This window comes from Phoenix dactylifera, chromosome 9 (assembly GCF_009389715.1).
Source record: "Phoenix dactylifera cultivar Barhee BC4 chromosome 9, palm_55x_up_171113_PBpolish2nd_filt_p, whole genome shotgun sequence".
Taxonomy (NCBI): domain Eukaryota; kingdom Viridiplantae; phylum Streptophyta; class Magnoliopsida; order Arecales; family Arecaceae; genus Phoenix; species Phoenix dactylifera.
In genome coordinates, this window is record NC_052400.1 from 3,121,998 (window position 1) to 3,264,148 (window position 142,151).

At 40.3% G+C, this 142,151-nt stretch overlaps 10 protein-coding genes, 1 long non-coding RNA gene and 1 other non-coding gene across 20 annotated transcripts; 9 read left to right on the plus strand and 3 right to left on the minus strand.

Annotated features, from left to right (window-relative positions):
* Positions 1-10,285: 10,285 nt before the first annotated feature.
* LOC103715618 (WRKY transcription factor WRKY51-like) lies at positions 10,286-12,166 on the minus strand. The gene is made up of 3 exons (XM_008803302.4): positions 11,350-12,166; positions 11,120-11,245; positions 10,286-11,040 (listed from the first exon to the last, which is right to left on the minus strand). The coding sequence occupies exons 1-3, from the start codon at positions 12,033-12,035 to the stop codon at positions 10,866-10,868; spliced, it is 987 nt and encodes a 328-aa protein (XP_008801524.3). The 5' UTR covers positions 12,036-12,166; the 3' UTR covers positions 10,286-10,865.
* A 5,863-nt stretch (positions 12,167-18,029) lies between these two features.
* On the plus strand, positions 18,030-20,373 carry LOC103715619. Its single transcript, XR_605409.3, has 4 exons — positions 18,030-18,532; positions 18,631-18,779; positions 19,107-19,184; positions 19,887-20,373. It is a non-coding gene; the product is annotated as an uncharacterized LOC103715619 (long non-coding RNA).
* Positions 20,374-31,749: 11,376 nt separating this feature from the next.
* LOC103715621 (heavy metal-associated isoprenylated plant protein 43-like) lies at positions 31,750-32,643 on the minus strand. The gene is made up of 3 exons (XM_008803303.4): positions 32,454-32,643; positions 32,251-32,326; positions 31,750-32,118 (listed from the first exon to the last, which is right to left on the minus strand). The coding sequence occupies exons 1-3, from the start codon at positions 32,457-32,459 to the stop codon at positions 31,841-31,843; spliced, it is 360 nt and encodes a 119-aa protein (XP_008801525.2). The 5' UTR covers positions 32,460-32,643; the 3' UTR covers positions 31,750-31,840.
* Positions 32,644-46,814: 14,171 nt separating this feature from the next.
* On the plus strand, positions 46,815-47,627 carry LOC103715622 (transmembrane protein 230-like). Its single transcript, XM_008803304.4, has 2 exons — positions 46,815-47,204; positions 47,326-47,627. Exons 1-2 carry the CDS (start codon positions 47,015-47,017, stop codon positions 47,445-47,447), a joined length of 312 nt encoding a protein of 103 aa, XP_008801526.1. The 5' UTR covers positions 46,815-47,014; the 3' UTR covers positions 47,448-47,627.
* Positions 47,628-66,336: 18,709 nt separating this feature from the next.
* Positions 66,337-70,241, plus strand: LOC103715623 (protein ENHANCED DISEASE RESISTANCE 2-like). Its single transcript, XM_008803305.4, has 2 exons — positions 66,337-67,387; positions 69,759-70,241. Exons 1-2 carry the CDS (start codon positions 66,472-66,474, stop codon positions 69,779-69,781), a joined length of 939 nt encoding a protein of 312 aa, XP_008801527.2. The 5' UTR covers positions 66,337-66,471; the 3' UTR covers positions 69,782-70,241.
* A 2,600-nt stretch (positions 70,242-72,841) lies between these two features.
* Positions 72,842-75,679, plus strand: LOC103715624 (WAT1-related protein At4g08290-like). The gene is made up of 6 exons (XM_008803308.4): positions 72,842-73,202; positions 73,292-73,354; positions 73,448-73,766; positions 74,798-74,962; positions 75,120-75,271; positions 75,376-75,679. The coding sequence occupies exons 1-6, from the start codon at positions 72,997-72,999 to the stop codon at positions 75,512-75,514; spliced, it is 1,044 nt and encodes a 347-aa protein (XP_008801530.2). The 5' UTR covers positions 72,842-72,996; the 3' UTR covers positions 75,515-75,679.
* Positions 75,680-76,996: 1,317 nt separating this feature from the next.
* LOC103715625 (WAT1-related protein At4g08290-like) lies at positions 76,997-80,131 on the plus strand. The gene is made up of 6 exons (XM_008803309.4): positions 76,997-77,296; positions 77,402-77,464; positions 77,606-77,930; positions 79,139-79,297; positions 79,527-79,678; positions 79,794-80,131. Exons 1-6 carry the CDS (start codon positions 77,103-77,105, stop codon positions 79,942-79,944), a joined length of 1,044 nt encoding a protein of 347 aa, XP_008801531.2. The 5' UTR covers positions 76,997-77,102; the 3' UTR covers positions 79,945-80,131.
* Positions 80,132-91,526: 11,395 nt separating this feature from the next.
* LOC103715628 (probable protein phosphatase 2C 59) lies at positions 91,527-99,458 on the plus strand. 2 transcript variants are annotated; one of them, XM_008803315.4, is made up of 9 exons: positions 91,527-91,646; positions 91,762-92,040; positions 92,873-93,000; positions 93,221-93,319; positions 93,421-93,579; positions 98,226-98,312; positions 98,562-98,653; positions 98,804-98,878; positions 98,972-99,458. In XM_008803315.4, exons 2-9 carry the CDS (start codon positions 91,973-91,975, stop codon positions 99,128-99,130), a joined length of 867 nt encoding a protein of 288 aa, XP_008801537.1. In that variant the 5' UTR covers positions 91,527-91,646; positions 91,762-91,972; the 3' UTR covers positions 99,131-99,458. The 2 variants fall into 2 exon arrangements, with proteins under 2 accessions (XP_008801537.1, XP_008801536.1); XM_008803314.4 differs by having other exon boundaries at positions 91,645-92,040.
* Positions 99,459-101,812: 2,354 nt separating this feature from the next.
* LOC113461952 lies at positions 101,813-101,908 on the minus strand. Its single transcript, XR_003384206.1, has one exon. It is a non-coding gene; the product is annotated as a small nucleolar RNA snoR128 (small nucleolar RNA).
* A 2,373-nt stretch (positions 101,909-104,281) lies between these two features.
* On the plus strand, positions 104,282-109,214 carry LOC103715627 (glutaredoxin-C8-like). Of its 2 annotated transcripts, none has more exons than XM_008803313.3 (5): positions 104,282-104,570; positions 104,656-104,855; positions 106,860-106,933; positions 108,623-108,721; positions 108,814-109,214. In XM_008803313.3, exons 1-5 carry the CDS (start codon positions 104,340-104,342, stop codon positions 108,882-108,884), a joined length of 675 nt encoding a protein of 224 aa, XP_008801535.2. In that variant the 5' UTR covers positions 104,282-104,339; the 3' UTR covers positions 108,885-109,214. The 2 variants fall into 2 exon arrangements, with proteins under 2 accessions (XP_008801535.2, XP_008801534.2); XM_008803312.3 differs by having other exon boundaries at positions 104,287-104,570; positions 104,650-104,855.
* Positions 109,215-109,509: 295 nt separating this feature from the next.
* On the plus strand, positions 109,510-117,949 carry LOC103715626. Of its 6 annotated transcripts, none has more exons than XM_039129852.1 (7): positions 109,510-109,949; positions 110,047-110,280; positions 111,398-112,633; positions 113,674-115,053; positions 116,044-116,843; positions 116,960-117,450; positions 117,609-117,949. In XM_039129852.1, exons 1-4 carry the CDS (start codon positions 109,651-109,653, stop codon positions 114,302-114,304), a joined length of 2,400 nt encoding a protein of 799 aa, XP_038985780.1. In that variant the 5' UTR covers positions 109,510-109,650; the 3' UTR covers positions 114,305-115,053; positions 116,044-116,843; positions 116,960-117,450; positions 117,609-117,949. The 6 variants fall into 6 exon arrangements, with proteins under 6 accessions (XP_038985780.1, XP_026663696.2, XP_026663694.2 ...); XM_026807895.2 differs by having other exon boundaries at positions 116,580-116,843; XM_026807893.2 differs by having other exon boundaries at positions 116,583-116,843.
* Positions 117,950-125,754: 7,805 nt separating this feature from the next.
* LOC103715630 (homeobox-leucine zipper protein HOX19-like) lies at positions 125,755-127,078 on the plus strand. Of its 2 annotated transcripts, none has more exons than XM_039130626.1 (3): positions 125,755-126,233; positions 126,322-126,413; positions 126,578-127,078. In XM_039130626.1, exons 1-3 carry the CDS (start codon positions 125,931-125,933, stop codon positions 126,879-126,881), a joined length of 699 nt encoding a protein of 232 aa, XP_038986554.1. In that variant the 5' UTR covers positions 125,755-125,930; the 3' UTR covers positions 126,882-127,078. The 2 variants fall into 2 exon arrangements, with proteins under 2 accessions (XP_038986554.1, XP_008801538.2); XM_008803316.4 differs by having other exon boundaries at positions 126,334-126,413.
* Positions 127,079-142,151: the final 15,073 nt, after the last annotated feature.

Below are 142,151 nucleotides of genomic sequence, written 5' to 3' on the forward strand. Positions count from 1 at the left end.
ATGATGTTTTTGTATTACAGATAGCTTATAATATTACTCTAATAAAATAATTATGCTTGTCATAAACAAGTTTGATCGTTATAGCCCTTTCTCACCTATACTTGCTTTCCAGGGATTGTTTTGCAAATATAAGAATTATTCAACATCTTATCCATTTCTATGCCTAGATCGAGCATCGCCTTGATGCTCTTAGTTGATATAGAAACTAGTATCTTAAAAAATATTATCTGAATCATCTTTTGAAGCTATTGCATGATAATCGACATTCCTATTACATAGAATATGCCATAATGAAACAACTAACTATGTGCTACATTGCACATAAATTTTGTTTCGAGGGGATAAGGTTCCCCAAACAAAGATGAGAGTGTATTAAAATATGTTTCATCTTATATATGATTATATTAACCATGATTTTTTATCTTGTGCGTTGCATATTTGTGCCTAACATGATTTTAGTGATAAGCTCCCAAGAAATCCGGACTTCCAGATCCTAAGTGCTGAATCCCAATAAACTGCAAACCCCAATTGGCTCTGTGTTCAGTTTCACTTCCCTCGCAGTTTAAAAGAGGAAGGAGTTGTAGAAGAGAGGGGACTGGTCCTTTACCAATTTGCCATGGTTCAAATAATACAAAGTAACAAAAATAGCCGTTGTCTTTAAGCCGTGGGGGCTATCCCACTTATGCTGTTCCTCTGGGACGAGAGGGACAAGAGGAGGGGGAGGCGGTGGAATATCTTATCTCGCACCGTCCAAGACGGGCTTCGCGTCTCTATCCGGACAGTTTGGTCGAGCGCGACCGTCGGATCTCCGAGAGGCCCCGAAGGCGAAATGGTTGGATCCGTGGACCCCACGAACTTGTCTTGAAAGGAATGGGCTCCCGTCCTCAAATCCATAAAAGCGTTAGTTTCTCGATTTTTTATTTAAAAAACCTCTGCCGGCCCAGAAATTTCACATGCAATTCACGTGAGGCACCGGGATTCCACGGTTGGGACACGTCAGATGACGTCGGATGTGGTGTATATTTATCATCCTGACCTTAGTATGGATACCATTCTGATTTCGGTAAAACTCGAAATCAATTTTATCTTAGTATTGGCCCAACTATGGGATCAATAATCATCTCGAAACTCTACAACTTCTAAGCTTTCTGCTGTTTTCCTAAAATCCAATTGACTTAATAGTTAGAGGGTCTTCGGGCGGATGAATTCCGACAAATGAACTTTTTGTTCTATATTTAGGTCGGCAAAATGGTACCAAGTGATCCATTCAGCTCGAGTTGTCATCAAATATTTTTATCAACTCTTAAGCTCAATTTTAAAACTTGAACCCTAGATAATCGATCTTATCTATCCATCTTGATTTCGGACCGAAACTTAACTTCTTCGTTCGGATTCAACTTCTTAGTGTTAGGAGATTGGAGAATAGGGATGACCTCGTGGTAGAACTTCTAGCACTCAAACATATGTGTCCCTAAATGCCGGTCGCATCTTGAAGGCAGTTAGGGTTGCAAAATATCAATCCAAGATTTGTCCAGAGGGACAGCTGGCTGTTTGATGTGACATATGTCAGTGTTGGATCCTGTGCATGCTGAGTCATGGAAGTTGTCCAGGGAACAAACGTACTACAAGTATCCATGGTAGATGGAATAATATAAGCGGTTGAAGTTGTCTTGGCCTTGCAGGTCCACCTAGTGATAAGATTTGCCAAAGCAATTTCTTACTCTATGAAGTCATGCTACGTTTACGAGCAGGTGATGGAGCCTTAAAAAGAGGAATGCCGAAGTAGTTTGCTCTGTCAAATATGATTAAAGAAGAAAAAAAACCCAACATGAGACATTACGACATGAATATAAGTCGGGATATTAGTTAGGAGAGCAATGCTACGGCGACTCCGGAAATGACTCAGAAAAGTCACTCAGGTCTAATTCACTAAAGACTCCGCTTCATTTTAGTGCGGATGCCAAATAGGGAGCCAATAAGAATACACCACACCAGCTATGTGACTTTCTTGGTGATATTTGTTGGAGTAACTATAGCATTTTTATTAGTCGTGAACGTAGATGTCTAAAATCCCTTGATGAAGTGTCATGCTACGTACAAGGTTGCTGCCACCTATATGGTAAACCGGCAAAAAGGATGAGATAATTTGTCGACCAAGACCTCTTGCTTTTGTAAATATTTCGAGGTTTATTGAGGCTCCCTTTGAAAGGGGAAGGAAAATGCTCTCTTTAGATGGCGTTCAAGCATCAGAGCTCAACTCAAAAGTATAATGATGTTTGGATATTTCTATAAGATTGAATTAGACCACCCATTTAAGTGTGGCTCTATCAACCAAACATCTTCTGGCCTTAATCTTATGAGAAGTGAAAAAAAGATTTGCATGGATTTTTTTTTTCCCTATGGCCTAAAAGCTAGGATTTAGGTACGACCTTAGAAGATGTAAATTGGATGGATCAACAAGCTTGATTTCTGCAGAATTTTCAGCCTAATTTTATGGAAATATCCTAATAGGTCCTAAAGAGGTAAAAATAAGATGAATTGTTATTGTTTATTGTTAGTTAGGCTTGAGCAAATCAAAACCCAAACCAAGATCTTCATTGTTAGGCTCCAAGATAACAAAGACTAGGTTAGCCCACCAGCCAAGCCATTCCCAACTTGGTAATAGTGCCTGTTGGATTTAGCCAATCTATCAACCATTCCTTCTTCTATTATGAGAAGGAAAAAATCATTAGAGGAGTTTGGCATGTGGATATGGTTGAAAACTTGTGATCATATAGCAAAGCCCACATGTTGCATGCGCATGATTTACGGTGGTTGTTGATTTAAATTGATAGGGCTAACTAGACACAAAAGAAGTAGAGTTTTTTCTCGTCTACATAGACAAAGAGAATGAAGTCGGATCTTGACAAAATAATAAGATTACTCCATTGAAATCTGGATATCATGAATTCAAAATACAAAAATAGACGTTCACCGAATTGCTCTTATTTATGTAAACAAAACATTGTCTTAGCTTTGGGCCGAGAGGCCTCCGGGCTTATGTGCGTTTGGCACCAGCTCGGATAACCTGTACATTAGTTTCTCATTTCCCTCTCCTCATGGAGTCTATGGAGGTCTGTCTACTAATTGGCGAATGAAGAGTGCAGAATCTACCAACGGCTGCAGTCTGCAGCTGGCTAGCAATTGTCGGATATGAACAAACCAACTAGAAACATTCTAACTTTATGAATGCTTAGCGAATATTGAAAGGGAATGACAATTATTATATTAATCAAGTAATCCACGAAGAACAAACATCATGATCATATATCAAAATATGAGGAGAACATCAACCCATGTTATGTCAATTCATTGACAAGCTACAACTATGACATAAAATAAGCATAAAGAGCAAGAATCATCTATCAATTTGAAGAAAGCACTTCAATTCTACAAGTCAACATGTATAACTAATATAAATCAAAAAGATGTTTCTTGTTCTTGCATGTTGCAATAACTTAGATAGACTGCTATCCATCATTTTCTATGAAAGCATTGGCAGTGCTCTGGCAATTTTGTTCTTTTTCATGGATCGTGCAACTTATCATATAAACAAATGCATAGGTTGTAATATTTTTAGGTGTGGTCGTTTCTGAGTAGGCCATTTTCTTTATTTAAAGCACCATGAGCCGTTTTGAGCTACCGCCCGCCGTTTCTCCGGACTCTGGCACGGTACTTTCAAGGACCGGCCCATGTAAGGATAGCCCATGATGGCGAGCGCCTTAAAGACCGTGTCAAGTTCAAGCCCAATTAATGTTGCTGGGCCAAACTCGGAAATATTTAAACTTACACTAACACCCTGTTCTGCACTATGTTTCAAACCCCGGCAAATGTGACGAGCTCTTCATTCGTTTCAGAGGATTTGTTTAGTACCGAAGAGCAAAAAAATTTAGTCTAAAATACTAGAAAGTAGAACGGTTTTTTTTTTTTTTTCAATTCTCGGAGAAGTACATATAGACCATGGGAGAAAGCCCATAGAGAGACGCAAGGGTTGATTCCAAATTGTTGTTCATCTAGAAGGCCATGCATGTATACTCTATCAAAGGTATAGCCATGTCATATGCCAAGCCTAGTGATGGAGAGCATCACAGAAATGGTATCAAAGCAAAGTTTTAATCTACTTTAATTGACTATGCAATCAAAACATGGCCATGTCATGATGAATGTAAGCTCAAAATAATTTCATCTCATAAATATGTACTTAAAATAATTAATACAGAATACATGTTCATGCATCTGAATTTTGATAATTATAATCTCATATTAACACAAATAGAAATCCCATCATGTTCGAAATCTTTAATCTAGACACCTAACCTCTTGCTATATATATATATAATGTGTGTGTGTGTGTGTGTGTGTGTTTGTGTGCTTTATGAGTGGAACAGAGGGAGCAAATCACTTCTTCTTAATATTAATTAAAAGTATCAGTATATACTCTATGTGTGCGTCAGTGAACATAATACTTCTTTCTTTTATATAAATCATGTGTAGCTTGCCCTCTGAGCAAGGTCCTAAAGCTATCTATTTTCCTTTCTAAAAGAGAAAATAACTAGTAGTGATTCCCTAATATTTTTTGCTCGTTCTGTTTTCAATCATATAAAACTTCACGGTAACAACTCGCCACGCCTTAAGATCTTGATGCATCAGGAAGATTGATTTGGAAAAGAGATATATCAACAAAATTACGATGCCTCCTTAACTTTGTAGACTTAGATATGTGTTTCTTTGAGAACTTCAGGAAAAGTTGAAGAGATGACCCATTCATACACTCAAATTGCAAGATAAAAGCTGAAAGCAGCCAGGGCTGCGAGCCTGTGAGTTGAAATAGAATGTCTCCGGTACTTGCAATTTCGTTGTTGGGAGTTGGGGACATCAACCATGAGATGCCACATGATCTAAACCTAATTGATAGGTGGATCCTTGGATAAATTATAGTGTTTTTTCCCTCATCAAATTGACCAACTTCTCGCAACTCTCCATGATGGTATAATACAATTTCTGAAGGGTAAGCACACTTGTCCAAGATTTTTCTACACATTTGACTTTTACAATATATATGGCCAAGAAAATAAATTTGAACCAAATAGGATTGGAGAGAGAGAGAGAGAGAGATAGATGACAATGGCCTGCTAGAAATCCAAAATCCAATCCCCTGAATTTGTCAAGTGCCTCACATGTGCATGCTAGATTACAATTTATTTATAATACAATCGGGAAGTAATTTTGTCTTTTCAAATTTGTGAATTAATCCAAGTCCTCATTCATGAAATAATCGAAATATCGTTTTACGAGATTTTCCATCTGTTCCCTCTTATATTAGGCTGAAATCAGATTGAATACTAGCATATCCATATCCATATTCGTTTTATTTGACGAATACACATACGGATAGGAATATTAGTTGGATGCAGAAATTCATATCTATATTTGCTTTAGAAGGAAACAAGTATAAATCAGATATCAAAAGTATGAATATAAATATGGATATAAATCGAATAATTAAACTTTACGACTACATAATTAAAGATAATGCTAAATAATTGATAAATCAAGTTAATAGTATGTTAATGTACTCGTTTATTTTTTTAAAAAAATCATTAGTGATATATAAAATTAAATAGGATTATAAATGGAACCTGATATTCAAATACAGATCGAATAGTTGTCGATTTACATCCATTTTCATTTTTCTTTAATTGATATGGATATAGGTATGATATTAGTTGGATGTTCAAATTTTTATTCATATCTTAAATTTTAATATAAAAATTAATTCCGATGGATATTATTCGATCCACGAGCTTATTTTTTAGTTACTAAGCCCTTGAGCCCGAAGAAAACGTTTTTATTACCTGGTCAATGGTCTCGTAATCTACAAAGGACTGTTATCCAAAGTTCCGGTTTCTAAAATCTAGAGCCAAAGCTTTTGACTTTTATCCAAATAAAGCAGGGTCCAAATCAAAGTAAGAACAAATCAGTCGTAGGTCAAGTTCGACATTACCGAGGCAATGAGTCGTGGCAAAAAGCTATAAGCCTCTTTCCTTTTCTTGCTTGAAAGCTTGGTTGCTGATCTTTTCTCTCTTCAAGGAACGTGACCATCAGCATTCATCATAGTTAAAATCTGCTACCATGTAATTTGTGACTTTTTTTTGAAGGTATAAGCGGTGCCCTACACGCCTGATCTAAATGAAGTCGTAGGACTTTTATTTTTCTTTCCCGGCACCAAGTCAATGTTAAGTTTTCACGCTTTTTTGACTATTCTTGAGCCGAAGGTTCTTCTACCTCACGTTTGTCTCCTCCCCCGGCTCCCATAAGTCTTAATCAGCTGCTTACGCTAGCTTATGTTGTTGAATTCCAAAGTCCAATGTAAGAAAAGTCCATCAAATCAATGGCCATGATTAATAATCACTACACTAACATACCATGCGAATATTTCTATCAAATTAGGTTAAAAATTTTGTGTGAATCCAATTTGTTATCCCACCTGACTTGTATTTTTTAAGAATCTATTCAAACTCAGTCCACATCCTAATTTTTGGTTAATATACCATCATGCTTAAATAAATGAGCGGCTCAATTCATAAAATCTATAGAAATTTTAGTCCGGTCCGATAAAAATATGGGACGAGGCTTTTATTGAAAAGGACCCATCAAACGGCTAAAGTTTGTCAAAAGCTGCACAGTAAAATTCATCATGTACGACTAATTTGAGATTTTATTTTTTATTTTATTTTATTAGAGCGCCATCTGATTTAAACATCGAAGAATCTTTCAAACTGCTCGCCAAATTGTCGTGTCTGGAACGGCAATATACCAAATCTATTTAGGCATCAAAATTTGCTAACATAAGTAATAGGACACAGAGTAGAATTTTCTTTCGTGCCGGCTATTACTGAGTGTTTCTGTGGGGTTTCATGACTCGGCTGGGACCTTGGCAACCTTCGCCGCTTAACCTAGAATTAGGAACGAGTTGCCATCAAGTGGAAAAGGAAAGGACGAAAGAGAAGCGGACCTTCTCAGGCCCAACCAACGGCGTTGAAAGCTATAACTGAGAGATGTTCCATGTCCTACCGCAGTGGGTGGTGGGACCCAGAAGACATTAATGGCGTGCGATCTTTCTCCACAAGGCCACAACCTATGTCAAAGCGCCTAGCTGGCAATGCTGTCGCTAGTTATGACCAGGTGGGCCCACCCACATCTCGAGGTCACCGTGGCTCATGGACTCTTGCCCCCTCGAACATCCCCTAACCATGGTTAACTTTGCTGCCGGTCATGGAATCCCAATTGAAGACAAGTAGGCAATCCTGACCTAAGATTATGTTCTCTGGACTATTGTTTTTTTTTTTTTTTTTTTGCCCCTTTAGTTGACCATGCGATGAGTAGGAACTGTTGTTATTGTAGCCTTCTCTATAAAATTATCTTCATGGCTGTTGTGGGATGGGGTTCCCAGTTTAGTCCCATATCGGATAATCAGCGGAAAGGTCTGTGCCTTAAATAGGGGGTGCAAACACCTCTTCTCACCGAAGGCCCACGGGCTGGAGGTAAGAGGGTCCCCCTACGGGGGGACAAAACCGTGAGGGACACCTGTCCAGCTGCCACGCGCCTGCAGGTGGGTCCGCCACCGTGCGAGCCAAAGCGCCCACGGTTCCCAAAGCGGACAATACCATATCGCTCTGAGCTGAGCTGCTCCAGCACTCTCTCATGACCGAAGGCCCACGGGCTGGAGGTAAGAGGGCCCCCCTACGGGGGGACAAAACCGTGAGGGACACCTGTCCAGCTGCCACGCGCCTGCAGGTGGGTCCGCCACCGTGTGAGCCAAAGCGCCCACGGTTCCCAAAGCGGACAATACCATATCGCTCTGAGCTGAGCTGCTCCAGCACTCTCTCATGACCGAGAGCCCTTTTGTAGGACAAAACCGTGAGGGTAGGGGTAGTACCTCCGCGGACCCCCGCGCCGGCAGGGCTCGGGACTGTCATTGGGCCACGGCCCTGGGCGACCTCCTGCAGACCCGAAGCGGCAATCCCAGAGCGGACAATACCTCGGGGAGGACGCGGATGCTTTCTCTGCTCGTCCGGTGTGCGGGCTGGTGTTGGGGTTCCGACCCCACATCAATGGCCATTTGTAATTGTCGAGTGGCTCTAAAAGACATATGTGCTGGTTATAGTTACGGCCATGAATGAGCCAAGCCATCCATGAACAACTGCAGCTTGGCTTGTATTCCTGTGATCGTTCCATCTCATTTGTTTAATACATGAGCCGAGCTCAAGCAGTAGAATCTTGTGGCTTGGCTTATAGGTCAGAAGAGGCTGAAAGTCTTCAGATTCCACTGCTATGGCATCGGCAATACAGCAAATTCATACAACTCATGAGCCGTTCTGCCATAACTATGGCCAAGCTTGGCTTGAGGTCTAGTCGGGCTCGAACCTGCTATTGGCTGAGCTGTCAATTGAGCCCGGCTAACTTTGTTCGCCGGCCGACCTAATTATGAGTTTTGACAAGAGGTTTGTATTGGTTAGCTTAATGACCGCAGCATAGAATGCTATGTAGCTCTTAATAATTGCTAACATAAGACAGGATGACTTTCAAGTAAAATGATCCATAAGTATACATCATATTTGATGGTCATCCATTTTTTGATAGCAGTCATGAAGAACTGCACGATACTTTGCTGTACGCCTGGTGCGCTGCATAGAATTCTAATACCTGGATATTTTAATCCTTGAAATATGATAATCTAGAAAGGTTATCTGGAAATAATTCGGTCATCGACATGCCATAGCGGTATTGGGGAGACTTTAATTAAGGGAGATACGATGCCCGTTGATGTTCTTGTTGTCATATTCCACCAAAGGGCATGCAAAGTGGGCATTGACTCATCCCACTAACCCCATATTAGTACTATATTTGCTAACTTCCACCCACTAGGATTAATAAATGGCTCCATACAAGAAAGTGACATCGAATTATACGAGAGTACGATAAAATATGGGATAAACTTCAACAATGGGAGCATAATACTTTTTCTACGCTTTCCGGTGTCGTCAGTTGATTAGCCCGGGCTTTAAGTCAACAGGTTCCAACGGGTAGCAAATCAAAGCCAATTGGTTCGGTTTAGATTCGGTGGCGCATGGAAAGGGGAAGGTGGGTACGAACGTCTCCCACTACGGCAAATTAGTCAAATCAGATGTCACTAGAAGATGGTACACCCAACTATATTCTAATACAAAGCCAACCATTCTTTAGTCTCTACCCAAGTGCCCTTCCATATTGTAAAGTTTCCATTCTGCATTTGCCAAATCTTACCTAGTTTCCCTGGATTCTATCTTCCCCTAAGGTGTGCAGAATTTATGGGCAAGCAATGGAAATAGGATTTTTCTAAAAGTTCCCACCGCTTCCTCCGAGTCTCCGTTCCCTAGAAGCAATTGCCATCTCAAGAAACCATTTCCTCGGCCACTCTTTCAAAATATTAAAAGTTGATGGGCACAACAAGATGGTTTTTGAAGTCAAACATATTTTCGAAAAAATAAATAAGACTGCAAAAAAATTGTTGGATTCTTCAAAATTTATTATTTTCTGATCTTATTTTATATATATATATATAAATCAAAAAAATATTTCCTCCAAATATATTAAATAAATTATTAACTTACTTAATATATTAAATAAGTTATTAAATAAGCAATTGTCACTTAATATCTTTAATAAAAAATAAAAGACAAGCGTGACGGCTGAACAAAGAGAAGAGATCGAACACCCAAGAAAAAGCCATCCTTATCGAAGCACCAAATTTCATCTCAGAGCACAAGGACTCTGGATAACAGTACCCTTCATTTGATCTTGAATTGTTTAAGTATAAAAAGTATTTGGTTTTGAATTGTTTAAATATAAAAGGTAAGTCCATCTAATGATAAGACCATGTATAAGGCTTTCCTCTTTTTTTTTTTTTTTTTTTGTTTAAGGATTCGCCGATGGGGCTTTCACACACAGCAAGTAGTCCTTTCCGGTTTCTTAGACATATCCATTACCGTATGAGTGTTGCATTAGGCAACACTAGCAAGCTCCAACGCCACAAAAACGTTTACTGTTGTGATCTCTTTTCTTCTTCTCTCTTCCCCTGGGGGTAGAGTATTAACAAAAGGGAGCGGACAGAGGGTTCGCGACAATGGCATGGAATCCAACCCATCACATGCATCATGCATGGGGAAAAAAGAGTATCAACAAAATATAATATAACTCTGTAGAATTTGGGCAAAGCTGAGGGGTCAAATTGTAATTTTGGAAAAACGGCATATTATTCACAGTTCATTAAAGCTGACGCCAGTCAACGAAGACAAAAGAGAGACAGCGGGGACCACCGCCCCCACCACCAGCACCACCACTCGCACGGCCCCCACCACCCCGATTGACCGATTCCCACCCAAAATACGGTTACAGTCTTACAGCTCATGGGCCCCACCTGGCGGATAGCCACGCCTTTTGACCACCACCCGGCACGCCGGACGAGGGAACGCGATCCCCGGACTCGAAACCACTCTCAAATCCGCTTCAGGAAATGGCACTCCGCGACAACGGCTTCAATTCCGTGGCCTTTGCTCCCACTCCAGTGATCCGCTCGTTTTGGCCAAATTTCCACGATTTTTCTTTTCAAACTTCCCGATTCCTTTTTACATAATATCAAACCTCTCCGAAGTTCTAAACTCGGAGACGAAAAAAGGATTTACACAAAAAAAAAAAAAAACATGGAGCGCGTCCGACATCGCACGACATTGGAAGGACCATCGGATGGACGGACGACATCGCAGCAACCGCTCGATCAGATCGGATCAGATCTCGCGGGAGGAGGCGAACATGAGAGCATCGGTGGGATCGGGTACAGGGTTCTGGGTGTGGCGATGCTCCCCTTCGTACGTTACGATCAGCATCGAAGGGTCGTCCGGCGCCCGCTCGACGTGCTTCCTCGCAGGGCAACCCCTCAGGCTGCTGCACTTGTAATAGCCCCTGAGAGAGAGAGACCCATTAGATCGACTGCAGGCCGTTCGATCTCGATCAAACGGAATGGCAGAAGATGGATGCTTACCGCGGGTAAGGGGAGCCCTTGATGGGCTTCTGCCCGTATTTGCGCCACGAGTACTCGTCGGGAGGGATGTCGGCCATCTTCGAGCTTATCGCCGGCACTCTGATCGTCTTCTTCACCCGAGATTTCCTTCATTTTTTTAATTAAAAATTAATTTAGTGGAAAAAAAAAGGAGAATAAAAAGCGTCCAAGCTGTGAAGTGCTGGGTGGGGGGTTTGTTGATTTATGGTTACCTTCTCTTGGAGCAGTGGCAGCGGCCGCCGGTGACGGCGTACTTGCCGGAGACGAGCTCGGGGTGGGCGTGCTCGTGGCACTTCTTCTTGTAGGAGGACGAGAGGGGCGGCTTGCCGGCGGAGACGGCGGCAGAGGGGGCGACTGGGGGGAGGAGGAGGGACGATCCCTGCTTGCCGTTGGAGACGCTGCCGTCGCCGGTGATGGACGACAAGAACGAAGAGTTCGTCGAAGACATCGGGGTCGAGATGCTGAAGCTCTCCTTGGTGTACTGGCTGGTGGCGATGTCGCCGCCTCCAACGACGACGGAGCACGGGCCCGGCTTCGGCTTGGTGAAGTCCAGCGTCAGGGTCTGGGGAGGCGGAGGCGGAACCGCCGGCTGGGGTGGCTGCGCCTGGAGGGGAATCGGGGATAGGGTCAGGGTCTGAGTCGCCGGCGAGGGGGGCGGGGGAGGCGCTGCCGTTGTGCCACGGCGGAAGCGGGCGTGGCCGGTGCGGTTGAGGATGGAGATGACCTTCTTGAACTTGGAGACGGTGAGATCGGTGATCTCGCGGCAGTCGAGCTGCTGGGACTTGCGGTGGGAGATCTGGAAGATGAGGTGCTCCAGGCTCCGGAGCCCCGCGGCGGTCGCCTCCTGGATCGCGATCTGGTCATCCATCTTCGAGTAGCCCATCATATCAACAGCCATCTTGATCGGAGGCGAACGCAGTCGCCGGTAAAAAAAATAAAATAAAGAGATCCCGACCTCAATCTCTCTCCCTCCGTCGAGAAGGAAGTACCAGGCCAACGGAGGGGGAGGATGAAACGAGGAGTAAATGAAAGGAGCCGGAAGAGGATTATATAAAGTGGAGCGGGCCAAACGGGAAACGGAGATACGAGTCAAAGGAGCGTTTCCATCACGCGGCTGTGATCTTATTTAGTTTCCCCCCCCCCCCCCCCCCCCCCCCCCCCCTCTCTAAACTCTATTTTATGAAGACAAAAAAAAAAAATTAAAACTTTTTATACGGGCATAGAGCCGGTGGAGGGAAGCTTCAGTCGTAAGTTGGACCAATGGACTCGTCGTCTTTCGGGAAAAAAATATTTTTAAAAAAAAAGCGGTAGTCCGGGTACATGTATCGCGAGATTATGTTCTTATTTTCTAATCTCGGCATATCGGGCCCTCCACACCCTCTGATGAGTGGACTTTGTCGCTCCGGTCATAGGGACTACATCTGGTCAGGAGTCAACCTGCAAAAATTTGGAAAAATAATAGTAATCAATCAAATCAGGCCTCTGGATGAGGTATTAATCAAATGATGCGTACCTTGAAGGAATCCAATGCACGATTTTTTTGTTGCTCTAAGAAGATCATCGCCCGTTCGTACACTGGAACTCGATGTATTGGCCGGTGAGGTGACCGCTTGGGGGGTGTGCGACTAGGGGCTTGGTTTGGTTAGTATAACGTGGTTTTGGTGGTGGTGGACTCACACGTAGCGGATGGTGGACTTCTAGATTATTTGAGTAGTTGTGCGGTGGTGACGGATGAATCACGAGAAAAGCACCAAATATACTGCGAGAAAATCGTCAAGAAAAGACTAATGCTAAGCAGCTTCGGGTCCCACGAAGAGCGGGTACAAACAAACGGCCGTCATAGCTGTTTTCGTATGGGATCAATCACATGGTACATATAATGAAGGGAAAAAAGGGGTTGAGCATCGAGCAATCTAAGAGAGAATATCATATACAAGACGGATGCTCGGTGCTGAGCAGATGTACATCAAGAAAGACTCGTCGACGGTGATCAAGTGGATATAGAGTGCAGACTGATATATGGATGGTCATCCACTTATACGCGATACATGCAAACTGGTTGTTGAGCTGGGCGAGCATCAGGTTGCGCATGCTTTTCGAAAAGCGAACAGGATTGTAGACTGGATCGCCTTCTATATTGCACGATATTTCGGAGAGTTCTTGTGGATATTCCCATCCCTATTGTACTCTTTACTTTTTTTTGACTTGGCAGGATGTACTTACATTAGAGCTATATAAATTACCGTTTTTACTAAAAAAATAAAAATAAAAATAAAATAACAACAACTTAGATACTAGAAATAATGATTATTATTTAACTTTATATTGTCCACTGATGTGGTTAGCATTTGACCTGAGCTTGGTGTGTAGGTCGGCATCATCCTAACTGTGCTAGTGACCGAAATAAATTTCCCTTTAGTCTTGGACGGGGTGTTGGATGGGTGGAACTTAGCAGTGGAAAAATGTCATTTGTCTCTCATTGAAGTCTATTTAAGGATTGTTAATGCCATCAAGCAATGATTACAATCTTTTAGAACCTGTAGTTAATTTCTACCCATATGCATGACTTGGTAGTCATTACTGAACCCTCTTTTATATATAGGCAACCTGGGGACCATCTTGTAAATAATATTTCTCTTCAAAATTTTTGTCTCTCTCTCAAACTCTTCCTATGTCCCTAGAATCCAGTTAAGTTAATCATCAAAAGATCTCTTGTTGGACAAACTCCGACAATCAACCTGTTTCTTCTTCTTATTTTCAAATCGGCGAGCCATTGTTCAACTTGAGCTCAAGTTTATTTACTAATATCGGCTTCTACCAACTCTCCAGCAAGTATCACGCTTGGAGCTTCGTTACAAACTTCAACTCTTCACCTCAATTATCAACCAACTTCAATTTTTCAATTCGAATTCCAGCAGCAACATCTATCTACATAGGTACAACAAATATGACCAACATCATTGCTCATATTCCGTGCAATTAAAAATTATTAAAGAGTAAAATATTAATTATCACAATACACCTGACCATATTACTATTTATTAAATAAAAAATTCTATTTTATCTAGTTGGTGCAGTTATTGGGCAAAAATTGGGAAAACCAACCAAACAGTGCCTATCACTGTATAATACTGTAGATAAATGATTTTGAGTTATTTTAACCTTTGATTGGAGAGCGAAGGACATGGGCTGGTTTCTGGCCCGGTATCGTTTTTTGCATGCACGTGGTTTTCTTTTCTAGAAGGGTAAGTCAGGCTTTGCTCCTTATTAAAAGGAAAACCGAGACCGTTGCTGACTAACGTGGGGACCCGGGCATTTGCTTCTGGAGCGAAACAGTTGACTGACCGGCACCGCTTGGGTGACCGGGAGTAGACGGTGAGCCATCTCAGCCGTCGGCTCGCTTAGCCGGATGGGTGTAGGCGAAACGGTAAGTTTGACCAAGAAAGGAGAGCATACGAATAATTAAAGTGTGTCTCGAGCTAGCGATTGTAGACACGTGGCGTTTAGCATCCGCGGTGATGAGGATAACTGGCGTCATTGTAGGGGACGAAAATCGTGGAAGCGCATATATATTATATATATGGATGGATGCATGCATGCATGAATGCATGCATTAGCTGGTTCAAGCGCCCACGTATGCTTATTGGATGGGCTTTGACATACACATTGGCCCATAAGGCCCGATTATATTGATGTTTCTAGTTTTCCCTCTCTTTCGTCCATGCTTACAATATTGCTCTGGTTTTAAGAATATCACAATTTATTCTTTGCCTTCTTTATAGCTGCTTTGCCTCTTTCACAATTATTTTATTGATTTCGAGTTTTATGTTGCAATGTTTCTATTTGTTGCATTAGTAAAGCTAATAGCGAATAAATCCCCATTTGTTAGTGTTCATGATAATGCCGTTTAACAAACATGTTTGATATATTGTACTCTCTTGTAAGCTTGCATCAAAAACAATATTTTTTGAAATAAAAATTTATGATGCATTTAGAAAATGAACTAATATTAAAAAATTTCCTTATCAACAAATCTATATTGTATCCATGCATTCTTTTGAATAGAGGAGAGGTACCAACATTTTGGGTCAAAAACTATCTTGGTCTCCTTCACTCTTAGCAGCTGCAGTAGATTTTGTATGCCAAACAAAAAAAATAAAGGATAAAGCAATATTCTTATTAGATGTCATGCATTTCTTTTGTAAAAATATTATACCTATCTATATTCGTTGGGGCTGAAAGTGGGTCGGATTATATCTGACTGTATTTGTTTCCCTATATAATTTGGATCGGATTCAGATACTAGTTTTTTGGTTCGATCGGGTCTAGATACAAATTTGAATAGTCTATTCAAAAAAATTTCAGATATGGATACAATATGATTTTTTCAGATTCGGATCTGGATCTGAATATCTATATAATAAGAGTAAGTAAAAAGAAGAAGTTTAAGTTAAGTTAAATCAAAGAACCAATTAAGTGATTAACTAAATGTAAACTAAAAAAATCTAAATATCGGATGATCGTCATTTAAAATAATAATCCAAATACAGAATACTTGATTTGAATAAAATTCTTTGAATCACTTCGCATGCTTGAAAGGCTCAAACCTCTCATTCGTCTATTAATTTCATCCTTCTTTCTTCTTCGTCATCTTCAAACAACTAAAGTTTCAAAGGTTCTTTCCATTTCCTAGTTGCCACTCAGTGATTGCAACCGGCCACAACCATGAGATGCCTTAGAGGTTTCATAGATCCGGTTTATTTTGGCGACAAGCAACCTTTAGTGGTATATCCTTTATAAATTGTCAGTTTTTATTATTGATAAATGCTTATTAGAATTATATTTTTTAAAATTGAATATTTTCTTTATGATCATATCTTTATTGTTAATTTTCATGATTGAATTTTACTCAAATTTGATTAATATCCAAAAAAGTATCCAATTTATATCCTATTTAAATAAAAAATATGGATATGTTTAATATCCAGTTCATTTTGGTATCCATTTATAATAAATATGGATATGCTTAACATCCGATTTGTATCCACGTCTATTTAAAATAAATATGGATATTAATTTTGATATCCGTTTAATATTCGTATCTGTATCCATATTGATTAAAATATATAGATATATCAATATCCGATCCAAGCCGATTTATTTTTAGCCCTATTATTCGTAGGAACTATAGTATACTGTATCATGGGCTACTGGGTCTAGAATTCTGTCTCTTTGGACTTAAGCCCATCAAACAAATTGCTTACCGTCATGACAAATGTGAGGAACATGGGCTTAAGTAATGGACCTTGTTGCCAGGGTAATATGGGCCAGGTGCAGGTGACGTTTCCTACTGGTCCAAGCCTGTAATGGCTATTTTATGAATTCTGGAATCTGGATCCTTATAATGGGCCATAAAATTATGACAGCATTTATTTATTTATTTGTTATATTTGTTTTATAAATAACTACATTTTGGAAGGTCTCACTCAATCTTGACAGTTCCATGGACTGTGAACGGCCTGGAATTGCTCGCCATAATATTAATTCCACAAGGCATGATGGAATTTTCTGCGGCAGATGAGAGATTGGTGGAATTCACAAGGTATCCATTGCATCCAAACACATGTTCGCATGGCAACCTTATTTGCGTAGCACTCAATAGAGATCTTTAAATCGAATGTGACATGCAGATTGTGATCCAGAATTAAAACTGCAGCCCCGAAATTGGAGAGAACTATCTCGCACTTGATCATGAACGCCAAGAGTTCATTTATGCCCTTGTTCGATAGAACTTCATATATATATATCCTCGAAAGAAAAAAAAATACATCTCTCATGCACCATGGCAATCAGATTGTCTAGTTCCTAAAAGCTGCATTTATTATATGCTCATCTCGATAATTGGCTCATAGAAATTGGACGACTTGATTAGTATAGTGTCTGATTTTGCCCAACAAAAGAGATAATTTCAAAGGCATATCCTTCTCCTCCTTCTGATGTTTGAAATCATTGCGGTGCAACATTGGATTATTTTTTAAAATTTGTCATGGCAACTTTTTGCGAAAACTATTGCATATGGTTGATATGTCTAGTAAAATTATTGGAGGGTAAGCAAAAAGGTCAATTTTTTTGATCTCTAGATTAATTCATGATACCAAGTGCGCAGATAGTCCTGGATATAACAATCACACAATATTTTAGCCATACCCTATCTTATTTTGTTATTTTTCTTCTCTTCTTTGTCATTTTTCAAACCAGTGGGATGCTGGATTTTTTTTTTTTTTAATATAATTTCCAAGGTCCCAGGTGGTCCCAATGGGCTCCTCCGATCTGTTTATGGGGGGACCTCATAATGGGATAATGGACCGAGCCTGAGCTGATGACATGATTATTTTTTGAAGGACTTGCACATCGTGGCCTAAACAATCTTCAAAAAAAAAATTGCCGACATATACATACTGACGCTAGATAGAAATATCGATAATTTTGACTCCGACGCCAAAATTTGCTGACGCTTCTAAGTAGTATCGGCAGGGGTCATGGAAAGCAAATTGTTAGACGAAACTTATAAGCATCGTCAGAGGCTAAGGAGGGAGAGAAAGGAGTTGACGATGCTTAAAAGCGTTGTCAGACTCCTATGCACTAACCTCCTCCTCTTAACACTAACTTTCACTAAACTCCGCCTAAACACTAACTTGAGACGATACTTATAAGCGTCATCGTTGGCCAAGAGGGGAAGCACCAGACAGCGCTTAAAAGCGTCGTCGGACTCCTAAGCACTAACCCCCTCCTTTTAACACTAACTTCTACTAAACACTGCCTAAACACTAACCTAAGACGATGCTTATAAACATCGTTGGAAGCCTAGGACCTAAGATGACACTCGTAAGCGTCGACGAAAGCCTAGGACCTAAGACGCCAACACAACAAACCCCTTTTTAGAAGAACCCATCAAACTTTTCTGCTTTCTCCAACCCTAGCCCCCTTTACCTTCTCTCTGGCACCTCCGAATCCCTTCTCTCAGAACAACGGCAACAACAACAACAAGTGCTTTCCTCTTGCTTCGCCTCTTTTTCTCTGTTGTTCTCGTGAATTTTGCTACTACTGCTAAATCCTTTCTCTTCTAAGCCGACCGATGAGATCACCACCGTCTCTGAGAGGATCGAGGGCATCGATCCCCTCCTCGAATGCATCCAAGCCCTTAAGATCAAGAGCTCTCTCCCCCTCTCTTCCCTCAACTCCAGAAAATAGCCTCTTTCTGGTTCGCTTCTCATTTTATTCTCTTCTTCGATGGATCGTTGCAGACCACGCCATTGTTGAAATCTCTGCCTCCTTCCGAGAGCTCCTTGACGGATATTCTCGTGAGGAAACCCTCCTCCACCTCCTCTGTATCAGGTGAAGAAACCTTTCGAGAGCTCCTTTACTTTTTTATTACATGTTTCTGGAGAAATTTAAAGGATGGATTCAACTATGTGCTCTTGCTTCTCTGGTAGAGGTCGGGTGGCGAGAAGGCCACCTGGCAATCAATCCCCCGCGGCCGCTGGCAGTCGAGGAGGAGCCAGAGTACGAGCTTGATGGTGGGAGAAAGAAGGTCACCATCTTCTTTGGCACCTAGACCGGCGCCGCAGAAGGCTTTGCTAAGGTCAAGATCTTCGATTTGATTACGCCGCACTTCTTATCTTGGAAATTATTCCCTCTCAAAAAAATGTTTCTTTTATTTTTATTTTCTTTTTTTCAATTTCTTTTCCCTAACTTGAAAAATCCATGCCTTGACCAATCTCCGCTAAGGAGGCAAGGGTGTGATATGAGAAGGTCATCTTCAAAGTTGTTGATCTTGTATGACTTTTTCTACTTCCTTGTCTTTTCTTGGAATATTATTAGATGAGTCGAGAATTCCGACTCGTTTGATTGATTATTTGTGGTTTGATCTTGATCATTGGCTCGTTTTTGTTTGCTCCACTATTCATAGGATGATTACTCAGCTGATGATGATGGATACGAGGAGAAGATGAAGAAAAAGACATTGAAGTTGTTCTTCTTTGGCAATGTGAGTTGTAATTTGTATGTTATTCTTTCTTTCCAGTTTCCCCTACAATTATTCTTTTATTTACCAATTTTGGGTGAGCCAACGGATAATGCTGCTAGGTTCTATACATGGTTTATCGAGGTTAGAGGAGATTTTAATAGCCTTTAGTAAAACTGTCTTATACTGTGTTGTCTTTTGCAATAGCGTATTGAAGGCAGTGTCTGGGCCTCTGGCTGTTTGGTTTTAGGGGAAGGAGAGGAAAGTTTGGCCAAATTGTAAACAGTTTATACTAATCATGCATCTTTTAAATTATTTTTTTTTAAAAATAATTATAACGATGCCTTAAAGCATTACTATTAGAAGCGTTGCTAATTAGCGGTGCTTATAAGCGTCTCTAAATGTAGTGTTGGCAGTTAGCGACGCTTTCTCCAAATGTCGGTAAATTTTTTTACAATGCTAATATTGTTAATACTTTTGCGATGCTTTATAAAGCGTCGGTATACGCAATAAAAAGCATTGGTACTGTCCGATTTTTTTTATAATGGGTGTAGATGCGTAGAACTATGCTGCAAAATCTCGCGTGAATTCTTTCGTGCATGTCTTGCTGGTTTTAGTGATACTGTGAGTTATTTTAACCTTCATACTAACAAAACTCTGAAGCTCAAATAAATATTTTTTTTGAGGGAAAATTCACTCATGTCACTTCCTTGGATATTCTGACAGCACGGATCACTCACTCTTACTGTGGGAGGACTGCCTGATATATAATGTGGGTTACAGGCAGCAAGGAGGTGACACTTACTGGCAACCAATATCTCTGTCATCTTTGTATAAGCAAAAGGAATAAACAAAGTTCTTTGTTATCTCTCTATTATCTTTGCCAAAAAAAAAAAAAAAAATTCTTGGGAGTCTAAACCAAAAGCACTGTGTGCTCCCTTACGCCATGGCATGCTTGGCTTGAAACCAGTAATAACAGTGTGACCCACTAGTTGATAACCCATCAAGTCTCTTAGCAGGGTGGCAAAAATCCAGGAGGCCATCACTAAAGAGACATGTGGGAGGATCCGAAGATTGTAATAATCTTATTACTTCTACATGAAAGGTGGCTCCTACGTTTCTAAATTAGGTTTGCAAGATCTTGGGTGATGCATTCAGAGAGACTGATGTTTGGGATCGATTTGGTTGTCTCATATTAACTTTGCCAACAATATTTTATATCCAAATAATTTATTTGAGTGTTTTTCCAAATTTGTTAGTGTAAATATATATCAGGCTATTAAAGAAATACCAACAACTCTAGGAATCGGTATAGTTGAAAATAAAAGAGTAAGTGGTGAGAATTGTATTTCTATCTGTCTTTTACAATGTATAGGAGCAGCCCTTATATAGTACGAGAAGACTGATCAAGTTTGGCACAATCAATCACAAATCAATTAAAGTCCTAATCAATCATATTATTCTAACAGTATGATTATTTCACATGTGCAAAGTGGCTACATTGCAAACAATCAAGTATTTATTTGTATAATTAATTGTGAACTCTAGAATCATTAACCATGATTTGTAACATTAAAATTGGTTAGAAATCAAAATCATGCATTTTTGATATTTTTTATCCGTGCAACAACTGAAAACAAAATTGTCCTTCACATTTCAATTTGATCTATAGTTTAGAAATATCTAAATTAGTAAAAATTTGATCAGTATATATTTTAAAATATTTGAACTAAAATCAACATTTTGAATTGCAAATTATATAGTTTATTTTATGTTTTTGTTCACTAGCTATATTTCCACCATTTTTTTAAAATAAAAGAATCAATTTCTAAGTATTTTATATTTTTTAGATCATGGTTAATGATATATTTTCATTTTGAAAGTCGTTTATTATTGTTAACTAAGAAGTATTTGGAATCAAATAATCTCACAAGCATCCAAGTCTCTTTCTCTCTCTCATCTACATACACACATACATACATATGTGTATATATACAGAGAGAAAGAGAGCTGAACCTGGTTACACTCAAGTGGATCTCACTCAAATTTGGTCAAGTCTAAATTAAACAACGGAAGTTCAATATCGTTGATCTAAGCCATTAGATATGATTTATCTTTAAATTACTTATTCACAAAAAATTATATGATTGGAGTCCTCTAGCTTATGCATCAAGTAATAAAAAAATATATAATTTAATTTTATTTAGATTGTCTAATTTTTTAACTATTTGAAGAATAAGTTAGGAATCTTCAAATTACATAATTTTTGACGTATAAGTATTTAATTTAGAATCCCACTATCTAATATAGATCTCACTATATTTGAACGGAGATCCACTTGAGTGTAACTAAATGTTACTATCTTTTTATACACACACACATATATATATATATATAAAATTAACTATGTTGAAGGAAGTAATTAATTAAATATACTTAGCATGTGCCGGTATTGAAGAAATATCAGTTAGCGAAAGCTTATCTTAGTAGTAGATTATTAATGGCGATGCTACTTGTTCGAGCAGTAATGATTAATTTAAACAAGAGATTAGCTTAACCCCAAGATCTAGCACCACGGCGGAATGGAAGGGTATCCAATGCAAATATTCCCCCAGTCCACGAATTCCATCGGCAGGGGGCTCACTCCTTTTCCCTACTTTATTTCATGTCGTGAGAGGACCCGAGCAAAAAGACAAAGGAATCGACCATCCCATCGTAATCTTCTTGGGATTGGCAACGAATCTATACGCAATTTATATATTTCCAAAGTAAACGGTCTGTATATTTGTGTTCATCAGATGTGATCGGTGACACGTCACCTAGCTTCCTCTCCTTCTACGCTTTCCACACCCTTTTTTATTTTTTTTGGTTATATGCATGCATGGTTACAGGAATGCAGGAAATTAAAAGAAAGAAATCCAGGTGGCAAGTCAAGCAATACGCTCCAAGGGTGTCCCAACCAAGTGGATGTCTCCATCTTTCATTTCCTTGTTGTCTGCATGCATATTTGTTACTGTACCTTCTCATGCTAGATCATTTCATTAGATCTGTGTTTGTCACTCAACAATTTGAGTGACCCATTAGCAAAACTTGGTTAGCACTTCGTATATGTTCGACAACACTGAAATCTGGACCTTTTAGCTATGTTTCTATTGTACCCAGGCCTAGAACGTGCAATTAGTCTCCTGCGGAGATGACCTTTTCATGTTATCGTGTGTATAGTTGCGGCCATTCCAATACCTTGCCATGCTCATTGAAATGTATGCTGAAACCCTCTATGTATCTCTTAGATACTAAGGGCTCGGGTAAGAGAGGTTTTGCAATTTTAGAATCTAGTCAGATGATTTGGTTGAAAATTCTAAAAAATATATAGATTAGTCTAATACAACTAGCAAAATTTTAGGATTACAGGTTGGACCAGATATATATTCATAAATATCCAAAAGGTTGGACCAGATAGACCTATTCTAGTTTGTAATCTTATGATTTTGTTAATTGTACTGATCTAACTAATAAATTCTTCAAAATTTTCAGTCTGATCATCCAAATAGATTTTTAGTAATGTTTACTCTCAAACTATTTTATAGGATCAAATGCAATTAATAGAGTTCTGCTCACTCATGTTAGAAGTGCTCATGCATGTTCTCCATACATTACCATTGATTCCTTAATTGAGATAAGTTTCCACTGATCAACAAACCTAATTAATTTGCGCTACCATAAAAACAAGGGAAAATGCACAATACCATACAAACACACTCTCTTTAACACTCCATTTCTGCAGGCACCTGCAGGGAATTTTTTTTCAAGAAAAAAAAAATCCTCCATTTAATGGGGCCCATGCATGGGAGGACGAGGTTAAGGACCTAGTTGCTAAGTTTTAGGTATGTTCTTTATTATTTATTTTAGAGAGATAAATTACAGTTAATGATGTGATGGGAATAAATGCCATTCTTTTTTTTTTTTTTTTTTTGGAAGCGTGGGGGGAGAATCTTTCCTTCAATTTTTCCTTCCCCTCATTCCATGTGCTGCTGTGCATGGTGACGTCTAGAACACGTGAAGAGGCTTCACCTTATCAGTCCTGCCATCTTAGGTGGACGCACAAATATCCAAGAGTATTTAGGCTGCATCTTAGAAAAAGAGGGAGGGGACCCTCTTCCTTCTTTCCTCTAGCCCACAAGGTGTTTGTTTTCGGACAAAAAGCTTTTCACAAGAAGAAAATAATATAATCCCAAAGCCCGTTTCGGCCACTTACACTGTTTCTTGTGAACCTTGCGATCTCTCACGGATCTGAAGCACTTTCTTTTTAAGTCTCCTCCACTTGCTTCTTTTCTTGCTGTGTATTCCTCTAATGATTCCTCTCCTTGTCTCCAGATTTTATTTATGTCGTGATTAGTTTTACTAAAGCAACCTTCCTTATCTCATATAATTACTATACCCACCTTCCTGACCAAACCAAGTGTAGTGGCATTCCTCAGAACATGCCTTAGTCCACTACATCACAAAATATTCTAAATAAAATTAGTCAATAAAGTCAACATAGAATATATTGCAATTTATGTTGAATAGGAAAATTGGATTGGACGCTCTATGCATGGCACTTTTATATTACCGCAACATTTCAGAAGATCTTGTTTGTGCAAGAAAAGCCTAGCCCTTCGTTGCGCTTTTATCCACTGCTGTATAGCAAATGGCTCTATATTAGGCTTCTGGCCACTGCTGCCTGCTTCTATCTCTTCCTATGTTTTAGATACCAAAGTAATATCACCAATCAACAAATAAGACATAGTGAAGTATCTTATTTCTTCAGAAAGTAAACTCAGTAACGAATCAGTTGGAAGCAGTAAGCAATCGATGAAAAAAAAGGTATAACAAAAGTGAAAATCCATGCAGAAGAACAAGAATGCTATCATTGGAACATGACAAACTATAATGGAGACATTAGTTCTTCTGCGAGGATTGGAATCGATCACTAAAAGGTTTTGAACATGCCCCTGCACTGGAATTGTCGATTGTGTTGTCTTTTGCTTGGTGCTGATCACAACTGGAAAGAAGCCATACTTCGACGCATCCAAAGAAAGAAGATGCACACAAACAGTTCTACCATGGAGGAAGCTTTCTGAGCTGAATAGTTCACCAAGCAAGACAGGACTAGCTAGGCCCCAACAGACTGACCACCTACCCAACATATCTTCTTTTTGGGAATTTACCATCAAAAGAGTCTTTGAAAGTTTTGTGATGGCTATTCTAGGGCAGAAACCAATTGCCAACACCCAATCTAGCATAAAAACTGCTCCTGTCCCACAACAAAACCACTAGAACAAGATTTCCATTGCAGAGATTAATTGAGCTGCTAAGGACTGCCTCTGTCTCTCCACTGGAACATCCTCATGAATAGTTGCGGCACATGGCAGATTTCATCGAATTAGTAAGACCCAGTGACGGAAAAGGATAGAGAAAGCTAGTAGTAACGTACAATCTTCACCAGGTGGTCCTGAAATCTATGATCCTCCTGCAAGCAAGCCATGCATCCAAATTGAATGAAAGGTTGCACCCCACTGGGCTAATTTGGTCGGGAGATCAAATCAGACATCAATTAATGCAAACTTAGAAGATTGTGAATCCTTTCATTTGAGGAAAGCAGATGGCCATGGCCACCTCTTGGAGCATCACATCATCACATCGCAATCATTCGATGTATATGGATGCTATTACCATGTTTTCTTCTTCTTTTTCCCCACCCTTTAATAGATTAAAGAAATGGCGTATTAGTTAAACTAAACCTGAATGGAAAGCCTAACTCCTTCCAACCCAGCAAACGCCATGTGGCTCGAGCAGCTTTTGCCTACCACCCCGGCGAGAGATCTGGGCAAGGAACATGTAGCTGCCGAAAGAGAGTGGCATTTTAGTAGTTTTCTGAAAATTGAGGGGCTGTTCTATGTGCAGTGTTATCAGGTAACGCAGTCCTTTTCCCAGCTCTATTATTGAAAATTCTTCCTTTTGGGATCGCAGATGTTTTACTGACAAATTGACAAATATACCCTTTGGCAATTTTGTTTTCTACAAAATTGTTCGCTCCATTCAAATGGCCCTAAGGACCCACAGTCACAATTTGCGCTCACCGATTGAACGGTTAAAATCTTACCGATTTATCTCTCTAATGAAAAATTATATTCTATATATCATGTATCCGTACATACTTTTAATCATAATTGCTGATTCTTATAGGCTCTATTCATCAAGTACTCGTCTCGATGCTTTCTTACCGAACACGCGGGGGAATCGGTGCTTTCCCCGCGTGAACAGCTAAGGCCAGAGGTAAGGCAGCCTTAGCTCTTATTTAGCTATTCTCTTAGGGTCTGGCCTTCTGTCCTTTTTACAAGTCGTACCCTTCTGAACCTTCCTCCTCCTCTCATTCCTCACACAATCACTCTCATCCCCTTCCTCTCTTTCTTCCGTCACTATTTAACTCCTTTGGCGCTGCTTCTCTTCATAATTCTGTTCCTCTCTTTTCTCCTTCCTCTCTCCTCTCAAAGATCCACCATCACCACGATTCCAATCCTCTGCAAGCTTTCTCCTTCCTCTCCCGAGGTCCTTGTGGCCTAAGTACTTCGCTGCATTCATTTGTTTGGGATCACCCGGCGTGGCCTTGGAGGCGAATACCAGTCTCGATGGGTTCCGAGATCATCGCAGGGGAATTACCCTCGCTTGCACCCATAAGGACGATTGCGGTCCGAGACGATCCCGTCGAAGGTCCTCCAGAAGCCAGCAATGGCGTGGAGGAGGAGGAGTGCGTGACACCGAAGTCGGAAGAGCACATGCTCAAGCCAGTGCTTGCCTGTCCGCCGGCACCGAAGAAGCCCCGGCCGGCGAAGAGGAAATCGGGGCCTCCGTCGCGAGCCTTCTACGCTGTGCCCTCCGATCTCACCTCAGTCTTCCTTGCTCTCGCCAGCTCCCCTCAGAAGAGAATCCGAGTAGGTTAATCTTGGTTTCGTGATAATGTCTCGCTGTAATTTCCTTCTTTTTCTACTCTTTTCCACGTGCATGGTAAATGACTTCATTTTTTATTTTTCTTTCTGGAAATGACGTAAAAGATTATTGGGAGGATTACACTAAAATGCTTTTGTACAACCTTGTTTAGTTTCTATAGAGAATGGATTCCGAGAGAACTAACTGAGATAACGCTATATCTACCTGGTTTAATTAGTTTCTTTCTGTAAATTTTTCATGGTTTTGTCACTGATGAAGGCAGCGTACTTTATTTCTACAAATTAGCTGTTTCTTTTTTTTCATCTTTCTGTGTAAATTATCTCATGATAGGTAAATTCTCCTAGTAATTAATGTGATCCAAAATTCTCTTAGTTATTAGCTATAATTTGTGATTTTCTTATGGGTATGAGCCAAAGAAGGCAAACTGCTCGTATCTTCTAAAGCAGTCCTCTATCTCAAGCTTTTGATGGTGAAAAAAAGATGTTCATGTAAATTTGCTTATTGGTTTCATCCCAACACCTTTCTTTATTTACCGGTGTTTCCTTGCAATCAGCTGGTTTAGTTTTAAATTTGGCCACGGGTGTGATCCACAAGTCTCTTACACGCGTTTGATCTCAAGGGTGGAAGCTGCTTTTTCTTCATATGGGTTTTCTTTGTCGTTAGTTTGTTTCCTTTGAATTGTTCATGAGTTTGATCCACTTACAGAGAATTCTTCCATTTGAGACTTGGATACCAAAGTAAGAGTAACCCTTCTTGTGACCTGGAGATGGAGAGAGATTCTTGGAGACAAAAGGAACATGATCGAGTGCAATACAAGGCAGCATCCGTTGCTTAGGACAACTAGAAACTCACACATCTCTAATAAATCTCAATATTGGTGGCTCCATACAATAGAATTTATTTCACTCTAGATCTACGGTGGAACTGATTCGCCTAATAATTTCTTAAATACAAAGAGCTTCCATGGCAAGGCGCCAGTTAACGTACATACATAACAACCTTCCAAGACACTTACATCTGCCATCTGATTTATCAGGATCATGATGCGTGGACCCATATAGGCAATCACATGTTGAGTTGGTCTTCCACGATGGGAACCGGTGTGCGATCATACATCCAATCAAGGTGTACCTTATCCGCATCTTTTTCCTAGGACAAGGGTTTGGTAAGTTTTGATGCTATGTATGCACTAGAAGCCCACTGCTTGGCTTGATTTCTATTACAAAATGAAAAATTCCCCATGCATTGTGTACAAGATAAGTGCAAAATTTACAAATGGAGTCAATATATTGAGCGACAATTTTGGTTGCGCCTACGCAACTGATCTCTTAGGACCCAAACTCTTCAACTTGAGAGAAGCTCATCAAGCTTTGTACTCGAACCAGTAACATATACCTTTCTTTTCCTCCCCTTCGGTGGACAATTCTCCTTTCCATCTATTAAGTAAGGTAATTAGTATCCTAATAGAGCCCGAGCAACCAATAAGCTAGATGGTTTTCTATTTGTACCACAAGTGCTATATATCTTTGCTTCTATAACTAGTTTCCTAATTAATTAAGGATATTCTACCAAGATAACTATGGCTTCCATGGCAGTGGATGATGACACAAATGAGCCTCCAGTTGGCTAGGATGGCAAAATTGTGTGCCATTAGTAACCACATATCATAGTCTTAATTTCCTAGGGATATGGATGTAAGCGTATGGATGGGAATGAGGCAGATTCCTTCCATTTGGCTGCAGTGAACACATGGTTAGCATTTAAAAGCTGCATTGCCATAGTGGCATAAGCTTGTACAAATGATGTGTGACCCACCAATATATACAGCTCAGCTTAATGGTACATGCCTTACTAAACAAGCAAAGCAAGGTAACCTTTTGAGCATCTTGCCTTTTGACGACAAGGCTTTCCACCTCCCCTCACACTCTTTTATGGACCACCTCTTGCTGTCAAGAAAGAGGCCCCATTTTTGTTTTAAAAGCTATCCTGATACTGTCCAGAAGGACTTGCTGCTCTAAACGATCAAAAGGTTAAAAAAGTGGTATCTCTTCCTGTCTCTAAGAAGTGAGGTCCCATTTATACAGAGAGACACCTTCACTGCAACGCGACAGGAACGCTGCCCTCAGCCGTCCGAAATATAAATTAAAGAAAAGGGCCCGAATCAATCTCTTCATGCAATTGTCTTTTAAACTAAAACATGAAATATACGCGAGGCGGGTCCTGTGAGCTAAACGCATTCTCCTAAAGGGAGAATCAGCAATAGTGATTGACTGAATACGGAGTAAGGGGCAGAGGAGGATGGGAATCCTCTGCTCTGTGATATCTGATGGTTGGCAGCAGACTGTAGCACCTTTCGAGCTGTGTATATGTACCGGAAAGTAAAGAGAGTCACAGACTGGGTCGCCGCATATGCATCCCAGCACTCCGGAGAGGCTTTCTGGCTACAGCTGGGGGTCGCCCCTCCAATACTCTGTTATTTTCTCTCTTTTGACTATATTGGCTGCGCGCACGCCAGAGTAGCATGAGCCGCCGTTATATCTAAAAAAAAATATGAAATTTTCTATTTATTTTTGATGATAAAAAAAACATAAAATTCTCTCTCAGCTATTACCTTATTCTCCTTCCAAAAAGATGTGTGAAAATGAAATAACTGCTGTTGATAAAAACAACTTTTCAACATCTTTGTAATATCCGGAGGCCAACTAAACACATGGAGTAACCCTTGCGAACAAAGGCCAATTATTTTATTTTCCAGAGAGTGAGACAGAAATTACGATATATTTGGTTTGGAGATATTGAGCTCTGGAATAAGAATGAGAATGAGCAACTCTCGTTTTAGCTATTTAGTTGGAAAAAATTTCATTTTCATTCCGATTTTAAGAGGGATGGGACTGGCTCAATCCTTCTAAATCTAATCCCGACTCTCCGGTAGTATTTAATTTCAATTCTGATTCCAATTAAGAATCACATGCATCAGGGAATATGATTTTTCTAATTTTCATTCTAATCAATTTTAATTTTTATTCTGATCGTGAACCAAATGTGCCCTTAGGGCTCGTTTGGTTCGCGGGAAGCATTTTCCTTCCTAGGAATATGATTCCTGGGAAACAAATTCCTAGGAAGAGGATGCCTAGGAAAGTATTTTTGGCATGTTTGGTTGACCATGGGAAAGTGACAAATTTCCAAGGTGCTTATGTTTGGTTGGCCATCCACTTTCCTAGGAAAGTTATATATAATTCCTATTATGCCCTTAATAAAAATTAGATTTTTAATGCCTCTTTAATGCTTCTTTAATGCTGAAGGGACTTTTTGGGAAAAAGTAAAAATAGAGTGATTCCCGCCTCATGGGAAAGTAACTTTCCCATGTTTCTCATGGGAAAGACTTTCCCATGAAATGTGGGAATCACATTCCCATGGGAATATAACTTTCCCTTCTCTCTCCTTTGAAAACTCCAACCAAACAAGAGGCATCTCATTACTTTCCCGTTGACCACACTTTCCCCCCTTCTTTTCCCGCGAACCAAACGAGCCCTTAATGCCATACAAATTCACCTGGTACTAGCTTTTGCTACTCTTGAGCATAACATAAAAGCTGCCCCTCTATTCCATTGCCTCCGATCATTAAAGAGTGTTTACTACGTTTCCCTAGAGAGATTGCTAGTTACAAGATGTGCATGCAGCTGGACGCGGTTACCTAAATTTTGACTTTCTTTCTTTTTTTTTGAAGAAAAAAAAGCAAACACCCTGGCTGCAGTCCCACTTGAAAAGTGCAGGACATGTATTTTTTCGTCATCACCTCATGGATTGTTCCATTTTTAATTTACTATCCAATAAAAAAAAAAGGGATTGTTTCACTGGGTTCATTCCTTTCACGCTTTCTTTACACCATGCACTTGGAACCAATCGGAGAAGGGGCCAAAATATAGAGAGTCCGTAGACAACCCCAGGTTTGGGACATTTCGAGAACCAAAGCGTTGGATGCATTCGCCACTTCCTTCCAAATCTCATATTGCTGTACACCAGAGCCTTTTCTGCAGTAATATTTTGTATTTTCTGATTACGGGAATACGAGACATAAGAAATGGCTTTCCGCGTTGAAGGCAAAAGAAAGAGGAAAACTCCAAGAACCTCCATGAATGGCAGTGGAATCCTTCCTAGTCACGACTTTGTTATTTGGGATCCGTCCATTTGTTGAGAAAACTATAGACCGACAAAAAATCAAAAAGAATAAAAAGATCAATTAAAATAAAAATTATAATGAGATATAAGTACTGTTAGAATAATTTTAGAATCACGTAACAATCTGCACCATATGATAACTTTCTTTATCAGCGTGATTTTGTGTCAACCTATATTAGTTTTTTTCATTAACATAATCTTGTTAGAGTAATTTTGGAGATCACATGGTAACTTGTAAGTATAATATATGATGGGATGCGGTTAGCCAAACTGTGCTGGCTCTTAGAACTTCAAGAAGTTATATGTCAATTTGTACATGATCTTAAATGTGCTTCTGGAAAAGGATTGGTTTGCAATGAGTATTTAGTTGCAGATTCGGTACGTAGAATCAATTTTTGATCGAAGATCTGTGACCGGATGTCGCACATATGTTGGAGAAATTCAAGGACGGGAGCTGAAGCCGAATATAGGGCAATGGCTCATACTGCATTTGAATTGATATGGATAAAGAACCTATTACATGAGTTAGGCCCTCATGTAAGCCATCCCATGAGGATGTTCTGCAACAAAAAAAAAAAGCAATTTTCATTGCCAATAATCTAGTGTTCTATAGAAAGAAGAAAGCATATAGAAGTTGACTATCATTTCATTTGTGAACTGCTATGACCAAGAAGATTATGATGACAACATAAATGAAGTCCCAGAACTAGTTGGGAGATTTTTTTCAAAAGCTCTTGGGTTCCATAAGTTTCAGATCAAGTCTTCCAAGCTGGGCATGAGTGGCATCTGTGCTCCAGCTACAGGGGGAGTGTCCAATGTCTATTTGTAGACTTTGGTTAGGAAAGACCTGTTCTTTTATGTGCTTATATTGAGCCGGACCATTAGTTGCGGGAATTTTTGCTGTTATAAATTAAGCTTCCTGCAGATCGCTAGCTTGATGACGTATTTTGTTTAGTCGAATGAGTGGACTGTACATATCTATCTCACTTCCTTTTTCATCCAGTTCTTGTTCTCTATTCCTTGATCTTGATCTTCTCTTTCTTTTTATTCCATCAATACGAGAGTCATGATATAATTGGCAAGACTGCAAGTCTCTGAAGTTCGTGATCTTCGAGATTGGATCTGGACCTAGATCCAACAAAATACTAAGGTAAAAAAACTTATTTATTCTTACATATATAAGATAAAAAATCACCTTTTGAAATGGGTGATGTGGTCCCTATATTCTCTCGGGATATTATTTCTTTCTTCATGGTGTTGCTTCTCTTCGAGTTGGTTCGGAGAAATATTTGTTCACGGGGGATCCTGTGTGGCATCCAAACAGGCCCTAGCTTGAAACCTATATATGTTCAGCTGCATAAACCGGCTCAAGTTGCAGAGCTTCTACATCTATCAACAAGAAAAGCTGATCAAAGGCTACTTGATCACGAATGCATGCATGGCTACCACCATTGCAATGCTTATTGTACTTCAACAAAATTTAGAAGAAATCAATATGCATCCGATCTTTTTCAGAGGATGGTACAAATGGCCGGGTCATCATAGGTTACGTATCCGACCACAACTGGCCGGCATGCGTCGCAGCATGATGGCAAGGGCTTGCATGGTTCTGGCTCCTTGGGTTTGGGTGGTGGTTCTTTTTTGGGCTCTTCCTTCTTGTAAGGACCAACACTCTCGATTTTCACCCACTTCTTGATCTTCCTCAGCTCCTTCACAACGATGACCGGATCAACATCTCCTATCACCGTCAGCAAACCCTTCTCTGCGTCTATCGTTATCTCATTTATCCCTGTCAAAATTTTGATTAATTTAGCTTTTGTTTTCGAGGAACGCCAGCTCTTTGGCCATTAGGCTGAGAAGCTGGAGAAAAATATATCCCACTTCTCTAAACTTGGAGCCCTTCTGATTCAAGCAAACTAACCTTCAACCTTGGCGACAGCTTTCATGGCACAAGCCTTGCACTTGAGGCATGCGATGCTGATCTTTAGCACAATCTTCTGCAATTTATTTAAAGCCAAATTAAGGACAAGGTTAGAGATAAAACGCATAGAATGTGTTGGGTTAAATGAGCATCGGTCTTTAGGAAATTAGATGAGCAGGGCAAGAGAGTGCAAGTATGCTTACCTTCATGGCACCACAAATGACTGGGATGGAGGTCGGGGGTTCTCTTGATCTCCAAGATGCCAAGGGATGCAGATTGGTCTGTATATAGGATGTCCATGGTTACGTTAGCCTTGCATATGGACTTTTATGTTCTTTATTGTTTGACTTTAATAAATTCACAAAGGTCCTTGAGATCTGAACTTAAACTAACTTCCCGGCCACCGGATTGGTGTGGAGATACCATGTGAAAAGTTTCAACGCGGCCTCTCTCATCAAGCAAGAGGCATTACACCTCTACACTCCCATTGTAAGTATTGTATTAATAAATTGCAGGATGGTTGCTTTCAACCTCCGTTTCCACCATCAAAAAAAAAAAAGGGATTCGTTTGGATCCTCAATTCCACATGTTAACAACTCTTGTTGACTATATTCGAACTGGGCAACAATTAAAACATATTTGAATACCAACACTTTGAAACGTTCGGAACACTCATATAAATTAGTAAGTGCCATGTCTGTTTCCTCGTTGAATATTGGCTTCGAGGTTTCTTAGTTTCCTAAGCTATCATTTTTTTTCTGTGCTGTTCTATTCTTTTCTTCTTCTAGCTTTATGTGTTTTCTGATCTTTGTAAATACCTTTCTTTTCTGATTCAATAAATCAACTCGTAGGAGCCCGTCTTAGCGCTCCTCCCTTCTCTCAGCCCGTCTTATGAAATGATTTTTTTCATGAAAAAGATCAACTTGATACTATTGCTCGGTCTCCACCTCCGCCAACTTTGACAGCCTCATGGAAGCGAGGACTTCACGCCGGAGCCCCACTTCTTCCTGACTCTTCACAAGTGCAAGAAAAAAAGCATGCACCAAGGAGTGGTTGGCCGAATTGCCAACAGTGGCTCTTAGGTCAAATCCAATAGTTTTCAATGCCTGTTACGTGCTGGCGAAGAGCAGTATTGTCATAACCTATCATTTGTGATTGCAATAACAATGTTAGTCATCGGTTGGTCATCTGTTAGGGAAGAAAAAAAAGAAAAAAAGAGTTGTTTATAATTCTTTTAGGGATGGAGGAATAAGTTCAACTTAAAAAAATAAAGTTGTTCGGTTCGGTTACAAATGTTGACGCTATAGAGAAGACAAAGTCATTAGATAATTAACTCTAAATTGAACATCACGTGATTAGTAGCAAATATTTTTGCTCTTTTATTCCACCAACTTCATGTCCCATTCAAGGAAGAAATTATTGCCTACACTATCTACATCCCATAGCCATGCACCCAACTAATCATAACAGCGATGGTTAATATGGGCCTCATTCATCAAGCTTGCAGCTTAGTGCACAACTACAAAAATCAATATGCATGCATGCATGCATGCATACATACATTATATATATATATAACCCCCAATATGAATCCTCTTAGTTTGCCGGTACTCTGAAAATCCTAAAGACAAAGTGATGATCACTCAAAATGGATGAAAGTGTACATATATATAAGCATATCTACAAGAGGAGTCCATGCAATAAAGCCCTATGAAATGAGGGCCTGAGAAGAGGCCCTGTACCCTTCTGTTCCCTATAGCCCACACTGAAATTCTTAAAGCGAAACATTATTTAGGTTGGGTTTGAGCAAGATTGCTTCAAGTTGTATAAATTTTGATTATATCACTGATCAAATAGATACCTTACCATGACAGTGATTTTCGTAGCTATGCCTAGAACTGATTCAATGATGAAGCTAAAAAATAATAATAAAAAAAGGAATAACAATGAGTGTAATATCTCATATTGCCCGTGTTGGATGTTCATAATGAATGTTATGGACTCTGAACTGAGGAAATAGAGGTAGTGAATATTGTAATACAGATATGATATTCTGCCTCAAATGATATAGATGTGATATAGCTAAGGGATAGCAGGTCGTATATATTATGATTTTCTTATCTAGGATTATCCTCTCCATGTCTCTCTCGAGAACAAAAATTATGATTTCTCATTCTTGCAATGTTGTATATATAAGCTGTCCAAGTGGATGGTTACAGGAAATGGTATGATTTGCTCAACCAAAAGAAGAGTATGCTCATCCTCTTAGTTGGTTTATCGTGCTCATGAATTTGTCATCAGGCTGCATCTCGTTCTCTTTTGTAGCCAAGGGAGAAGGAAAAGGCTACTCATATACATCGTACCCATTATAAACTGGATATCTACATCATCCATCATCCAAAATTGAAACTTTAATAGGGTACTTATCCCTCCAATAAATAAAGAAACTAATCTTTGCAAAGGATGAAATAGCTAAATGTCCAGCCTAATAAATATACTTGCCATCTTTATAAGCTGTTAAGGCAACGACAACTACTAGCGTACTCCAATGAAGATGCTCAAGCGAAAAATATTCATATCTTCGGTGTTTGGATCTACTCTTTTGTAACGAGAATTTGCATATCTTAGATTCTTGACATAATTTCACCTATTGTTTTTCCTCCATTTGTGCAACTCCTAGAACACGTTTCTTCCTTGTTTATCATTAAAAATTTCTTATGGTTCGAACTCAACATCTTGTGAAGTGCAATCCAAACATGTCCACCTTGAATATATCATTTAATTTGTGTATCTTTTAATTAAGGCAAATATGGTATCACCATTTAAAGATGAAATAATTCAAGCTAAACAATAAAATTACATAAGAAAGAGGAAAGGTTAGAGATGAAACTTTATAACATCCACAGTAATGCGAGCGAAAACTCTACTAGAAAGAGAATAAATAGATGTATGTGATCTCGAGGCATTAAAATGAGAAGAAATCATAAGAAACCTTAACTCTGCCGCTCTAATCTCGCCCTCGATTTACGGATCCCCGGCTGTAAACATCGATAGTACAAAAAAAAAGATAAAAAAGGAAGAGTAACTTTTCTCAAGAAAGAAGTGGATTGTTTATGTTTTACAAAGGGGAAAGTGATATGACTTGTTCTTTCGTGATGAGAAGATTTGTTTTTAATTATATTTATTGAGCGAGTCAAAAAAAAAAAGTTACCAAAGCACATCCATTTTTGCTAACGTCATGGTCGAGGGAGAAGTAAAAACGGACATATCTCTTTCTATCTCGGATCCATTAGAACATAAACGGTATTCCCATCTTGACGAGTTTGAGATGTTAGTAGAATGCCTTGAACATCGTTGGATTCATTCAAAAAGGTTGAGGATGTGCGCATTTCTTCTATTCATTCAATAATATTCAAGATATACCCTCTTTGATTTGAATGAGTAGGAATGATGGTGCCTTTTCTTAAAAACTGTCCTATATTCATTAGACATTGGAACTATGTAAAGCTCATATACGAAGTAGATATTACTATATCCATATCTATTATTTTATTTGATAAATATAGGTACATATATGGATGTTGATCAGATGCAAAAATTTTGTCACATCCCAAATCCAACACCACCTAGGTCAGCTACGTGACATGGCCGCAAACTTCTTAAAACAATGCCTCAGAGAATATGCAAGACCTAAAAATTTATTACAATCTTAATATCACTAAATAATAATGATCTCAATTCATAACGAACAACAAAACTAGTGCAATTACAAAATTTAATTACATAACCAGTATCAAGTGATGGTTTATTTTATCCTTGCACCCATGATCTCAACCATAGCCACGTCCCAAGCGATTTGCAACTCTGAAAGGAAAAGAAAAGAGGTGGTTTGAGCTTTACGGTCCAGTAAGAATCTTCATACATCTACACCAACATAATAATATAAGTTTGAAAATAGTAAGTAATCGTCCCACACATCATGAAATCACAAATTGACTGTCAATAATGCTCGAATAAACAACATACATATGCACATCAAATATCAATAGAAATCCAACTACTCAAAAGTAATATATCATGCGATATCTCATAAATCTTCAATGGTATTTTCAAGCAGCTTTTCATTTCATTTCTTTTTAACCCAATCCGGATCCAAGATCAATTATCTTGACTTTGGGCCAAATATGGGTCATGTTTTTTGACCGTATCAAGGCAATCAATAAGTGTCACGTTTTTCGCATGTGATAGAGAAATCGATAGAGCCATATTTCCAACTTGTGATGGGACAATCGATGATAATGAGATCAACCCAGAGTTCTTATTCATTCAATCAAGTTCACATCCACACGTTAATTCTTTTTATTTCGGCTTTAGACTATCCATGGTCTTTTTTTTTAGTCGTGATGGGGCAATTGATAAGTATCATATTTTCAGCCAGTGATGAGACAATCTATATAACATGGTTGGTCAAGAGCACTGCATCTATTAGTTCGATTATGCAAATATAAGTTATACTCACATATTCATCCATCGTACTATCAATCATAAGCATATATGATAAAAATATAATTTAACATGAAACTGTCATAAAAGAATTCTTGCATCTTACTTATCTTGATTATGAACATACAATAACATATGTGTACAAAATATCTATAATCATGCAAGCATGTGTATAATGATTCTTACTTCTATGCTGATAATTCAAATAAACTAGTCAACTGTCCACACTATGATGTATGAACCAAGGTGTGCAGAACCTTACTTAACGTCCTCTTGCCTAAAAGATTGTTCTCCTACAGAATCAATTTAACATCAAAATTATTCGAGATGACCAACAACTAGAACTCTCTACTGGTCCTGTAAGAGGTCCACTACCATGTAGCAACTTAGGACCACCCACCGAGTCCCTTCCACCCAAAATTTCTCTGAACCAACAAGAGAGAAAAACACCAAGATAGAGAGAGAAAAGTGGCAGAAGAAGAAAGAAAAACAAGAAGAGAGAGAAACTAGAGAGAGAAGAGAGAGAATAAGAGAAGAAAAAGAGAGAATCGTGAGGCTCTCTCTCTCTCCTTCCCAAATGGAGGAAGGCTGCCTCAAGTGACGGCAGTCGCCGGTGGACAGCGGTCCCTTGATGGCATCGACGGCAAGCCACACCCGGTGGCGACCAGCAAAAACAAAGAAAATAACATAAAATAGGAGAGACCTTGTTTATCATCAATTCGGCGCCTTGCTGGTCGGATTCATGGTGGAAACAATTGTTCAAAGATCAAAAAAGATAGGGAAGAAGGGTTAATAACCATATATCGCCTTTGGAGAGCTCTAATGGCCTAATCGAGAATGAGATTCCCAAGAGATCTTCCATGGAAAACCCAAAAAAACCTCTTAAAATCGGTTGTGATGGAGGATGGCTTCAAAGGTGGGGCGCCTAAGAAGAAAAGGATGACATTCTTTTAAAGAGGAGCCCTAAGGCTCCGAGAAATTGACCTTATTCATAAGAAGGGTTTGCAAGATGAGTAATAGCGCTTGCAACTGCATGCAGACAAGGATTTAGCGGGTGGTACATCCATATTCTAAAGATAATTGTGAACCACTGATTGCTAGATTGCCCAAGGAGGTAAAGATGAGAGTTGCTTCCTTACCAAACCATCCATAATTTGTTAGATTTTAGATATTGTCGTATGGTGATGCATACACTCGTGCAGTAGTATCAAAGCAAGCTAATGTCTGACTATATGATCTCTGGAGAACTAGTTTTTGCATATTTGGTTGATCATAAAAAAATGGTATATTCCAAAAAGACTTATGTTTGGTTGAACATCTATTTTTTAGAAAAATTATATCTAATACTTATTGGAAAAAAATATTGGATACCTCGATCTTAGGCCAGACCTGCCCTCTTGAACTCGGATGTAAACCGAGAAAATGATGGGGACATCAGCTAGATCCCCATTTTATTTGCATATTTGTTTATTTTTATTCCTGGGTTTATTTGTGTTTAGGGTTTATTTGTGGTTTATTTTATTCTGGGCTTATTTGCATTTTTAGGGCTTACTTGTGGGTTTATTTGGATTTATTTCTGTGTAAGGGGATTTATGCAAATTTTGTATTTTGGCCCTATATATAGGGACCATTTTTCATGATTAGGGTTTAATGAAAGATTAACAATTTTCTTCCCCACGTTTCTTCTTCCTCTCTTTCTCCTTCTCTTCTCCTTCTTTTCTTCTTCTTCCTCCTTCTCTTCTCCCTCTTCTTCTGTTCCTGATTTAAAATTGCAACGTGAGTACATTGAAACCACTGAAGTCTACCTTCCCGGATTTGGTCCTACATCAACTTGGTATCAGAGCAAGGCTGGTTTTGCCCCTGCTGCCAAAGCCCCGATCCATCTCCCGGCTACTTCTTCCAAACCAAAAAAAAAAAAAAAATTCTCTCTCTCTCGGTTCAAACCAGAGGAAAAAGGAAACCCCTTTCCACCGGCCACCGCCCTAGTCATCCACTCCACCAGAATCTCACTGAAGTCTCCCCCGATCACCTGAGACTTCATCTGTCTCTTCCCTCTCGGTTCTCATCAAAAAAAAAAAAAAAGAAAAGAAAACTTTCTGTAGCCGAGAGAGGAGAAAGAACAGCAGCCCCTATGCCAGATTCTCCCTGCCCGTCGGCGCACTTGATCCGCCGCCGCCATCAGTCGCCGCCGCTTCCCCCACCACCGGCAAACACTGTCAGCCGGTGTATGGCCGAGCGCCGACGGATTCCCAGATTCCTGTGGCCGCACGAATACTACGTAGTACGTCAACCACGGACACCGGAGCGCATCGAAGGGCCACGTGTGACTCCCGCTGCCGGAAAGAGGAAGAGCGTCGCCGACCTATTTTCGACCTTGTCCCTCGGCACTGTCGACGCACCCGCCGACCACCGCGCACAAGGAAATTCCGGCCGCCACCACGACCAGCCGCCGACAACGGAGCCACGGCGGCAGTCTCCGTCGCCGTTCCGTTCGGCCGCTCCGCAACCGCCGCCGAAGCGACCGGAACGCCCTCCCGAATCGATCGGGAGGTTGAAGAAGAAGTTACGGTAACGGGTCGGTTCTAAACCCGTTACCCCAACCCGATAACCCGGGTCTTCAAAAAAAAAAAATCACGTGATCTGCACGTGCTGTGCTTTACAGTTATCGGAGCGGATTTCATTCAAAACCCGAAACCGATAACCCGAACCCGTTAAGGTTCAAAAAAAAAAAAAAAATTCCGTAGGATCACGTGACCTGCACGTGTTTCCAAAAAAAAAAAGAAAAAAACTAACCTCTGTTTCTGTCGAACGGAAACCCTAGGGTTTCCGCCGCCGACGCCATTGCCGCCGCCCCTGCCGTGCCGTCTCTGCCGCCGATGCCTTCTCCTCCGTCAACCGAGCCGCGCCGCCCCTGTGTCCGTGCCGTCCGTGTCGCTCCGCCTTCGCCGCCTCCGCCTTCGCCGCCTCCGCCCGTGCCGCCTCCTGCCGCCGCCGAGATCCGCCAAGCGCTCCTCTGACGCATCCACCCGAGCCGTTGCCGCCCGAAGAACCTCCTGCACTGTTTCCGGCCGTCACGCCTCTGCAGCATCTTCCCGATTTCGGCCACCATCTCCGCCGTCACCTCCCTCATCTCCTCTCCCTCTCTCACTTTCTCCAAATTTCCTCCTCTCCATCGCCGTCGCACGCCCCTGCAGTTCCGCCTCCTTACCACTGCCGACCGCCGCCTGCTGTTTTCCTCTTCCGCCGAGAAGCACCGAGCCCCTTCCCCCTAACTCCACTTTCCCCACCCCCTGTTGCATTCCTCCAAGCTACCATCGCGGGCTTCCTTGGCCCGCCGTCCACTAAACCCCTCTTCTGGCCCTGTTGCCACTTGTCCAGCAGGCCGCATGCCCTGTTTCAGGCCCAAACCAGAGTGTTCTTCAGCCCAATTCAACAGCCCAAGAAGCCTTGTGCTGTAGATGCAGTTCCACAACTCCAGCTAGCTCTGCCCGGCGCCCACTTCGTGTTCGAGACTCCACGAGCAGACGATCCTGGTCAACTGCATTCACCACAGGTAATAGGTTCTTCCTCCTTTGGGCTTGCTTATCTAAATATGTTCTAGTTCTCTTGCATGACAGCCCTATTTTGAAACTTATTTTCTTGTCAAACTGCAAAACCTAGAACATTTTCCACCACACCCGTCCTACCTACCAATTAAATCTAAATATTAAATTAGCACACCTTAGCGACAGGACATCATCAATATCCATAGATCAGATTACTTTCGGACTTTGAATGACTGTAAAACGTGTTTGCAACCTAACTTCTTATAGTGACTAATTTTCTACTTTAATTCTGAAATAACCAAAGTACAAATTAGTAACATTTAATTTTAAGTTACTTTTGTGAAAAGTTGCTGATTTCTGAATTCATAGTAGGTTGCATTAGTGGGTTGCATCAGTAGGTTGTCCTGCATCACATTTGGACAATTAGGGTTCATTAGTAGCATTGCATATCATATCACCAACTAGAGTAGTTCCTGTATGCCCACCCGTAGTGGTAGAGAGTACCTCCTCACTGACTCTCAAACCCCTTTATCCACCATGGACCCTAGAGTTATACAAGATATTCTGGAACAATTAGCTGCAATACGAGCTGATCAAGACGAATTCAAACGTGAGATCCGTGCTCTAGTACAACACCCTAGGACTCCGGAACCATCATCCCCAATCGCAGCTTATCCGGAGTTTGGTTTGACCACACCGCCTGTAGCTTTTCCCCATCCCCCTAGGAACCAACTTCATCCTGATCACCAGCGCGATCTTGACGAGCGACTACTTCGTATCGTGCGAGTAGAAGCCCCTACATTTGCTGGTCAATTAGAGCCGAGCGTGTACCTTGATTGGAGAGCAGCCATGGATAATTATTTTGAGTGGTACGATATGACTGATGATAGAAGAGTACGGTTTGCCAAAATGAAGCTTATTGGGCAAGCTCACTGATACTGGTATAACGTTGAACATCGGCGTGAGACCCAAAGGCTTCCACGCATCACCACTTGGGAGGATATGAAAGAAAAACTGAATGAGAAGTATCTGCCATTCTCTTACCGACAACGCCTTATGGATAGGTGGCAGAAACTAACTCAAGGAACTTCAACTGTTGCCGATTACATTGCACGATTTGAGGAGTTTCACATGAGGTGCGGTGTAATCGAAGAGGAGACTGTTACTCTTTCTAGGTTTCGAGCAGGACTCCGCGAGGAGATCCAGAAAGACTTGATCCTCCGAGAGATTACTACCCTTGGCCAGGCATACCAATTGGCTCAAGATGTGGATAGTTTTTTACGAGTCCCTGTGGTGAGACGTACCGACTCTCGGTTCTTACCCCCAGGAGCCCGACCTAATCAAAGCCATCTTCCACAACCCAGACCACTCTCCAACCATCCTTCCCAGCCCGGTTCTAGCCAAACACCGACTAGGACGTTCCCGGTGCCTGCTCAAAGTACATCAACTGATAAAGGAAAAGGCATATTAGGGTCCAACCCGCCCTTAAGAAACCAAACCCAGTGTTTCAGGTGCCAAAAGTTTGGCCATATTGCGTCCCAATGTAACGCCAAGACCTATTTAATGACTGAACTGGAAGCAGGAACCCAGGATACTGAATGTGTCGAAGAAGTCTATGAACCAAACATCGAGGATTTTGTAGATGACTTTGGAGACGAAAAGACCGGGTTAGAGTTTGTTCAGACTGAATACCAAAATGAGCCCACTGATAGGAATGACCAAAACCATAGGCTCCATGTGGTCAGGTGCACACTAGCCCAAACAAAGACCGAACAAGACTGGCGAAGAACCTCCCTATTTTATACACTTATTAAGATCAATGGTAAAACATACAAAATCTTATTTGATAGTGGGAGTTGCATCAATGCCATTGCGTCTGGAGTTGTTTCTCGCCTTGGCCTGAAATCTACCCCTCATCCTAATCCATATAAAGTAGCCTGGGTAGATAAGACGTCCATTTCGGTATCAGAAAGATGCCTTGTCCCGATTCAATTCCTATCTTATAAAGACGAGATTTGGTGCGACTGCCTTCCGATGGACGTAGGTCAAGTCATTCTAGGAAGACCTTGGTTATACGATAGGGACGTCACACTTCATGGTCGGTCAAATTCGTGTAGTTTTATGTTCCAGGGTCGGAAAATTATACTGAATTCATTGCCTCCTAGAGAGCCCGGCCCTGAGAAGAAGGGTGCTACACCACAAAAAGATGAGTCACTTCATATCATTACTTCGAAAGAGGTAATGAAAGATATCAAAAGCCATTCACCTGTGTTCGCCCTTGTGGCTAGAGTTATCAATGTGGAGTCAAATGCCGAACATCCGGCCGCCGTAGTTCCTCTGTTGGAGGAGTTTCACTCTGTCTTCCCAACTGATCTTCCAGAGGCACTCCCTCCAATGCGTGATATCCAGCACGTAATTGATCTCATTCCTGGAGCGTCACTGCCAAATCTTCCCCACCATAGACTCAATCCAAACGAGCACACTGAACTAAAACGCCAAGTTGACGAACTCGTCAATCGAGGGTATATTCGTGAGAGTTTGAGCCCCTGTGCTGTACCTGCACTCCTCACTCCCAAGAAAGATGGCTCTTGGAGGATGTGCGTCGATAGCCGTGCTATCAATAAAATCACGATTAAGTATCGTTTTCCCATTTCTAGGCTGGACGACCTTTTAGACTATATGTCTGGTGCTACAGTTTTTTCCAAGATCGACCTAAAGAGTGGGTACCACCAGATTCGGATTCGTCTTGGGGATGAATGGAAAACTGCATTCAAAACAAAAGATGGACTCTACGAATGGTTAGTAATGCCTTTCGGACTAACAAATGCTCCAAGTACTTTTATGAGGGTGATGACACAGATCTTTCGACCTTTCTTGAACAAATTTGTCGTTGTATATTTTGATGACATCCTCATCTATAGTCAAACTCAAGAGCTCCATCTCTCACACCTAAGGCAGGTTTGTGAAGTCTTGCGGAAAGAAAGCTTCTTTGCAAACCCTAAGAAGTGTGCCTTCCTGACTGATCACGTCACTTTCTTAGGATTCATAGTGTCTTCCAAGGGTGTCTCCGCTGATCCAGAAAAAGTAAGCGCGATAGTCGATTGGCCTGAGCCCAAGACCTTAGCAGAAGTACGTAGTTTTCATGGTCTGGCTACTTTCTATCGTCGCTTCATTAGGAATTTTAGTTCAATAATGTCTCCCATCACAGATTGCATGAAGAAAGGAGACTTTATCTGGACTAAGTCGGCATCCCAAGCATTTAACGATATTAAGCATAGGATGACCGAAGCACCTGTCTTGCGCCTCCCTGATTTCACTAAGGTATTCGAGGTCGCATGTGATGCCTCTGGCGTTGGCATAGGTGGTGTGTTAAGCCAAGAAGGTCATCCTGTCGCGTTCTTTAGCGAAAAGTTAAGTGACGGCAGGTTGCGTTATTCCACCTATGATAAGGAATTCTATGCGGTAGTGCAAACTTTGCGACATTGGCGACCCTATTTGCTACAGCAAGAATTTGTCCTGTATTCAGACCATGAGGCTTTAAAGTATCTCAATTCTCAAAAGAAACTAAACCTTCGACACGGTCGATGGATTGAGTTTCTACAAGCCTATACTTTTGTGCTGAAACATAAAGCTGGAGTTGAAAATAAGGCTGCTGATGCGCTCAGTCGACGGATCTTCCTCCTATCCATGATGAGCACTGAAGTAATTGGTTTTGAAAGGATCAGGGAACAATATACCACCTGTCCCGATTTTAGTAATGTATACCTGACCTTACGAGATGGAGTAGAGAGAGAGCACGATGATTTTTTTTACAAGATGATTATCTCTTTCGCTCCGACCGATTGTGTATTCCTCGAACTTCTTTGAGAGATTTTCTAGTATGGGAAGTACACGCTGGAGGACTGTCTGGGCATTTCGGGAGAGACAAAACCATTGAGATGGTGGAAAGACGTTTCTTCTGGCCAAGTCTCAAGAGAGACGTGGCCAAGATCGTCGCTCAGTGCCGCACATGTCAATTAGCCAAACAACGTAAACAGAACACTGGGCTTTACACTCCACTACCTGTTCCTGATTGTCCGTGGCAAGATGTTAGCATGGATTTTGTGTTAGGGCTTCCACGTACCTCGACCAAACACGATTCCATTTTTGTAGTAGTGGACCGGTTCTCTAAAATGGCTCATTTTCTCCCATGTTCTAAGACTTCTGATGCTTCTAGGATTGCGAAACTCTATTTTGATGAAGTCGTTAGACTCCATGGTCTCCCTAAATCTATTGTGTCCGATAGGGATGTTAAATTTATGAGCTATTTTTGGAAAACTCTTTGGCACATGATGGGTACCAAGTTAAAATTTTCCTCTGCCTATCATCCCCAAACTGATGGCCAGACCGAAGTTGTCAACCGAAGTCTAGGGAGTCTTCTCAGATGTCTGGTAGGTGAGCATACTAGGACTTGGGATCTCGTGTTACCAACTGCCGAGTTTGCATATAATAGTTCGGTTAATAGGACCTTAGGCATGAGTCCTTTTGAAGTGGTGAATGGCTATAAACCTAGGCAACCCATAAACTTGATTCCCATGTCTCATCAACATAGAGTCTCTGAGTCTGCACAATCATTTGCTTCACACCTGCATTCATTGCATCAGGAGATCAGCAAACTTATTCACTCTAATAACTTAAAATATAAATCCCTTGCTGATTTGCACCGACGTTATAAAGAATTAAATGTAGGCGATTCAGTCATGGTAAGAATTAGACCTGAACGACTTCCTTCGGGGACGTTCAAAAAGTTGCAATCTCGTAGTGCGGGACCGTTCAAAGTCCTAAAGAAAATCAGTTCGAATGCGTATGTTGTAGATCTTCCTGAAGACTATGGGATTAGTGCAACATTTAATATTGAAGATTTAGTCCCATACAAGAAATCAACATTCATTCCTTCTGACCCTTTTGTTGATACACCCACTGTTGTTGATCACCCTGATCTAGCACCTGCTAGTGAGCCTTCACCTCCACAGTTTCATGCACGCAGAGAATACATAGAACATATATTAGATGAGCAGGTTATATCTACCAGGAGAGGAAACTACCAACGTTACCTTGTTCGGTGGAAAGGTCGACCCGAATCAGATGTGTCGTGGATTTCGCGAGCTGAGTTGCAGCGCCTTGACCCGGATCTTCTGGAGCAGTACGACAGCCGACCCGATCTACACTCGACGGGGTCGAGTTTTTCTCACCCGGGAGGAGTTGATGGGGACATCAGCTAGATCCCCATTTTATTTGCATATTTGTTTATTTTTATTCCTGGGTTTATTTGTGTTTAGGGTTTATTTGTAGTTTATTTTATTCTGGGCTTATTTGCATTTTTAGGGCTTACTTGTGGGTTTATTAGGATTTATTTCTGTGTAAGGGGATTTATGCAAATTTTGTATTTTGGCCCTATATATAGGGACCACTTTTCATAATTAGGGTTTAATGAAAGATTAACAATTTTCTTCCCCACGTTTCTTCTTCCTCTCTTTCTCCTTCTCTTCTCCTTCTTTTCTTCTTCTTCCTCCTTCTCTTCTCCCTCTTCTTCTGTTCCTGATTTAAAATTGCAACGTGAGTACATTGAAACCACTGAAGTCTACCTTCCCGGATTTGGTCCTACATCAGAAAAACAACCTCGGCTCCAGCCGAGCAGCCGGCCAACTATAATGAGCTATCTTGGCCCCGACTGAGAAGCCGATCAACCATGGAACTATCAGTCGAAGAGAACAATCAACACGTGTCGACAAGGGCTGACAATTCCAACAATTGACAGCTCTGGCAGCTCGCAGTCGTGATACTACCATGGCCTGTGCACTGCTAACACTTCCCGCCACCCATGCGGACTGGCTTCCATGTCGTGGTGGTACTACCAGCTGTTATCTGGTCATCATTATACGCCACGTTAGGCTAGATAACGATAAAATAGGCACCCCTATATAAAGATGCAGCTCGGGAGACCTTAGGTGTATATGCAATATTATTCACAGAGACCACGCTTTGCTGAAATTCTCTCCCTTCTTTGTTATTGCTTTATTATTCTGATTTAAATATCGAAAAGTCCTCTTCGAAAACTCTCCGACAAGCGACTTTTTGTAGGCCACGTCCAGAGTAGATCCACCCCGGTACCTCGACCAGCCTGCTTAGCTCGTCCGGAGCTGCATTCCGACCTCAATCCGGATCCAACGGCAACAATACCCATTATATCCTTAGCAAAGAAAAAAACTTATTTTTATTTTATTTAAAAATGTTAATTTTTTTAAAAAAATAATTTTAATTTTTAGCCAGTATAAAATTATTTTTTATTTTATATAATTATTTTTTATAAAATATGAAAAAGCTACTTTTTGCCTTTCTTTTTTTTTTCATTTTCTAATTATCCATCGTGACCTATCGAACCATTATCCTAATTAATAGCAGATGTTCGATTATTTCGGTATTAGGGTCACCGATAACCGCTTCTTTTAGTTCAGCTCGCATTCCTATCGCCCGTGTCCCGATTCTTTCCTTCCCTTTTTTCTGTTTGCTCGGACTCAGACACCGGTAGAGGGAAGAAAAAGAAATGCCTCCTACCATCTGACCCTCTCCCGCCGTTTATTTTTACCTTTTACCTCTCCTTCTCTCTATATCTCTCTTATTCTTTCTTCGTCTCCAAGTATAAGGATTTGGGATTTAGAGACAGAGAGAGGTCTCCAATGGCGTATGTGGACCACGCATTCTCGATCTCGGACGAGGACATCATGATGGAGACCTCGTACGTGGTCCAGAACCGGCCTCCCATCAAGGAGATCGGCCTCGCCGTCTCCCTCCTCGTCTTCGGCACCCTTGGCATCGTCATTGGCGTCTTCATGGCCGCCAACAGGGTCGGCGGCGACCGAGCCCACGGTATTCCCCAGACCCAATCCCAATCCCATCCCATTCTCCTCTCTAAACCCTAGCTAGGGTTTGTCTCTCTTTTCTTGGTTTCCTTTTGATCGGTTTTCTGATGCTTTCTTGGGGAAATTAGGGGTTTTCTTTGCGATCTTGGGGTCGGTGCTCTTCATACCGGGGTTTTACTACACGCGGATCGCCTATTACGCTTACAAGGGGTATAAGGGCTTCTCCTTCGCCAACATACCGCCGGTTTGAGGGGTTTTCCGTTCTTGGAAACTGCCTTCAGGTGTTGTTGTTATGGCTTGTCATGTGTACAGATCTCTTCTTGTAGCCTGCCCTCCACCTCTCCTTTCCTTGTTGTACTTATGTATGAATAATCTGTTGCGCGAATCTAGTTGATTATGCGAGAATGAGATTTCCTGTCAGTTTGTTTCTTGCTCTCTTCTGATTTCATGATTTGGTAGCTCTGCTTGGGATCTTCGATACAAAGTAAATTTATAAAAAAATTGTTCAAGATATTAATACTGTTGTTCATAGCTGCTGTCAAGGAAATCATAAAAAAATATCAAAAAAGATTGATTTTTATAGCAAAAATCTTTGAACTTGTGGTTGTTACTGTTTCTTCGGTCTCTCACTTCTTCAATATCACTCTGCTCTTAGAGTCTGATTGTTTTGTAAGTAAAGTGCTTAATTTGTTGATTAGTGCAATGATTCTTATGATGGGATTGGAAGTCATGTAAACTAGACAAAATTAGATCCACATACGAAGGTGAGGGTTTCTATAGGAGGATTTGTTACACTGTCATCATTAACTTGATGAGGAGAAGGTTTCTTTTATCATTCCAGCTCTTAGCATGATGAGTAGGGATACTGTGGCAGTTGCCAAATGTGAGCCCTCTATATATGAAACATGCTCTTACCTGTGAACACATTTGGCAATGAGTTACTACAAAGCAACACTTAGCAGCCACTCAAGTTATGCAATCAAATGCCTTAATGTGATTCAGTTAAACATTTGTATATATGTCCATCCTGCCAAATGGGTTGAATGCGTATTACTGTTATTAAGTCTTTCATGGCTTCACATCCATTAGAATTCGCTTGTGCACTCATTTGTCTTTCTTTTTACATCAATAAATGCCATACTCTTTACAGATAGACTTCTGAGAGATGAGGTTGCCAAATCTTTGATATATTTTCATAGACATTTGTCTTTGGATATGGATTCTTCTATTGTTCTTTTTCCCTTCTTTTCTTATCTTTCCTCCATCCTTTTTCCTTTTTTTCATAAATATTCTCCCCATCTACTTTTAGTTTGCTGTGGTGCCTTCAAAACAATCTCCTGAATGGTGCTTTTTGTTAAATATATAGAAAAGATTATAATGGAGAATCATGGTATTTTGTGCTGAAATCTATGTTCACATTCATGGAAAGCATCAAATTAGGGCTCAACAGTGAAGTTAAGAATGAATTCTTGAGATGGTTCAAAGATGAGTAAGCAACTTTCAGGTATCTGGAATGTGTTGCTTTTTCAGAGGCATAACTTAATGAATGCTTGTCCTTGACTCCTTTCAACACAGATAATCCCTCCTTAAAAATCTAAATTCCACATCTGAGACTTCCTCATTATTTATTCTCATGACTTTATTCTTTTATGTGTCAAATATTGGGTTATTATTTGGGCGCAAGGTCGTATATGTCACAGTAAGAGTCTAATTTACATAAGGATAGTTTTAGTATGTTTTGTGTACAGATAGCTTAGGAGATCCAGAGTTTGATTAGAGATCTTGACTTCATCGACCTTCCTCTAGCTTTAAGTAGTTAGCTCCATATCTTAAAGGGAGATGCCTCCCCCATGATTTAGAGCCCAGAGTGACGAATTAGATGTTATGCTTCATGGGTTGCAATTAAATTTCTTCAGCATGGAATCCCTTGTGTATTATAGGCGACCCATTTCTTCTCCCCGCTTTCTTTTTGCTTCCCTTTTCTTTTATCTTGGCCCTACTTGTTTGTGAGCACCGACTCTACTGTCATAGATCATCATGTCACAAATGAAGATCAATTACCTACCTGTCGCTCTTTTCTGGTTGCTTAGCGAGCTTCTTCATGGACATCCTTTGATTTTTTTTTTTTTTTTTGGTAAATCGGCCGTTCACACATGACGGGCGTGAAGCTGGCCTACAAAATCAGAAAACAATATACTGCGCAAAGACGCAGGCACAGCCTCGTGGCCTACCCAAAGAAAATCTCCCGAGTGATGAGCCGCGAAAGAAGCAACCCAGTCAGCCGCACCGTTTGCCTCCCGATATACGTGCGAGGCTTGGTAGGAGACAGTCTCCCCCAACGCTCTACGGATATCGTGAAGCAGCGGCCGGTCCTCGACTGAGTTCCCTCCTTCCCGGATCCACCCAATCACCGTGGTCGAGTCCCCCTCGAGAAGGATGTGACCCTCACCAAGTACCCGCCTCGCATAGGAGACACCCTCCCAGGCCGCCTGAAGCTCTGCAGTCGCCACTGATAAGTCAAAAATCCTGCGTCCACCTGCCGCCACAAGTCTGGCATCATGATCCCTGATAATAAATCCCACACCTCCACAGCTCCCATCCGCTGATACACTGCCATCGAAGTTCACCTTGAGAAAGCCAGGGGGTGGGGGCACCCAGGATACAAGTATCGTCCTGGACGCTGCAAGAGCAGAATGGGGGCCCCAGATGTCCCTAGCCAACCCAGTAGGTGTAGCCTCACTAGCGCCGATGATCTCCGCCGCAAGCCGTAGAGCTCGGTCCGCCACCAGCCTCGGATGGAGGCTCTCACCATCGAAGACCCATGTATTCCTCCCCAGCCAACAATGATAGGCCAGGTAGGCATCACGAGTCCCCCTCTCCACGCATACAGACCCCCGGACCGAAGCCTCCAAATGACGAAGGAACTCCTCAACGGTCGCCCACAGCTGCCTCTGATTGGGTTGAGCTGAAGCATGTCTCCATATCTGACTAGCTCTAGGGCACCCAAACAGGACATGATAGATGGTCTCCTCTGTCGCCTGACAAGCTCCACATCCGGCCGGGACCCTCACTCCCCGTCTCGCCAAGACCCCACTAGTAGGTAAACACCCCCAAGCCACCTTCCACAGGAACAAGGCCACTCGGGGGTGAATATGCATCCTCCAAATCCAGCCGCAGTCCATCTGTCTCACAGGGGGCCCTCTACCAATCGCTAAAAGGTCCCGAACTCTCACAGTCGTCCTACCTGTCCTGCTCCATACCCTCCTATCCACTGCCTCCCCCTCCGGGATCGGCAGAGCTAGGACACGCTCAGCAAGGTGCTCCCCGAAAACCTGTCGAACAAGACTCGTGTCCCACCTCCGCTCCCCCGGGGCAAATAAGGCACACACTCTACGTCCCTCCATCCAACCATGGTCAATCTCAGTGGGCCACCCGTGCAAAGCTGCCTCAGCCAGCCATCTGTCCTCCAAAATGCTGATCGACCGCCCATCCCCAATCTCCCACCTGATCTCTGGCAACACTCCCGGGGCGCGAGCACAGATCTCTCGCCAAATAAAAGAAGCTCCACGGCCAGTACGTAGGGCGTAGTGGGGGGCAGGATCCCCATACTTCGCCCTCAGTAGTGAGCCCCAAAGGCCCTCAGGCTCTAGAAGAAACCTGGCTGCCAATCTGGTCGCCAGTAACTCCCTCCGCTCGACCAGTGAATGAATACCAAGTCCTCCCCTGTCGGTCGGCTGGCAAATAGACTCCCAAGCCACCAGGTGAACACCGTCTCTGCCTCCCCGCCGTCCTCAGATAAAAGTGCGAAACATCCTCTCCAATCCCCGGATCACAGCGAGAGGGACCAGGGTATTGGAGAGCAAATAAATGGGGATAGAGCTCAACACTGACCGTACCAAGGTGACTCGGCCCATCATCGATAGTGCACCCGCCTGCCAACCCTCCAAACGGTGGGTGATGCTCAGCTCCATGGATGTACACTCCCTCCGTCGTAGCCGACGTCCCGTAATAGGCACCCCGAGGTATGTAAGGGTCCCCACCTGCTCTCCAATCCCTAGAAGACTCATAATCGACTGCCTCGCCCCATGGTCAGTCTTCGGGCTAAAGAAAATGGCAGACTTGGTCAGATTAACCAGCTGCCCCGACACACCACAGTATGCCCCCAAGATCCGACTAATGGCCCGGGCTGATCTGCTCGTCGCGCGGGCTAACAGTATGCAATCATCAGCAAATAGTAGATGCGAAACCCTGGCCGTCCCGGCCCCTGGGCCATAGACCTCCAACTCCTGCTCATGGACAGCCAGTCTGAGTGCACGGGACAAAGAATCTGCACATAGAATGAACAGAAGTGGTGACAAAGGGCAGCCCTGTCTCAATCCTACTGACGACTCGAAGAAACATGATGGTGAGCCATTAAACAATAAGGCAAAGGACGGGGACAGTATGCAACCGAGCACCCATCTGACCCACTGCGGGTGAAATCCAAACCCCTCCAGGCATCGCCGCACAAACTCCCATCTCATCCTGTCGTATGCCCGCTCCATATCAAGTTTGACTCCCATTAAGCACCTGCACTTAGGCGCTTTCTGGAGGTCAGCCATGAACTCATGAGCAATGAGGACGTTATCCGAAATGGAACGCCCCCCAACAAAAGCCCCCTGCTCAGGGCAAATGAGTCTGGGTAGGATACTCCTCATCCTCTGGACTAGTACCCTCGCCACCACCTTATACAGGGTGGTGCACAAGCTGATCGGTCTATAGTGGCACGGCTCAATATGGTCCTGTCTCTTCGGAATCAGTGTAATGAAGGTCCTCCTCCACTCCACGGGCATCTCTGTCGACACAAAAAACTGCTGGACTGCCGCAGTCACCTCCTGTCTAACTATGTGCCAGTACCTCCTGAAAAAGACAGGGGGGAAACCATCTGGCCCCGGGGCTCTGTCCTCGCCCAAAGACCAAAGGGCCGTATGTACCTCATCCCCGGACACTGGACTGACCAAAGCAGTGTTCTCCTCCACTGATACCTGCCTCCCTGGTGCCGGTCCGCAAGCTCCTCCATATGTGCCTCCTGACTCGGTCCATCTGTCCCGAAAAAACTGCACCAAGATCCTCCTGACTGTCTCCTGATCCTCAGACACCCGCCCACTGCTGTCCCTAATCCGGCCAATCCAGTTCCGATGTCTCCTGATGATGGTCGACTGGTGAAAGAAACTGGTGTTCCGATCCCCCTCCCTAATCCACTGAATCCTGGACTTTTGCCTCCAAAACACCTCCTGCTGCCTCAAAAGGGAGGTGTGTCTAGCCAGTAGCCCCCTGAGCTCCCCCTGATCCACCTCTGAAAGACCACCCCCTCTGTCCTCAAGTGCCTGTAGCCTAGTGATGGATGCCTCTGTCTCCTCCACCCTCCTGAAGATATTCCCCACCTCCTCCTTATTCCACCTTTGCAAACGGCGTCTGGTTAGCTCAAGTTTCCGGGTAACCCTATACATCACATCCCCCCTAACCGGCATCTGCCACGCCTCTCTCACCACCTCCCACGACCGTGGGTAAGACAGCCATAATTTCTCAAAGCGAAAAGGACAATGAACGGGAAAGGTATGAGAGGTACTCACCAATACTGGGCAATGGTCAGAAGCAATCCTGGGCAGGTGGCGCACCAAGAAATCCAGAAACCTCTGAAGCCATCCGGGCGTCGCGTACACTCGGTCAATCCGCTCCCAAACACGTGCCATCCCCAGCCTGTTGTTGCACCAAGTGAAGCGCGGGCCAGTGAAACCAAGATCAGCCAGCCCATTGGACTGTATAAAGTCCTGGAACTCTCTGACCTCAATGTTGTTGGAGAAGACCTTACCCCCTCTCTTGTCCTCCGGGCTGTCAATGCAATTGAAGTCCCCTGCCATCATCACAGGGTGGCCAAGCTGAATGATGTTGGTGGCCTCCTCCCACAAGAGTCTCCTCTCCCGATAATTTGTACTGGCATATGTGGCTAAAATGACCCACGGAGGCCCGGCCCCCTCAGAGATAACCAGGATCACCTGTTGGTTGCACTTGTGGAAGACATCAATACCAACACCCCCCAGCCTCCATAACACCATGATGCCCCCTGAGAGGCCCCGAGAGTCCACCGCATATGTCCTCCATGATCGCGGAATGGCACGCCTAGCTCGTTCCAAACTGGATCCCGACAGTCGGGTCTCAAGCAAAACACAAACATCTGGGTCATGCAAACTCACTAACCTTCGGAAGGCCGGCCGAAAGGAAGGCTTCCCCGCTCTCCGACAGTTCCAAAGAAGAACCTTCATAACTACACTTGGGAATTTTGATGCATGGCCACCCCTTCGGGGTCTTGCAGCCCTCCCTCCTTACCACACGCCGCACCCTCTTCCGGCCCGGCCATCTCAAGCACCACCTTCAACTTATGTACCAAGGCTTCATGTGCCGTTTCACGTGGATGCCCGGTGCTCACAAGCTCACTCTGAACCTCCATCTCCCTGGGCTTCTCTGCCGTTCCCCCTATAGACACCACACCCAGGGTCTTCTTCCCAAGTGAGCAGTCTCTGGTAGTAATCAACATCTCATCCCGCACAGTCTCGGTCCATTCACCATTCCTGGTTCCTCCGCAGACCGAACTGGGAGATGACCCGATCTCCGCTGGCGGGAGACCACCTCGCCCGAGCTCGTCCACCGCCCGAGCATCCACCCCGCCTGGCACCACCGGAGGCAGACCCCCCTCTCCACCGCACACCGCCATCCCCCGTCGAGAAACTCGATCCGCAGAAGGTCGTTCCCGGTTACAGCCACCCTTGCCGCCCCGGCCGACAGACCTCCCACCTCGCAGGCCTTCCGCGACCGCCGGAGACGCGCTCCGACTCCTGAAGCGCCGCCGGTCACCGTTCTTGTTCGCCGCCCCATCCTCCGGCACACGAGCATCCGGCACAAAGCACCCGGGCACAGGGGGGGCCGAGTGGTCTCGAGCCAGACCACGCTCCGGCCCGAGGGCCCCCCGCCGCTTTGAAGGGCTTCTGGCCCTTTTCATTGGGCTGGGTCCATTCTTCAGATTGAGAGGGCCCAGCCCAGGCCCCTGATCACAAACCCCGGTCCGGACCGGGCCCACTTGGCCTTGGACCGCTCCCTGCCGAGTTAGACTCGGTGTCGACTCGGACCGCTGCATCAGTGTCGCCGCCCCGCCCAACACCGGTTCGATGCCTTCCGCTCCCTTCGCCGGCGAGACGCGCCGAGCGACCTTCTTAGGCTTCCGCCAGCCCTCAGAGTCCGGCGATGACTGAGGCTCGCTCGCCCCTCCCTTGGCTGGACACGGGCCCGAGTCGGTATGAACCGGTTCCCGAGTCGGCACGGTGCGGGGAGTCGCCGTCCCCTTCGGCCTCACCGGAACCCTAGCCCCACCGCCTCCTCGCTGTGCCGGAAACCTAGAAGAGGTCATCCATGGGCCGAAGACTCTCGGCTTGCTCCCCCCGGGTAAGTTTCCCTTCGTGGACGACGAAGGACCGCCAGGATCTTCATTAACCACCGGGATCGATCTCCCTTCCGCCTCGCAGAATCGGCACTCCCCCGCCTGATGACCGGTGCGGGCACAGAGGTAGCAAAGGCTCGGCAGGTCTTCGTAAACGAAGGCCTGCCAGAACCTATTCTTCCCCCATTGGACTAGCGTGCCAGGAACCAGAGGGAGGCTGGCGTCGATCTCGACCTTGGCTCGGGCATAGCCGGCCCTCCGCCTCTCACTTGACACTGCATCGAGCACTAGTGGCCTACCCGCCGCCGCCCCCATCTCCAGGATGGATGCATCGTCCCAGTATTCCAGCGGCAGCCCCGGTAGCCTAACCCAGACAACCGTCCGGCTAACCGAGTGGATGCCCGGAACAAAATCAGGCCGCCAGTCCTCCATCGACATCAGCTGGCCCCCCACCAGCCAAGGGGCCACTGCCATTGCCTTCGCCCGCTCCTCCCCTGACCCGAACCGGATTGTCAGGACGCCCTCCGCCATTGGAAGAACCTCCACCGGTAGCTGGAGTTTGGCCCGTCCTCTGAGTTCACGGGCCACAATCTCTGCCGGAATGCGCCGCCCCAGACTCTTGGCGTGCACAGCTCTCCCCTCCCACTCACTCCGCGCCTGCAGCACCCTCTCCGTCGGCAGCGTAACCACCCGGGGAAAACGGCGCTCGAGCTCAGCCAATTTCTCCTCGGTGAACCTGTGGCAACCCACCTCCGGTAGGGACGGAAGCCCTCGCGCCACCCCAGCCCACCGTGGATTAGTCTCAGCCCGGCCTGGCAAGGGAACATCCCGTTTCCCCCGGTCAGCAGCCCCGCCGGCGGCTGCCATTTGGCGAGCCCACCAGCTGCTCGGAGAAATGCCGAGTTCTCTCTCTCTCTCCTCACTCTCTCTCTCTCCTCACCAAGTGCTGCTTTGGAAACCGGCTTCTGGAACGGTCCACTTGACATCCTTTGATTTCATCCACATACTTCATCTCTAATTAGTGTTTGTCCGCAGAAGTTGCTGCATGGCAGAAAAGGCCACAAGAGCATATATTTGAATCTTATGGTGAGGTACAATCCTGGTTGTTTTCCTATGTAAATATTCTTGTATGAACCATTCAAAAAAAGTTCTTGTATTATTATGTCCAATGCTGCTGTCACATGCATCTAGAGTGAAAGTTTATCTTATTGTGACCAGGAATCTTTTTATGCAAAAGCTTCTTTTGGTGGAAGTAATTGGAAAGCTATTTCTTAACTAGATAACTAAATTGTATCTACTAATTAGCATGACTAAGAAACATTTGCTTGTAGGCATCAATGCATGATCAAATTCTTGATAGAGATAATGTGTCTTAAAGAGTTGTAGTGTGGCATAGTTTCCATGTTAGCTACTTGTCCTTATAGGATACCCATGGCTTTTATGAAAAGTGCATGAGGGATAATATGCTTGATCTTTTAATAATGATGGGAAGAATGCCATCAATGCTTTTAAAATCCAAGGGTGTTATACGATGTTATCATGCCAAGCTCTTTCTGCCATACTCATAATGACTTGAATGGCCAAGGAAGTTTTTGGTAACTTGAGGATGGCTACTTTTTAGTGGGAAAATAAAGTATAGATTTAGAGTTCATCAACATGATATTATGCACTTTGGATTTCACTGGCATGCTTTGTGAGCTCACATTTTGTCACCTTCATTTCTAATTTTGATGATCTTATTTTTATGAGATATATCATTTTAAAACCTCGAATTGCTACTGCAATGGAGTGAAAGTTTCAAACTTTCTGCACGGCAATAATATCAAAAACTTAAAATACATATATAATTTAAATTTAAGTTGATATGATACTTATGTTTACCTTTTCAGGGAGCATGTTAACTAACGAAGTTATAAATGTTAGGGAAAGGGTTTTGGGTAGAATATTTTTCCCAATAGGCTTCTGATAAGTTAATTGTTGATTGTAATGAAGTCCACAAGCCTACACTTCTGCAAATTGCTATTTCTCATTTCTAATTCTTTACAGTCCTTGTTCTTTTCCCTTCCTCTTCTACTTATCCCACCTAAGATGTAACCCTAAATAGTTTTTCTTGTGCATACTAAGACACCTTTTGTGATTTGCATTCCATTAATAGAACTTGAGAAACAATAGATAGAGTGAAATAACTGTCAGTAGATTATGAAGCCACATGCTGACATACACATGTCGATGCATGTGTGTGCATGCTGCACTTGTGGGCACATGTAGGTAGGTATATAGGAGAAGTCAAGAAGTATAAAATTAGAGTAGTTCTTTCCAAGCAGGGATGTTGGAATAAGTAAACCAGAAAGTTCAGTTTAATTATTATCAGTTTTATATGGGAAATATCAATTCATCACAGAAGCTATATAAGGTCCATTAGGGTTTAGGTGATTGCTTGAAATGTTTCAGATTTTTTTTCTTGTAATGGTGTTCGAATCAGGTAAGTTCTATTTATTTATTTATTGTCTGTTCCTTCTGGATTAGGGTCTATGATTTTACACCGTTTGTGTGCTCTAAAAAGTTTAATTATTCTATTGTTAATAGCAAAGATGGACTCTTGGGGATATTACTGAAGATTTTGCTGTTTTTGTGGTGGAACCCATGCCCTTTCTTCTGTAATCCAACTTTCTTTTCTTGCTCTTTCTTTTCACTTGTTATCTTGACATGGCCATCATGTATAAATTCGTAAATTATTGGCCATGTATGATATTATAAATTACTTGTGCATCTTTGCTATCACTTCAAGAACTTATTATTTTTTTTAACTAGATCACTGAAGATACTGTTTGCGCTTGAGTTTTTGGCAATGCTGATGTAAATCCTCTGCATCATTTTCTTTTCTTTTAATTATTAATTGGTGGATTCATTTTTTGTTTGTCATTTTTGTTTAATGAAATTGGTCTTATGTAATTGGTGTTATGGGAATCTGACTTTAATTTTATGTGAGAGGTAAGTTTGAGAAAATGATGTGACCCAGTAAACAAAGAAGGAAAAAGAACTTTAATTAGTAAAATTTTAGAGAGTGTTGTACTTCCATTGGATCGACCAAGGCATGTAAGTTGAAAAGGGTTGTACTTGGAGGCAAAATGATTTGCATACTAACCATATTTTGATTCAATTATGCAATTAAAATCTAACATATTCATCATAAAAGCTCTTCTTTTCATCCTCCAACAGTAAGGCAAGGTGAATTGACCAAGATTGGTGCTCTTTGGTGGTTCAGGTGTATAATTGCTGTGTTGCCCTTTTTTGGGTGAGACATTGAAAGTAACTTTTACTAGCACTCACTTGTAAGATGTGCCCAACAGCCAATGTTACCTGGTGACAGTTGCATTATAACCCTTCTTTGGATAAGCATGGTTCAAACTGTAAAGAGGTGGTGCATAATCTTTGAAATCTGAGATCTGGCAAATACTTGGAACATTTGATTTTTACATCCACGTTCAAAGGCTCCATGCCATTGTTTTTACTCGAAAGTAAGGGGAGAAGTAACATTTTGTATAGGTAATTGTCAAAATTTGTTAGGGATATTTGGTGTCCTGGGACAGTTTTGAGAATTCTAATGGAGAACATTTACGGTGTACATTAGAGAGAAGGGAAGATGCATCCTTTCTGAAAAATTGACTTCCCAGTGGTCTAAATATGCATCAGGGTATTAAAGAGGGCAGATGAGAAGAAGAATTTCTAGGAGATCCAGAAGAATTTATTAGGTCTATATGATGATGAATTCATGGCAAATATGTAGTGCGATGACAGTGAGGTAGCATTTCTCATGTTGGCAAGGTGGGAGCATCAGTTACATACCCAAACCTTGGGAATTTTAGTGAATGGATTTGTATTCCTAAATAAAGGAGTTGCTGCTGACCTAATTATATAAGCAAGTTGTTTTGATCTGTTGAAAAGAATCATAAGGAGGCCTATGTTGGAGATTCTTTATGAAATTCCATCGATAATGGAAGGAGAATCATGTGCTTGTGACACATACTGATGCTTTTGGTATCAGATTAGATTTGATTTGGAGTAAGAGTACTCTCTTTTAAAATTGATTTTGAACTTCAGGCCTGTTGAATAAATTTTGGTCATCTTTTCGGGTTAGAAGCATAGTTATTGTAAAATTACCATGGACAATAAAGTGGTTGCTATATTGCAGTAGCTTGAGACTTATAACATGGAACTACAATATGATGAAGGAAATAGGTTCATTGATCGTGTCCATCCATATGGAGAAATCATAGTTTATGTCATGATGGAGGTACTTTTGTGTAACATGCTTCCGCTGACGGTCAGTGTTGGTGATGTTATTCAAATTGAGAAATAAATAGAAAAGTAGATCATATTGCAAGCTTCCAAGATATTTTAGGTAGTCAGATGTTTAGTCCATACTGTGGATGGAAATCTTTTGTGTTTGACCTGACAATTTTTTTCGTTCCCGGACATGAATGGGAGGTTCTGGCTAACTGCTGATGGACCAAAAAGCTGTTGTATGTGAGCTGGAGAATTTCAGCCAGACTGGTGAGTTTTTGTTTCTGCAGCGGCTCCAATCTTAACATGCCGTGATTTTTTCGGTTAGTTTGACATGCTGTGGTTTACTATTCTGGTCAGAGTTATGAATTCAATTTTGTTGTAGTTTCTATTGAATGAGAACAGTCCCAAAGTCTTGCCTTAGTTTTTTGACGGTGGTAACAGTGAATTCATTCTCTTTCAATTTCATTAAATGGCAGCATGCTTGTTGAACGCTTTGCCTTGGTCCACTTAAACGTCTCATGCTTCTACAATTCTTTTCTATGTCGGTAGGATTAAATATGTCTTCTGTTTTTTAAGGGTGAATCATGGTAGGATTTTAGGGGAGGTGGGTTTGAAAGGAACGCAAGTGAATGACGAGGATTTATTTAAAAAATATATATAAAGAGGATTTTGAAGCACAATTGCTTGGGGTTTCTAAACTCTATATATTTTCAATTTGTTTGTAATATTCGGACCTTGTCATGGAAGGAGGGTTGTGTTCCTTCCCTTCATCGCTCATTCTCTTCAAGATTGATGGAGAAGTTTGCTAAATCTTTTATGCCTCTATAATGAATCTTGAAATAATGAAGTCCACCTACTTTATGTTCTTTTTTTTTTCACGCAATTATCTACCTCATCATTTATGTTCTATCATCTTACCCGTGCTGTCTGTCTTTCCATGTTCCAGTTAAAGTTCTGTCAACTTTCTAACCATCAAGCCGGTCAAGTTTCATACGAGCCGGTGCAGTTATAAAATCTCATTCCAACAGCATGTCCTACCAACCTTCTACATGCTGCAGAGCGGTCAAACTGAATCCTGAATCGGGTTTCACAATTTACTAACCTTCTTACCTAAGTAGAAAGGAAAATAGTCATCAGAACATAAGTTAACGCTCGTCATCCCTGAGAATGTTTAAATGGTAACTTCTGATGAGTTGCTCATTTTTAATAGTTACCTGAGTCAGAAAGGTTGGTGCAGATCCAGGTCAGAGCTGGAAACGGAGCTCCCAAGAATATTTTGAGAGGTGCCCAGGGAACAGATATTGGAGCGAGATTATGGAGAGACCTGCAGAACACCAGTGCAGGTATCTAGGTCCGCTTGATTCTTTGCAAACCTGGAGTTCATTGATTTGCCCTTTCCAGCTCTAGAATGCAATTCCTTTGAGCTCCTTTTGTTGTCCACCGTCCAAAGTGGAATATTTGGAGGATTAATCTAGCTGTTTGGTACCATACAAGGGACGGGAAGTAATACCTTTTTCTCTCTTTTTTTCCCCAACCATCACCGAATAAGTTTTACTTCCTTTGTCTGGGGGGAAAAGAAAAAAGAAAAAGGTGTTACTTCCCGCCCCTTTGTATAAGAGGTCAGGTGTTCAATTCTTGGTCGAATATTGAACCGGGTTCTGGAGTTTGCTTTTCATCACAACCAACGAGTTCGTACTTCGGGAATCAGCTCAGATGAGCCATCCTTTTGCATCCGACCCCGAGTGGCTGCAAAAAAACTGCAGGCAATATCATATGCCTCGGTCATGGTTTTAAAATTGTGGCTTGTTGTTATCTTCTGTCCCTTGATTGCATTAAGACAGACATAAACAAAGATGTTGATTATGGATTTTTATTTGTTAGCACCAGTATAATGATTTTGGTTGTTAGAAAAATTAATATATCGTTGTTGTAACATTCGGAAGCTTGTAATCGATCATCAGATTATCCTTTGGACTCATGTTATTCAGAGCAGTAAGAATTTCATCTTTCACCTGCACAGTAAGTCTATAATGATATATTAGAACACTGATATTATATAATATAATATATCGATGTATGATGATATAATATAATACAATATTATATTTATAGTATAATATAATAATAAAAATATAAAATATTATTATTAATATTATTATTATTATTATATATTAATATTATTATTTTTTATAATTATTATATTTATTATAGATATTTTGGTCTAAAAAGAAAAAAATTATAATTTAAAATAGCATTATGACAGAGCTAAATATGCTTTTTGGGGAAAAACTTCAAAATAAAGTTTTTTTCAAAAAATTATTTCAGATTTCTAATTTTGATTTTTTATTAAATATCCTATCCCATCTAAAAATAATTTTACAGAATTAAAAAATATTTTCTAACTTTTTCGAAAGCTTCACCAAATGAGCCTTGTACTCTGGAGGAACTCAAACGGGAGTACACGGGTTCCTCTCATGTGGGATCCTATTCCAGTGAGAGGGGAGAGAGTGGGGTTAGGCGTGCGTCACTACGATTTTGGTTGCTTTTAAGCTTTGCACCCTCGATCCACGCCCATCTGCGTGTCCCTGGCGATCAGTTTAAGGCGAAAGGGCCCAGACTTCAGAGAGGGAGAGAGAGAGAGAGACCACCGTCCCTCTTCGTTGCAACGTGTACTCTTGTCAGGCCGGGATGAGTTGTCCACTCCGCCCACGCAATCTAAGCAGGACCACTTTTCTTTTCTTTTTTCTTTTCTTCTTTCCCATCTCCGTCTCACTTTCCAACCTTTCTTTTCCTTCACTTCTCCTTGCCTTCGGCAACTTTTTATTTATGTATTTATTTTTTTGCTTTTTTTCCTCTCTCTCTCTCTCTCTCTCTCTCTCTCTTCTTCCTTCCATTGTTGCCTTTCTTTTTTTATGTTTCCCTTGTCGTCCGCAAGCAGCATGCAGCACCAAAGACAAGTAAAAAGACCCATGGGATCATGCTATATATCAAATTAAAAAGGAATTAAAACCAGCAGCAGGGCTGATCGAAGCGGACAAAGAGACTTTGGCATTTGTCTTGGTTCGCTGTCAGATATGGGTGGTGCGTCGAATCCCAATGCTTCTTCTCGATATCCAGCGAGCAGGAGATGCCGAGAATCTCCCATTTTTCATTATCATATTTTTACGATGATCATACGACATGTGTACAGGGACGGCAGGATATCATGACAGTTGTCACTCCACATTTCCTGCTATTGTATTCTGTATATTGTCGATATCCATTCAATGCTCGACTTACTTCTGTATCTTCCCCGCATAAAATCCCCGTATCCAAGTGGTGGGTTGGAGAGGGTTGGTCATGCCTCGCTGAGCTCCTGACCAAACCCAACCAAATAAAAAAAATATATGCCATCTCTCTCTCTCTCTCTCTCTCTGTCTCTCTTTCTACAGTACACCATCAAGCATCTAATTAAGTTTAGCTTAAACACATTTGTTTTTTTTTTTATAAAGATGACATACACACATATCTAAGGTGGTGTGTCTGGCGTGGCTCCTCCTCTCCTCTTCATCTCCAATCTATTTCTAAATTCTTCGGTTGCATTTGGATTTTAGTTATTTAAATCCGCTTGTTCGAGGCCACAGTACCCGCATAGCTAGTTGCTGGATGCGATGGACGTGTGGCTCTCTCTTTATTAGCACAATAACGCACAATAGTTAACCTAGCAACTAGCGGTATTAAGAAAAAAAACACATACATAAAATTTTTTTGTTATAATCATCAATATGAAATAGTAAATATTCAATAAACATTATGATCATTGATTAGTTTGAACTATAATTTTTAGAGAAATAAGAGAGATTTTATAATTCCAGAAGACAAAGGCAATGAAGGACATAGCCAGAAAAACGAGATCGAGAGAGAAACACCTAACTGCAACTCGTAAAAGGTGCTTGAGATGCCGAAACACTTGGGATGTCCCACCGGGACTTGCTGGGCAATTTTTTTTTATCAATCTTAAAGAGCTAGAGTTTTGGAAAGAGAGAGGTAGGTAGATTTTTTTAGTATAGCACTATTTCACTTACCAGACCTAACGTATCCCATCCATCGACTTGAGGTCTCGTTGGGTGTGTGCCTTATTTCCAATGGACGGGCACTCTCTAATCTCGGCCTAACTAAAAGAAGGCAAACTCTAGAACCTTAAGCTTTTTCCTATTTTTCTTTCCTTCTCTGGCTATCTCTCTCTTACCCTGGCTGTTGAGCCTCCAAAAGCCTCTCCAACACCTCTTTGTTTTGAAAATTTTAAAAAAAAGAGAAAAAAAAAAGAAAAAAAAAGAAAAAAAAATTGTATTTCTGCCTATCAATTACAATGTACATAAATAATTTTTATATAAAACTAGAAAGCTGACGAAGTTTGGTAAGACCAATTAAGCTTGGCACAATCAATTACAAATCAATTAAGATAAAGTTTGATAAGGCTGACTAAATTTGGCACTATCAGCCTTTATGGAGGCCGACTATGTTTGGCATAATAAATGATCCTACAATAATTTTAACACTTTGCTCAAAGTTGGAGCCTGCAATTGCCAAAATTCTAATATATTTGTTTGAGGTGATTGTTATCGTACATAAATGCAGTGATAAACAAAAGCTATAGTTATATTGAACATTAGACGTTGCACAAAACTCCGATATATTTGTCTAAAATAATTGTTTCATAAAAAACTGCTATTATATCAATATTTAGATATTATCTAGATACAGAGATTATTTTTTCTCGCAAGAATACAATCATAATTAAAACTTTCCTTGTGCCAAAAGAAAAAATCTTTTTATTTTATCTTGATTTAGGAGAGTGTTGAATCTTTCCTTCGATTTCGTTTCTCCGGTACCATCCTTGCTAGAAATGCAAAAAAAAAAAAAAAAAAAAAAAATTGAAGGAGATTATTAGCATTGATGAGAAAATAAAAAACAGATATGGTAGAAGCTATATTAGTTATTTTATTCCACTGATTTGGGTTCATTGTAAAAAAAAAAAGAAGAAAGAGTTAAAAACAGTTTGTAGCATGGCCATCATGCGCTTGATAAAACTAATAGCTAAAAATATTTGGTTAAAAGGTCCAAAATATGATGCTAATATTATTTTATTCGTAAGCCTAATTACCATTATAACAAAATAAGAGTCATATACTAAATTTCTATTTGAATATTCATTACTAAAATATATAATGACTTACCTCTGAAACCACTGTAACGGTGTTATCTTATACCGATTTCTGAGGGGGCAGCGGGAGGATCTTTCCGCATATTGCATTATTAGTAGATCCATCCAGGTTCCATAGGGCCCAGCACTTAAACAATAATAAATATTTTTCTATTTAATGCCACCTATCACCTCAGTGAGGAATGCAGTGGACTTTCCCATGAAGCCAAGGCAAATATTAAAAGCCATCTCTTTTCTGATACGCTTGATAAAGTAGAGAATATAATCCATAACCGTATATCTCGTACATACATACATACATACATACATACATATATATATATATATCCCCAATTAAAAAATGAATAAGAAAGTAATCTAGGAGTGTATTTCTCATGGATACATTAACACCCACCCCCTTAGCGTATCCTAAAACACAGAGGCGTGTATATATTAAGTCAATTTATTTTTTTAGTACAAATCGAGAATCAGACGCACCTGAATGACCGATGTGGCATGATCAAAGCTATTGACTGTGGAGCTGAACTGGGAGACTGGTCCACAGACCCACGGCCCACACTTGCGCACGTGCGAAGCAAACCCTTCAAAAACGCATAAACCTAACCGGCTCGCAACCATCTCCTTCTCTCTTCTCTTTGTCGTCTCCTCTTGCACCACATTGTAGGATACCCCTTCAACCATGCACATAATAAAATATGAAATATAATGTAAATAATACTTATTCTAACCTTGTAGAAAGTTTTAGTGATGCAATTACGAAGCTAGAAAGGCTTTCAAGATATAATAGTTATTTATTATTTTAAATTTATTTTTTAGAATAAAGCAATAGTTATTACAATATTCACTATTAGCCATTTTAATGGAACAAATAACCTAATAAAAAAGCAACAAATATTATGTTACAAAATCACAAATTACATTATTGTTTCAATAATTATCTTTTTGATAAAAAAATATTTGCAAAAAATAGGTAGATGAGAAAAATGCAAAAAAGAAAGAAATTCAAAAGTAAAATAACAGCCATTGCCTCCGCCATGCGGCTGTCACTCCTTGCTGTCCAACCCACCGTGCTCTCATGTTGCACTTGGCGTATGGAAACTTCTCCCCTGCTTCCTCCTATGAGAGGCCCCAAAACAAACAAACAAACAAATTGAGAAGCAACGAAAAGACTCGTATTTGCTATGAGATTTTCGTCCTCCACGACAGAGGAGGAGGAGAAGAAGGAAAGATGACGATGCCGTAGATTTCCTTTCCTTAATCTCCTAATCTAAGAGAGAGTTCACCGATTGATTGCAAGAGAAGAGGGAGTAGAGGAATGCGATCAATCGGTTGTGCCAACCACACTGAGGAGAGAAGATAAGGGAGAGTCCTCTATCCCTGCCCCTCCGTCTCTCTCTCTCTCTATTTTTTTCTTTTCTTTTTAATGCAAATCCACCCTCTACCTAGTCCATCATTCCTGAGTCCACCTTGCATCTCTCTCCTCTTTAGTTGTTGCCACCTTGCATCATTCCCCCTCTTTAGAGAAAAGAAAGGGAGATTAGGGATTTGGTGGTGGTGGTGGTGGTGGTGTTTAGCCGACCACAACGGGAGGGGAAAGAAGACAGGAAAACGAGAGAGAGGAGAAATAGAGGAAGGAAGATAACCATTCGAGCTCAGGACATCTGCTCTACCATGGATACCACGTTAAAATCATCATTTGTTACAAAAACTTAAGTTGGTAAAATAAAATAGATTTATTTATATATTTTATAATTTTTTATACTGTTTACTATTTATCTCAAAAGTTGATGAAATGAGATAGATTTACTTATATATTTTACATTTTTTTATCTCTTCTCTCATTTTGCACCCTTGCCGATAGGATCGCAATCAGGTTGGGATGCTAAGAGACGAGGGATGGAAGATGGAGTGAAGAAGGAATGGAGGAAAGGGTGCATGGTGAGGGTTCATCAAGCACGTGATACACTAAAAACTCCAAATTTGGTATGGTTTAGGGAGAGCAGTACTGCCATCTAACGTATATAGGTATAGATGCCGTATAATCGCACAGTACCTATAAATGGTGAAATAGTGCACACAGGGTACACTCCATCGCCAAGTCCAATGGCATCCTCGTAAATTTATTAGAATCTGGTGGCACTTTTAAATCCATCCACCGTTTTGTTTATAGCACAACATTCGTGCTCTCTAGCTAGGGAGAGAAACAGGGTGAGAAGATACGCACACCCACCCGGAGAAGGGAGAGGGGAGTGTGGGAAAAGAAGGGAAAGAAGTAGAAAAAAGACAGCGGGACCTGCCTTAGGTCGGCCGGAGATGTGCCCGACGACGAAGAATCCCGGCGCCGGAGCGCCCGCACCGGAGTCCGGGGAGGAGTCCGACTGGCGGGATGAGGCCATCAAGGGGGGATCGCTGCGCCACGTGGACCTCCACACGGGATCCAACGGCTGGGCGTCCCCGCCGGGCGACCTTTTCGCCCTCCGCGGCTGCAACTACTTCTCCCGCCGGCAAAAGACCCCTTCTGGCGACTGGCTCCTCAAGCCCGCCGGCGTGGACTGGCTCCGATCCGCCTCCCGCCTCGACAACGTCCTCGGCCGCCCGGACAACCGCGTCGCCGCCGCCCTCCGACGGGCCCAGGCGCTCGGTCTCTCCCGCAAGGTCTTCCTCTTCGCCGTCAACCTCCAGATCCCCGGCCGCGAGTGCCACTCCGCCGTCTTCTACTTCGCAGCCGAGGATTCCATCCCCTCGGGCTCCCTCTTCTACCGCTTCGTCCACGGCGACGACGCCTTCCGCAACGCCCGCTTCAAGATCGTCAACCGGATCGTCAAGGGCCCCTGGATCGTGAAGGCCGCCGTGGGGAACTACGCCGCCTGCCTCCTGGGGAAGGCGCTGACCTGCAACTACCACCGCGGGGAGAACTACCTCGAGATCGACGTCGACATCGGGAGCTCGGCGATCGCCAACGCGATCCTCCACCTGGCGCTGGGCTACGTGACGGCGGTGACGATCGACATGGGGTTCCTGGTGGAGGCGCAGGCTGAGGAGGAGCTGCCGGAGAGGCTGATCGGGGCGGTGAGGGTGGCGCAGATGGAGATGGGGTCGGCTACCTACGTGGAGACACGGGGGAAGGCGGTGGAGGTCGGGAAGCCTCGGAACCTTGCCAAGGTCAATCACCACAACCAGACCCCGAGGGCGTCCAGATCGGGAGACGCCAAGGAGCGCGAGGAAGAAGGTTAGGAATTGTTTTCCTCTTCCTCATTTGTTCGATTGAAAAATAAAAATGTAAACTTTACCTGCTCTCTTTTAAACAGCCCCCATTTTTAGGGTTCGTAGATAATAATCTGTCGCATTGGGGAGAGAAATCGCTGGAGATTGATTACTGTTTGTGGGATGATTTATTTGTTAGCCTTCTATTTGATCTCCACTTGGCATTTGCTGTTTGATGATCTCCTCCTCTCTCTCCAGTGGAAAAGAAAATTTTAATCATTTATCTTTTCTTGATCATGTTTATGAATAATAGTCGCACTAAATTATCGTCCATGTTATTATAGTTGTGGTTTGTGTTGGAATCTTCTAGGTGAAACGATGATGATTTTGTTCTACTGTTTGGTGGGCTTCCTTTGTCTCTGTGTACGTTCTGAAACTTTCTTTGGATTTCATCAACTGTTGAGGGCTTGTTGTCTTTTGAGCCTTCGGTTGGTGAGAGCACAATTGACTTCTAGCTTGTTCAGTTGTTGGCAAACGGAGATTTTTCTCTGGGTCCCCAGAAGCCCACTCTTATGTTCAGTTATTGTGAGTTATGGCGTGCATCAGATGAGATGAGCAATGATAGTTACAGATGAATTATTATTAGTATTATTGTTGTTGTTGTTATTGTTATTATAGGGCAGGTGAACGTTTGAGAGATAGAGGTAACGGGTTCCTAGATTGGGAGGGTTCTCAGCTCAAATGAAATGTTGAGGCAGAGAGAAGGGACAAGTTTATAGATCGCTAAATTAGGTTTCTTAAGGTGTTCTGAATGGTTTAGAGTGTTGTAATATATGTGCAATTACTCGAAATAAGTTTTACATGAAGGAGCCAAAGAAATTAGCTTTTAATATCTTCTTTGTTATTTGATTCGTAAGGTAGATCCGTAGAACTAAAAGCCGATAGAATAGCCATAAAGCATTGGCAGAAGGCCTCTATCCCGTCGATAGTGTTAAACTTATAAAATCTGCCAGCATGGGATTATATTAAGTCGAAAACATTATAGAAACAAAGGAAAACGAAATGCCTGGTCATGACAGTAAAACTCTGATCTGTTAACATTAGACAACCCTGTTGATTAAGGCAGTACTCGGATCAGATTTTACTCTGTTCTTTGGAACTACACATCAGTGTGTTCGTGATAGAGGAATTAACTAAGGATCATCTTTTTGTAGATAACAAGGAATGAGACCTGACACTGAATGGAAGATACGAGTCAGAGGAGCTGCATTATAAAAGTTTCTTTAGGCTCCTGTTATTGTGGGGTTAGAGAGAGTCAAATGTTTGCGGCCTTATTCTGCATGAGTTGAGGCTATTTTTGTGTTTTGAGCCCGACACCTAGATCAGAAGGGAGTAACCTTACCATTTCTCCATGTCCTGCCCTTTAAGATTCTTTTGTAATTGAATAACTGAAACGTATGCTTTGTAGAATATAAACTGGGTTGTAAGGTTCGTCCACAATGTGAAATATCTGGTCTCTTTCAATGTGTAATTAGAAAAAGGAGCTGGGTAGGCAAGGTGGTCATGGATTTTTGGGAACATCTATATCATGTCGAATATCAAAATTAAACACAGATACTAGCCCTTTCAGTTTCTTTCATTTGGTATGAATATTCTTTCGTTTGACTCTGAAGATAGAAAAGATCGCAGGATGTCATTTAACTCATCTGTTATTGCGGAGTGTCCAGCATCAATAGTTTTTTCGGCTTTGAGAGTATCTACTTGTTTTGGACTATAAATCTTTATGGCTAATATCTTTGATAGGAAAACTTTTACTTCTACTTGCTCTGATTTTTTTTCCCTTTAGTTTAAGAATAATTTGGGAAGTTTCAATAGTTCAGAGAGTTTTGCTACTTTTTACTATGATCGCAATAGTCTTGACATTAATTACACAAGATAATGCGAGTTCATTTTTTTTTGGTGGTGGCTAGGAACACATCTGATTTTTCATAGACACTTCTTCAAGGCCAACTTTTTAGTTTGCCCCTCTGTTAATCTGGGGGATGTTTATCCCCAAATTTTTTTTTTTCTTCTGACTTCCAAAGAAACTATTATATTCTGAAATACAAAATGAAAATGCACTAAAATCTCTAACTTAAACTCTTTCCTACTTCTGCTTCAATGCATCTTGCTTCAGGTTCGGGTGATTCCTTTCTACAAATTGCCCTTTGCTTCCTAATCACTGCATTCTTATCATTCTTTCCTCACCCTTACCGGCATAATCTATGAAATATATTCGGAGCCTTTTAGTTTATCCTATAGGGTCCCTTGCACCATGAAAGTATTCTTTAGAATTGCCTTTCAAATTTTTTTAGTGTTGTTTGCCCAAGTTGTTAAAAGGCATGGGTGTTGATCAGGTAGCAAGCTGTCTGGTCCTTAAAGATGAGATGGGTTTCCACTGAGAGCATCAATGCTGGTGGCCCTCCTTGGCTGGACAAATCCAATTAGACAGCTCCTCAGCCAAATAAAAGAAGGGGAAAGCCAGGCTGGTTGGATGAACAACTTCACTAGTGCAATCAGTGGACCTGACTGGCATTCAACTTTAATATGTATTCAAGCTATGCTGCACGTGTAGTAATTCCAGGCACGTGCAAAGCTTTATGTACAAAGTTTCAGACTTTTGTCTGGGTTGGAAGCATCAAATTGTAGTTTGTACAAGAGCATAGCATGTGCTTCATGCTTCTGTGGTGTTTGTGTGCAGGAGAGAAGACCAGGAGGGAGTCTAGATTTTTTTTTCTTTTCTTTTCCCTAGGGTTCCCCTTGGCAAGTGCTGCTGCAGCTTATCACAAATAATGGCTTGTTACTGCCTATGACTTGATTGAACAAAGCCACTTGCCAGTGTCTAGGATATTGCAGAAGTAGCTCAGATTCTGTGGTTCTTGTTTCTTTGGTTAAACCAGGCTTGGTAGCTTGAATGAGCACCCAAATTGATTTGATCATGGGGATTGGCGTTTCTACTTGATGCAAGTACATATTAGTTTAACTTCAGGTGCGAGGATAAAATTTCCAGAGAACCATGTGGTCAAGAACTAGGGCCTTTCTACTTGATGCAAATACTATTAGTTTTTAGCTGTACCAACATAGGTGCAATTCGACGCTTTGGCTTATTAGAATGGTAAAAAAACCTTGGCTTATGGCATCATGTACCCATGCGATCGTTTGGTCTCTCTATTTCTGAAGCATTTTTATTTTCATCCTTCTCAATTTGTGGAATATGTTCACTTTCTTCCATGCTCTCTCTTCTTTGGAGCGGTTCCAAGTTGTCAGAACCCCCAACCTGTTTACATTAACCATCCAAGCTTTTGTTCGTGTCTGTCTTGTCTCAATTGCGTACTGGTCGACGTTCTTCGAAGTGCAAGTTATGGTCACAAGCTGACATCCTACTCTCAGGTGTCTAAAATTGACTGCATGGCACTAAGCTTGCTTGTCATCTCAAAACAGTAAAGAATTGAAGGGCAACTTGATTTCTACTCCGCGAGAAGAAGTTGAAAACCTCGCCGTTTGGCAAAGGCTGGTTTTGATGCATTCTTGAGTTGCTTTGACAATTATGAAAAACCTTTGGATCTTTGTAATGCTCTAACGATGTCGCCTCAGGCATTCTTTTGACTTTCGAATTCTATATTTAGAATCACCTCACCTTGTCCAGGAGTAGTCAGATGCCATATTTTCTCCTCCTGTTCCCATTTGCCTCACTACCCTCCTCCCTGTGCCAGATGATGCTCCACATGGATAGTCCTGCTCTTAGCTTTCTCTTTGTAAATTTGAGAAGTTATAGTTGGTAGCCCAGTCCAACTGTGAAGTGGCACGCACAAAAACGGACAAAAATAATAAAAAGAACGCAATACATGCATGTTTGTGTGTGTCTGTGCATGTTGCTTTGCGGTTGAACTAGTCCACCAACTCAGCAGTGGATTTGGCTAACTAAAAGTTTCACTGCAAACTTTGAGCAGCTCCAATATCTAATATATGAGAAGGAAGAAAGAAGGTTTGCGAGGAAGCTCACATATCTGTCTTCTTCTTTTTTTTTTCTTTGATATATCGGCGGCTCACCTAATCTCGTATGAGCACTATCATGAGAGTCCAGAGAAAGGATACACTCTAAAGATGGGGGAATAGATGTATGGCGAGTTCAGAGAATTTCATCAGAATGGTGAGCAGTAAAAGAGACGACCTAAACTTATACATCTTCAAGAGGAGTTGTCACACTTCGTTTTCGTTGTGGTCACTTTGCAAGCACAGGCGAATGACAAAAACTCTCGATAGAATGACACAATTTCGATATCACTGTAACAGCAAAATTCTACGATTCCATTTCACTTCGTCACCTATCTCGCATTCCGTGACCTTCAACAAGTGTCTCAAGCAAGGTGCCCTTTAGGCCTAGAATGCAAAGCACTAATCCGAGAACCTCATGATGGTTTAATCCAAGTTAGCACGTTAAACAAAACAAACATCTAAAAGCATTCTATGACAATATATCTGACATTTTCAAGTGATGGAATATAATTTATACCTGAAACTTACAGTTAAATAGTAGTTGTTTGGACCATTATTAACATTATCGCATCTGTAATAACAAAAATATAATATATATCGTCTGCAAGCCATTATATATAATGTATTATACCTCAAAAACTAAATGTTATGAATTCTTCGTTACAGTTGAAAGGTTTTTTAACTCTGATTTCCTAGATATATTAATGGATGACTAATGCTGTTTATCCCCAAAAAAAGTCACTCATGTAGTCACGTAGGAGATGAAATGAGGTGCCCGTTGATATTTGGTTGCGGCATTTGGCAAAGTCAATTGGCTTATGCCTTCGTCCCCTACTTTTTTTTTTTTATTATTATCTCTCCCCTTTCATTTTTGGGTGGAAAAATGCATGGGGGAAAACCATGCTGTTATTTTTTTTTTTGCTTGAATATTTTTTTTAAATATCAAATTTTGCATGAATATTTTTTTTTAAATTAATATTTACACATATACTTTTGTAAAATACTTGGTTTGCTATTCTATTTATTTTTTATTTTTATTTTTTGAGATGTATCTACACCATCTGATGTTGTTAAAAAATTAATAATATTAAATTAAAATAACTAAAATATTTTTAATGGATAGATGAGTAAAAAAAAAATTTATATAGCAATCGCAATGGAAAACAAAAAATAATTTTAAAATTTTATTTTATTTTTAATTAAAATAAATACGATTTTTTTAACCGTGTTAGAAAAATTGTTATATTAAAAAAATAGTAAAAAAATGTCTCTTATAAAGATACAAAAATAAATATAATTTTTAGATGGGCAAATTTAAAATTTTAGAAAGATATTTATGAAAAAAAGCCTTAAAAAAAACCATTGCGATGTGTTCGTAGCGTGGTTGGGCCTCATAGGCTCATAGCCGTACTCCGTACTCTGGTGTTTTTTTTTATGTCTTTCAGTGAAAACCGGAGCGAAAAATCCAATAACTGTGGATTTGGAACATTCTGGTCCACTCACCGGCATGATCTAATGCAGTATCGATTCCTAGCATCGGCTCCCATCGCTCCCCAAAGACCGAGGGAAGCTTCAAGCAAGTGAGAAATAGCAGCAGCCATGGCCGGGAGCGGCCTTGGATCCGCCGTGGAGGCCGCCGCGCCCTACTTGGTGATGACCTTGAGGCAGCTTGCCCTCTCCGTGCTCTTGGTCATCCTCCAGTCCGTCCTCGACCCCTCCCTCGGCGTCAGTGCCGTCGTCATGGTCGTCTACCAGCAGCTCGTCTCCCTCCTCCTCCTCTGCTCTCTCGCCCTCCTCTTCGACCGGTACCGTCGCCGATTTATTAACTATTCATTCCCCCTAGCTTCTCATTTGTTTCTTGGATTCATAATAATTAAATCTTCCACCGACGCAGAGGCAAACGCCCCAAGCCCTCCTCCCAAATCCTCTCCTGGGCCTTCTTCATCGGCTTCTTACAGTTGATCAAAGCCCTCTCCCCGTTTCTTTCTTGATTAATCTCGCCGCTTCTTTTTTTTCCTGAAAAAGGAATTTTCTTCTTCTTGGTGGGAAGGATCCCGGTGGGGGAGCTGATGTTCACGGCGAGCCTCCGCTACATAACGGCGACGTTCCAGAGCGTGGCGATGAACCTGATCCCGGCGGTGGTCTTCGTCCTGGCGGTGGCGTGTCGGCAGGAGCGCTTCCGCTCCTGCAGCGCCCGCGGCCAGGCCAAGCTCTGGGGAGTCCTCGTCTCCACCGCCGGCGCCACCTTCGTTGTCGTCTCGTCCAGCCGGGACGACGACCCCTCCGCCGGCAGCGGCGAAGGCCACTTCGTCGGCTCGCTGATGGTGGGTCTCGCAGTCCTTGGCGTGGCCTTCGCGAATCTTTTCGTGGTACGTGTCGATATCCAACCTTCTTCCTCTTAGTCAAACAACGGGTCCAAAATGTAATTTTCTTTTCCCCTTCCCACAAGCCGAGCAGGCTAAAGAAGCATAGAAAAGATTCAACCGTTGTGAACATTGCAATAGGAGAGTTGGAAATGATCTTTGAAACAGTCATTACATAGAAACACGCACAATTTTGGACTATATTCTCAATAGTTGTCGAAGAAGCATGCATAAATGTATGTATATAGATTCATAGTCATAGTAGTTGAGAAGTATCCCTAAAAAAGAAGTTCTCAATCCTTCGCTCTTCACCACTTGAGAGAGGTATTTTGAACATATTTTGTAGCTGCCCGTCTATCCTTACACTTTGCTAGTTGTACTCATGCTAGAGTTGTGTGAGCAACCATTCTACCCAAAAAAAAATCCCAATGAATGCAACATTTTGTGGAAGGTCCTTCGGAAATGACAGCACAGACTACTAGAACTAGAGGCAGAATCAGCAAGCTGAAACTTAATTTAATGTGAAATGATATCATGACATCTATAACAGGCAAAGTGTGTCATTCCTTTTTTTTTTTGTGTGTGTGTGTGTGTGTGTGTATTTGAGGAATAACAGAGGAAGCAAGATGCTTCCATATGCAGAATTTATATGATTCTTGTCTTTGTTTGCTGTTAGCATAATTTCATATAACAACCTGCGTCGTCCATGTATATTATTTTTCTTTATTAGTATGATCTTATTAGAGTGATTTTAGGAAGCACATAACAACTTGTATCTGTCGATAATATTTTTTATTATTAGTATGATTTTATATCAATCTATATTATTATTTTTTTATGAAGTCTATACACAAATATATATACCGAATATAATGGTACAGAAAATAATTTTTTTTTCTCTTCTTCTGCAAATATTTTAAGATGGAAGCAAGATGCTTCCATATGCAGAATTTATATGGTTCTTGTCTTTGTTTGCATTCTCCAAAGGTTAAATGGTAGATATCAGGAAGGATTCGTGAGCAGCGTTTTCCTTGCAGGAAAGGGTGGCCGTGAAGTATCCAGCAGATCTTACCTTGGCAGCTATCATGAACCTCTTTGGGACCCTCCAGACACTGATAGTGGCAGCTTTGATAGAGAGAAACCCTTCATCATGGAGGATTAAGTTGGCTGGAAGCCTGCAGCTACTTGCAATCCTTTATGGGGTAAGTCATACCAAATTAACAACGAATTCAACAATTGTCATGCACTGTCGAATTCCCTTGGTCTTTCTCAAAAGATCTGTGAGAAGCCATAGAGAAAACTTAAACATGATCGCTCCCTGGAAGTTCTGAAAATTAGAGTCTTTATCCGGTGCTGCAGGGAACCGTGGTAACAGGACTGTCATACTTGGCTCTGAATTGGTGCGTACGCAAGAAAGGCCCTGTTTTTGCGACAGCTTTCTCTCCTCTGCTCGTCATCTTCTCATTTCTTATTCAGACACTTGTCCTGGGAGTTGCAGCCAAGCATGAGAGGTTAGTTTGAGTTCTAGCTGTCCACAGGTCTCCTTGCCACCCCATTTCTCATGGAATTGATTCTGGCTAAATGTTTTTGCCTTTGGCAACTGCATTCTGTACAGCTTTATTGGATCTGTCTTGGTTGTTGGTGGTCTCTATCTTCTCTTGTGGGCAAAATCTAAGGATCATAAAATCGAAAGGATGGATGTGGGAGGCCAGAGTCATCTACTTGAAGATTCAAGTGCAGAACCAATGCTGTGAGCCTGTGATGCAGAAGTTCGACCAAAATGGCTGGTGTCAAAGCACATTTCCAGATGTAAAACATTGTTGTTATCAAGAATCCTGCTATTCCTGTAGCAACATTTCCGATTTCATGGGGATCTGATCCAAGTATCCAGACCACTGACTGTCGGCTGGATTCTATTAACATTGTTGTCTTCAAAGCTTGAGGTATAGAGAATTAGTTGCTAGAAATTTGTAACAACCCAGGACCTCACCCAAAATAGCTAGCCGGAAGGTATTATTTGGGTTCTTTGATCCTGTACAAGTATCCAAGATCTACCCAGCGAATAACCGATGTGGGACTAAATACACGCCCGCACGGATCCTCACAAACTTCCTCCGTTCAAGCCCGACGTCCTCGTCAGGCTAAGGGTTCAAATCTATTCAAATCTAATCACAAACACCACGATTGGCCCGTGGTCCGCCCCAATGGATCCGTGCTGCAGTATCCTCTAATCCACATAGGTTATGGGCCGGGTTTGCTCCGATACCATTTGTAACTATTCAGGATCTCACCCAAAATGGCTAGCCGGAAGGTTTTATTTGAGTTCCTTGATCCTATATGAGTACCCAAGATCTACCCAGCAAATAACCGATGTGGGATTAAACTCACGCTCGCACGGGTCTTCACAAAATTAATCGTAGTTGTGATTGACCTCGCCTAAAGTTAACTAACCAAAAGAGCATTCATACATCACTACAGAGATATGACAAAAAAGTTAACAAATAGAATGCAGAACCCCTGTAAACATGACTGCAATGCAAAGAGGGCAGACTGTCCATCGCATAATTGGACAAAATCCATATCCATCATCTTGCAGTTTTAACCAAGAGATTGAACTCTTTAACTTCAGTAACTGTGATGCCATTTATAAAGATACCAACTAAAGCAGCGATAATGAGAGCCCAGATTGGGAGAAGATTATGTGGTCTCAACGTATTTCTCCATCCCCCGCCGGTGTTTTAATGCAAAATTACATCCTTTGCTTGGGTAACGGAATACGGGCATTCACATCTATAAATACTCTAATCTTTTGATGACACACAATAATTGCTTCATTTGAACTTCTCTATTTAAAAGAAAGAAACAGAAAACATGTGCAGTCAAAAGCATTAGTTAATTTAACAAAGATTTATAAATAAAAAAAGTCATATTTCAGTTTTTTTAATATAGAAATAAAAAAAAGCATCACATATTAAAAAAAAGGATATTTATCCACCAACCCAGCCTAATTAATTTAACAAATATTTTATAAATAAAATAAAATATTTTTTCAGATCGAGCAATTTATATGGAACAAATCAGAACGCTGAATCCCGACCTTTAAGCCAGGAATCACAAAACGTCATGTGATTTTTCCTGCCGACACATCCACGCACAATAACATGTCGGTTGTCTTATCCTATCATCTTCTTCTTCTTCTTCTTCTTCTTCTTCTTCTTCTTCTTCTTCTTCTTTTCGCTTTAACGGGTTGATCATAGCCGTCTTATCCTCTCGCTCCCCGTCCATCAGACTTGGCCGCCAGATTTTTCCACTGGGGAGTCCAATCCGCAGCAGGCATTGACGATGTTGGTTTCAGCCATGGAGAGATGCAGTTCCTACGTCCTCATGATCCTCTCCCAGCTCAGCATCGCCGTGTTCATCATCCTACAGCAGTCGGCCGTCACCTCCTCCGACGCCGTCAGCCCCACCATCCTCGTCCTCTACGAACACCTCCTCTCAGCCACCCTACTCTCCTCCCTCGCCCTCCTCCTCGATAGGTACCACCCCCGATATCTTCCCCAGTCTATGCCTATTTTTTCTTCCCTTTAACTAGCCTACTTCTCTAACCCCACCTTTCTCGTCTCTTCTCCCTTCTTCCACAGAGGCAGGAGGCCGAGGCTTTCCTTCCCATTCCTCTTCTGGGCCTTCTTCGCCGGCTTCTTGCAGTTAATCGTCTTTTAAACATGCAACTCATCTGTTTCCTTCTCTTTTTCCCGTCAATTCCATGATCATGATCATTTGTTAGTAGTTAAGCTAATTAGTCTTACATTATTGACTAATTAAATGACTTGGTTGGTCTATGTAAGGATAACGACGTCTCAATTGATGATGACGATGAGCCTTCGTTACATAAAGGCGTCGTTCCAGAGCGGGGCGATGAACACGACGCCGGCGGTGGTGTTCGTGCTTGCGGTGGCTTGCCGGCGGGAGCCCTACCGGTTCGGCAGTGTCCAGGGGCAGGCCAAGCTGTGGGGGATCCTCCTCTCCGCCGCGGGTGCCACCGTCATGGTGCTCTTCTCGGGCGCTGGGCCGGATCGCTTGACCAGTTCCCCCTGGACCGGCGACCGGTTCATCGGCTGCCTCTTGGTTGGGCTGGGAATCCTCGGCTGCGCAACGGGAGCTATTTTGGTGGTAGGTGCCATGCCACTTTCATGCACGATTTGCACAGTTATTGTGGTTATTTAATGAGACAACTTTATGTACCCTATATAATATATTATTAATAACTATTCGTCTTCTGAGAGTGATCATCAAATAATTGATAGTATTTTTTAGTACAAACTATATATTTTTACTATCATTTGGTCATTTAATGTGATATATGAAAATAATGTGCTAAACCTTTGTTGCAAGTACTTGATTAATTTTCGCAGCACTAGGGAAAAATAATCGGGCGAGATTGGACTAACATCATATAAGTTGTGGTCCTTTTAGCTATGCTATTTTAACTTCAAAATTGTCATTCTATGACTTTACCATTTTTTATGGATTTTTTTTAGCTATATCTAAGACCTATTTATACGAATGGAGATTGATCAAGCAAGTATTTGATCCAGGTTTGGTTTGTTCATCACTATTTTGAGTCCAATTCAATCTTAATTTTGAGCCGAATCAAATACAAATCTAATTGATCAGCTTGAAAATTTCTAAATTGAGCTAGAAATCAATTCAAGCTTGAAACAAACTAACCTCAAAGTTGAATGAAAGTTTGATTCAAATATGACTTACTATTTAATATATTCAAAATAAAAATAATAAATATTCAAGTTTAGAACAATCTTAAAAGTGTGGACCACTGGAACTAAGATCCAGCAATCATTATCTAAACTATGAATACATGCATGCACTTTGTATATAAGCTAGGACACACTTGAATACGTTTTGTCCGAAATAATTTTTTGTAGAAATTAATGATGGACTTTTTTAAAATAAAAATCAATACTATTAAACAGCACAAAAAAATATCCAAAAACAAAAAATAATGAGATCTTTTATCTACACACCAAATCGATGAAAATAAATAATTATAATAAAATGATGCAATATCTGAATTTAATCTATAGTCTAGACGCATTCAAATCGCTTAAATTTGATATCTGTATGCTCAAAAACATTTTGATCAAGATCAACAGCTAATACATATAAGTTATACAGCGTACAATAAGTTTGAGCTCACTGGCTTTAAGCAATTCTGATGAATAGAAGATGGATTTTCGAAATAAATATCTTTTAATTTATAAGCATTTTATATGCCATATATGATTAATGATGTAGATTTGTAGTCCATGAGTACTTTACTTTATATCATCCTTGATGGTAAGTATTTCCTTGTGTTGTAGGAATACGTGGCAATAAAGTATTCAGCAGATCTGACTTTATCAGCAATGATGAATGTCTCGGGGACAATCCAAACAGCAATAATAGCAGCACTGACAGAGAGAGACCTTTCATCATGGAGAGTTCGATCGAATGGAACTCTTCTCACCATCATATATGGGGTAATGTCATTACCATCACAAGTGAAAAATACTTGGGCAATTGCATGTTGAGCTACATCAACTAGTGGAAGTAGCTCAGGTTGCTGGTATTTCTATTGCGTCCAGCTCGAGTTAATGAACAAGTTGAACTAGTAGCAATGCTAATTAGAGACAATGAGTAGCTTGCATGATTCAAAATCATTTACCACAAAGGGTCTGTAGCTGAAGTTTCCGCTGCTATCTCTTGCAGGGAACTGTGGTTACAGGGCTTACATACCTGACAACGAATTGGTGCATACACAAGGAAGGCCCTGTCTTCACATCAGCATTTTCTCCACTGCTCATCGTCTTCTCCTTCCTTCTGGAGATACTTATCTTGCATCGTGCCGCCCATCTTGCAAGGTTTGATAAAGATCTCTCCTTGGCCAATTCCATCATTACCATGGTTCTTTGGTTGCATATCATTAATCAAATTTTCTATGCTTGCTAATGGTTTTGGTGTTGGGATTTTACACAGTATTATTGGGGCCGCTCTTGTTGTCGGGGGTCTATATCTCCTGTTGTGGGCAAAATCCAAGGACTACAAGCTGGAGAAAATTGCCATTGAAGGACAAAGTCATGCAACCGAAGGCTCAACTACAGAACCATTGCTGCCGAATGAAGTTTAACCGCACACATTATATATATATATATATAGCTAGGGTCTTGCATTAATTCGACAATTAGTCTCCTGGCGATCTAGTGATTTTCTCGATCACTGTATGCTAGGAGAAACAAAATCATAAGCAGCAACCTCTATTTTAGAGAGAGTTAGAATAAATCTCCAAGAAATAAAATTTCATTTTCAAGATTGTACGCAATGATTTCTATTGAAACAAAAATATATATATATGGAAACAAAAGACAGTAAAAGTATTCCATTTGCCATCATACAAGACAGTAACACTTATCCGCACTAACAAAAGACATAAAAGTATATTGCCTGTATTTCTAAATGGTAAGCACTAGGTTCAGCACTACATCATTGCTCAAGAAAAAAAAGAGAGAAAAAAGGGGGGAAAAACCACTCTGTTGCCTTTGACAAGGCCAATCAATCTAGTACCACTCATCAAACACCATATGATCATAACAGTATCACATATATCGAAACAAATCAATTCCATTGCTTATATCGTGGCTAATCAATCAACATCAGCTTCTCAAAGACCATACTGACAACAACAGTATCACACTGCATATATAGAAAGAAATCAATTCTAACAGCTTTTGTTTGACAACTATTTTAGTGGGAAGCAGTCTATTGCTTACACCAAGGCTCAACAATCAACAACAACTTTCCAAGCACCATGTGAGAATAACAGTATATGGAAAGAAATCAGTTCTAACAGCATAATTTTACTAGTATTTTACTTGGAATTATACTTTCCCATGAGCATCCATGTGGAATCAATCTTGATAGAGGGAGGAGAGAAATTGATCCATCTTGATGTGTACCCTTAAGTCAGGTTTGGAATCCGGAAGCCCCGTGACATTCATGCATCCTTGTTCATGCTTAAAAAGTTGGCCTGCTCAGATGTACAATTTGCTCAGATAGATATTGTGTGCGATCATATGCAAGAAATAACATGAAAAATCAATCACAGGCAAACTGGTTTCTTGTCATACTTTGCAGAACAAAAAATGAGCAAGGTTATATCAAGCTTGCTTGTTCACAATCACACTGGGAAAACAAAACCACATGCTTTTTACTAGAGATTTTATTGAAATGATCTTCAGTAAAATCTCACAAATGCATTGAAGGTTAACAAATAAAGTAGATGTTGCTGCATGACTGATTCAATCATTTTTACAATTACATTTGTTAATTTGTTTGATGATTAACATTCTAAATGGCTAGTTATATTTCAAGCCAGTTGAATCCATTTCATGTAAAGGTAGGATATTCATATCCTACTATGTGGGAAGGAATGTGGTCTAAATGAGCATTTATTCTGGGTGAATTATGGCTTTCAGTACTTTTAGACAAAATAACATAAATGTTTTTTTTTTTTTTTTGCACCCAAACATGAACCATGTGATTGTTCTTGTATAATAGATGCATAGGATAATCAACAAAGGAGATAACTGTAAGCGAGAAGGTTGTTGTAAAATAGCCAAAGTATCTCCTTAACCACACCAAAGAAAGGGGAGTTCTATTTTGTTACCCAGGAAAGAGCCTTGGTTGCACAACAACAATTAGGTATAAGCACCAACAACAGAAAACCCAGACTGAAGACTCCGATCTGGTTTGTCCCATCAACAAAAAGCAAAAATGTGCTTCAATAGCTTTAGAATTTTCAATGGGCAGATTTTTCATCAAATGCACTATAATAACTAAAAAATAGCATGTCATTGCAAGGAGGTTTTTTTTTTAAAAAAAAAATCCAGTAACGTAAAGACAGTGCAGAACTTTGGCACTTGGTTGTCAAAAAAATGAATATTGCAAATTACAAAACACAGCTTTCTGCAGTTATGGAATCTAAACTCAAAGTTAGTTTCCTTCATATGATCAACAAAAGGAAGCAAAGGCTTTGAGCTAATTGACAAAGGGTCAAAACCAGTACATGACAATAAACATGCAATACCTATCTCTCTTCATGCCCCACATCTCTTATCTGAACTCAAGGACAAAATTGCTGTCATCCTTGTGAAACTGTTTTATAGTGAGCACATGATTGTGTGCTCACATTACCACTCTGATGCATAATTTTCTAGTTGCAAAACATGGAGGCAATCATACAATACTTGAAGGAGTAAAGCCTTCCTCACAAAGGCATCCAAAAAAAAATACTTTCCGGGTGATCAACAAAAGGAGTGCCAGAGAAGAATTGATGGATGAGGAAAAGGATGTATTACAAAATTGGGTGCAAAGTGCAGCGCAAATTCAGTGGCTCTAAAAGAATTGCATCACAATCTTCCAACCAGTAAACCAATAATAACATAAAGAACTCCACCCATCATATTAAGAATTGCCACAGTTAAGATCCACATATGGTAGTTAATTGAATTACATTTGAAATAAAGATCATAATTGAAGGTTATATATTCAGTATTTTCATAAGTCCGCTCGCAGTTATAGTTGTCACAACCCAGTTTGTGACAGAGTTGGCTTTCAAGTCTTCTGAGATACCTTAATTTTAGTCGAGAAGGGAAGAAATCTTGTTTTAGTTTGTCTATAAAATGTAGTTTAATTCTCTTAACCTTCTGTAAGAAATATGTATTCAAAAAGATAGTTATTGTATTCATTGCCTATGTCGTGAAATACTCATGTTTATAGAATCACTGCAAGATCATGGAGTAATCTTCAAGAGAGTGTGTTCCAACTTCCAATCTTGGTCTTGCCTTGGCAAAGAGATGACAAAACACAACATCTATATTGCTATATAAAAAACCACCCAATTATTAAACATAGTGGGGAATCTTATGTTTGAAAATTTAATTCTACCACTCTCACCAACTTGATAGTTCTTTATTTAAGATCCATTAATTCTTTTTAAAAAAAAAAACAACAACGTTGGCATGCCTTATATTCTCCCATAAAGTTATGAATGAAAAAGGGAGCAACATGACAACTGTTTGCGGACTTCAAAGGTACCGGACTAAGGAAACCCTCCTAATATGTGACAAATCCCAAAAATAGAAAACAAAGAAACATAATGACACAAGATATCTCAATGAATTGGAACCCATGAAAGATCACTTCTCCTCGCCCAAATCACAAAAACCATTTTTTTCCGCATATTTTTTGAATAAATCAGGAAAAGAGACAGAAGCGATGCAAGAGCTTACAGAGATTATTCTAATGGATCTTCCTTCGCGGGGGTTGCTTCTGGGTAGCCAATTTATACATCCAAAAGACCTAAAACGGAGGCAACAAAGCTTATCTCCTTGATCCAATAGATAGAGATGGATTGCTTCAAAAACAGAGAGAAAGAGAAAGGGGATTCGACGGATCGAAGAAGCGGGTACGCACCAAGGCCAAGACGTGGACCGCCAAGAGAACGATAACAAAGAGAGACGCGTTGTCCAGAATCCAAGGTCCAGACGTCGACGTCGGTCGCCTCTCCGCCATCGCCCAAATCTCCGAAGGCTTCCGGGGCTCGCTCGCTCGCTCGCTCGGCGCTGGCCAAACAAAACCCCACCTTGCCTTGTTGAGAGAAGCTTGAGGCGGTGGTCCAATTGAAAAAGGAGATCAGAGATCAAAAGGACATCATTTTCCTGGAACGTACACATTAAACCACTATCTATTTCAGTTTGTACTGGAGCCGGCAACTGGCGTGCCGGGACTAGTTTAAACTTGAGATGCATTGCTACATCTGCATATGACACAGGGGTTTGCACTAAATATTTAGAAGCACTAAAAAGTTTTTTACCATGAAGTTCTGTAATGACTGCAGCAAATAGCTATCAAATAGTTAAACCATATGCAATTTTACACAATAACATCTTAGAATATTTATCTATAAAATTTCATTACTTATATCTATAGATTATATGTAAGTTCTACAATGAAGCCACCTGCAATGGTAAACTCATAAGGGGTTCTCCACCTCCATGTAAGCCCTCTATCTATCCAATCTCTGAAATTCAAATGATTAGCTCTTTGCACTTGACATGAAAGATTTTACTGAAAAACCTTTTAGGTATGTTCTATAGGAAGTTAGATGCAAAATGTTAATTGTAAGGGTTTGGACCAGTACCAACACTGCTAGCTGGGGGCTAGTTTAAAGTTTGAACTTGACATGTACACTTTTATATATGATCCCTATAGAAAAAACAAAAAAGAAACCCTGAGGAAATCATGCATAATAGTTAAGTCCTATGATAGAGATGTAAAAATGCATGTATAGAACTTGAACTAGTCCCGGCAAGCCAAGTGTCGGGACTAACTTCAGTAACTTAGCTTGAACTGGTGTCGGCAGGCCAAATTCAGAGACTAATTCAAAGTAAACATATGTATTCTTATACATAACACCCTTACCTTCTTGTTATAGTTACAAGCATTTCTTTTTTCTTTTGTAAATTCTTTTGTTCTTTTGAATAAAAGCTAAGGAGGGGATTACCTTCTTCATTACTTTCAGAAAAATATACGACACCAGAAAAATATATGGACTGCCCTTTCATTGTTATCCATTCATAGGAGCTTGCCTATTCCAGAAGCAACACCATCTCTCTCTCGCTCTCTCTGATAATGATCACTTCTCTCTACACTCCTTTGCTGAGAAGATCGAATAGGAGTGACTCCTACATTGGCCTGCGGATCTCCACATGATTCTCTCTCTTAGCTTATGAATGAATGTAGCTTTAAGCTATATGCTGTAGCTTTTTCTCTGACATCAATGCATTAAAAGACATCCTTTTTAAGGTTTCAACTTTCAAAATATTGATGAGGTCAAAACATACCTTTTCCTTGGGTCAATGCATGCTTTGTTGAATGTTCTCCTTAGATCTAGTTTATCAATTAGCTTCATATCTACAGAACAGGAAGGAATTGCTAGTAATGGACGAGTTTTGGACCTAGGCAGCAACTTGTCATTTTCCTCATCAAAAGAACCATTGGCATTTTTAGTATTTGTTGTTATGTTACATTCTATAGTTTTCTGGTTCACGCATTGTCATTAACATCTCCTTTTTAATTTTAACTTGAATAGGAGCAAGGTGTTGTTATCTTTTCTATGAGAATTATACATTTATTTGGGTGATTATTAGGATTCTCACCAATTATTGCTAATGTAGCATTTACAGCTTTTATGTAGAAATTGTTTTAATCAAGATATTAGTAGGTACTGGGTGTTTGGACAATAGGTAGCCCTTTTTTACCTTCCTTTATGTTGAAGATAAGCTACGAGCATGAGAAATCTTTGATGTTCAGATCTGTCAGGGCAAAGTTTACGGAATTTGATGGAGCTCAGCTGGATGTGCAGACAAGAACTTCATGGGCGACTGTTGTAACCCAATAGTACTGTGCATTAAACCAGATTCACAAGATAACTACTAACTCTATGAAAATTTCAGGGACAGATTATTGGCTGCAACTTGTATGATGGTGATCCTTGAAAGTACCTATCTCAGAATGTGAACACAGCAAGTTTCTGTAATATCAGCTGCTCAAGGCTAGGCCATGAGTATTCCTGAGTTACTGTCATGGCAAAAGATTGAGATGCTTAAATGTTTCACATATTACACTATGTTACAGCTTTCAGACTTCTCTATGCTTTGCACTTGTAGGTCTTTGTTTTCGCCATCGTACTTATCTCTGCCACTTATGGTGGAATATACAGAGGCCTTTCGCACAATCAGTAAAATAATTTGTGTAAAACTAATCAAAAGAAAAGAAAAAGGAAAAAAATAGGAAACATTTGGTTCCTAGCACTTGCAGCTTTGAACTAGATTAAGCCAACCGTAAGACAGATTCTTTATAATGTAAATTAGGTGGATTAAACAGTTCATTTGCATGGATAACATATGGCTAGTGATGCCAAGTCCTTGAGACTGGATATTAAACCACTCAGAGATCATCGCATGGACCAGACCCTATTTCAAGAACAAGTGCAGTATGGCTGCCTAAACTAAGTCCAGTTTCCCCCAAGTCCTGTCCAGATTTGTCCTCTCACATTAGCTCTGCTTCAGTATTTTCTTTTAATTGTTATTTTGTAAGAAAAAAAAAGGTAAAACATGATTGCATTCATTGAAATCTTCTGTTTCAGTATTAAATTGCAGGCTTGTCATTCTCTAACCTTTTTCCCCTCTCCTCATGGAACTCTACCATGGTTCAAAGTAACAGCCCTTCAACACTCTCCATCCACAAATATGATTGTGAATACTTGTTATATTACCATTATAACAATGTTGTATAACATTATTAATGACTATAACATCTTAATTCAATTTATAGTTATTGATGGATTCAGTTTGATCTTGTATTTAAGAAGCAGCTGCCTGCTGTAGTGGCAGCTTGAAAACCGACAAATGACCACAACAGCAGTTGCTTGAAATGTTTTCCAGAGGTCAATCAATGCACAGAAATGAGCCCCTTGTTTTCTTCCAATCTAATTTGGACTTTGCCCTATTAATTTATAATAAAGACTTGGTTTGCAGTAGCGAGAAAACTACATTTATTCCCATCCATCTGAATCAGACTATTTTTGCATGAAAATTCTAAGTATGTTACCTTCTGTGTTTCATCCAATTATGTTCCGGACCAAAACTAACTGTTCATCCATCGAAATTAGTGATTGACTAGTAACTAGTAAATATGGACCATCTAGGAAATATACATGGCAAATAACTTTTGAAATTGGCAATCTGTGAAGAGCTACTCAAATTAGTAACATACATGGATTATGTATGTGCATGCTTTTGTCTAGACACACCCACATTAATTGGAAAAAGGCTTTCGTTTAGATATGAACTATATACATTGGCTAGAGATCAGGGCAAAAGGCATTTGCCTATCTATCTAGGTGGTTCAAGAGATAGATGCTGTCATTAGATAACAGCATTAATATAATCAATAAGCCTCATTCACTTCATCTACTTATATCTTATTTTTTTTAAAGAAAAAGAAATAAAAATTGGGGTTTTGAGGGGGGAGCTGGGTGAGATCTCAGACCTAACTAGTTGTTTGTGACTGTGAGCAGTTATCTGTAGCTATCTGCTTCCCTCATTAGTATCCCAAGTCAGCTTCACATTTGCTACACTAGGATTTTAGTTTTCAAACTATCAACTCCACTTGTAGCATCACTCTAAATACCTTGTCCAATTGCAGCCTTGTGAAGCAGTTGAAAATTATTGACACTGTTACTAGAGGCTCCTTGATTTTAGAATACATATTTAATTTGGAGAAGAAGTGTAGGTGAATATGTAGATGTATATTTTCTCAGCTCTCGTCGGAATAATAGTTGTTGGATAATCTGGTGATTACTTTTACATTACAAGGATGCTGCTTTAACTGATTATTTTGTTATTTTAAGCTTTTAAGCTTAAAGAAAGCCATGAGATAAGTTGACCATGCAGCACAAGCCCTACACTTCTGGCCAAGCTGCACCATTGTTTTGTTGTTTTGCAAGGGCTTCGCCGGATCTGATTGACCACTGAAGTGCCTTGATTTCAATCTGCTTGGGAATTTCCAAGTTCTCTTTGTATTGTCCTCAATGTGGATGTGAGTTATATATGAAGTCTTGTGTTACTGTGGTTCTGTTCCATCAAAGGCTAGGGAAAGCAATCATATGTCTTTCTTCCTTGGCTTGGACGAAGGAAACGAGATAGTTGTCAGATGATAAACGAACCACATCTAAAAGCGACATCCAATACAGGAGGGTTGATTGAGACTTTGCGGCATTTTATTGCAGAATCAGCAATGATTCTTGAATTAGCCATTAATTAGTATGGTTTGTATTTTTAGCATTTGCTAACTTTTAATCTTCTTCATATTAGTAGTCTTTGTCTCATTTTTTTGTATGTATGTACTTTGAGATGTTTTTATCCATGGCTACTTGCATGGAACCACTTCTTGTTATTTGGAACTATCTTTGCAGATAAAGATGAATAGATGTGAACTTTTGGAGAACAAAACGGTTACGACTCTCACTCTAGTTGGTATTGGTAGGTAGGTATTGTATAAAATTCCATATAGCTTTGATACCATGTAAAAAAAAATCTAACTAAGACCAACAAATATCGAACAACCATATTTTCCAATTATCACTTCACGCAATACTTGAAATCATGCATCTATACATTTGTGTGTACCCTAATTAGCACTCGAGCATTTTCTTCTGCTATGATATCTATGAATTTTCACTCAAACACGCGCACCTCGAGCATACTTGTACCTACAAGGCTCACTCTTAGCTTTATGCACCTGCACATACTAGATTTCTTTGAATATGGAACCAATTTCCATGCTTCTTGCTTGATCAAGAAAGCAACTGGTGCTACATCATATGTAGCATCTTCTAGCTATTTAATTTTTAGAGTAGCCTCAAGATTATCTTTGTAGACATATTAGGATCCGACTGCAAGCCCTAACCTACTTGCTCTTCAAGCCGAGAGAAAACTAGGAAAATAATTAGCTTACCTTTCTCATGCTTCAAAATCAAGAATACCCAAGTCTTCTTGAGCTCATCATCATCTCAAATATCCATAAAGTTCCTCTGATCCACCATAACTAGAAGATAAAGTATTGTTCTACTTTTTCCATCGCAAAAATTAAGAGCGCAGTAGTAGAAGACTTAGCTGATAAGATATGTTTGCTCAAGTGCACAAAAAATCATAGATGGTGTCCAAATGCTTGCATATAAGCATGGAGAATTACAAGAAGCTCAAGAACACTGCAAAGTCATAAATGCAATAAACCACCATAGCACTCAAAATACCTGCCAGAAAAAATCTTGGCTCTAATCCCAAGTACGAAATTCCATCTAACTCTGATACCATGCATAAAATTTATAAATCATGTAATAGCATACAACATAATGATACGGTTACTTGTAGAGTAATATTGACCAGCCTTGGATCATCAAGAACAAGCACCAATTATAATATATAGAAAAAGATTATGAGAAAATTAAAGTTGAGAAGGATAAATCCAGAGACAAAAGATAGGTAAATTTTATTGATAAATGAAATGTACAAAATTGGATCAAAGTTTTTGGCTTCTACTCCTTAAAAAAAAGGTTTCATAAAATCTCTCTCTAATAGTGCGCGCATCAAGAACTAGAGCACTCTACTTCTAACAAGCCACAAAGATTGTTTTGGAAGCTAAGAACGATCTTCGTACTCAAACTAGAATATTATTGATTGCATATTTAAAATAATTTTTTTAAGCCTATCCGCACTTCGAAGCCAACTTTTGCTCGAGCTCAAATCCAAATCACTTCGATCTCTCTTTTTTTTTTTTTTGATGAAGAAAGAGGCAAAACCATTCAGCCTTTGTTAAAAAAAAAAGTTTACATAAATTATTTATAAAAAATTTATAAAAAATATATATAAAAGAGCGATAAATATTTTTTATAAAAGATAGTGATTTGTAAGTAGACTTGCTAAATTATTGAATAAGCCAAACAACCTCACCAATGATTTGAAGGAAAAATTCACTATCTCAGCTAGAAAAATTAACAGGTATCAGGTGGCTCTGGAAAATAAATTGCAGACAAGCCTTCCGGATTTCTCTGGTGTTTGATGGGCTGACGTGGAACGGTCAGTGGTGGTAGGGAGAGGGGGCCCACTCTTAAGGCCCCAAGCCTCAGTCACAGACCGAGAGCAAACAAGTGTCACGAGGTGAGAGGGATAGGGGAGCAATCACTTCGAGTGGGACCTGAGGTAGGTTGCCTCGCACTTGGAAAGTCTATAATGATGAATGATTGAATTGAATGGCTTCTTGTCAATTATAATTCCCCAAGGTTAAATTTTGTTTGCTTTTTTTTTTTTAACCATGTTTTTTCTTGTATATTTCTATTTAGTCATCAATAAGATTTTAATGTTACAGGACATTTTTCTTAGCTAGGTCTTGAACTAAAGTAGGTTTGAGACTGAAAAACTGCATATAATTATGTGAGATGAAGATTTAAATGTTTTCATAAAAGTCTATTTGGATATTTTTATAGAATTAGACTAAAAGTTTCTGTAGAATGCATGGATAGAGCCATCTGTTTAAGCATGACACTATATCTGCTGAATACCATCCAACCTAAATTCTATGAATAAAAAATTATATATATATATATATATATATATATTTTATTTTTTTTTTTCCAGCTCAAAGATTAGGATTTCGGCTATAGATGAGCTAATAAGAGTGATTCTTTTAGGATTTTTAACCTAATTATGTAGAAACATTCATTCTGGACCTAAGTATGGAGTGAAAAGTGTAAAATGGAAAAGAGAACCCAGTTAATATTATCAAAAAACAGCTACGTTAAAAAAAGAAATAGCTGAAGTACTTTATAATTGCTTCCAGACATCAATGAGCCCATTCTTACTCTGTAACTCATACCTCGCTATTTTTTTTTTTTTTTGCGAGGTGACCACCATAGGAAGGATGAAGTCCTTTCATATACCTTCAACCAACTTCCATGGTCATGGATAAAGAACACTGATTTTGTGATCATGATGATTCCTTTCACTAACACTATAATGAGCTAACATTCTGTTAGCTAATTAAACATCACCGAGTCCACTACATGTAAGGTATGCTAAATCGGTATCAAAAGCCATACCGGTTGGCGACCAAACCTGTTCAGCGTGTTCGGTATTGTTTCGGTACCAAGTCCGTACCGAAAAAACCCAGCTGGAGTCGAACAAGGAGAAGAGAAACAACGAGCGACCGGGGGAGAGAGGAAAAAAAAGAGGCCGCGGACTCCCATGGAGGACCGCAAGGTGGTGGTGGAGGCTGCAGGGGTACGGCGGAGGCCTTAGGGACGGGGTGGAGGCTGAGGCCGCGGCCGCATCTCCTGTTTCAAAAAAAATTAAAAATTTTTAAGTAAAGTCGGCAAATACTTTGCCGACTTCACTTAAAAATTCTGAAATTAAAAAAGTTAACATTTTTTAAATGTGCCAACTTTATTTAAAATTTCCAAAGTTTTTTTTGCGGCCTCCACGGGCCCTCCGCATGTGTCCACGGTGGCTATTTTTTCCTTTCTCTCCTCGCTGTTTTTTTTTCTTTTCTGACTCCAGTGCGAACCAATTTTTATGGTGAAGCCGTATCGATAAGCAACCAAACTAATTTGATATGAATTAAATCGATCGATACGAGCTGGTTTAGCATACCATGATTACATGACTTCCCATTCCCTCCCTCCCCCCGCCTCCCTCGGAACAGGCCCGGCCCTTTTAATATAACTAGAGTGCGGTAAGACGGTTCAAATCAAATTAGTTTTAATAATTCTCTTTTAGTCTAATACGTCCATATCGTATGCCTCCCACGTGTCGCACCACAAATATGCAACAGCCTCGGTTGGACGAGGGAGCCACCGACCACTGGCTGTACGATTTTCTGGGACCCCATATAATAATAGCAGTGTACACGCAACGTTTAGTCGATTTGACCAAGTCACCTCCACGTCTCCATCACCACCTCTTACAACGTCCGCCACGTAATCCCGCCTCCATCCAAATTCTAATTATTTATCTCTTTTAAATTCATGAAAACGTTTTCTTTTTTAGGAACGGTTTTTTTATTTTAATAAACAGATGACGCTCTTTTTTCAAAAAAAAAAAAAAAAATTCCTTCTCGCCTCTTAAATCTCTTTTCTCTGCCCGCAACCACACGCACAAACGAAGACCCGGTGTTGGTTTCTCTCTCCTTCTCTCTCTCTTGGAGGCGGTCTGGGTTTGTTTTCTTCTTGCTTTCTCGGGGTTTCCTTTCTTGATTTCTTGATCCTTTTGTTGAATTTTCTTTATTTTTGGTTCGTGATCGGTTTGGGAGATTGTTTCTTGCGTTGCAGGTGGCGCAGCCAAGAAGTTAGAATTTGGAATTTGGTTTCCGAATTCCAGTCGAGTGGTATCGAAGGCGGAGAGGATGAGGTGGAGATTCTTGGAGTCTCTCGATTTCTTTCCTGGCTAGTCAGATCAGCTTTCTTCATTTCTTTAGATAGAATCTGCCTTTTTGATTCGATCTGATCGAGGGGTTAAAAAAGAGAATTGGAATTGAGTAGGATGGGTTATTTGAATTCTGTTGCTGGAATTCAGGCGGAAGGCTCTCCCGTTAGCGGGGGTGGACTCAGGTCTCCTTCGTTCCTCTCTCTCTCCCTCCCTCTCCCTCCCCCCCTTCCTACCCCTCTTACACTCTGGTTAAATTCTTGTGTTTTTTTTTTGATAAAATGTTAAGTTCTTGTTTGATTTAAGGTTCTGATCTTCTGTTGTTGTTGTTGTTGTTGGTGGTGGTGGTGGTGTTGTGAGCTGAATATCTGATTTCTTGTTCGGATTCTGCGTAGATATGATATGAACCAAAAGAATTATTTGTTCTCCTCCTCCATGCTTTGTTAAATTAGATCTCTTCTATGTAATGCTTCTTTAGTAATTTTCGGTTTGTTTCTGAGTTTTTTTGACTCACTAAGAAGCTAAATAAATTTCTACGAGTTGGTCTCTGAAGCAGCATTTTTACAAGAATATGGAGTGATAGTTAACATATTATCGGGTATATTTACAAGAAAAGGGAAATTTCTTCTTGAATGATAAAATCCTGAAGCCATCTCTATACCAGGAAATAAAAAAGGAAGAAGAAAAGAAAGAGAAATTCTAAAATATAGCATATGTTCTTTTTTAGTGGTACTCATGATTAGTTGAAATGCAAATGATCTAGTTGATTAAATATTCTGAGTGGTCATTAAATAGATTTTTTTTTTCTTCAGTTTGATCCTATGTATTATGAGCCAGATTGCTTAGATTGGTAGATTGCATGGTAACATGAAATATAAAACATTCTGTCTGGATCGTTCTGTTTAGTCGGTTAAAGTTTTATAGCATGATGCTAAAAAGAAGTCATTGATGAGGCGCATGTGTGCAAGTTTATTTGTCGAGATATAATTAACTTTATGTTTGTTTTCTTTGTAACAGTATGAATGGGAAGTTTAGCTATGGATATGCAAGCTCTCCGGGGAAAAGGCCATCTATGGAAGATTTCTATGAGACTAGAATCGATGGTGTTGACGGAGAAATTGTCGGCTTGTTTGGAGTGTTTGATGGTACGATTTTGTTTTGTCGCAGAGTATGATGGTATATATATATATATATGCATTTTTTCTCGTAGATGCAAAGGCGGAGAACAAAACTGAGGGCTTGCCCATGGAAATTATACTGATTTTGCTGGCTTGCTCAGTTATTAATGCCTTTGATTGTTCTTGAAAGGTTGGCAATATATTCCATACTTTTTGTTTGGTAACCCATTCTTGGTTGCATGTTTAGGCCATGGTGGTGCTCGAGCAGCAGAGTATGTTAAACAAAATTTGTTCAGCAATTTGATCAGGCACCCGAACTTTATTTCTGATACAAAGTCAGCTATAGGTGTTCTTTCTCCGTTCTCTTTACACATGCCTTTTTGTGATGTTTCCATTTCTTTAACATTTAGTTGCATTGATCATTTGGTTCCATTTCTAATCCTGCAGCTGATGCATACAACCATACAGACTCCGAGTTTCTGAAATCAGAGAATAATCAAAACCGAGATGCAGGGTCAACTGCTTCAACTGCTATCCTTGTTGGTGACCGCCTGCTAGTTGCAAATGTTGGTGATTCCAGGGCCGTAATATGTAAGGGAGGGAATGGTAAGCCCCATACCCAGATCATATCTCGATACTCGATTTTTTTTTTCTTTTTCAATTGAACCTGCCATCTTTGGATGGAAGTTTAATGTTCGATCAATTATAATTATTTAAACATAAATCACTGTACCCAGCTTACCATCTTAGACTTCGACAAATTATACTCTGGGAGCATTATGAGACTTCCAGTTTGTTGCACAAACTCTTAATCCACGTAATGACATTAATTATGTCTTGATTGTGATTACAAATACGATTTTCTATCCTGAAATGTGTTTATCTCATGGAGAAGTGAGTTCAATTCATCTTTTTCCTCTGATTTTTAATTTTATTATTATTTATATTCTTTGTTAAGTTGTTGGCTACATTTTTGATGCAAATGTGTTACTAAATTGCCAAACATGAACATAGAACAAAATTAAGGAAGAACATTGTTAGATTAAATGTAGTCAATCAGAAGGTTGGATCAATGAAAAATTATTGTTTAAATTTGACCATGATATTGCATAATCAACACCTTTGCTCTGTGACCCCTGTTCATCTGGGAACTCTCATTCTCCATTTATCCAGCGATGTCTTCAACTAATGCTTCTTATTCTTCCTTGTATTTTTTGTCGTTGGCACTTGCCAAGTAATCTTAACCTATTTATCAGGGCACATATGTATTGCCTGAGAATTTATGGAATATCTTTTGTTAAAAGCTTACAAGTGACAATGATGATGATCATTGGCCATTTAGACATTGAACTTTGATTGTGTTACTCCTCAAAACCTTATTTTGGTTCCTTTTGTTGCGTGCATCGGGGGGAAGGGGGGGCAGGATGGTTCATTCCGTGTACTTCACCAGTACATGACCGGACTGACATGCCCCTGTGGTACGAGATTTCAAAACCTTGTTGGATACAGGCTCTGTCTGCTGAAAAGGCTATTTACTCTTGCCAGAAATTAATGTTTCTCTAAAAATGTCAGCAGTAAATTTTCAATTGGTCTAGGAAATCTGTTTAGATGAACCTGTGCTGATTGGATATGTTGGCTAAATTTGTACGATGCAATAATGCGAACACATTGATTAGGAGACAACATGAAGGATATGTTTAATCATATCTAACATTTAATGTGCAGTGTCTCTCTTTATCCATAGGTTGTAGTTTTCTTTTTGGGACCACTTTTGACATTTTTACAATGTTTCTTTGGAAACATATTGATTTTTACTTATGAATGTGAGGGTATTCTTTATATGTGCAAATTTGTTACCTTAGGCATATCTGACATTTTTACTATTTGTTCCTTTGGAGCCTTATTGATTTTTACTCATGAATGTGAGTGTACATTAGATGTGCGAATTTGTTACCTTAGGCATCTCTTTGTGGTATGGTTGAAAATATTTTGGTGCAACTCGCTATTCTCTATGGTTTGCCTCTCTCAAGAAACAGTTTGATGAGTCTCCTTTCACCATTATATATGCAACAGCAACATCTTTAGTTGAGTCAAAATCACATGTAGAAATGTTTCATCCACTTCATCAAAATGGAAATGGCCTAGATATTATTGTCTCTGTTTGAAAGGATATCAGATTTTACTGATCTCCTATTCAATTCCGACACTTATTTTATCAGCCATTAGAAGTGAAAATGAACTAATGACCTTTGACATGAACGTGAGATATAAACTGCTCAGAAAATTCTTTTTATCCTTTTTTCTAGAATTTTGGTGTTTGTGGATTCGCATTGAAAATTCATGTCATATTTTCAAATATGAGAATTTGTGTAAAGTGACACCGGGAATATAATCGGCAGACACGAGAAAATTGTTCCTGATGCTTAATAGTTAAGCATTCAGGTTATTTTGGAGGATAGAATTTGCTCATTTCATCAGCAGTTTTATTTGGGGTCGTGTAGTAGCATGTGAAGCATATTTCTCAGTTACCATTATTTAGCAGTGTAAGAAATGAGTTCATGAACTTTCCTAAGGTGTGATTCCCTTCCTAGATACTTTCCATGTTGCTAGTGACTGTTGTGGCAAAACTATGTTTATAGATATTTACCATGCTTAGAGTGAAAAATTTTCAAGCTGATTATGGAAGTTCTAAGATACATCAAGCGTTTTTAGGAGTAGCACCAAATGCTTTCACTTGTCCATGATGTGTCATTAGTAGTTATGCAGAAAGGAGGTTTGGTGCCTTAGCTATCGGGCCTCCTTTTGGATATTTTTTACTAGTTGGATCACTGACCCCCCTGCCTCTTTTTTTCCTTTTTTTTTTTTGCCTTTTCTGGGTGTGTTTGCCATTGGTACCCTAGTAGGCTATGTCCAACTTTTTGTTGATGATTTATCACAAACGGAGTTGTCACTCTACCTCATACTGTGTGCCCATTTGGAAGATTGATTAGTATTAAATCTTAATACAAGGAAAAATGCAATTTTGCTGGTTAATATCACCAAGTTACTGTAAATTGGGCCCTTGGATATGTCTTAAAAAGATTTCCTAATTTATCTCATTTTCTTTTTTTTGAAATTTTTGATATGTTTTGAAATTGTTAGTTGTCTTTTGTATTTCTTTGATACAATCCGCCAAGGTCAGGTGCTTGTAATATGCATAAGCACCATTTAATGCCCCAACCATCCACACTTTGCAACCACCTATTGGAGCATTGGTGGAGATAAAAATTTTTACTAGCTGGATCACTCTCCCCCTTGCCTCTTTTTTTTCCGTTTTTTTTTTTTTGCCTTTTCTGGGTATGTTTGCCATTGGTGCCCTAGTAGGCTATGTCCAACTTTTTGTTGATGATTTATCACAAAAGGAGTTGTCACCCTACCTCATACTGTGTGCCCATTTGGAAAATTGATTAGTATTAAATCTTAATACAAGGAAAAATGCAATTTTGCTACTTAACTTTGCCAAGTTACAGTAAATTGGACCCTTGGATGTGTCTTAAAAATATTTCCTAATTTATCTTATTTTCTTTTTTTGTTTTGAAATATTTGATGTGTTTGAAATTGTTGGTTGTGTTTTGTATTTCGTTGATACAATCCGCCAAGGTCAGGTGCTTATAATATGCATAAGCACTATTTAATGCCCCAACCATCCACATTTTGCAACCACCTATTGGAGCATTGGTGGAGATAAAAATTGGAATATTATCGATGTAATCCCTGCTCATATGTGGATGAAGGGGTGTATTTTTAAGGTTTTGTTCAAAAGAACTCTTGAGCATAAGGTTTCAGTACCTGTACCAATACCATGTTGGTACATTGTCAGTATGGGTCGACTTGTGGCACTGACACCGGTATCCCCCCTAGTACTGAATATCAATCAATACCAGTACAACATGGAACAGCCGATACAAGGTGGTATGGTCTGGTATAGCAAGCCATGCTTGTGCATAAGAAAGTTTTCATAGGTGTCAATTATATAATATGTTTGTAGAGTTCCAGAATCATGTTGTGTCTGTCTTATGCTTTTCGCATCTCTATGTTCAGTTTTACTGAGTCTAGTGCTGGATATACATTGTTATAAGGGAAAAACATTTGATGTCACTTTGAACAAAAAATTGTCCTGTAACCTAATAAATCAGCCTCTTGAATGGCAGGTGATGATTTAGAACAATGGATATCCCTATCTTTTTTGAGCACAGTAGGAAAGAATGATAAGAGTTGGTCTAGTGGTGCGCAATAATCATTTACTGCATAATTGTTAGAGGTGACCCTTAGAACACCAAATTCTTTAAGGAAATGAAACATCAGAATCCAGTGCATTGACATAAATAGATGCTGGGATTCATGTGCTGATTTTTTCTTGTTTGGTTTCATCAGTCTTATGGCTTGGTGGAAGCCTGGAAGGTCTGCATGCATGCATGCACACCCACACCCGCACACCCAATGCACACCATACAGGCATGTATGCATGCATATTTTGAAGAGCACAACGGAGAATGATATTGGTTTGACAAAGGTTTTTGGGCAGAGAAATTAGGGAAGTGGTGATGGAGGAGAGAGGACAATATATTATGAAAAAATGGCCCTCAGACAATAGAAAATTTTCAAATCAAAGGGTGAATTCTTTTTTTTTAAGGTTTTTTTGTCATTTAATTGCAAAGCTATCCCTATTTAGTTTGGAGATAATGTTTTCTCAATCCTAGGTCACGGGGAGAAAAAAACTACTATATGGTTATGAAATTTAGGCTTTTGTAACCAAAGAACAGCTTCTTCTTCTAGAGATAGATAATTAGGCAGTTGTATTCATCTCTGAGGTCCATGACTATCTTCTCAAATTGCACATAGTTTGGTTTTGCTTTACAATTCCTTCTTACTTTGGAGGTATTTCCTTAAACCCTATTGTCACATGAAGGAATAATCGTCTCATTGGTTGTGAAATATAAGCCTTCAGAACCAAGGAAATAGATTCATCTAGAGTTTAATGATCATGCAATTGCATTCGTCTCCAAGGCTAGAGAACTAGACTGAAAGACAATCTTGAAGTGTAGATATTTGGTTGGCTTTACAAATGCTCAAACATCATAGTTAGGGTAGACATATGATTTTGCTATTGGCAAGCACATTGTTGTTAGTACATGCTTGTGGGAGCTTCTTCTAGCCTGTTTGGGTCTGTTACTGGCCTTCATTTTGACATGGTTCTCCTCTGATGCATGCAGCTATAGCTGTTTCAAGGGATCACAAGCCTGACCAAACAGATGAGAGACAACGGATTGAGGATGCAGGAGGGTTTGTAATGTGGGCTGGTACTTTCTTATCTTCTTCAGTAGGCATTTATCTCATAATTAGAGCTTTTCTATTATTCAATCCTGATCATTGAGCGCTTGCTCGGATTGTATCAGACCTTGCCACTTGGGCAAGGGCTAGGGGTTTGTTTCCGGTTGGAGTCAGCCATCAAAATGTGGGGTGGGTGCAGGGTAGAAAGGTAGGGATTAGCCCTCCTAATCTCAAAAAAGACAAGGTATAATTCAATTTTGACAAGCACGCAACTTCAGGGACATGGCGTGTTGGTGGCGTACTTGCTGTTTCTCGTGCATTTGGTGATAGGCTCTTGAAGCAATATGTTGTTGCAGACCCTGAAATTCAGGTACTGGTCTAGAAATCTGTAATATTTGACCAATTTATGTATTTCCAGTATTTTTAACACAATCCTGGCTATACCTAAGGATTATTGAAATTTAAAGTTTCTTTAAATGCCTATAGTCTTTTGTAAATACCTGATAAGTGTGAATCATAGGAGCAAGTGGTAGATGGCTCTCTTGAATTTCTCATCCTTGCAAGTGATGGACTCTGGGATGTCGTTTCAAATGAGGTGCATTGAGAAAAAATCTAATTTATTTTGCATTTGTGGAACATTGATTTCTGTAAACTGAACATCTGAGCAATTGGTTTTAAAACCTTTCAGGAGGCTGTAGCCATGATCAAACCCGTAGAGGACCCAGAGCAAGCAGCAAAGAAACTGTTGGAGGAGGCTTATCAAAGAGGAAGTGCTGACAATATCACTTGTGTCGTTGTGTGTTTCTTAGGTGGCCAGGATAAGAACGTTCAAATACAGCAGGGGTAAAGCTTTGCTGCTTGCTCTTGGTGAATGTTAGTTGTTTGTAATTAAATATAGTAGAGTATAAGGTTGGAGCCAAATAAGAATTACCACTCCTGCCTACTGAAACAATCAGCAGAGAACAGTCTTCATGCAGGCTGTAGTCATCTCATCTTTGTTGGCTTTTAAAGGGAAGTTGCCTTTTATTTTCTGAATCCCCTGGTAGCTGACCTAATCAAGTTTTGTGGGAGCAGTGTCGGATGGGACCTGCCAAGACTATAGAACCTTTTTAACTGTAGTATTTTAAGTCAAATATTTGGATGCATGTGGAGATCTTTGAGATGATATTGTTAAATCAATCCTTTAATGGCGTGCTCCTTCAAAATGTGGCTAACATTAGATATTGTTAGGACGAGCTGTATAGTTATGCTATAATTAGAAGCGGACTGCTCTCAAATAGATTGTTTTTTGGAGTATACAGGTGCTAACTTTCCACACCAACCATGATTCTCAGATATTGCAGCCTGTACTTCCATATACCCGATTATATACCCGATTATTGATGTGGTTTACTTTGATCAGTTATCTGTTCCACTAGAGGTTCCAGCTGCACCATTTGATATCAACCTTGGTCTTTGTTTAATGGTTATTCGGATGGCAATAAGGCTTCTGCGTTGCATGATTAAAATACCACATAATCCTTCTGGCTGCAGCTTAGAGAATAAAATGGTCGATTAACATGAAACATTTGAACCACCGAGGTGGTAACACAGTTAAAATGGAACTTTGTTTCCAACGGAGTGATCCAGATTTGAAACTTGCGGGCATCGATTAAATACGGGGACGTAATCACACCCGCCTGGTTTGCTCGTTGGAAGCGCTACTGATCCTTTGATACTGAGGTGATGCTGGAGTGGCGTACTCCCGCGCGGGTTCGTCCGTGCTGGTGGGGAGGATATGAGAAATTTTCTACCTACATCGAACATTTCCTAGTGGAAGAAGGCCCAGTGGGGGTTGCTATGCGGGTGGGGTTAACTCCCCCCTCCCTCCCCCATTTTTTTAGTAAAAGGGGTTACTTATTTCATATAACTCTTAACGTGAGTACAACCTGCCAGATCACGAAAAAGTAAAAAATACAGAGGAGAAAATCTGATGCGAACGTCCAAAGAAAATCCTCGAAGTGCCGAGCGACAAAGGAGACGACCCAATCTGTTGCCCTATTCGCCTTCCTGAACATGTGTACTGCTTTAAAGTCGGCCATCAACTAAGGTATCCTGCGAGTCTCTCAGATAAGGAGATGACCATCACTATACCAATCTGCCTTCCGGATCCAATCGATCACCATAGATGAATCTCCCTCAAAATACACTCGCGCGATGCCAAGTACCTACCTCGCATAAGATATACCCTCTCAGGCTGCCCGCAGCTCTGCCCCGACCATTGTAGGTTTTGACATGCGCCGCCCTCCTGCTGCTATCATCCTATCAAGGTGATCCCTAATTACAAATCCAACCCCTCCAGTCACACCATCCAGGCATCCACTGACCTACTGTCATCGAAGTTTACTTTGAGATAGCCAAGGGGTCGAGGTACCCAACAAACAAGGACAAACCGGGGCGCTAAAACAGCTTGAAGAGTACCCCAGATGTCCCTAGCCATTCCCGAAGAAAACACAGCGATAGCCGCAGTGACCTTCCTCGCATGTAGGGTCGCTCTATCCACTACTATCCTCGGAGACGACCTCCTTTCCTCAAACAAGTCGGCATTCATGTCCAATCAAATGTAGTAGGACAAGTATGCCATAAGAATCCCTACCTCAGCAGATCTAGGACTCTGTATGGAATCTCTCAACAAATGAGTCATGTCATGTGCCGATACTACCAAGTCGGGTAGTGGGATCGATGACCTCCTCCATATCTCTCGAACCTTAGGGCACTGCAGAAAAACATGTTCAGTGGTCTTCTCGATATATGCACACTCCTCACAACACTGAGAAACCCCGAACTAACAACACTGCCCGCAGCCCTGCCCCCATGCTACGCCGAACTAACAACTGAATTAATTTTTGAAAATTGCACAAATTGATACTCGGTGAAATAAGATGCACGAACTGCAACCTGCAGCAGTCATGGATACTTATATATTATCATCCTCCGTTGCGACTTCAGAGATGGTTCTTGTAGAGGATGACCCACGACTCGGATGAAATAGAAACGATCCACAGGATGTTAAAAGCAAAAATTTAGATGTTGAAATCAATAGAAATTTAAAATGCCCAGTAAATTGACATATCTATATTATTAGTTCATACAAAACAAAAGATATCAAAGATATCGATGAACGGCGTCGAGCAACTCGCGAATCTGATTAAATCGAAGTATTCATGTAAATCGTGGTTAATACCATAAAAAAAAACGTTGATAATATGTTCGCAACCCATAAAATCTATATATTCAAATTTACTCTAGGGTATTTGACATCTCTCAATGATTTGAAGGATACGACGCCTTAAACCCAAGATCTTTGTACCAAAACATAGCAATAAGCCAAAACCTCTTCCTTTTCGGTTCAGATTATTATTTTTGAAAAACAGATGGGTGTTCTCAAATAAAAAACATGTAAAGGAAAAAATTAACCAAATATGAATAATCAGCCAAATGCAAAAAAAAAAGGGGGAAAAATTGATCGATGTACAGGAGAGTTGGGGCGTTGCTCAGGTAACCGCTCAGGAAAAAAAGTTTGCATCCCATCAAACATTTTCCGATCGGAAAATGCTTTCAACCGATTTGGGTTTCATCACCGCAACACAGCCATCCTCCCCACGAATCTTAGAACAAAAAAGAGTAATTAAAAAAAATTCCGACCAGATAAAACACGATAATCTAAGAAAGAGAAGAAAAATCCCTGATGGTACGAAAAACGAATAAGTAGAGATAGGAGAGAGAGAGAGAGAGAGAGAGAGAGAGAGAGAGAGGACGACCAGCTCAGAGCCTCCGACTCCTGCCTCCTGGTGTGGCGAGGGATTTTTTAAACGAAAAAGAAAAAAGCGAAACACTAAAACCCTAGTCCTCGGAGAGGGATTGATATAGTGGAAGTGTTCGGGAAAAGGGCCTCGGCGTCCTTCTATTTACAGGCATGCCCCCGAGACGGCACGGTCCCTTCGTACGGATGTTTACATAGAAATCTCTGTGCGGGAATTGGGATTTCTTTGCGGTGGCAGCCAAATGCCAAGAGCGGTGGGAAACAGAATTGTTCTGAATCTCATCTGCTACGAATATCTCTCAGATTAGAGAAAAAAAGAAGGGAGGAGACTCAGATATGTATAGTTTTGTGATGGTCGTCAAGGCAGTATAGAACTACCGCCATTACGATCGGCGAGCGAGCCATCATCCTTTATATCCTCACTGCCCCTCCACAACCACATCACCATTTCAATCCAAAACCAAACACCTTTCAAGAAAGCAAAGGAAGAAAATGAAATCAAAATAATCCACTACTGCCGCTATTGCAAGAACCTTAAAGAAAAGAGAAGCCACGGCAAGACTCGTACACAAACGCATGCCCTCCTCCTCCTCCTCCTCCTCCGATCGCTATGGTTCTGACGACTGACGAGCGCACACTGCTTTTAAGAGGCGGAAAGCCTGCGTCGCAAGCAAGGTTGGTTTAGTTTTCTATCGGTTTTTGACCGGATCGGAGTAGTTGGTGAGGGTGGCGACTGGGCGGTGCTGTCGTGGTGGCCAAGACAGCAGCTGCAAGTGCAAGCCATTGTACACAGAACAATATTTTCAGCCACTCAGAACTCGACAGTCGACAGGTTGCAGAAATGGAGCTTAAACGGCATAATCTGCTTGGTTAATCGTTTATTTCCTGTTCTGGTTTCCGAGACCTGATCTAAGTAGTGACCATGTCGGAAAATAAAAATTTAACAAGTCACCCAAGATTCGTTTCCCGCAATCTGTGACTGCCAGCTTAAGTTCACGTGTAAACGTGATAAGTTTGGATATCTTATTGTCATGGAAAATGGTCCGCATGTGTCGAGCTAATTAATCAAGCAGCAGATTGATTAGCAAATATGACAAGCTAATTATATGACATGAATAATGCTGCAAGGCTTTTGTTATATGCACACAAACAGCTTCTTGCCATATGACACAAGGGTCCATATGATGTAAGGATATCGATACAATTTGCTCATATTTTCTAAAGTATAGGCTCGGTAAAACTTGTCATGTGCCATCTCTAAGGGCATTATTTTGGATAATGTATATATTTGATCACGACTTTTCGGAACTCAAAATATTTTTACCTAGATAAAATGAAATAAACTAATCAAAATAACTGTCGGGAGTCTAGATAGATTTGGATGGCAGTAATTCTTTACTAAGTTGCCAAGTGAATCGGCAACTTTTTTTGATATAATTATAATTTTAGATGAAATCCCGAGCTGAAGGAAATAACAGTCCTTCCTCTAAAGTTTGGATGAAAATCCTCGATGACACCCACTTCTGCACTCTTTCCCTATCCATGGCGCCCTCCTCTTGTTTCACTAATCCCTTCTTTTACAATTTTTCCTCCCTCGCCACATTCTACCATATGCCCTTCATATTTGATTTCAGTATTGCTTGGCTTTCGTGTTTAAATCAGTTACTTCGATGTTGATTGTGGATATATGTCTTTATATAGGTGCTCCAATATAAATCCTCTGAATGTTGAAAAAGTTTTTTATGCGGTGTTGTGAATTATCATCGTGGGTACAAAAAATCTATGTATTAGTGCTAGTTTGGTTTAAGTTCAACCACTATTTTATTAGGATAGTTGTATCGTTTCTTGGATCAAACATAAGAACTAGCAGACACTCGTGATCGTGGTGCTGCTTGTGATTATATGTGAATAGATTTAAACTCTTAGTCTGATGAGGATATCGAAACTTAAATAGAAGGAATATCTGAGGATTCTAGATGGATCTCGGGTATTTATACAGAATCAAAAAATTTCTTTTCCTGTCTAGAAAAAAAAAAACAATCCACTGACCTCCATGCCTGAGCCCAGTCCAAAACTTAATTGGGCTAGCCCAGAGAACAGAATCCGGTACGACTCATATTGTGGGTCGGGACCCACTCGCACATTCCGGTCTCCTTTCCCTTCTTCTAGGCTGCCTGGCGCCTAGCTTCACCTACCAACCTCCACCCGTAGACGGGAAACCGAAGCTACGTCAATAAATAAAAGCAAAACCCAAATGTACCCTGCAATTAATAGAATACCCGTGCCCTCGTGCCCATTTCTTCAGTCAAAAACCTTCCAACTGAGGGGTCTTTCGGTCTATCAAATCGGAACTGGCGCGTCCCTCACTGTTTGCCCCAGTGACCGACCTCGACGACGGCAGCTTAAGATCTCCGCCGGCCGCCGAGGCGGGATCCCCGTCTCGGTGCCGGTCGCTTCCTTCCTCCGAGGCGATCGCCCCACATCGGTAGGCTTCGATCATCTCCCCCGATCCGTTGCGTTTCTTCGTTCTCGATTGGGAGTCTCTTGATCTCTTCTTGATTCAGGGGCAGCTCGGTGTCTCGTCGAAGATGGCGGCGGCGGAGGCGGTGGGAAAGCGTGGCGCGGCGGTGATGGTGGCCCTGACAGCGGCGGCGGCTGCGGTCGCTTTCTTCTTCGGCTCCGCCGTCAAGGCCTCCACCATCGAGGAGACCTTCGTCAAGGATACCGTGTCGTCCCACGATATCGTCATCTTCTCCAAGTCCTATTGCCCGTAATCTCTCTCTCACACCTCTATCTATAGTTATCAGGAAGTAGCTAAATTTTTGTTGAGATTTTAGGCTGCGGTTTTTTCAAGAACGTAATAAAAATTCGGTTTTGATCCAGCCTTTACCATTTACTCTTGGAATTAGGGGGGAGAAAGTTCTTGCTGGTTACCCATAGGTCCATTTTGATAAGTTCCCATTTGATCTCATGAACAATGAAGCTGTTTCTTAGTGCGTCTCTATTAATTAATCCTTGAAGAGCTTTACTATAATAAAGTATGAAAAAATTGTCCATGAGATGCTCTGGAAATATGATTTGGAAAAGTTGTTATATTATCTTAATATTCCATTAAAATTGAAAAAAATGCTTTTGCAGTTGCATGTGACTCCCCATTACCATTGGGATTTCGGACTCAGGTTTCTAGGTAAAGTTTGTAAACATACAACGCATGAAATGTTGTATGTATCATTTGAATTAAAAGAAGGATGGTGAGAGTATGTGGTTTAGAAGTCTGAGATAGGCATTGGCAAAAACTAGCAAGGATGGAATCAGAATTCATATGCCGGAGTAAGTGTCGAGGATTGCATCTATTGTGAAATTGATGAGGAACTGAATGCCATGGTGTGGTCATGAGAGAGAATTTTGGACTTGCTTAAAAGCGTTGGAAAGGATTGAGAGAACCAAGAAACTTGGATATTTGCTGTAAGGATTTAAACAAGTTTGCTCTAATAAAGGATAAAATCCATACTGGGAGTGAATGCTGGGGAACAGCTTATAGAATTACCTAAGTGCATTTGATTAGGCTTCTCCATAATGATCATGAGAACGATTTTACTTATAGCACAGAAAAATGGCACTTTTAAAATTTAATTAATAACTACAACATTTCATAATCCAGCAAAGTTTTAAAAGAGAATTTGAGGAAAAATGTTAACTGTTAAGCCAATGTCTGAAGTATCTAGATAGAAAGGCAGGATCTGAAGCAACTTCAATAAAAGTAAACTTCAGATGATTTTCAACTTTGTGAATGGTTCATGTTGTATTGGCAAATGTGCAGCAAATTCAAAATGCCATCTTTATGCTGGATGCAAGTAGATGGTCGATCAAAATTTTAAACCACTGATTTCTGGTGCAATCATCTATTGTTTTACCATGATTTATCAAGTTTACTTGAGAACATAATTCGATTTATTTGTGATTTTGTTTGAGATAAGAACTGGAACATATGTTTGGACCATTTGTTCAATAATTGTGTTAATGTTGCCATGGAAGCACTTACAAGTACTTGTGTTAAGTGTCTAAACTTGTTATCGAGGAGTGCTATGCTACATAAAATTTTGTGCTGAGTATTTCTTACAAGCCTCTATAGCGAGGCTCGCCGTTCGGTACTAGAACCCCTGCCTATATCATCCTATTATAGTGTTGGTACGTCGAGTACAATATCTTATTCGGCGTACCGAGTGTCAACACACCCCTTCGTACTGCATATCAGTTCGGTAAAAATATAGTACAGTATGGTCGGCATGCACCGGTACCAACCGATATGACGAACCTTACTCTACAGGATTCCTATTATATTGGAATGTTCATCTCTGTTGTTTCCATAAATAGTCATGTCTTACTTGTATTTATTTATTTTGATTCATTTATAGGCTCTGAATGTTATATTGCCCTTTTGTTATTTCAATGAATGCAAGAGTATGCTACCTGAACCTTTTTACTTACTGTTTGCTGACACCCCCCTCCTAATGTCAATAACTAGAAGCTTAGACATGCATGCTTCTCTATGCATGATGCACTTGATAAGTTACTCATGCTACCGCCAACAAATCATACTTACACCATGAAGCAGTTCACATAATTAGGTAGTTTTATCATTTTAAAAAAGGACATTTTCCCTGACAATTTTCTGATTTAGCACCTCAATTTGTCTTAGTAGTGCCTTTCATTCCATTAAGTTCACTCGAATCCACTGACTTCATGCACGGGGACTGTTGTTGGCTGTGGACAGGTATTGCAGAAGAGCAAAAGCTGTTTTCAGAGAATTGAACAAGGTCCCACATGTTGTTGAGCTGGACCAGAGAGGTTTGTCTTTCATATCTTCAACAAAGCATGCCTTAGGAACAACTTTCTTTCAAACTGAATGGTTTTATTGGGTGCCATCGAATTTACTAATTGGTTACTTGTACAAATAAGAAATCAACCCTCAAAAAAAAAAGGAGTTTCCTAAACAACAGTAATAAACAAACAATGTGGTCTTGTTAATAATGAATGAAAATTCTGGGGCTTGAACTTTATTAGATTATATATATATATATATATATATATATATATATATATATATATATATATATATATTCCCTATTTCATTAAATTTCTGGTGCTTGATCGTGATGCATACTACTGCAATCAAAATTGACTTGAAGAACATCAAAACACAATTCTGAAGAAAACTAAGATACCATAGCTTTCAATTATACCTTTTCCCCTAAAACACCAAACAACTGATAGCCTCGGTTGACTGATTTTGGAAAGGAAACATGGTGGAACAGAATTTTGAAGTACTCATGTTGTATTTATTACTAAATTTTCTTTTTGACAGTTGTTGCTGTGAGATTTATCCTGAGTAGGTAACAAAAGGAACAAATTTCTCCAGATTATTGAGAATCTCTTCATTACTCTTGAATTTTTTCTTGTGCAGAACCCCTCGCTAAGTAATTATGGGGTTATCGAAGTAGGGTCACTCAAATATTACAAATTTTGCAATATATTCATGGTTTATGCGAGCAACACTTGGGGATTTAGATTAATTTGCTATTACTTGTTGGCTGTGATGGTGATTTTACTATTCTTTTTGTTCTTGCCTCTATTACACCTATTTTTGAATGAATTAGAAATAAAAACATTGTTACTTAATTTGTAACTTTTGGCATTCATTCCAAATTTTCTGTGAACTGTCCAAACTGTTTCCAAAGTCTGCTTATTTTTCACCTCTAGCTGAGTTGTTGCTGAACATGAACTTGCGAAATGGTTGGTATATGATGTTCTAACAATGCTCAAAGTAACATGTGTTGAAATTAGTAAAGTTGATTTTTTGGAATAGTAGATTCATGCGAGGATCATTAATATATTCATGTACTTATCCATCTTTACATCTTCCTATAATGTCCGTGCATTTTCCTATGCAGTCTTAATTGCATGTAATTAATGTGAATGCATGTAGTAGAAGTCTCCATAAAGTCTATAGTATAAAATACTTTCTTTATCGGTTGTATTTGGGAACACAACCACAAGTTGATTGTTCTCCATCTTTGTACTCAGTTGCTTCAATTAATTGTTCGCTCTTATTTATCTTTGGAGTCCTTTGGGTGTTGCTTGCTTTTTTCCTTTACATTGTGGTTGGCGGTCTTGGGTTAGTGTTACTTTGGTTTTCCTACACCATGATCTTGTAAGTCCCTTGTGCAGAGAAAGATTTCCCGTTTTTAAGCTTTAGAGTTTTAACATTTCCTTGTTTAGGTGTCACATGCAGAGATTGCAATAAAAGATAAAAAAAGCTTGAATATATATCATAGGTGGCCCTACAGAGGAATTAGATCTGCAAAGCTAACCTGAATAGTTAGAATAAGGCTTGATGGTTATGGATATGTTGTAGTTTAATGTTTACCTACATCAGCTCTTTTAGTATTTCTATGTTGCAAAGATTTATTATACTCTGTAAGTAAGTAAATTTTGTATCCTTCCTAATTGTGTTCTGGCCTCTTATATATTCTGCAGAAGATGGATCAAATATACAAGATGCCTTGGCTATTATTGTAGGGAGGCGGACTGTCCCGCAAGTGTTTATCAATGGAATGCACTTAGGTGGCTCTGATGGTAACATACTAGGGTTACCTCCAGTTTATCCTTTTCCTTCGGTGCACTACCAATAGTATTCTAATTTTATTTACCTTCTTTCTCTGTGTCAGATATCGTAGAAGCACATGAAAATGGTAGGCTTGCAAAGCTTCTTGGTATTGATGGAAGTGATGACCTCTGAATCCTCCAAGCTGAGAGCATCTATCATTCTCTTTCCCAATTGTATTGCGTGTGATTGGAAGCACTGAATGTTCTGCTGCATTTGTTGTTGATATTTAAATGTGTTGAATCAAACGCAACACACTCAGTATTGGAAATCTATGTTCTTTTTTAGCAGACTCATGAAGCTACATTCTTCCTCTGTTTCGGTCTTACCAGTTGGAACCTGAACCATCTGTTGGATCAAACAACAGTTAGCTGATTGCTCTGATATCTTTGAGCTTCAATACAACCATCTCATAGATATAATTGCTTCTGGATTTAGTTAAACCAGATCACTGGACTATTCAAAGAAAGAAGTATTATGATGTTAAAGGTTGATCTTGTGCAATGGTCTTGCTTTTTTTTTTTTGGGATAGCAGCACTGTAATAGTGCCCGCTGATAGCGCTCTGGTAACAGAGGCTTTAGTTACAGTTACTGCAATTCGTTTTGCGACTCTCGGCTCTAAATGGTGCGAGGGCAATTCCGTACTCATCGCGTTATCAGTTTTACCGTCTTTTCCGACCGCCAAGATGCCATCATCAGTGAATTTTGAATCTCAAAGGGCATCATCAGACGGACGGTCCCGATGATTCCTCATCTTTCCAAAAATTCCATGCACAGCTTTAGTGGGCCGTGGCCCGCCTGGGTTGAGCCCTTCTCCGCTTCTCGCCTACCGGGCCTCGCTTTTATTGATGCGATCGACCCCGGAGCACCACCATGAGCCCTTGTGAGAAAACGAGGAGGCATGGAGGAAATCCGCAGCGGCGGCGCTGGTTGCCGAAAGAGGAGGCAGAGAGCGAACAAGTCTTCCCTCGCGCCTCCTCCTCCTCCTTCTCCTCTCGACCTCTCGTCCTTCGACCGCACCGTGTTCCCCTTGCTCTTGGCTTCCGCAGCCAACCTCCGCAACCCTCAAGCCCGATCCATTACCGAACGCTTCCTCCGCGCCCACCTTGCCCTCCTCAGAACAAGAAGGACGGCCCCTTCTTCCCTACCACCTCTTCCCCCATGCTTTCTCGCTCTCCTTCCTCTCCTCCTCACGAGCAGGTATATATACTCTCTCTTTCTCACTCACTCGCTCACTCCACGAGGATGATAATGATAATAATAATTATACGGATCCCCTTTTGCTTTGGTTGGTAAGATGCTCTTCTGTGGCTGCGCTGAGTGCCGAGGTGGTTAGTGCCGCGGCACTCTGGTCTCTCGAGGCGAACACGATGATGGCATCCGATGATGGAGTCATTAAGTGTTTGGTGTGGGCACTGGGGAGCAGGAGCCGTCGAGTGGCCGAGGCAGTCTGCAATGCTATCATGGATCTTTCTAGTTCTCCGATTGGGAGGGAGCGGCTCAGAGATTCGTTCGCTATTGAGAGGCTATTGTAAGTATCTCCTATCTTCTTATCTTTCGGCATTTTCAATGTTATAAGGAGACAGATTTTTCTGTCTCAGCTGACGTAGTCAGCATATTTTCTGAATTTTTAGAGAATTGTAAAGAATTCAGATACTTTATACAATTGATGACTAAAGAATCCAACCCTCTAATGCGGCTCTGTTCTTTCATCAGACATTTCTGACTCCACTATGCTTGTAGTTGCTGTGCTTATTTGCTTTTTTCTTTTTATGTGATGATCCACTTCATGAAAAGTTCTTGTTCAAGTTCTTTCTTGATTTTTTTTGGCTTTTGCAAGTGGAAATCAAAATCCGTCTGGATCAATGCGCATAGATTGCACAAATTCATTTTCCGCGTTGCTTTAGTTTAGAAATGGTATGCATGCTGAACCTAGAATATTGTAATTGAAGCTGTAAGGACTTTTGGGCATGGACCGTAGCATATTGCTCGTGCCAAGTTAAATTTTTGTATTCCCTAGAGAGTTGCAAAGGCCTATGCCTAGAGAGGGTGGAATTGGTTTTCACATTTAGGGGCTGTTCGGGAAAACCCTGGCTGGAGATAATGAAGGAAGAGAGACAATAGGAGAGAGGGAGAGAGATGCAGGGTGTCGCAGGGACTGATCCCTGCGGGATGAAAAGAAAGACCTTTCGAGGTCTATTTTGTATCCCCTAATGATTGGGCCCATGATCCCTATGCTCTCCCTCTCCCTTCTCCCTCTCACTTGAGGTTTTTTTTTTCCTCTCGCAGGGATCAGGCCCATGATCCTCATGCTCTCCCTTCTCCCTCTCCCTTTATTCTCCCAATCCCATACAATTTTCTCTGCATATCCCACCAGATCTAGGATTTTGCCAAACGGCCCCTCATAATGTATTGATGTTTTCTATGCAAGTTGCATTGTTTAGAAATTCAATTCATGGATTTAATTTCATTACACCAATAAATTTTTTTTATTCTGCATGTCTATCTGCCAACCTCAGTCATGGTCCAGTCAAGCTACATTCTTACATAGTAAACCATTTTACTGTATAACTTGTTGTTCTTGTTGTGGTTGTAGCTGTTGGTAACTTGTTTTAAAAAATGTTTTGATTTGACTTAACTTTTTGTAGATGTTCATTTTGTCAGATGGCAGCAACTCCATTATATATTGATATTCTTGACATTGTGGACTCTTCCAAGATAGGGTCCATGAGAGAAAATATTCTAGCGTTATTCCTGGATGCAGCAATAGTCCTCGTCAATACTTGCAGTGTGGAATTCTTGTACCAAATCCCAAAGGAAATAGTCAGACGATTTCTGCCTTTTTTGAGGGCACTGTGGGACAAGATTCGATGTTTGGAATTACCAAGCAATTACAGTCAGAAGAAAAGCTTCTTGCGTGGTACAAAGTGTGATCTTGCTGCAACTATTTTTAGGCTTTCCATGAATCAACCTGACCATGAAACTTGGGGATCTGATAAGGTCAGGATAAGTATATTTGGAGGAAAAGAATCTGACTTTGAAAATTTTGTCCTGAACTGCTGGGAGAATTCACCGCTTATACTAAGCGGGGCATCTGAGAATTTGGAGAAGGATAGTAATATTTTCAGTTCTTTGATTCACTCTTTTAATCGTAAAATGACTGATGATGTCCTTGATTCAGTTTTACTGGGGCTGGTTTCATGTCCGCCTATTGCTTCAGATGAATTAGACATTAATTTTTTTCTGAATGAGGTGAATGGTTCATTGGGTTCTCCAATTATGTATGGACAGGACATTAAGATTTTGAAAACACAGGAACTAACCACTGAGTCCTTGAATAAATATGTTAAAAAAGAGCTGCATTTTTTTAAGAATGACACTGGTCCAATATTTATAGATGCAGATAGTGTCCAGAAGAGTAAAGATGCATTTCGGAATGGTTATACAATTGCCCTGCGGGGTATGGAGTTTCGGTCTGGTAAAGTTGCTGCTATTGCAGAAGGGTTAGCAGATCTGTTTGGTCAACCATCTGTAGGGGCCAATTTGTATATGACGCCTCCTGGATCTCAAGGTCTGGCCAAACATTATGATGACCACTGCGTGTTTGTGTGCCAACTTTTTGGGTGCAAGCAATGGACCATTTCGCCTCGTCCAACATCTATACTGCCCAGGTTATATGATCCTATTGGCAGCTTGCATGGTTCAGAGAGCAGCATGAATGGAAGCATGCAGATTTTACTCAAAGAAGGGGATATTTTGTATGTTCCTCGAGGTTATCCTCATGAGGCTCATACAATCATTGATGAGTATGAATATCGGAGTAAAACATCTAATGACTTTTCCTTGCATTTGACACTTGCTGTTGAGGTTGAGCCTCCTTTCGAGTAAGCATTTTTTGATTATGTTTCAAATTTTTTTTGATGTTAATTGAAGGCTCTAATCTCTTGTTTTAAGGCAGTAAGTGTAATGGTGATTGCTACTATTTGTGGAGACCGACCATATAGTTCTATATAAGTGCAATCTTACCATTACAAACAAGCAGTATCCTTATAAATTAGGGTTGTCTTGTGCCTGCACATAAACATAATTAACTAGTCTCATCCCATTAGTTTGGACCAGCAAGTGGATATCATCATTCTCCATATTTGTTATTTGAATTAGTGAGAATTTTTCTGCATTGATCTGCATTTCAGTGAATGCGCGAACTCGGTTGGATGTCTCATATCAATGATTTCTAGATGAAGGGTACTCAAAGGACATGTTTCTATGTTGAGAACACATTACTAGAAATGCAAAGAAGCCAGCAACAAAATCTTTATCTATCATTAGTGTTTAACATATGATTTAATTACTAGTTAAAATGGATGCGTGGTAAAACTGGGAACGATAGATTAAGAAATGAAATACTTGAGGAGATGTTTGACTTGCATAAATTAAGGACAAAATGATGGAAAATCGGTTAGCTGGTACAGCGAAAATCTAAGGAGGCCCCTATAAGAAGAGATACTTTAGTTTGTGTTGAAGATTAAAAAGAAAAGAAGAGGAGGACCTAAAATTATATGAATGAAGATTGTAAGGATGTGGGGAAACTTGGAATAACATCAAAGGAAGCCCAAGTTAAGAATACTTGGCGAATGACGAACCATAAAGCTGACTCCAAATAGTTGGGAAAAGGTAAGATGATTGTGATTATGGTTATGATTTAACTACTTCTAGTTGTTGTATGCCTAAGTAGATCATGCCTTATAATTGTGAGTTCTCTATAGTTTTGTTAGCCACCTGGTGCCATCATGCTTGTTTCCATGTAGATGCTGGGTCACCTCTCACTGTGCTTGTAATTATTAATTCGTACTTAGTCGAATCATGAGTTCTAAATATTTTGATTGTTTGGTTTGTTGTATGCTCATGAGCAGCTTTGTTGCAGGTGGGAAGGTTTTGCTCATGTTGCTCTCCATGAGTGGAATGAGAAGCAGAAGCAAGCATCATGTCAACTTTTTGATTCTAAACTAGAAACTTCAAGGACTATGTTTGTACTTCTGCTGCATGTTGCAATCAGGCTGATCTCTGATCATGATCCTATCTTCAGGAAGGCTTGCATGGTTGCTGCAAAACATTGGTCTGCTGATACCGATGTGGACCATCGTGTACAGACTCTTTTGTTAAGCCAAAGAGCTACATTTGGTTACATAATTGAGAGAATTCATGCTAGCTCCAACTGCATTGAGGCATTCAGGATCATAGAAACAGTTGTTCAGGAAAGAAGTGATGATTCCTTGCAATGGATGAGATGGCTTCAACATCTGCCTCAGCATGGAGATGTTGATGAAAAACTAGATTTTAATAATCTGGTGGGAGTGCTTGATGACCTCATTGTATTATATAATGAGGATAATAAGAAGGCTATGATCGAATTTACTCAGTTTAAGTCCAAATTTTGTAGGTATGTCATATTTGAAGATGCATGTAAAAGCTTTGGTATACTGCTTGAAAAGTACAGAAAAACCAGGAAACAATATATGAAGGGGATGTTGTCACTCCATTCTAAAAATAGTTAGTGATAACTGTGATATTGTTCTCAGTGATCCAGGATTTCACATCTATTTACCTTAAATTACTGACTTGTATTTATGCAAGTTTAGGACCTGAGAAGTTCGATCATTCAACTCATGCATGTCCTCAATTGTTGGGCAGCTGTAAAACATTGACAGACACCAATGTCATAAAAGAACTACTTTTTTGGTTAAATTTTAAAGCTTGTTCAGCTGCCAGAGTTGTCAAGCTGCAGTCATTTTTCTAACATTGTATAGGGAATCCAACATGAGTAGGGATGCAGTATCAGGATAACTTATTTGGGTTTGTTAGTAGTTCTGGATATTGTGAGCTGGGTAAACACTCAAGTGGTTGAATCAGACAGTGTTTGCTCTTTCAATATCAGTATAATTTGGTTGGCTTGTGCATTATCAGTGTTTCACCGTGAATCGGGAGAAACAGAAGTACTGAATCAACTCAGTTCTCTTAAGGCATTAGACTGAACATGCTGAATTTGGCAACTACAAATGCCTTGAATTTCTCTTAAAACCATAATTAAAAAGAAAAAGTGGCACAGATGCACAGAAAGTGAGCATTGGTGTTGAAGGCCACAAAGGCATTACAGCATACTGCTATAGGCCGTATGATTTGCTGGATCTGAAGAGTTAGCTTTGAAAATGTTGCTGTTACTGGAACTGTTGTTTTGTTCACGGGAGAGAGAAGCACTGTTTGCAGAGATGCCTACATTCCTTAGGTGGCCATCCCAGTTCCTGAGGTACGGAAAGCTTTATTATATGCCATTCAGTATGCATCTATTTAGCTATGTGGATTGCCGATGTTTCAGCTAAATATGTAATCGTCAAAAGTGAAATATTTGAAGTAGCAAATATGAGCTTTAATTGCAGAAGTATTTGAAGCTATAAGCACATAGAGTTACATTTTTCACTTGAATTGTTGATTCTTCTAGTTCTACCATAATTTTAGGAAAATATGATGTTTTGATTGGGAGATGGTATCAGTTTTTTGTGATGCCACAATCAAAGGAAAGAGCTATTGATTGGAAATTAAACTTCTGCTATAGTACCTTTGCCGACTCCAATGAACTTTAAGTACATAAAGGTATTTTATTGATGATGTTAGTTTGCAAGTATATCCAGAACAAATTCTTTCATTTGTCACGAAGTCTTGATCGTGGCCAACCAGATTTTATATCTGCTCTTCATTTGGATACACCAAAATTGAGGGAATTCATGGGGGCATTATTTATTTAAACCCCGATGTGAGGAAAGATATGCATCAGATATTATTGAATATTAGCATCATACTTCACAAGAGGTTAAAAAAACATGATAACGTATATGTCTTTTTTCATGAGATTTGGGCAATTGGCAAAATTTTGAGGAGGTAATTTTCTTTTATTAGGACTAGGTAATTCTACTGTGTATCTCCCTCCATTTCTCATTTTTTTTTTCTTCCTATTCCTCAATAATTGGTAAAATGCACAAATATGCTACAGTATTAACTGGATTAGATCAAGATCCAACCTAGTCACCTCTTGGTCTTTAATCTAATGACTGAGAGACGAGTCAAAATTGTAATTGCAACCTTCCAAGATATACTCCCTGCAAGCCTGCAGTCTTTGCAATAATTTCAGGGAGAATCTTTAGATGATTGATAAATCCAATTGCTGCTTAAACTGTACTTTTGTTGAGATCACAAATTTATGGCCTGCTTTCCTGTGCGGTGAATTATCTGCAATGAGTAGGAACGTCACAACCTGATCCGTGGAGAAGATGGAGGTTTGTGCTTAATGTTGGTTGAGGTAGTTGGCAGGAAAGTCTCTGGCATTCTGAAATATATTTCTTCCATGCACAGAAGCCTGCTGACTTTGAATTTGTGCTTGGCTTGGGAAGGTCCATGAGAATTATGATTTGGCATACTTGGTTAGCGGCTCGGTGAGCTGGGTTTTGCTACATCTTGCATGATTAACTTGAGTATGGTTTTGCTTCACCATAACCACATTATGGGATTGTGTGGTTGGCTAAAGAGGGATTGGTGGCAATGCTCAAGCTGGTGTTGAAAGGATGATGTAATTGACATTAAAGAGTATTGCTGCTCTTGGTTGCAACTGTTCATTTTGTGCGTGCCAAAATGTGATGGGATCTTTATTATAAATTGTTTTCAGGGTTCAAAATATGACCTGATTTGGTAATGCAGATTCAGAGTTTGTTTTATGAATCCCAAAATGTAAATGCTGTAGTCCTGCAATGCTATAACCTTATATTTTAAAAATGCCTTCAGCAGTACATATATCCTCGAAGAATGGTACATCAGAGGACCCGTGAAGCATGGTACATCAGGGGAATGGTTCCTTACCCCTTTAGAAGCACTTATATGTGCAAATGAAGCAAAGCAAGGTCTATGGTTTGGGATGCTTGGGCTGTGGAGAAGGATGCGTTGTCGCTCCATGGTAATCTGCACTGTAAACTAGCCCTCCCTCGTTGTCATCATTGTGCTCTCCGCCAGCAGAACCTTCTTTGGCTTCTGATTTCTTCATTCCATGAGGTATCTGTTACCAGTTGTAACTCTAAGATTTTTCTTTTTATTTTTATTCTTTGATAGAACTCAGAAACACATCAACTAACCTTGGCTTTCCGTTCTCCTGATGGCTTTGTTACCAGAAAACTTAGCTCCTTCCCAAGCCGCCTGCTTAAAATTTGGTTTACTATGGTTGGAGATAGAGAGAAGGGCGGACTATCTGTGGATGGCTGGTGGGAATGATATATGGCCAGCACAAGAGCACACAAAAATGCGACACAGAGCAGTTGCTTCATGTTGGTGGCTTGAAGAAGTCCCCTCTTGGTGGGGAGGAAGAAATTGTTCAGGAGCGGGCAATATCAAATGGATGGAGGTGAGACGTCAATAATTGAAGCAATGGGAAGAGAACATGGTTGTGGGCATGGTCTGGATCCTGTTGTACCTAAGAAAGGGAGGCAGCACTAGGCCCCCAAATTGACCATTACTGTTGTCTGCCCTAACCTCTGACCTCTACCTACTGTCCCCTATGCTATGCAAACGCATCAGGCTGTTATCAGGACCCTGGCCCAACCCAAATCAACCCAAATTGGTTTCAGGTCTACCTTTCAGCTTCCATGTCCTTATTTTTCTTCAGGTTTGTGTTAGGTCCGAATTTTATAAGTTAGGCACCACTTTTTGAAACCTACTTATCATGGATCTTATTGTGTGGTTCGTGATATTATGTGTGGGTTTGTATGGTAAAGTTGATGACATCTCTCTTTTTTTTGTTTTGTTTTGTTTTGGTGATGACAGGGACTATGGTGTATTATCGGTGGTGGAAGAACAAGACTGCTCACAGAAGATGCCTTTGTCCATGTCTGTCTTCGACCAATTACAGAGGAGCTATCACAGTCTGGCCAAACTTGATATTTTAATAATCGACACAGACAGCAGTCTCTTAGCGAGTCTCGTGAAGAAAAAATTGTGGAGTTTATTCTTTGGTCTTATCGTTTCAGATTCAGACTGTCTTATCCTTTTGCTCTGCTTGCAGAAAAATGCTCTCATCCTGGTCTTTCACACATTATATCGAATATTGGATACTTTTGCATATACCATTATCATTTTCTATAACTTCACTCGGAGTGTTGTATTTAGTTATCTGAAAAAAAATGATTTTTCATTGCTTATCACATGGTTTAAATTTGAGTGTTGAAGAGAGACATGACTTTGATGACTGTACATGAGATTAAGGAAGTCCCTCATGGAATCAGGCTGTTACTTTTTTGGTTGAGGCAAAATGCCTGTTTCGAGAGCGTATGGTACATCTACCGAATTTGACAACATTTTTGAGCAGCACTTGATTACCACTTCAGTAAAAAATGTTACATTGAAGCATCTGCTGCTGCAGCCTAGCATTAAAGTTTGGTTGATGGCATATGATTGTATTGCTTACACTTTCAGGGGCTGGAACTGCTCTTTTCCAGTTTCCATTTTGTTGTGAGTAGCCTGGAACCCAAGACTTCAAAAAGCATTTCATTGTTGTTTTCTATTGTGCAGCGAAAACAATCATAGTTCGAGGCTACAAGTTCCAGTAACTGAGGGTACTTGTTGGAGTTTCGCTGGACTTGGCCAGGATTTGTGTTCTAATTTCATGAAACTCTAGTTACTAAAACCCAGTCCTCATGCTGCATCAGTTTTTAAAAAAGACATACCAAGGGACTGATCCTCATCTTTTTCTCACCCGATACCTACTCCACTGTTGCACTTGACTTCAACCAGAATTCTTTTTTGCCCAAGTGGTAAAAGATGATGACATCTGATCAAGCGCTCGTTGGTCTTATTGTATCACCTTGTGGGGATGCAAGTAAAGCGAACTTATATTTCTTCTCCGGATTCCAACTTGAACATACGTAGTAAATGGGTCCAAAACTTGGAGGATGGAGTAGGTCAAGTTATAAAATATACTATTCTTGAGCTAAATTGGATGAATTTAATCGGTCGAGGCAGTTGATTTATCTTTCTTTTTGTAATAAAAAAGCGTGATCAAGTTGCCTGCAATTCATTGAAGGAATGAAACGAGAAAACAAAACAAATTAAGACGAATCCCACGAGGTATGAAAAGGACTCCAATTTTGTTTTTATGGAAGGGAGAGAAGCCCACCTGCACTATCTACTTAAATTATCAAAGTTCCAATACTTGGAGATGCACTATTCAAGATTCGAATTCAGCATCTTTGATTGCTACATATGGGGATAAGGCCTGGGACAAGTCGTTATCTTATTAGATCCAATGCTCATCTCCCCAAATAGAACTTTATTCCAATTAGCATTATTTTATTGACCTGCTTCACTGATTGGAGAAATAAAGGATTCGGATCGTCTCCATTCTTGATTTGACTATAGAGGGTTCGTCTTTGAATTATGGCCATCTATGATTGGCATGATCATCGTGATTGGAAGACAGGTCCTCTTCAGTCCAAGCCGGGATTGGTGAAGAACCGAGACTTTTTGATCCAATCGGAGAGAATATTTTTTTTTTTCAATCCACTCAACTCAAAATTTTCAATTAAAAAAAGTTAGAAAAGATAAAAAAATTGACGAAAGCAAGATTTACATTTTTTTTCTTTTATTGATTAATTAGTTATTAAAAATTAAGGTACATAACCTTTATTTATAATGATGAGGTTTGTCGTCGTCCAATTGAAGTCGAATTTCTTTTTTAATTCTAATAGATCTTATTTTTCTAAAATAGATAGGAGTAGTAAAAATAAATTCGAAAAAGCTAAAATTCTATAGGTGGTAATTCTTAACTTCTACATCAACTTTGCCTTTTATTGTTTTGCTTGATTCTTTTCGGATTGGGAGATACATCATGCATCAGATCAAAGCCTTTTTTAAAAGAAAATTTTTAATTTGACCAACCGGTTTTAGAATCCAAATGATGAAATTTGAGCTTGATCTCTAAAGATATAGCCTTCCTTATAAGGTGGCACTACATTGTAGATTTTGAAAAATTTTCTGATTTCAAAAAAGCATTATCTCAATCGGACGTTATATGACCAAGTTATGGGCCTTCAGAAGTTTGGCTCATGAATCAGCTTCTTAATATGATCTCACTTTTAGATCTTATCCAGTCTGCCAAAACAGTCCGTATTAAGTTCGGTGATCCTTCTAGTCGATTCCGATTAATTACAAGACTAGTACTACTTGGGGATGTCAATCCCAGTAAAACTAAATCACTGACTAACTAATAGACTCCTGTTAGGAGCCTATTGTGACCAAAATGCTTCTGGAAACCTGAAAGTAACCGACATTGAGTGGTCTGAACTGTTGAATAATTGCTGTGGGCTTATTTTGAGACACAAGAAAAGGTACATGGAAATTCTCCAAAGCTAGAAATCCAAAGACTTGGACCGCAAGAGCCTACCGGAGACCGGTTACATTTACACCAGTCATGCCTTGCATTTCACGCTATGGGCATGAATAATGTTTCAGACACCGAAAACTCTGCCTTACACCAAGCCTTATTTGAATAAATAAATAAATAGAAAGAAAGCCGCTTATATTGTTATACGTCCAGCTCAAGTAGTAATGCTTACAATAGGCTGGAAAACGCTTATATCCTGGATTGCCGAGGGACTGCAATAAAGGCAGCGGCTATCCCAGTTCCATGCTCATTCGTGCCCCTCCCGGAACTCAGAGCAGCCTGAGATGGTATCTACTATGTTGTTAATCAGCAGGGCCGGTCCAATCCTTAGGCAATTTAGGCGGTCGCGTAAGACTCCGGTCCAAAAAAAAGGCCCACCACACAAAAGGTCTCAAAAACAAAATAAATAGAAAAAAAGCCCTCCTATGAGTTCGCGTTAAGCCTTAGGCTTCCAAATTTATTAGGCCGCTTCTCTTGATCAGCAACAGGAAACTTCCGTTTGGCCGGAAGGTGATTCCATGACTGTGTGGCCAACTGAATCCTTCAATGTCATAGCATGGCGTGTGGAGTGGGGTCTAACTCATTTTTGTTAGGTATCAGGATGTTCGTTTTTAGGTTAAGTGCTCTCTTTTCATGCATCGCATGCTGGTTGGCCAATTTTATTGGTACTACACTTCTGTATTCTGAGAGGTGGGGTTTTAGTCTTTCCCAACCTCTGACTTATTTTGTTCATAGGGACAACGCCCTTTGTACGTTCCTTCACCTCCTAAATTGTTCTTCCTCAGAGGATTTGTTTGATTCGTTGGAAGATGAGAATAAAAAATATGGCCAATGAAAACACGAAGAAATGTCTTACATTTAGATAAAGTTTTCAAAAAAAAGAAAAAGAAAAATAGTTTTTTTCATAAGAATAAAATTTTTATATTTTATGAAAAAAGAAAACTTATATGGGACTCAAAAACCCACTTTTCCACAAGCTAGGAATTTGGCTGTTTTTCTTTTCAATAATGCCTTGATGCTTTTTAAATAGAAAATGATAACGACTATTTTACATAACTTTCTTAGAAAAGTAAAGGCTGAATGAAATATAAACCATTTTAGTATGTACTATTTTTCTACAGACATCAACTTTTAAGAAAAGATATTTCAATGAGAAGAAATTCTTTCTGCGAACCAAACAAGTTCCAAAAAGTAAAAACCAAAAAATTTAGTGATTCCTATATTCTCATGTGGGTATGAAAATGACTAACCTAAACTTGTTGATATTATTATGAACTCGTTTGTTTCACGAGAAAATAAAAGTTGAAAGTATAATTAACTGAAAAATGAAGAAAAACAACTTGTTTGATTAGAGTTTTTAGAGAAGAGTGATGGAAAAGTAGTATTTCCATAAAAATAAAATTTTCATATTTTATAGAAAAAATCATTAAGAAATATGAAAAAGCTACTTTCCACCAATTGAAAATTGGGTTGCTTTTTTTATGGAAAACTATCTTTAAGCCATCATAATTTATGGATATGATCTTTTTTTTTATATAAAAGTTATAATAAATATTTTACATAATTTTCTTAAGAAAGTAAATGCTCAACTAAATATAAGCTACTCTATAATAACTATTTTTTTATGGTCAACCAAACATGCCAAAATTATTTTTTCCAGGCATCATATTTTTAAAAATTAAATTTCTAAAAAATATATATTTTAATGAGAAAAAAAAATTTGTGAGAACCAAACAAGTCTTGTTTATTAAGCATTGACCACCACACCGAATCTCATGATAGATTACCGGTAGCTCCTGGATGGAAGTAAAATAATATCTTGGATTTGCCCGGTATAGAATCTACTTGGACTGTTTTTGGTCCTACGAAGCAAATTATCTGTGAGACATGGATGGGATAAAAACTTACCCATCTCTCTTTTTCACCACCTTTCAATGGATTCTCTTTTAGACTCCCAAAAGTAACTAGAATTTATATTCCAGTTTTCTTCCATCAAAATGTTCTTGCGAATAAACATATGCTGTAAATGTATTCTCCAAAAAGGAAGAGAAAAGCTTGACGTTTGTATCTTCTTAGTGGATCACCTGCTTACTGATGCGGATAAAGTTAAAAAGCAAGGACAAAAGCAAGTGGTGCGAATGAAGCAATAGAAAGTAAGGATGAGTTCACCCCTATGAGAGGAGGATTGAGGAAGCACGGAAGCTGGCGGTCCATATCAAACTTTTTGCAGCATTCGATGGTCTCGCATGCTGTAAAAAAATATAAAATATATAAATAAATTTATTTTATTTTATTAATTTAAATTTTTAGAATAAATAGTAATTTTAACATAGTATCAGAGTAGAGGTTCTGAGTTCGAACCATGTTTCCACACTCTTTAACTCTATTATTAAAAATTTCAAATGTTGGACTCACCCATTAAAGAAAAGTCTGGCCCACATGTGAGGAGGATGTAAGAAAATATAAAATATATAAATAAATCTATCTCATTCTATCAGTTTAAGTTTTCTCTACTATCCTACACCACTTTTCTCCACCATGATTTGACTAGATGATGAAGTGTTATCTGTATAAAAGCATGTCCATGAGCTCTCCTAATTTTGTTTGGTAATCAGCAGATGCCTACCGGGTTTATGAAACTTGAGAACAAATTACTGCATCATTCTCTATATAAGACATCATCATCTTTTGCTTTTTTAACCCCTGCAGTAATGTGGATAAGTCGTGGAAGGCTCGGGAACTATTTTTTAATTGGGAGGAGTGCTTTAGGCCCAACGTGAGCACATATAATATGCTTATTACTCCTCAATGTGTCTTCGTCTGCCGGCCAATTAGCTAATTGCCTTATTTCGTTGAACTGGCATCCACTCAACAAGTATAGCTTGGATTAAATTATAGAAGAAATTATATCCTACACAGTGTGCATCACATGATGGCGTGCTACATTTATCACAAGCATTTGTTCCCGTGATTGTAGAAGAAATTATATCCTATACAGTGTGCACCACATAATGGTGCACCACGTTAATTTATCACAAGCATTTGTTCTTATGGGGGTGTACTAAGATGAGTACTTGATGAATGAACAAACATCTATGATTAGCATGGTGCACTGCCACACGGTGCACGCGGTGTAGAATGTAATATCTCAAATTGTAGGCACTCTATGAGCGGCATAAAAACTGTAGTTTTTAGGGTTGTCTTACATCTAACCTTCCATGAGTAGTAAAATACAGCCTTAGGTAACGTAGCACCTTTTGCTGGCACATATGCTCATACATACAATCCTATTATATATATATTGAATAGCTACCTTAAGCATCTTATAAACCTTTAATTAACAATGTGATATTTACCCACGGAAATCTTTTTTTAATATATCGGGCATGAGTCAAATGCATCTCTAGTCTCATGCATATATATGCTCTATGCTATTTTGTATGCGAAAAAAAGAGTTGAAATAAAAGAATTCCTGTATTATAGTATAGAAGAAAGATCCAAGACAAGATTAAAAGACAAAGGAAATCAAGAAACGAATGTAGATGAGATGATTGAACTTCCAAAGACTCAGTTTACTACTAAGGTTGGTTTGAGCCAAAGGTGGCGTAATGCCCTGAGATGGTCAGCAACCTCTTCTAATGGTGGGCTTACCCCACGGACGTCCTTGGATTCTGCGATTCCAATTCGCCGTCCGCCTCCCAAGCGGGATGGCATCACTGCCCGTGCCTTGCAAACCAAAGGAGTTGGAGAGTCCCCATGCTTACCGATGAAGGTTAGGTGAAGAAATCTATGGTCAACCTTCAAAGAGCCCAGCCTTCATGCTTTCACATTTTCCAAGCCAAATGGCCCCAAAATTTCTTAGCTCATCAATCCAAGAATCCTTAATGGTTGTCAACTGAGTATTACTCTATGTACCATAAAAGAGATTAGCATATACTAGTCTGATACTTTTAAACCACAAAAGTGATTACTTGAGCTGTCTTTTTTGGTCCAACATTTGATGCAGTGATCGGTTGAAACCCTAAGAAAAATAATTAAGTAATATATACATATGCATATTTATTAGCCACAGACAACATAGTTTACTCCTTAGAAGCAAATTCTGTTGTAGTAGACTTTCCTCGAATAATTATTTATAAATTTAATGGTTATGACAGTCATTACTTGTGCAAATCTTTGGAAGCAATGGCAATACGAAAATCATCTGCTTTCATCCGGTGTCTATGCAAAAAAACCTCGACCTATTCTTACTTTGAAAGGATATTAAACCCATGCCTTACGCCCCCCGTGATTAACTGAATGAAAGACTACATTTTTCAGGTAGATAAAGACAATTAAATTATTTAGGAAAACATGCAATAATTAAATAATGGCTGATATTCTAAAACAGTTTCTAGACAAACATCATTAATTAAATTAGTTATAATGCAAATGAAAGTGCATATGGTTGTTAAAAATTTTGGATATGAACGAAGGGTCATAGATTGCTAAACCGGTAAATCCCTGGAGTTCTAGGACTCAAGCTTAGGCGTGAAGGGAAAAGCGATTAGGATTGCTGGATATGATGATTAGCAATGAATCCTTAAACATATTCGATTAGGATTAGAAAAACAAAAGTGGGGTGTGTGAAGATTAGAAATGTAGAAACCACCAATAGACAAATCTTAATAGGATAATTATGAGAAGAAAAAGGTGAGGAATCACCTTCATATTTCTCTTAAAACTTCTTTGCGGCGGCAGTATCTCACGTTTTATGATTCATCAAAGGTAAAATTGATCTTTTTAGCTTCAAATCAACAGACAAAACCCTTGTACGTCATTCTAAAAAACTAGATTTGTTGCTTTCTTAGCGAGGTTTTTGGGCAAGCATTAGCATTACTTGTAACAATATGAAGCAAAGGCTGCTGTTTTTTAAAACCTAAATTACTGGAGAAAGGATTGCACCTTTTTTATTTATTATTATTATTGTTGTTATTTGATTGAAGTTTAATTATTAATATTATTATAGGGTGGGAGAAATCTTATCGAATCAAGAAGGACATTTGGTAGCTAAGCGGGTCCCAATTGACCAAGTGGTCCGGTCCAACTTTCAATGCCTTGTCCTCTTCCAAACCAAGACATAATTTAAGGGAAACTACCGTTCACATTGACTACGGGCTCCAGGTGCAGCAAAAGGAACTTGGAAGTCAAATCCGAAAGCTTCTAAAAACCTGATGCCGTGCCTATCTTCCCATAGGAAAGGAGACAAGGGGCAGGCGTGTTGAATCCATGCCTGGCGTTGGCACGTGCACCTACCACCGTGATTTTGACACGTGTGGCAACCTCATCACTTAGCTTGGGGAGGCCGGGGCCCGCAAGATCATCTTCGTCAAATTGCCAGGCTGCACGGACGAGAATTTGGTCCATGCCATTAAAGCTTGGGGAGGCCGGGGCCCGCAAGTTCACAGTCTTTGTTTTCCATGGTCCAAGCAGAGACGATATGAGTCTCTCTCTCTCTCTCTCTCTCTCTCTCTGTCTCTCATATTAAAGCTTTGCCGCTACCATTACTCACACCCGTTAACTCTCCATAATAAAAGACTTGGAACCTCCCTCCTTCCCACCTCCCATGCATTTTTTTACCCTCTATATAAATCCCTCCCACACCCCCTTAGCCCTCGTCACCAACAAAGCCCCTCCCTCTCCCTCATAAGAAGACCTCCCCGTTTAACATGGGCGAAGAGGAATATTGCGACACAGTCCTTGGTCTCTCCGTAGGAGGAGGTGGGGAGCTCTCCTCGACCCGAAGCCGTGACCGCAAGCCTCGCGTTCAGCTCCACATCCTGTTCCCACCTCGACTGAAAGAAGAGGAGAAAGAAGAAACACCATCCACAGAAGTAGATGACACGAAGAGATCGATATTAAATTCTGAGAACGAAGACGACCGAGGCGGCACGAGGAAGAAGCTAAGGCTCACCAAAGAACAATCGATGTTGCTGGAAGATAGCTTCAGATCTCACAACACTCTTAGTTCAGTACGTGCCCCTTTAATTAAGACCCACAAAATATCTATTTCTATTTCTCTTTACTCACGCTCTCGCCTCGTTTGCTAACCATCTATAGATCTCATGGCAGGCCCGGAAGCACTATCTAGCGCAGCTCTTGAACCTAAGGCCACGGCAAGTGGAAGTCTGGTTCCAAAATAGAAGAGCTAGGTAATAATAGTTACACCAGAGGTTCTTTGCACTTGATTTTTGTTGGATTTGAATTATGTCAGTAAATTATTTGTATGTCGGAGCAGCTAATAGGTGTCTTTTTTTTTTTATCTTCTTTGAAGAAATTTCATGGAATTGAACTGCATGTTGTCATTTATATATAGGACCAAGTTGAAGCAGACCGAGGTGGAGTGTGACTTGTTAAAGAAGAGCTCCGAGAGCCTGATGAACGAGAACAGGAAGCTGAAGAGGGAGTTGATGGAGCTAAGGTCATCGGTAAAGCCTGGTTCGCCATTCTACGTTCAACTCTCCAAAGCGGCGACTCTTACCATGTGCCCGTCCTGCAAGAAGATAGCGACGAACAACGACAAGAGCCAGGCTTTGGGCGTCGTTCCGAGCAAAACAAACCCAACTAGTTGTACGGCTGCAGCACCAAAGACTTTCGAACGGACTGGTTCATCTTTGTAAATAGCCAGCTTTCAGTCTAGTTCTAGCTCTAGCTTTGATTTCATGGATGCAAATAACGAGTGTAGGGCAAATTAATGGTTGTCTTAGATGAATAGGTGCTACAAAAGTAGGGTCGGAAGAGAAGCTAGAGTATGAAACATCAGGGCTTTGTCAAATTTTTATGTGCAGACTGCATGAAAGTTGTTTCAAAAGAATAAAAATTTTATTTATACTATCCCTTATTGATGTGCCTTTTAGCTAGTCTGGGTCTCCTCAAATCTGAGACCTAGCTAGTCCAAGTTAATGTCACCCGAGCCAAGTCCAAATTGAGCTGCATTGGTTCAGAATAGTCCAGAATATTGGATTCCTTTTATTCATTGTTGTTGAGAAATTGACCCTAATGCCCCGATCAAATCATATAACCAGTCAATATGGCAAACTTTAGCTGAGCAAATACCTGTTCAATAGAAAGAAATTATACCATAAGAATTTCTCAGATTGAATCAAATTAACTCACTTGTTGGGGGTGATAACATTGGAAATGGAGAGTGATTTGGGAGTTTAAGAAGGGAAGGGCCTTTCCAAGAAGAAAGCTTTACCGGAGCAGTCCTTTCAATTGAGAGGGATGAATACCTTAGTTAGGTAGTCGTGTCGTGAGGGACGCAAACACGAGGGTTCCACAAGTCAACCAATTCCCTTGGATACGGCTTAATAAGGGTGTTCCCAATGATGGGTCAATTGGACTCTACGAACATTTTATTAAGAATTCTCGAAAGACCTAGGGGCATTTTGAATGGAAAAGTGCAACTTGCTCTATGTGATAAGCATGCTCTCTATGGATTTACTAATTTTCAAACGCTGCTCAGGCCAAATTATTGTCTATATTATATATATATACCACTGTTAGCATGATTTGATATCAAAATGGATAGGGTTATCATCTAATCTAGCTGAGGATGATACTGTAAATTCTAATCTATATGGTATTTGTTTATTCCTTAATTAATTAACATGAGTCATCAATTCTTTGTTGACATGGTAATTGGCAAATAATTTGGTGACTTTTGAAGTTTGATCTGTACAGATCAGCTAAATTTTGGTTTTTCATTGACTAACTTCAGTGTGAATCATCATCTAGTTTGACAAGAGGCATATCTATGATGGTTACATGACTAAAATACTAGTAGTCCACAAGTCATGGCTCTCGAGCCTTTTTCACAAAGCGTGTTGGGGGTGGGATAGGGCTGTTTGGATGGGTAAAGACTCATGGCCTCATTTCCAGATGGGGCAGATCTCAATGTCATGAACATGAAATTTAGTATTAATTGTGCTCATGTCTTGTTCTAAATGACATTTGAAGCTAATATTTAACATCACTTTCCACTTAGACTTGCAGTCCATTTAGACTTCCACTAGTCTGGAAGCTCGGTTTATAGATGAACCGAGTCTTGACTTGCAAAAACAAAGGAAAGCATGAATCTGCCCTGTAAAAGCTAAGATTGGAACTTACACGAGCACCGCTGGAATAATACATGTTGAGCTGAGCTCGAGCTCGAGCCAAGGTCATGCAGTCCTCCATCGAACGAGCAATCAAGTGTTCCCAAGATCAAAAGCCAACAAGTTTCCATCAATTTTCCTTACCCAAGATCCTGTGGTGTTGGTTTGAGTTCCAATTGTGCACAAATTACAGCTAAATGACATAACTTACTGTCAAAGATTTTGTTGATCAATCAAAGACATCGATTTCTCGATTGTCATGATATGGCAGAAGAGAAGCCCACAACATTTTAGAAGCTCCAAATCTAGAAGAAAACAGGCTATACAGTGACCGCAGTTTTTCCTTATGCCCCATATGATGGGCGGCCAATAACAAGATCAGGGCAGCTGAGTCGTTAATAAGATCTTTGGAAAACAAAGGCCCCATTCATCATACCAAAAAAAAGGCCTTTCATGTAAGGCCGCAAATGAGTCAGGTTGACTTGTAACCCGACCCAACCCGATCCGTTTAGACCCGATCCAACCCATTTTTAAGAATCCGTGGGGCTGGGTCAGAGTCTCGAATTGAACCCATTCCATTTTTCGGTTCGGATCTGAATTTACCGAATCTCGATCTAACCCGGCCAGGCCTGTTATTTTTTGAGTCAATTTTGGATCGTTTATCCAACGACCTAATCCAACCCGATCCGAGCCCAGATTATCTATTTTGGGCCTGCATGCCCAAGCTCGTAGGCTGCAGGAAATTATCCATTTTGAAATTCTCTGGTCTCAGGCCGCAAGGGGTGCAGTGACTTTTCCTTCAATAATATACATATCCGCCTCCTAGTTTCAGAAGAGAAATTTCATCATTTTAACTGCCTTTTAATGTTTTTGTCTTCTTTGAGGTTGCATGTATCTTTGCAGACAAGTTGCATGTTCAACATTTTGTTTCTAGCCTATTGACTTTGCATATCCGAAATAACAAATGAAGATTAATTTTCATTTCTAGAGGGGACTATTTGGCTGTGACTGACTAACTATATCATGGAGGCAACAGTTGCAAGGTTAGAAGGTTAGTAGATATTACTATGCTTTGGGCGGAGGGATAAAGTCTTGCCAATAATAGTTGTTTGCGTTTTTGTTTTGATTTACTGTTCTAAATGAATTCCTGTGGGCTTGTAGCTATATGAAAGTCATCTTGCAGCACTTCTGATTCAGACCCGAACTGGACCCAAATTTTTTGAATTGGGTTCGGGTTATACATAAATCCGACCCAACCCGAATGATCTGTTGGGTCAAAAATTGTAGCCATGGACCTGACCCGATCCGATCCGATTTGCTATTGGGTTGAGTCTGGGTCTAAAATTAGGACCCGAACAAATAATCGGGTTGGGTTGGGGTCCCTTATGATTCGGTCTGACCCGAGCCATTTGCATCCTTACTTCCATGAAATGAGGGAAGACATATTTCTCACCAATTGTAAGATAGAGAAGTGAGTTTGGTCATAGCCTAAGGAAATAAAGAACATGCTAAAGTAATTCATTGCTTCAATCAATCTGATCTATTGAAATATCCGAAGAAATTTGTCATTAGCAATCCGGGGAATTTTTTTGCCTGACCCAATCCGTCCTACCTGTCCCATTTAACTTTATCTACTCTACCTCATCGCGAGACTCTAACCGCCTCTCTCCACCTTGAGGCAAGGACAAAACAGGTATGGGTAATAACCTACCCGACTTTTATTCGACTCATTGCCATCCCCACTATTGATTTTTAAGCTACATAGTATTTTTTTTGTCTTTTCTTTTTTGGAGACAGAGATGGGAAATATACACATTGGCATTGCAGATATGCTAATTTTATGTATTTCAAGGTTTTGAAATTATTAATTACATTGAGATTAATCTTTTAACTGCAATGCTGCACCGACATGCTACCTTGGTTGGTGAAAAGCTAGGCCACAAGAAATTTCAATCCCAACTCAGAAGATTCTTGGGCTAGGCTTCAACAAACAACATACCAATATCTCTTTCCAAGAGGCTCCTTTTGAAGAACAAAATGACCTACATTCAGTGGAGGACGCAAGCAAGTAAAAGCGGCGTGATATGCGGTTTAGTTCTTCCATCATCAGGTGCAATTATTGGCCATGGCCGCTTTAGATAGATAACAATTATGATCTGATGGCACACTAAAAGAACGATTGAACTTTTCCAGCAGCAAATCAACGATTGAACTTTCCCTGAAGCAAATCAGTACTAGTGATGTAATAGATGCAAGGAGTGAGGCTGCAACTCTCATAGCAAATGTATTAAGTAACATGAAAACGATACGGTGGTGATGTCGTACGAAAACTAAGGCAAAACGATCATGCTGCATTTCCTCCAAACTCGATGAGATGATTCAAAAATTGTTGGCCCAAAGGCCTCTCTCTCTCTCTCTCTCTCTCTTTGACCATCAAATAGGGCTCGCTGGCTAGAGGAGACAGAGTAGAGCTAATCATGAGCCACAATCATTAAGAGCAGATGATCATAATGTATTTATTTTGCGGGTACACTAATTGAATCTTCTTCTACTTCCAAGTAGATGATACCTGTATGGATTAATCAAACAAAAATATCGAGAAACCCTAAATAAATTTTCTTCTCAAATAACAAAGGAGTTTGGATCAGAAAATACGATGGATATAACCATGGCAAGGTATAGGGCTTATAAGCGGCCCATGTTGGTTTCAGGCCCAGAATATTGATTTGATATGGGCTAGACTAAACTTCGGTCCAAATTATCCTCGGGCTGATTGGCATGAAATTTTATTAAAATTTTGAACACACCGTCCCTCCTACCTTCTACCAACCTGACAATTTTCAGCATTGTTTACCTCCATGTGTCCACAAATTAGACAACAAAATTAACTGGCTTTTAGAATGAATTCTTGGAATTGAGGGCAAAAAATGATATTTATCAAAAAGAAAAGCTACTCCTTACAATTGAGTGAAACCCAGCCAAATTGAAGAAGGGAACTTGACCGACCACAAATGCAATACTAAAAGCTGAAATCGAACCCAATCATAACCCAAAATTTAATTACAATTTAGATCGTAACCCTCGACTTGAAAATGAGTTTATTTGCATGGAGAGAAATAGGCTTATTTGATGCATACTTAAATTCCTTGGGAGAAATCACTCTTTCATTGCCCTCTGATCCGACCATCCGAGCTCCAAGTGATTCTCGGCCCAACCTGGCCCACATTGCAGCATAACAAGTATAACAAAACGGTACGTAGGTTCCAGAGCTACATAAATTATAATAGTTGTAACATCGTTCCCTAAAATCTGACTGATGTGATGCCTAATAATAATCACCATTAATTTTATGTCCTCCGATTGCCCTACAACTGATGAAGCGTAATATCCAGCCAAAGCCAGCCCCCAGCTTCTCGCACCTCCCAAAAATAGAATACAAATCAAGAATATAAAACACGGTCCATCACGGTAACGAAGAAGGAAGCCCATGACACAATCATCATCGAATCATTCACTCATCTCCTCCTCCTCCAACGGGACTCGGGCTCGACTCGGCCACCAACACACGGCCATCAAACCGAAGGAACACATATATTACTGTGAACTCTCAATCTCTCTCTCTCTCTCTCTCTCTCGTGTTCATTGGGAGGGCAAAAAGCATGGGACGGCATGGCGTTAAAGGGTAGATGATTCGTACGGCTGAGGGCAGAGGGAGGACTTGGGGGGGAGGGATGCACGAAGACCAAACCGCAATTGAATTCGCCACTTCTCCCCAGGCATTTATGTCCTCCCTTCTCCCTCTTCTGACCACCATTCACTTCCCCAGATCAGGGAACATAGTTCCATCCAATTATGTGTTAAGAGTTACGGATTATAACTATCTTAGGATTGGGCGGATAGGATGGGTTAGATTGCCAAATTTGTAGAGCCAGAAGTTCATAAATAAAAAAAAAGAAAATCAGACACCCAATATACTACTCTCTCTCTCTCTCTCTCTCTTTCTGGATAAACACCATGCGAACTTAACTAAAAAGTGGAGATGTAATTGAACTTTGTACTGGAGAAGTCAGAATTACTAAATTACGCATTAATAAGAACACATAAGGAGAATTAATGCATATCTATTATGAGGCCACCGTGTCATGATCTCAAGCAACTACTCCCTCTTTTGCTCAAAGGACTTGATCTCATCGCTTGTGACAACCATAAAATTTATCATGACAACTAGACCTCCTTATGTCATCATCGATGATGGTGAGTTTTTGGTTGCCGTGCCCTGGATCTGCAATGCAATTGCATACTTGTAGTATTTCAAACAATATTGCTGACTTTATGGGTATGCTTAAGATTCATGCTGTTGTCATTTTTTTTTTTTAAGCTGATCGAGGGGGATGAAGAATTTCTTCAAACTATTTAATTCGAATATCTCAAAAAACATAGAAAGAAAAAATATATAAAAGTAGGGTTTACAGCTTTTTTATTTTATTGATCAACTAACAATTCAATTGATGAATCTAAATGGAGGTACATATATAGCTTCTATTTATAATGGCGAGGTCTGTGTTTTCACAATTCGAAACAGATTTTTTTCCTAGATCAAATAGGCTATTTCTAGAAATAAGCATGACTAAAAAAATAAATACGAAAAAAATAAAATTCTTTAAGAGATAGATCTTGACTTATATATCAACTTTACTTTCTAGCGCTCTACCAAATTTTGCTTGGCTAGGGAGATACATCTGGCCAAGCATCTAGTTATTCTTTTATAGCATCTAGTTAAGAAGTAGAGTTGGGGTCAAGTTTGAATCTAATTCAAAATGTTTGGGTTCAAGACGAGACTCGATTGGCTTTGCAATTTTTGAGTCAACCAACCATCTAGTTATTCTTCTATAGCTAAAATATAATAAATGATAATTAAATATAAAATCACTAAAATTTGAAATAAAATAGGAATAGCCAACTTAAACTTGAATTTTCATTCAAAATCATTAATTCCATTCATGTAATTGATCATTCTTAAGGTTAAATATTACAATTTTTATTATTGATATAATTGAGGGAATTATGATTTTGAATCTACCAAAACAAATAATGAAATATGAGTATTTAGGTATAAAATAGATGAGAAGATGTGTAGTTGTTGAGATTTTTTAAAAAAGATATTGGTTTAAATGGGAGTTTATTAAAGTGAAAGGAAGGAGATTTCGGTGAAGCCAGATATTTTTTTTTTTGGCGACCCAAATTAGGCCCAAATAATATATTGGCTAGATCAAGTTGGGTGAGGGCGAAAAATATAAGCCCTAGACCCAAAATTTAGACCGAGCCTAATTTTTTTAACCTAACCAAATCTATAAGTCTTAAAATGCGGATCGAATATGGTCTAATCAGGTCAACGCTTGTTGGGTCATGGTTCAACCCAACCTACCTCCAACCCTAATTAACTTTTATAGGGATGCTGTTAGGTTTATCCAATAATCTTGGTGGGATCGGTGTAAACTCGATTTTTTGCTGCCAAACACAAAAAATAGCTGGTATATTAAGAGTTAAAATGGCTGTTTTATCCCAAATGGTTCGAAGAAAACCTTAGATTGAATAAGTTTCGAAGAGATTTTGGGAGAGATGAAGCATTTTCTTCTCATGGTTCTTTAAACCATATATTTAATATCAACTATTGCCAATGCATATCTTGAGCATTGCCTAAGGTTGACCTAAGCTGAATGATGCACGACTAACAACCTAGCCAAAGCAGCGCTATGAGGACAAAAGTACCCCCCACCCTTTAATATATGCTTCGAGATGGACCTGGTTTCTTTGCTCAACTTATTATATTCAACACCCCAACACTCTCAACAGATTAGAACTTCAACCTAGTGTTACCAAATATGTGGAGTACTAACTTAGCTTGTTCCTAGCCATCATTTTTGAAAGTTACTTAGGGTTGCAGGTAGGTTGGATGGAGAGGGCGATGCTGCTCGCAGCGGAGGTTGCGCAAGTGATCCAGTCGGATAGACCTTTGACAGCTCGGGACACCTGGGGCTCTACCCCTGCTCGCAGAGCGCCCCGCATGGTGTTTTTCACCTGGGAGCCCCTACCTCTGAGTTTTCTCAAGGTCAATTTCGATGGCTGCGTCCTGTAGGACGGCGTGAGAGGAGGTGCGGGCTTTGCATTCGAGGGTGATCGCTGTTGGGGGATGCAAGGTGTGACATCTCGGTGCCAGGGGCAGAGTTGCGAGCGGCATGGTCCGGACTGTGTTATGTCAGGATCTTTCTATAGATAGATGGACCCATTGAGAAATTTCTCTTGATCCGATTTCACTGCGGGCGAGGAGTGTCCTTTTGGAGGAGGACTCCACGACGATTATTGGGTGGATTCTGCAGGTGTAAGGGGGGTCGGTGACTACTACCCGCTGCTGAGGGATATCCGGGCCTTGGTTTGAGACGAGATAGTCATTTAGGCGAAGCATGTATTCCATGAGACCAATGGGATTGCGGATTGGTTGGCCTCCTTTGTTGCTAACCATTCAAGGGGCCATATATAGATGGGCGAGGCGGAGCTGCCTAGTGCTCTCCGTAATGTTTTGCTTTTTGATTTTTTTGGTTGTATCTATGATACCACCATTTTTAGTAAAAAAAAAAAAGACTGGTACATGTAGGAACGCATGACCAACTGTTCACTTTATCCCCATGCCATGGCTTGAGATCAATGGAATTTGATCCTTAAGAAGGATGAGGAGGAAGAAGAGGAGGAGGAGACTAATGGAAATTGGTCCATCGTGCCTGCTTTCTTTTCCCTATCTAGCTAGAACTTTCATGGAAGTAAGTGAGATCAACAACACCCATAAAGTTAAGGAAAAGAAGAAGAATAAGAAAAAAAAAAGAAACAGCAGCTATTTGTTATGAAAAAGAAAAATAAAAAGATGCTGCACCTCTAGCTAGCTCTATACGAGCGACCCAAACGATGAGTTCGACTGCAGAGGTCAGCAGGATGGCCGCTAGGTAGTTATGGTCACGTGTCTACAGTACTCTTTTGGGCTTTCCCCTGCCCGCCCCCACTTGCAGCCTGTCGAAAAGAAGAAAACCATTTAACCTGAGGAGCGAGTCCACCAGAAAAACCTGAGCCTGAGGAGGGAGTCCCCTGCTATATTTTTCGAACCTTCCATCTATGGCTTCAACCAAGATAAATCGACATTAATGTACCACTCTTCCATCTACAGCCAAGCTCTCAAAGCCGTAAGTGACTTAAAAAACAAAAAAAAAAATCTTCCATCATGAAGAAGAAGAAGAGGAGGAGGAAGAAGAAGAGAAGAAATGGACAAACTGCCAAGAAAGGAGGTGTCACCACTAGGACAAATTTTAGAAGCGTTACTTTATTGCTTAGAACTAGATGTGGAGTCCTCTCCTATTGATGGCTTTTTTAAGCTTTTGTACAGAAAGAAAAAAGAAAAAAAAACTCTCTTCACTCAAATCCCAAGCAACTCCCCCATAATAGGACGAAAAAACAGAGAAACTAAACAATAAAAGTGGTCATGTTAACAGCTTAAGAAAAAAAGAAAAGAAAGGTTTCGAAGCTTCGTTCTACACATCTTGTCAAAATCTAAACAAAAGAGAATAATCATGATGATGATGATAAAACTATCGTTTTCCTTTGCTTGAAACTTCCTTGCGCCAAAGGCTATCATAGATAAAGGAGAAGAAGAAAAACAAGCAGAAGAAGAACAACCCCCCTTCTTCTTCTTCTTCTTCTTCTTCTTCTTGTGTTCCATTCGCTTGTGCTTGATGCTTCCTTTTTTTGACTTGCTTCACCTGTTGTGCAAGGGATTCGGGCCGGTGGGCACAGCCCGCTTGTCATCGTCAATCAGGGTGTCATTCTTCTTGGCTCGAATGTTGTGGCCACAAACGTCGATCTTCTTCGACTTGCACTGATCCAAGCCAACGGTAACGACTTTGAATGCCGACTCCTTCGGCGGTCTCTTGGTCTCTCTTTGAGCATGGGCGTGCTCCCCTCCAATCTCTCGCGCAAGGCCATGTGAGCTGATGACCAAGATGACAAGAATTAGGCATGCAACAGATGCTACCGGAGTCCACCTCCTCCTCATTGCTTTGGACAATGTAGGAAGCGAAGAGCCACTTCCTCCCCAAATGCTCGTTGGTAGAACGGTGGAGAGAGAGACACAGAGAGAAAGAGAGGTGGAAGTTAGGGAGGGGGGACAAGGAGGTTAAGGAAGAAGGGAGGGGAGGAGAGTGAGGAGGGGACGGGAGGGCCAAAGAGAGAGTCAAAGTGGGCAATAACTAAGGTTCCTCGGATTTTCAGTTTTTATGATACATCCCCCTCCCTCGATCAGTGCCTCCACCAAACTGCATTTATGGAGCTTAAATTCTCTTGCAGGATGATAAATAGAGAGAGAGAGAGAGAGAGCGACATACAGACAGACAGAAAAGACACACAGAGAGAGGTAGGAGAAGAGAAGAAAAATGGGAGGGGGTGGGAGCATATGTGTAAAGAAAACCATGCCCCGACCACCTCACACTTAAGAGATGCAAAAAATGGTAATAGGGTTATAGGGTGTACATTCCATTCCGTTCCAGTATCATTCCAATAACACCGGTCCTCTCTATCTCTCCGTGAATGTTTGTAGAGCACCACGGACCTTCTCTAAGTCGCCTATAGATGGTCTTGAGAAGCCTTGAGATACTCAATGACTAGATTTACTTAGAGAGAGAGTGAAAGAGAAGCGAAGAGCGAGAGGTGACTAGGATTTTGGATATGGAGATGGTCAAACGGAGGAGAGGAGGCGACAGAAGACGAGGGAAAGAGGGGAGATGGGGCAAGCTTGCCTGAGCCAAGAGAGACAGAGCCGAGGGAGGAGTGGAGACGTTTCCCCGCTAAACCCGTGGAATTTTTTCTTCCTCTCTTTGGTTCTTTCTCTTTGGTGGGGAGTACTGCCGCAGAAAACAACAATGCTGCAGCCAACTACCACCTGGACTTCATCTCCACTTCCACTGTGATACTCCTCACACTATGTAGAAACATAATGCAATATAATAGCAAGCAGTATTGCTAGGTTGGTCAGGTTGTGAAATTAGGTTAGTTTACAAAAGGTGCCTTTGGTTCCAGTGTGTGAGCTAGCAACCTCAGCTGAATTTCTCAACTGAAGTGATAGTCTGGTCACTGCCTCGTCGTAATTTATTTTTTTTCAAAACTTCCAATCTACTTCATCGAAAGAAAAAAAAAAAAAGAAAAACTTTAGGTAGATTTTCACAAGAAACAACATGAGATTAAGCAAACAAACCACATTCTTGGTATTGCAACGCTTGCTTTCTTCATGCTTATCTCCTTTTTGTCATTTCACGTCATACGAAAGCCCTCTAAATGCATTGTCCTCGACATAAGTCTATGCACGTGTAGTGATTTTTATGTGACTCGTGCTTCTTGTCATCGAGAAGAAAAGGTGCAAGGCTTGCCTCCAAGTATAAAACTCGAATTATTTAAGTATGAGAGTTCATATCCGAAAGTTGTCTTCAAACTTCATCCATTTGTTAATCTTGTGATTAAACATGCAGAATGCCATTGCTTTTCCTTGGTAAAATGGATGAATTAAACCATTCGAGTATATATAGATACATCCATAAGAATCAGAAAACAAAATATATCTCATCTTTTTTTAAAAAACAAAGAACACTTTTTGGCAGGCAAATGGAAAGGAAAAACCACGTTTCACGACATGCTTGGCAAGAGGCCAATTCACATGAAGCTATATTGGATGTATGTAGAAACATCATGCCAGAATTACCTCATCGGTTTAATTGTATCCCATGGCATTTTGTTATATTGCATCATCTATGAGATTGTTAGATATAAATGTAAATTCTGATAAATTTGTTAATATATAGAAACAAAATTGCAACTTGGGCGATTGGTCACATGGCACGTTAATGTTGATATGTCGAAGAATAAGAGTGATCATTTTAATGTTTCTTTAACATTTCTAGTATCATCCATGCAACCAATGCATTGAATGCACGCAAATGAATCATATATAATGCCATAACTAAAGGAGCAAAGATTAAGGAAAATTCGGGCCTACCGAGCTAGTAAAGAACCTTGGTAGCTATACAAGAAGTCTTGATTCAAATTAGATCTTGAAAGAGTGTTTTAGAGTTTTAAGACTATTGTTGAGGAAAAGATCGAGTTTTAGAGTAGTTGATATGGAGTAATTTTCGTTGTGCAGCCCATTGCTTGGGGTCATCTTCCACAAAATAAAATCCAAAGATCAAGACTACTTGGTAATTACAACAACTAGACCAGATCACCTGTATAACTTTTAACTACAGGTAATATCTATGATTACTTAAAAAAAATGTCCTGAGGTATCCACGTCACTGCCAGTATTTTTGTATAGGTCTATCCCACCGCTAATCTATTCCTAACTCTGAAACAATGTACTACGAGGATTTACCTTTCTTAACGCAAAGAAGTCCTGACTCTATTGTATGTCTATCTGCACAGACCTCAAAGTGACTAGTGGATGATCCAATGGTGAGTTCGTGTGAAGAAAAGTGAGCCCTTCTTTCGTGCGAAAAGATGCAATCCAATCGGCCCCCAACTAGATTTGGCTGTCTTGGAATTTAAAATATCAAATGCACTTTTGTCCATTGACATTAAAAATAATAGCATATGCAATATTATTCAAGGCATCATGTAGATTTTATACCAAAGTCTTCAACTTATGTCTGGACTCGATCAGGATATCACTGGAGAATAGGATAAGAAAAATCTCTCTTTGTTTCATCCTGCTACCATACATGTGTGCATGCATATCTAAAGCAGTAGCTTGCTTTCAAAAATGTCCAGCTGGTTGGTTCATATGAATTGAGGCCGACAATGGAAGTATACTCATCTGCCGAAAGATTTCCACCTGCCCATCAAAGATCTCAGGAGCCAATTTAGAGAATGTGGCAGAGATTCCACTGAAACTCACGAAAACTTCTCATTTCCCATAAGTCCAAAAGTTTCTCAATTGAGCCTAAATTCGGCCATTAACCACCTGGAGAAATTTGATTCTTATTCTGGTGTTCAATGGCGTCAATGTGTCATTATATGAGGACGGAGACTTGTCGGAAAGTAGAGGGCAAGATTCGACCACATCTCACCTTCCTTTAGCTTGGTTCAATCATTTTGCCCTCAGCATGCGCTCAACACACCCCAACGGTCAAAATCCTACTTATTTCACAGCGCTGTGTAACCCGACCCTCTTTTGTTTGCCTACTTTGTTCGTCCTCCATCCCCTCCCTTCTCAACTTCTTGCCATACTTTTCCTGCTCTTCTCTTTGTGCCGCTTTCAAAACAAAACTTTCGCACACTGTAGACTTCTTCAAAATAGATTGAGAAAAGCGCACCTTCCAAATTACATAACGATTTCCAATGGCTACTTTGACCTCGTAATAGTCTATTTTGCAGCTAGTTGAAATTGCAGGATTTATATTTAATTATTTTTGCTTCGTGAATTAAAATGGTTGTTTTGCCAAAACAAATTGTAAGCCTATGTAGTCCCTCAAGTTCGCAATGCACCAAAAAGAATGGCAAATCATAGGCTTCGGAATACTGCAGAAGTTTTGTGCACTACAATATTCCATTTTGTTACCAAGTTTTTAATCCAAGTCTCAGAGCTTGTTTGGCTAGATTTGTTTGAATAAACTAGGGACATATACGAGGAGTTGGCCTCTAGAAGGGGAATGGAAATAGAAATAGAAATGAGTGACTCCCACTCCAACCGTCTATTGGATGGAGTCTCATTCCCATTCTTAATCCAAAGAAGAATGAGAATACCTCAACCTCCTAGAATGCGATCCCTGCTCTCCCCCAAGAGCATGGTTAGTTGATATATCTGCTATTATAATTTGTTGATATTCTGCTCTTAGCTTTTTATTTTTAGTATGAATAAAGAGAAGCATAAAGGGCACTATTTCAGAAAATGGATTATGTTTTAACATTAGAAATGAACACTGACTCAAGTCATGATGAGGTTATATTCAAGCCCTAGCTAGGAACGTTGCTCCTTGTTCTTTACCTGAAGCTCGGCTACAGGCAGTATGGTTTGGGCTATGCACCACTGTAGTATGTAAGTATATAGTAAATCGATTCTGTTGGAAGGAGATTCTGATACTGTTATTCAGTGGATTAACAGCCACAAGTCCTCTTCTACTTGATAGTAAGCTCTTCTCAAAAATACATGGCAGAATAGGAAGGTTCTGTTGGCTTTCAAAGCATCATAAGTTTTTAGAGAAGGAAACAAATCAGCAGATTGTCTGGCTAATGAAGAGTCTCAAGAATGACTTAAACTTTATGAAGACTGAGTCTCTTCCATTGCAAATGTCTTCCTTATTTGCTGCTGAGAATTATGGCAGTACCTTTCATAGATTTTATTTTGTAGTTGTTTCTATCTTCTTCTTTTCTTTTATTAGAGATATCAAAAAATATCTCTAATAAAATATCAAGCCATGATGATCATTGACATAATATTACTACATTTTGTTGCCATTCTGCTCTTAGTCTATTTTAATGGATAAAGAGAAGCATCAATTCTTCTTTTTTTTAATTGAATAATGGATCATGTTTTAGACTTACATATAAACATCACTTGGGAAAGAAACACCATGGAAAGGTCCAAAATCTGGGTAAAAGCAGGACTAGAAATGTAACAACTTAGAACTTCACCCAAAAAGGCTACTCAGAAGATATTATTTGGGTTCCTTGATTTTATATAAATATCCAAGATCTATCCAACGAATAACTAATGTGGACCTAAATACATGCCTGCAAGGGTCCTCACATGCTCTCTCCGATTAAGCCCTTATGTCCTCGTCAAGCTAAGAGTTTAAATTCATTCAAATCTAATCACAAGTACCATGATTATGCTATGGTCAGTTGTAACAAAATTGTGCTGTAGTGTTTCCTAATCCACATAGGTTATGAGACTGATCCGCTCTGATACCATTTGTAACAACTCAGGACCTCATTTAAAAAGCCTAGTTAGAAGGTATTATTTGAGTTCCTTAATACTGTCTACTTAGCAAATAATCGATATAGGACTAAATACACGTCCGCACGAGCCTACATAAGAAACCAGCTCCTTGATACCCATCTACAGGGATTTTACCAACTTCACTAGATCGGTCTCTCTTGAACAAAGTTCTAATAAGCATTACTTGCGTTTAGATAAATAATTCACTGTAATCCGAAGAAGGATTGGAAACAACGTGAATTAAGACCGAGTTAAGTGACAACAACCATACAATTTCCCAGGAGAAATGACCAAGTTCGTGAACCTGCACTCAAAAGCTGAATCTGGTACTGGACTTGCACCAGGTTAGCCAAGTGGGCATTGCTTGCGGGCCCCAGCAAAAACGCTTTAGTATCTGGAAAATATAACTCAATGCCCTTCAGGACCAGCCTGCTAAGCCAACATCTTATCTTACAGAAAGCACACCTCTTTTTAATGCACCTTTTAGAAACAAGATGGGGAAGAACAGATATCAAAAGTGTCATGTCTTCCACCTTTTATTTTTTTTCTCAAAAAACCCATGAAGATAAATGATATCTAGACTGAACAATAAAACTCTTATGTTTTCTGAAATTGTTTTAATATCTTTAAAGCTGTTGGATTCAAAAATTTATTACTTTCAAAGAAAAAATTGAAAATAAAACCAAAGAATAGCAGAAATTTTGAAGGAAAGAAAAACCCTTATTCAACATTATCCTTCATTTAGTGTTTCACTAGCTTGTAGGGGAACAAAA

What these genes read in the sequence shown, in the direction of transcription:
- LOC103715618 (XM_008803302.4), bottom strand. Translation starts at nt 12,035, where the DNA reads ATGGCTGTTGATATGATGGGCTACTCGAAGATGGATGACCAGATCGCG. An exon ending in TGCCACTGCTCCAAGAGAAG is followed by an intron (nt 11,246 to 11,349) that starts GTAACCATAAAT and finishes AAAAAAATGAAG; the next exon opens with GAAATCTCGGGTGAAGAAGA. An exon ending in AAGGGCTCCCCTTACCCGCG is followed by an intron (nt 11,041 to 11,119) that starts GTAAGCATCCAT and finishes TCTCTCTCTCAG; the next exon opens with GGGCTATTACAAGTGCAGCA.
- LOC103715621 (XM_008803303.4), bottom strand. An exon ending in AGCTGTCGCCAAGGTTGAAG is followed by an intron (nt 32,119 to 32,250) that starts GTTAGTTTGCTT and finishes AAATTTTGACAG; the next exon opens with GGATAAATGAGATAACGATA.
- LOC103715625 (XM_008803309.4), top strand. Translation starts at nt 77,103, where the DNA reads ATGTTGGTTTCAGCCATGGAGAGATGCAGTTCCTACGTCCTCATGATC. An exon ending in CTCGCCCTCCTCCTCGATAG is followed by an intron (nt 77,297 to 77,401) that starts GTACCACCCCCG and finishes CTTCTTCCACAG; the next exon opens with AGGCAGGAGGCCGAGGCTTT. An exon ending in TTCTCACCATCATATATGGG is followed by an intron (nt 79,298 to 79,526) that starts GTAATGTCATTA and finishes TATCTCTTGCAG; the next exon opens with GGAACTGTGGTTACAGGGCT.
- LOC103715626 (XM_026807892.2), top strand. Translation starts at nt 109,651, where the DNA reads ATGGAGGAAATCCGCAGCGGCGGCGCTGGTTGCCGAAAGAGGAGGCAG. An exon ending in CCTCTCCTCCTCACGAGCAG is followed by an intron (nt 109,950 to 110,046) that starts GTATATATACTC and finishes TTGGTTGGTAAG; the next exon opens with ATGCTCTTCTGTGGCTGCGC. An exon ending in TTCGCTATTGAGAGGCTATT is followed by an intron (nt 110,281 to 111,397) that starts GTAAGTATCTCC and finishes AACTTTTTGTAG; the next exon opens with ATGTTCATTTTGTCAGATGG.
- LOC103715627 (XM_008803312.3), top strand. Translation starts at nt 104,340, where the DNA reads ATGTACCCTGCAATTAATAGAATACCCGTGCCCTCGTGCCCATTTCTT. An exon ending in GAGGCGATCGCCCCACATCG is followed by an intron (nt 104,571 to 104,649) that starts GTAGGCTTCGAT and finishes TTCTTGATTCAG; the next exon opens with GGGCAGCTCGGTGTCTCGTC. An exon ending in TTCTCCAAGTCCTATTGCCC is followed by an intron (nt 104,856 to 106,859) that starts GTAATCTCTCTC and finishes GGCTGTGGACAG; the next exon opens with GTATTGCAGAAGAGCAAAAG.
- LOC103715623 (XM_008803305.4), top strand. Translation starts at nt 66,472, where the DNA reads ATGTGCCCGACGACGAAGAATCCCGGCGCCGGAGCGCCCGCACCGGAG. An exon ending in CAAGGAGCGCGAGGAAGAAG is followed by an intron (nt 67,388 to 69,758) that starts GTTAGGAATTGT and finishes GGTGTTGATCAG; the next exon opens with GTAGCAAGCTGTCTGGTCCT.
- LOC103715628 (XM_008803315.4), top strand. Translation starts at nt 91,973, where the DNA reads ATGGGTTATTTGAATTCTGTTGCTGGAATTCAGGCGGAAGGCTCTCCC. An exon ending in GTTAGCGGGGGTGGACTCAG is followed by an intron (nt 92,041 to 92,872) that starts GTCTCCTTCGTT and finishes TCTTTGTAACAG; the next exon opens with TATGAATGGGAAGTTTAGCT. An exon ending in GGGATGTCGTTTCAAATGAG is followed by an intron (nt 98,879 to 98,971) that starts GTGCATTGAGAA and finishes AAAACCTTTCAG; the next exon opens with GAGGCTGTAGCCATGATCAA.
- LOC103715630 (XM_039130626.1), top strand. Translation starts at nt 125,931, where the DNA reads ATGGGCGAAGAGGAATATTGCGACACAGTCCTTGGTCTCTCCGTAGGA. An exon ending in CTCACAACACTCTTAGTTCA is followed by an intron (nt 126,234 to 126,321) that starts GTACGTGCCCCT and finishes AACCATCTATAG; the next exon opens with ATCTCATGGCAGGCCCGGAA. An exon ending in TTCCAAAATAGAAGAGCTAG is followed by an intron (nt 126,414 to 126,577) that starts GTAATAATAGTT and finishes ATTTATATATAG; the next exon opens with GACCAAGTTGAAGCAGACCG.
- LOC103715622 (XM_008803304.4), top strand. Translation starts at nt 47,015, where the DNA reads ATGGCGTATGTGGACCACGCATTCTCGATCTCGGACGAGGACATCATG. An exon ending in CGGCGGCGACCGAGCCCACG is followed by an intron (nt 47,205 to 47,325) that starts GTATTCCCCAGA and finishes TGGGGAAATTAG; the next exon opens with GGGTTTTCTTTGCGATCTTG.
- LOC103715624 (XM_008803308.4), top strand. Translation starts at nt 72,997, where the DNA reads ATGGCCGGGAGCGGCCTTGGATCCGCCGTGGAGGCCGCCGCGCCCTAC. An exon ending in CCTTCGCGAATCTTTTCGTG is followed by an intron (nt 73,767 to 74,797) that starts GTACGTGTCGAT and finishes TTTTCCTTGCAG; the next exon opens with GAAAGGGTGGCCGTGAAGTA. An exon ending in GTTGCAGCCAAGCATGAGAG is followed by an intron (nt 75,272 to 75,375) that starts GTTAGTTTGAGT and finishes CATTCTGTACAG; the next exon opens with CTTTATTGGATCTGTCTTGG.